The sequence below is a fragment of the Condylostylus longicornis genome, unplaced genomic scaffold (assembly GCF_029603195.1).
Source record: "Condylostylus longicornis isolate FDR11 unplaced genomic scaffold, ASM2960319v2 ptg000084l, whole genome shotgun sequence".
In the NCBI taxonomy this organism is placed as follows: Eukaryota; Metazoa; Arthropoda; class Insecta; order Diptera; family Dolichopodidae; genus Condylostylus; species Condylostylus longicornis.
This window is the reverse complement of record NW_026578052.1, coordinates 5,756,504-5,900,682: the sequence shown is the minus strand read 5'-3', so window position 1 is coordinate 5,900,682 and position 144,179 is coordinate 5,756,504. Positions and strand designations below refer to the sequence as shown.

The following is a 144,179-nucleotide window of genomic DNA, read 5'->3' as shown; positions in this document are numbered from 1 at the left end:
TAGCCTACAACTGTTTTCCTTTTATTTATTTCTTTTCAAGTTTACCTTAAACATAAATTTTCATAAAACTCTTAAATTTACCTATAACAAAAATCATAAAAAAAATCAAAATCACAATTTTTGGGACAAGAAAAATGTTTGCTAAAAGACAAAATAATTCTCAGAATTTTTTTTTGACGAAATATACGAGTACATTACATTAATTGATATTTGGAACGTTTTACTTGTATTTTAGAAAGCAAATAAAAAGAAAATAGAAGTTAATTAAGACCCTAGCTTAAATTTTACAAAAACAAACAAAAAATACTAAAATGTCCTTTTTTAAATACAAAAGTGTATTTGTTTTATTTAATTTTTTTTATTAATTAATTGAATTTTTATATAGTAAATCTTTCAGGTTTGTAATTAGGCATAAGGGCTGAACAAGATTTTTAATCATTTTTATGCAAATTTTATTTATAATTATAAGTATGAAAATAATTTTGTGCCAAAGAATTAGAGGTCTTAATTTGTAATTAGAGGTCCTACAAATATGAACTATGAAAAATTCATAAAGGATTTATTTTACTTGTTACATTCAGCAACACTTTTAAAAATAGGGCAAACTAATTTCTAGTTTTTCACCATAAACAACTTGAGCTTTCAATTCACAGTTCTTTCTTGTTACGACAACGCTAAAATTACCATTTTCTGACTCACAATTTTGTTATCGAAATTTTCACCACAATCGAAATTTTTACCACAAATCGAAATTTTCACCATAAAAGATAATTAACGTCACAAATCCAAATTTTGATCATAAATTAAAATTTTCATCCTAAAAAATAGTTTTTCACCATAAATCAAAATTTTCACCATAAAAAAGAATTTCACCACAGATCAAAACTTTTACATTAAAAGAGAATTTTTCACCGGCATAGACAATTTTTACAATAAACAAATTTTTTCACCACAAAAAAATTTTCACCACGAATCGAAATTTTCACCATATGAGAGAATTTTTCACCACAAACCCAAATTTTCATTAAAATAGGAAGTTTTTTCTTTTAACCAAATTTTACTGTGAAATTTTCAACAAGGTTATGAACGGTCTGTATATTTGTGCATGTAAATTTTTTAAATAAAATATTCTGTAGAGCAAATTCAGAATTTTCTCTTTTAAGTTTTTCTCTAGTAATGTGTTTATAATGTTCTTTTTATTATATAAAAGTTTTAATTTAAGGATTCATACCCAAATCAATTTGAAAATGTACACGAGTTATATTAATAAGGAGATTTTTTAAATTAATCATGTTTGATTTTTAAATTTAAAGAAGAACACTCTGCAAAATAACCAGTTCCATCTATTTTTCAAATACAGTTTTATATATGCAAGTATAAATGTTTTAGCTAAGTGGTCCACTAAAAATGTTCAAATTTTATGTCAATTTTTATGGCACTTCATTCAGAATATCACCAATAACGAGAATATATTAGATATTGTTTTCCAAAGTTGTAATCAATGCGAAATGCAACGTTATAAGCAATTTATTGACTTGTTCCTCAAGGCAGTAATCCAAAAATACAAAATTTATTAAATTTATTTGCCCACTGAGCGCATTTCCAATTAATACTTTATAAATATTAGTAATTTTTAAGCATCGTTTGGATGTCCGTCTCTCAATGGTGAATTTCAGCCAAGATAATAACAAAATGGTCAGTGTATTTAACATCTCACCTACTTTCAACCCTGAAATCGAAAATCAATAGGGTGAGAAATTTCGAAATTCTTCATTTTTATATTGCATAAGTTATTATAGAACTAGTTCTGTTCTTTTATCCCGAAAGTGTCTTTCATAGTACATTTACATCTTAAACAACAAATCATTTTTGACACAAAAGCAATTATTCTTGCATCAAAAAAAAAAACATTTCAAAACACGAACATCAGTTTTTGCAATCCACAAAATTAAAAAAATATTAAAATTGTCCTTCTTTGGGAATATGCGACGCTTACGAGTCTTGTTGTGCTCAATTCTCAGCACACGAAGATTTTAAAGTCCTTTTTGTTTTTGTATTTAATAAAAATATTCCTAGTCAATACATTTAATAAATCCGAAAAGTCATTGTACCGTATGCAATTAAAACTTTTTTTTTTATTATAAACTAAAGTTCTTAATAATTTATAAACGTGTATGTGCTTATGTAACATAAGTCACAATTTTTCAATAAAGCTTATACATATGCATACATACTCGTATACTTATACGAATTAATCTGTGTATATACTGGAATTTTTATCCTTAAAATATTAAAAACTTGTGCATTCGAAACTGATATCAAATTATATGAAATTTTAAACTTCTACGTAAGCAACATGTATATGTACATTTACATATTATACAGTAAGTATATAGTATACAACCCTATTTTAAAGTGTAATTTAATATCAAAATCCTTCTGAAGAACAAATACATATGTATACGAGTGTATGTTATAGATTCATTGTTATTTTATCTCTTCTCTATTAAAATATCAATGGCGCGCGTGTTTACAATATTACATGGCAAATAATATAAAGGATAACTATAAAAGCAAAACGATTTTTTATTATTTTTTTACCTTGACTTATTAACTTCAATGGCTTTATGATGTTTTCATTTTACATGGTTTAAAAAATTTTACAAGAACAAATTATTTTTAAATTTTAATTGGTAAATTTTATGATGCTCGTGTGTATATTTAAATTTGTAATTATCCTGTGATTACAAAATTTTAAAATTATTCTGCTTATTTTAAATATTTCCATTTGTTATACATATATGTGTATCATTACGCATAACATTAAAAAGACAAGAGATTCATTTCGAACCTTAAGTAACTTGTAAGTAGCTAGTTATATTGTGATAATCTAGATTTAGAATAGTTCTTAAAAACTATGAAAAATCTATAAATCTTTCGTCGCAGTATGTGTGTTTTGAATTCAGCAACCGAAAAGCATTCATTTTCTACCGAAGCGATTGGAAAACATTTTGATCAAATCGATCTAACATTTTTTATACTACAATATAAGTAATTTGCATATGTACAATTCTCATCGCAACCCCCACAAAATCTGCACAGGGGGGACCCCGACTTCCCCAGCCTATGCAGGTGGTACTTCACTGGGCAGTGCCCCGTGAAGAAATTCGCAATAGTGCGAACCCGGCTCCTGCTCATCCCCAGCAACTCTGCGATGAATCCGCTGGAGCACGCCGAAAGAAACACTTTTGCATGACGGCACCCTTTCGTGCTCTGCCAGTGACGGCCGCATTCCACCGCGAGCAGGCAGGCAAGCCTGACCCCCACGGCGGAAGAAGGCAGACCACAGAAAGACAGCGGCTGCACAAAGTCAGCCCCAGATCCCCTCCGCGCCAGCTCATCGGCAACTTCGTTGCCCGCATGGCCACTATGGCCCGGCACCCAAATGAGCGTCACTCTGTTCTCCGATGCTAATTCCATAAGTGCAGCAAGGCAGCTCCAGACCAGCTTGGATGTAACCTGAGCTGAACGAAGCACCAGCAGTGCAGCCCTGCTGTCTGAGAACACATAGATGGGGCGGTTTCTATACCCCCTTTCCAAATTGATTCTCAGACAGATCTCTATTGCATGTATTTTGGCCTGGAACACAGTGCAATACGGGTCAAGGGTTGCATATACACGAGTGTCCGGGCAGCACCGTATACGCCCGAACCCACACCGTTTGTTCGGGCGTTTGTTTGACACCGTTTTGGACCCGTCCGCATACCACACGCTCGAACCCGACCTAAGTACCGGGCCACCCCGATCGACAGACAGGTATCCGACATGGTTATTCTTAGAATCGGATCGCTCTCAATGAAGTCTCTGTGAGTTCTGTGGGCCAACTTTAGCCGTGCCCTGTCCTCGCCAGAGAGAAGTCGGTAAGTCACTAGCCGAGCTTTCTTCAATATACGGAGGTACAGTGGCGAAAATCCGATCATCACCTCCAATGCAGCGGTCACTCTCAGGCAGGCCAGCCTCTGTAGCTTTTCCAGCTTGGCCCGCACATCCGCCTGCTGAGCCTTACGGCACCATACAATCGACGCATAGGTGACGATGGGCCTAACAAGGGCCGTAAATAGCCACAGTGCTATTCTGGGACTAATTCCCAAGGTCCCCCGATGAAGCTCTTGCACGTCCATAAGGCCGCCGTAGCTCTCCCGATAACTCTATCTTTATGGGTATTCCAAGAGAGACGATCATCCAGGGTTACCCCCAGATTCTTCACCTCCCTAGAGTAAGTAATACGTTCACCAAACAGAATTGGGCTCGTTAATCTATCCCTGCTTTTGCGTCTGGTGAAGGCGACTAAAGTGATCTTGCTTGGATTTATATTTAACTTAACGCCTTTGCACCACCTTTCCACAACAAATTTTGCTGTAGAAGATCAGATATACTGCTCTCGAATTTTCCCCGCACGACGAAGGCCACATCGTTGGCGTATCCCCAGACACGCGCCCCGGAGCCCCTGAGAGCAGCGATTAGATCATCCACTACAATGGACCACAGGAGGGGCGAAAAAACCCCGCCTTGCGGACATCCTTTTGCAGCGGAGATGAAGAGTATATCGTCAGCTATGGTGGACTTAAAAATCCTATCCTGTAGCATCCGATTAACCCATCTGCTAGTCGTCGCATCAATCCCTCGTTTGTGCAACGACTCACAGATGACATGATATGGAGTGTTATCAAAAGCTCCCTCTATATCAAGGAAGCAGCCAACTGCCACCTCCCGCACCTCCAGTGAGTTTTCGAGGACCCCCACCAGACTCTGCAGAGCGAGTACAGTAGATCTTCCCGACTGATAGGCGTACTGATATTCATGCAAGGGATTGCTTCCCAGTGGATCGTCCCGTATAAATCTATCAATCACTTTTTCTATTGCTTTCAATAGAAAAGAAGTAAGGGTGATTGGACGGAAAGACCTTGGGTGGTTGCTTGGTCGCTTACCCACCTTCGGAATATACGTCACTTTAGCCACTCTCCATGCCTGAGGGATGTAACCCCACGCACGAAAAATTTCCAACAGTGCTCTGGCGATATGTTGGAAACCCCTCTGCAAAAATGCAGGATGTATCCCGTCATCACCTGGAGATTTGAAGGGCCTGAAAGAGAAAACAGCCCATCTAATCCTGCCCATCGTGAAGACTAAACGGGATCGTTGCCAGTCATCCCTCCTGGGCCAGGAAGCCCTCGGTTCAATGACCGCATTTGAGTGATTCCGAAGAATCTCCGAGTCAGGAAAGTGCGTTGACGCCATAAGCTCCAACGTCTGCTTTCCGTTCTCAGTCATGGATCCATCAGGACGTTCCATTAGGCCCAACCCGCTAGCATACTTTTTGGAAAGCACCCTGTGAAGACGCGCACTGCTGGAGAGTTCATCAATGCTCTTGCAGAACGCCCTCCAAGAGATTCCTATTGCTCCGCTTCGGCTTAGTGCGGCAGCTCCCGTGGTAGGCATTAGTAATAGCCGCCGTCAGGGCCTCGCTGGCCAGTTCGATATCCATCACCATTCTGACAGAAGCAGGAACAGATCCAATCCCATCCATGAGGAGTGTTTCGAATTGACTCCAATCTGTGGATTGGGGTACCCGATATATTTCTTCTGCCAGGCCCCCGGAGACCATGATATCAAACCTAATCTGCCTATGATCGGACATGGATGTCTCATTTGAGACATGCCATCCACCAACCCTACTGCCGATAAATTCAGTGCAAAGGGTGATGTCAAGGGCCTCTTCTCCAATTCCTAACCATTATTACTATATATAAATTCAAGTACTCACCTCCTTTGTTTATATTGCTGCTTCCCCAGACGGTGTGGTGGGCATTGGCATCACTTCCTATTATAAGTTGGAAGTTCCTCCTTCCACAAAAGTCCACTAGATCCTTCAGTTGCTCGTCCGGGTGGGCACAGTGCCCCGGGAGGTAGGATGAGCACACAATGAACTCTGTCCAGCCCCCGAAGGACTTCACCTTCACCAACGCAGCTACATGATCCTTAGAACAGTAATCTGGAATGGGAAAATACGTTAGCCTTTTACTAAACAAAATGCAAGCCCTAGGCCTGCCCCCAATTGTATTATCATACAATAGCTCACCTGTTAGGCCCTTAATCTGATCCTTCACTATGTAAGGCTCTTGGATAAGAGTGATATCGAGGTGATCCTTCATAAATCTATGAGGTAGAACATCAGTAGATGCCCTAGCATGCTGTAGATTTATTTGGATGCACCTCACAGCCATATCATTTCCTCCGGCTCTTGTCTATGGGCTTTGTTCCTTTAGACAAAGGCTTTACATGAGCCTTACCTCCCATTGTCGCCTTTTTACACATTTTGGTGGCCGCCTGCCCTGCCACAGCCTCTTTTGCCGTCCCAGGTGCCACGCTAGCCACTCCAACAGCAAATACCGAAGCAGTTCCGGGCTTCCCAATGGACTTAAGTCCTTTTGGTTCACCCAGGACGCTTGTATTTGACGTGCTGGTCGATGGTCCTTCAGTTTCCCTTGCCGCCATTTTCAGAGCGACTTCAGACTTTCCAATGAGTTTTGGCTCTTTTGGTTGGCCTGAAGGGCTCGTCGTTGTCGCGGTGGGCATTGGTTTTTTATTTTGTCCTGCCCTGCCGCCAGCACCTTGATAGGATTTTCTTCCTCTAACCCGAACGGTAACAAGGAAGAAATTCAGGAAAAGTCAGAACTCCGCTTTCCGTAGATCTCCCAATCCGGAATCATCGACGGAAAAGGTGATAGAGCAGCCCCCGTCCTTTTCCTTATCCATCCTCAGGAACTTATCTTGAGGCCAGGATTTTGCTTCCCTATCCTACTTAGAAATTTGTCCCTGGAGAGACTGACGGTTGTCTCGTCCTTTGGTACGTAGGTGACGCAGACATGCTGTTTGGGCATGTCGTCGCAACCGTCCTAAGGCTTTATCTTCCTGCAGACACTGGTTATCCACTCCCTGGTGTTTTGATTGTTGCATGTTACGGATATCCATCCGTCCCTTTGCAACGCTGCAGTGAATTGTGGATGAGAGTCCACAACTTTATCCATTTCATCCATGATGGCTACTTTGATTTTCCCCATCTGAACTTCGGATAGACTTTCCTTTGGATGCAGTCTATGAGTGATGGCCAACTTGACCTGTGCTACTGCATCCCGATAAGAAGTCATTTTCGGGTTTTGTTGAGGAATGTTCCCAGGGACCTTTTCCTCAACATTCCTTTTTCTCAACATTGCCCTTCATCGACCTCTTTTTTGAGGCCCCTGCATCAGGGGTGTACCTTTCCGACCTTTCCCTCTTCTGGGGATGGTCGGCCACAACACCCGATCCGCAGGCCTTCAGCTTTTCCAGCCTTTCCTTCTCATACCTGCGAGCTTCCTCTGGGGACATGCCGTCCCTGATATAAGCCGCGATACGCCGCTTGGATGCACCAGAGAAATATTGTTTTTTTACCCTGATGTCCAACCTTTTCAGGTCCGCCTCCGTTTATTGGATAATACGTCCAAGAGGATCCTGATTATCCGTCTCCATCGCAGGCGCCGCCTTTTCCTCTACTGGCGTGAGAAGGAGTTCCTCCTCTGCGTCAGTCGAGAGAAGCTCTGGTTCCGAAGACCCTTGAGCAGTAACTGGGTTTATGTTGTCCTTAGTATTGTTGTTGTTGTTGTAATTGTCACTATTGTTATTGTTGTTGTTGTTGTTGTTGTTGTTTCAGTAGTTTTGTTTGTCACAGTTGTTGTTCTTGTTGTTGCTGTTTTTGCTGTTATTGTTTATGCTTTCCATTTTTGGTCCCACGAATAGCGCGGGAAAGTAAAGTCACCCATGGCAGAGCCCGGCATACCATGGGAAGGCTCGTTTAAACTGGAGGGCGCCTGGTAACGACTAAGCTCCCCCTTAGCCACGCAGTCATCGGCATATACTGTTCCACCTTGACTTGGGACGCCTGTCGTCAGCTGACGTATAGATATAGGGCTGAAACTCACAATGTAAGAGGCTCGCCGCGAGACATTACCACGACACGAACGTAACTTTGCTCGTTTCAATCACCCCTTTATCCTCCGCCATTACCAGGGCCCATCACCAGGAGGTGACAGTGCGGTTTGGGACCCCTGAAATATAGGTAAGTAAGCAATTAGTTTATTATATGGCATGATGGCTAGCATCCAGAAGTGGATACATAGATAAAAAAATTTAATTCTACGTTTATTAGGAAATATTTATTATGAAATCAAATCAACCCTTTTATAAATTCTAAGAATGAATTCCAATTTCCAATATATTGCTTTTCTCTTATTGAAACAAAACCCAATCCAACTGTAAAATTAAACCAAATCTCAAGAAAAAAAGAACAAATTATTTTAAAACAAAAATTAAATTTCCAACAAATTTAAATTACTTATTGGATTTTCTTGAATTTCCTCGAAATTTTAACTTGAAATGTACTTAGTTTGGATCGTAATAAACGCATTGAACCATTTTAATTTTCATATTTGCAAAAAGTTACTAAATTATATAAAAAATTTCAAGAAAACCGACTCCGTATCATTACACAAAAAAATATTAGCAATATAAAAATTAACATACTTAGAAAACCCCATATTTGATATAATATATGTTTGCATTATTGTAACCCTTATATAGCAAGTGAGCTAATAAAAATCTGCTACATGAAGACAATGTGTTGGTACATCGTTAGTATATAGTTGGTTTTGTTATGTACGACCATATTATTTAGATATTTTATAAAATTTAGAATAAAAATATATAATAAAAACTTTTTTTTTCCCCTTTTTTCCTCTTAAAACAATTTCTTCTTTTTTCTTTTGATCTTCTTAATGACAATAAAACTTAATGGCGCCTCTATAATGCTGATTACGAACTACAATATTCTGTTCTAAAACTATGTTAATTCTGTTCGTATTATAAATGACAGAAAATATATAGATTCATCATATATTGCACCCCCAAATGAATATTAATACATTTTATAAGAATTACCGGTCGTTTGTAGTTTTTGTAGCATATTAGTATTTTAGTAGTGAACTATGGGATCATCAAATCCTTTAGAGAAAAACGAAATCGTTATTAGAAATTGCTACAAATTTCAAATTGTCACTTTTGAAAAGACATATAGTTTTCTGTGTTGTACTACTGCAAAACACTTGCTCTTTTTGTTAATGCACTCTTGTACCACAGATCTGCATGAACAATAACTTTTTTTTTTAAATAATAAATTGGGTAGTTCTCAGCAATTAGATCTTATTATATTGTGGCAAAAAATCTATCTAGATGCTGTTGTGGCGAAGAGGAGGAGGAAATATTGACTTACTTTTACGCTAAATTCCGCCTCTGACAAGTTCCAGGCGATGGCGACGATTTGTAGGATCTTACATTTTCCAACACGCTTCGGACTTAGCGAATATTAATGTTGATTTTCGATCCGGCGCTACCATAAGATCGATTTTATGCTGACATTTTATTCTGAGCAAAATTTAAGAGAGAGTAAATTTTACCCTTTTTATTTGTACGTTAATAAAAGTGCAAGGATATGGTTATACGCCAGAGCCATTTAAATAAATGGTATTCCTCATATAAATGCGCAATAATCATAATATATATGTAAATATGAGCGGTTAAATAAAGGTAAAATAATAAAACTTTTGTAATAATTATTGAAAGAGAAACCTTACACATTTGTGTGAGTATATCGACTACTTTCTACCATTTAATGAATACAGTGCCCGCTCACATATGAACATATTTAGATATATGTGTACATAACGTTGTTACTAAAAAAATTAAAGAGAACAAGACATTTTAATTCTTTAAGTCCTTTGTTAGAAAGGAAAATTTTTCTATATTTGCAAAAAGTAAAAGGATTAAATAGAAAATAAAGTTTGCTCTTCTTTCTTCTGTTTTTGTTTCGGTTTCTTCTTTTTTATGGTCTTGATGAGAAATTCATTTTATAAACACAGAAAAGATAGAAGACACAGTTAAAAGATAAGAATGTGAAAAAATTAACAGAAAATTCTAGATCCTTTTACTTTTACGTTTATATAAGAATAACATATACACACACATACTCCTATATAGCTATATAACAAATTATTAATAAAACTTATGTTTCTCAATATTTACATTGATCTTAAATAGGTCAAATGTAAAAAAAAAAAAAAAAAAGAGAAAAAAAAGGTAGAATCTGTTTTCTATTTCGCAACAAAATTATCGTGGTAAATAATAAAGCGCCCCCAAGCGAATACATTTATTATTAAAGATTTTGTTGTTTTTCCTTTTTTTTTTATTTCAACTGAATTTTTTAATATGAATTTTGTTTCTCATAAAATATATGAAAATTTTGTACTAAATAGCATAACAGCAGGTTAACTGGAATAGAAAGAATGATTGCTAAAAAAAACGCCTAAAAGTTCTTGCATCTGTCAAGAACAGTATTGTACATTAAAGAATTAAAATATTGCGACTAAAAAATTAATTAAATCGGCAAAAAAAATCAAAAATGTTTAGAATTTTTCAAAAAAATTAGTGAAAAGCTTTGAATACAAGGGTAGCCTTTTATAGATCAAATTTCTTTTAACAAAATAACACGTTCCTCTTCTCCAATACTGAAGTATTTTAATAATAAAAGCCCGGATATCCACACTTTTTGAGATATTTCAAATCCATTATGAAAATACGATCAAAACATGAAATTCCTTGTCTGTAGTTTGTATAATTGTGCAACGGTGGTATCAGTGTACCCCGGATTACCGCGACCGCGTATAAGTGGCCTGCTCTGAGTGAAGGTTGCATAGCCCTACAGCATCCGTTCGAGTTTGAAGACGCAAATTCGCCGCCGTGACAGCGAAGTTCCCCCAAATATTTTCCTTCTCTACGAGCAAGAGCCTCACACTCTCTCATGAGGTACACTGAAGTCCCTTAAGCCTTCCCACAAAATCTGAAAATATCTTCCCTTTCCAGGACCAACGTATATAGTGCTTCTAAGTCTGCAATGTTCCGGCAAGGCTCCGAGGAGAATTGTCACCTGATACTTGCTCAATAATCTTTTAAATCGTTTCTGATCATAATCTATCAGAATTTCCTTAGTCTATCGCACCTTCAACTATCGCAGTCGGCAAGATTTTTCCAGCATTCCAACCGGTTGCTCTCTGATTTTCAACGAAGAGAATGTGTGACTTTGTTAGAAACTGGAGCTCTCCTTTTTTGCCTAATTGTTTGCCTAAGGTTAATTTTATATTATGCTGTAAAAAATAACGTTAAATTTTATTCCGAATTCTTCAAAAATCTTAATTTTTTCTCTAATTCAATACAAGAATCGTTACTTATAACAATAAAAACCCACGTTTAGCTTAACTTCTTACAAATTAAACTAAAAAGAACTTCACAAATTTCATTCATTTTAAAAAATATTTAATTTTTTTTTCTTCGTTTCTGTTAAATTTACAATTACATTGGGACTCATTCATTATACAAAGCATTGTAATAAAATTTAAATGTAAACTATAAAGAAGTAGGTATACTTGAGCAATAAAAATGATCATCTCTTAAAAGAATAAAACATAATATCCTTCAACAAAAATGCTTTATTTAAAAAAGAAAAAAAAAAACAGACATAAGACTACTTTTACGGACCCACATTTATCTCTTTCTTTACATCAGGAACATCAAGGTTTAGAACTGTGTATTCTACTTTCGCATATACAATAGCAATTCACAAGAACTTCACATTGTATGAAAATTTGTCAGGAATAACCAAAAATATATAAAAAAAAACGCCATTACAAATTTATTAATTTGTTTTATTTATTACACACACACAATTGCATCCAAACTTGAAGTTAAGATACCTATATACACTTTGTAACAATTTTTTTGATATTGTAAGAGAGAAAAATGTTGACAATACTTTCATGTTCATCTTAAAAGTTAAAATAAGATTTGGCACACATAATTTTTTTTTTTATTTTCTTAAAAGAATTCTGAAAAGATTGGAAAAAAACTTTTTATTACTGACTGCATTGCACGCAAAAATGAAGGTATTGTGATCGCACTACAAATTTCATATTATGTGGAATTTTCAACATCCAGGATTCATCCATATTATGTGGATAACCGGAAACATTCGGTTATTCACAATAAAGAAACAGAAACAAACTATTTTTTGAAGAGATATCTGTCTCTCTAAGGTTCGTTAGCACGGGGGGGTGAGGGGCGGAAGGTGTCTTCTCTTACGACGACGGAGTTCGAGATTCTGGTTGTACAAATCTACAATCCACAGAGGTACATCCCTAGACATTGTTCTTCTAATAACTTATTAACTTTCTTCGGAATTTGAAACAAGAGAATAAGTTGCACTAACTTATGCATCTGTTTCCCACGACCTACAATAATTGGAGACACTTTAACTTCTACCTCAGTTTCATTGAACTGACAATAATAGTATTCACTACCTGATTTCAATGCAATCGCTTATGTACTGTTCCCATCAGTTTTCCGTTTTTGTATTTTGCTTTCATTGTCAATATTTTCATTAGAAACTTAAGTTTCAATAAAAAACATGAAAAACGTTTCATACCATTATTGCAATTTAATATTTTTTTTTTAATATATTTGCAAATAATACCGTAATGTTTTAAAATAAAAAATGAAAAATGTTTTATAGAGAACAAAAAATATCTTCATCTTAAAATTATTTGAAGCACTTAAGGAATTAAAAAAAAAAAACTTGTAGAGGAAACATGAAAACGTCAATTACACGTAATCATTCGTCTATGTAAGAACACAAATGATGTACATTTTAAAATTTAAACTGTAAAAAATGTTCAGAATTCCTTAGAGACCAAGAAATTTTGGTAAGCAGTTGTCATGAGGAGCTAGAGGAAATGAAAATATTTTTTAAAATTACTTCAATTTAGGACAAACAAATACGTTCAATATAGGCACTTGGTGAAAGTAATAGATGATGCTATACAAAATTTAATGCAATTCAATCAATTGGAGTGTCTTTAATAATAAAATTCGTGAAACATCAAAAATATGCGGCAGTGGTGGAAGTGTAATAAATTGTATGATTTATTAATGATTTGCTTGTGTTCAATTTCGTTCTAAGTTGCAGTAAATTTTTTGTAATACCTTACATATATCTTTTTTTCCACTTGCTCAGTATAAACTTACGGAGCCACACCCTTCCCAGATCAATTTTAAAATCTTTAATGTTACATTTTACTTCTTTAATTATTAAATTTGGAACAAACTGCCTACTTTCACAAAATTTTTAATAAGAAAGCTAGATATATTCTTCAAGTTTCTTTCTCTCATAACCAATATAATGAAATATTCTATAGAAATTAAATAAATTTGCTTGCTTTTATCTAACTTAATCCATTGATTATTTGAATCAAAAAAAAAAAAATTCTTGTTAAATTAAAAATTATATTTTATAAAAATATCGTTAAAATGTTTTTAATTACTTAATTTAATCACGTAAAATGTTAAAAAATATATACAAGTAAAGAACATTTGCAACCTGTTATCCTTGAAGAATTAAAATGATCCCTACAAGACTATAATAATAAAATCTTAACAAATTATTTGAGTTTTTTTTTGTATCGATCACATTGCATACAATGAGCGGAGTATTGTGTTCATACTGAATTTCGCATATTGCCTGTCATATAACGACGGAAGACTGTCGGGCGGTTTATCGATACACCCCTGTCACTCAATTTCTCGTCAAATTCTTAACAACCGTTTTGAACGAAATTTTACATTTAAATACTCTTTGTATATGCGACTTTTAAGTTAATTGGGTTCCAGGTCCTAAAAATTTAACTTTTCTTAGTGACCTTTTTCATATTTTGAACGGTGTATTGGGAAATAGTTAAAGAGTTTTCTAATAATTTTATATTGAAGCTCTTTTCATTAGCAAGCCGAGTTAACAAGCTTTTTAAAGAATTTCAGCGCAAGGATCAAAATTTTGAGCGGAGGTCACGGTGCAAATTTTTGAGAAATATCTTTTGTATTGGCCCACCAACTATTAAATTTTAAATAAGTATACGTTGTCACGATTCCGTTTCAACTCTTTCAAACCTCTAATATAATTTCAAAAATACGAGCAAATCCAGTCGTTCATGTTCTGTTCAAATCAGATTTTGTGCTCTATTTTAAAAAATAAATTTTTTTCAAGCTACAGATACAGGAATCGTATCGTATCCTTATTTCTTTTTTTAAAATGGAAAAATTTAATATCCTTTTAAGTTTTCTAGATTTACAGGAAAAAAAATCTTCTTTTCACAAGAAAGAAAAAGTAAAAAAAAGGCGATAAAATACTTTATCTACTTTAGGGAACACTCCACAGTTCTATTTTGCTATTACTAATTCAAAAAGATTTTAAAGAAGATTGCAATCAATACAGACACTCAGATAATTTAATGATTATATAAGTAATAGTTTCACAATTTTATTATTAGATTATACAAGTATTAGATCCTATTCACATGGCGATGAAATAAAATTATTTAAGTTATTTTATACTTGCATTTGAAAAAATATACGAACAAACACAAAAATTTCCTCTAAAATGAAGTCTTCTTTTGCATTAGATTTGTAGGTGGGTAGATTTGTACTACTGAAGTTCGAAATCCACCCTCGAGCAACTTGTAAGGCCGGAAAAATTGCATAATTCCAGCGCCCTGAGAGCAATCTTCCATTCTCCTTCGAGCGAAAGCATAGTAGTCTTAAATCTTTCTTTATTCTTTTACTGCTTTGAAAAATTTATTTGAATTTCAATGACTTACGCGTGTACATAAATTATTTTTTAATTTTAAAGAGTTAAATTTTAATGTGATTTGAGTGCGCTGAAGAATGCAACGGAGTTTAATTATAATTAAAAAATTCGGCAGACCAAAAAAAAAAATGTAATGTTTCATGACCGTGATGCCACACTACTCCCGCAATGACTGCCTTCAGTAAAGTGTGGGAACGCATTTTATTTAGTTATTTTAATTACACATTCAATGCATTTTGTTATTTATTTTCTATGGTCCAGTTCTTTATAAATTTTTACAATAACAACACAATGATTTCCTATAGATTGACAATATTTAATTTCAAATTTTTAATTAAAAATTCATAAATCTTTTCAAATATGCTAGACAATATTTCTATTCCCACACATCTGTCACAACTACTTGCACGTCATTAAAGTCTTGTATTATAAGATAAAATTCAAAATTAAATTATAATTTTCTTCTCCATAGTTATAATTTCAATTATTTATGCAAATTCAAAAATCAAATCAAAAATTGTGGTTTATTATAAAAATGAATTTGCATTATTCATTTTGATTCCAGTTGATTTATAAATTCAAACGTGCTATTTCTGTTATTAATACAAGACACTTAAGACTATGGTCATATGTTTAGCAATGAATTTAATTAAAATTTTTAATTTTGTTATAAAATTTTAAAGCTCTACATTAAATATTTGAAAAATGTATTTCTTTTATACAGAAATTCTAGTATAATATTAAAAATCATGAAAATCTAAATTTAAATTTTCATCTTATTTTTCTAGTTTGCAATTGCAATAATTTTTAATTAAAAAAAAATTTAAAAAGTACATACCAGAATTATAAGTTTATTTTTTCCTACGTATAACAATTTTAACCCTCAGTTGGGGACATCAAGAAAATTACACAATTAAGCGAGGGTATCGTTCTAGAACACCAGTCCACATGTTTAGTATTATAATCACCTCCTAGTAAGAATCTCGTTCAGTCCGCACATAATATAAGATTCCTTAAAATATCTTTCTTTATATTATATCTCGGTGGAAAATATACTGAACCAACATTGAAGTTCTGCTTAGTAGACTAAATTAAACTTGCACTACCTCCTCTTGAATGACTGTTAGGATGAGTTGCCCTAAAACATTTATTACCCAAAACATTCAAATCATTCTCTAAGTGTTTCCCATAACAGACTCATATCGATATTTTTAGTTTTAAGAAAAACCACCAATAAATTTATGCCTTCAATACTTAAAACAACGTCATTAGCGTTCCACGTAGTAACTCGTATTTTATTTACTGACATTTTTTGGAAACCACTTCGGAATTCGAACTAAATACAAAATAAAAATTTAATTCGAACTTACCTTTACAAAAAAAATGTAACTTAAATTGTCTCATCCGGTTAATATCCAATAGTACAGAGACGCGTTCATACTCGTTGAAATTCTGTTCACGATTAGTTTTTGTAGTTGACACCAAATGAGGTAAATAGATTAGTGGGAGCATATTTCAAGCTCTTTAACATACTTTTTTTTCAATTTGAAATTGTGTTAACCCAATGACCATTGTAGGGGGTTAATATAAAATTTTGTATATTAAATAAAAATAGAATAGTAACAAACAGACAAATAGAAATTAAAAGAAAATATATATACAAGTGCATAATGGAGACTTGTTTGAAATAGAAAAAAAAAACAAATATAAAAACATTAAAATAAAAAATATTTGTGGTCATAGATGGCGCCAGTCTTAATAATTTTCTATTTCACATTTTAATACACAAATGGCAATAATTGTAAAACAACAGTTAACCAGTTTGTCCTGATATCTTCGTCTATTCAGTTTTACTTCCTTTATTACGTGCAATTATACATGCTGTGCATTTGACTGTGTATACTTAAATATGTAAGAGTATATTTTAAATATTGCATTTGACGTAATCTGAAGACAATCGAGTTAATAAAATTTTTTTCTTATAATTATAGAATGTCTTTTGTTCTGATGTTTCTAAATGAATCTGTAACATTTTTATATTAAATTTCTCATTCTGTATTTATTTTTATTTTCTATATCTAAATATAAAATTTATTATTAAATTTAGATTTTAATTGTAAAATATTTCCGGAATGTTTAATATGACGTTGACTTACGTTGGCTGGACGTTCATATAAATTTCCATTTTGTTAATTAAATCTCGACAGAAAAATTTATACTATTCTCATGGATTTATTTTAAGATTTAAAAGAAAAAAGATTTATCATTCAACCGCCATATGCAATATGACAACAAACAGAAGCCAAGCTATTGTCTAATACAAATATTATGATACTACCTGGCGTTTGACTCTGCAGGAAACTATGAAAGGAAGGGGTTTTCACCAATTTCTTTCTATGCTATCACCACATTGAAACTTCCAAGCATCATAATATTTTACAAATTTTTTGGGCACCTATCGTGAAACGATAGGTAATTTCTCAACCACAGACAAAAGACCTGAGACGTAGTTAACTGAACGTAAACAAAATACTATGACTTCTTTCCTGAACGAATGCTATTTAAAAGAACCAACTGTCAAGTCCCATTTAATTCAACTTAAAACCACAATAAAATTATTGGTTTGAAACCATAATAACTATAAATAAAATAATATTTAACAAAAAATTATCCATATTCTTCATAAAATTATTGGTTTTCGTCAAATTCCAACGGAAACCTACCTAATTATTTATTCTCTTATTTATTCTATTATTATAGATACAATTTTAACATTTAAACAACAAAAACTAAACTCATTTCAATTCAAGTCATTTTGTGTCCATGATAAATTTCTTTTCATTTCAATTTTACAACACGAAATTACATTTGACTAGTATTAAAATGTACCACGTTTAAATATACATAGTTTAAAATTTCTCATAGAGCTTTTAGAAAAATTTCTTAAGAAATTACTTATATTATCCTGTTAATGGATTTTCTTATTATTTTAATATATTTCCAAATAAGTACATATAAGTAATGTAAAGTCCCTAAGTGCGTCACGGGTAATATTAGCAGAATTTGCATATGAAATGGGAATATTTTTAAGGAATTATACAGAATATCCTTTCTAAAATTTCTACATATGGGTAGGTAAGATGCTTATTCTATATTTAAAATACATTATAGACAATATTTTTTTTTTTGATTAAATGCTAAGTAAATTCTATTCGTATAGAGTAAAATTCAGAGAAAAATTTAGTAATAGAAGAAGAAACTATGGTGGTATGAAATGTTTGGAATTATTCTACATTCACCTTACCTCGGAATCTCAAAATAGAGAATTAACAATGTTAAATACTCATATATTCAAATTGTACTTTGTTTCTAGTTGCATTGACTGCTCCGGTATTTTGTGTACTAGGATGAAATTTCCTTAAAACAAACTGCTTCATAATTCGACTGGATATTGCAGTTCCTGAAATAAACTTAAAAATATTTATTTACTTTTTATTTAAACAAAAAATTGTTGAAAAAGCCAAAAACATTCAGGTACTCAAGGTTAATGTTGGATTTTAACTCTACCCTTTTTTATACAATCATCATTCCTTTCTTTTTTATAATACTTACATTAAGATTAATGTCGAAACTCAATTAATTCATTGATAGATAGCGAGGCAGGCACTTATTTCTTTAAAAGAAGAGGTCGCGGTTCACATTATGGACAAAGAAGGTCGTTGTTTATATTATACCATCATCAATGTTTAAAATTATTGGTTATAAATTGATTCGGGCCAGAAATATTGCGGTGTTACGCGTGACACCGCAACCTCAATTTTGGATTTTTTAATTGATATCCGAGATCATGTAATTTGACGTTGTGAACATCGAAAGTACATGAATATAGTTGGTGTTTTTCGTTGCATTGGTCAACAATTCTCCAAAAAACTGACTGAAATTTGAATATACGGAACACCCTCCATCAAAAACTGTAATCAAAGTCATGATATTATCAAGTAAATTGGAAGTTCTACCAGGCTTTAAAAGACGTCCTCTATAAAACGGATATTCAACAGTGTAATTTTATATTTCACTAGATTTAAAGTGTGTCTATATATAAAATGCAAATCAATTTATCTTAAAAATAAAACGTGATGAAAAAATTTATTCACATAAAATCCTTATTTTTTATAGAATATAGAAAAAAATTTATATTCAATCTAATCAGAAATAAATTTTCAAAAGAAGAAGATAAATTGATTTATTTTTTTTTTTTGTATTTTATAATTATAACAATTTTTGCATTGTCACATTAAAAAAAGAGTTTTCAATCTTACAAAATTATTTTTAGCACTCAACTATTTTTGAATTTTTTGAATAATAAAATAGAAAAAAAAAATTGTAGCTATTTGCAAATTATTTTATTAAGAATTGAATGAAGTTTTTTTTTAAAAAGGATCCGACATTATTAAAGAGTTGAATGGGAGACCCACTTAAAAATAGTAAGTTGAGAATATTATTTTGTTATAAGTACATTGTACATGCAATATACACACATATACAAACATTTAATATTATATTCGAATATCTCCTATTTACAAACAATTAATATAGATTTATTGTTGAACACAAAAAAGAATTCCATAAGGCATAAATGAAAATTATTTTTTAACAGTGAAGTAAGAGAAGAACCCCTTTGTATTTTTCAAAAACTATCAATTTTTATTCAAAATTCCTCCTTTATTCTTTTCTAATTTTTATTATTACTATTAAACATTAAAATTTTAAAATAATTGCAATCAGGTCAGAAAATAAAAATTTTCACAAAATTATACGACTAGGATATTATTGACAATTCACATGACAAATTCTAGATTTTATGATTTTTCTGATTTAAACGCACAAATATTAACAATTAAATCCTTTCATATCAATTATTTATTTATTTATAAATTGTTTGTATAAAAGAAAACAAATTTCTAATGTAAGTACCCGGTACTTATTCTTATTATTTTTTTGCAAAATAATAAGAAAATAATAAGAAAATGCAAAATAAACGCGTATTGTAAATGTGAGTGGAAGAAAGCGACAAAGAAACCGAACAAGAAATTTTTTTTTTTTTTATGGGAAGAATCCGACAACAAAAATATTTTTATATATTTGCGGTTTAGATCTAAGTATATGCCATCAATGTAAATATACAATAATGAATTCGTCAAAATAAAAAAAAAAAAAATTTTAATCCTTGATTACAATAGGAACAAAAAAAAATTTTTTTTTTTTTGTTTTTCTTTTCTTGTAACAAGGAGCATAAATTTTTGATTTATTAATGCGAAAAAAAGAAAGACAAGAAAAATCAAAATTTGTGAAATTTACGAATCCTTTCATTTTATTACTCTTTAAATCCTTTTTTATATAAAAAACAAAAATGTTATACAGATTTGATTTTTCTCCAAATCCTTTTTTTTTTCTGTATTATGCGAAATTTTTTTTTTTGTTTCTCTTTTATCGGTGTGCATTTCAATCAAAAGATGATCAAAAGTAATATACAAAAATATTTTTTCATTTCTTTAAAATTTTTAACTCTTCTTCACTTTTCTTTATTATACAAGAGTATAGATATAACAATAAAATGTTATGGTATATAAGGTGCCGTCTCATTGCATTTTCACTCAAATTCACAATATTTGGCCTAGATTTCGGCAACATATTTTTTGTTTTTTTATTTTATTTTTGCTATATTCAACAATTACGAAAACAATTACAATGTACACACACTGCTAAGCTGTGAATATTATCTTGTATGTAGAGAGTGACTGCTTAAATATTATAAAGAAATCTATTTTATTACATAATAATATTATTATATGATCCTGGATTTCAAGGATATTTTTTTGTTTTTGTAATATTATTTTATTGCTGAAAATTTTTATATATACACGTAGTTTTGATATCTTGACAAAAATTTTCACTCTTTTTGCGCTATTCTTTGAAATATTGAAAGTCCTTTTTTCCTCAATCCTTGTTCTGTTTTCCTCGCCTCAAGAAAGGATTCTCAATTCAATATTGTTGTAGAGTCTTCGGATGAATTTTTTTTTTATTTAATTTTTTTATTCTTATTCTTATACCTATATGCGCACATAAATTTTCTCTTAAAGGATAATAAAAAAAAAATATGTAGAAATGAAATGTAAACTTTATTTATATTACAAACCCTTTTCCGAATGAAAATCTCTACACATACTCATACATACTTATATACCAACATTTTTGAAGTACGCTTAACAAAAATTTTATTTTTATCATAATTTTTATTTTTGATTTAATCTGGCCCAAAAATATTCATATATGAACATACATATGTACATATACGGATTCCATCGTTCTGATTTCAAATAGGATTTGATAAGAAGATTTTCATAAATTTTATGAAAATATTTGCGAATTTCAAAGCAAGATCGTGTATGTACTTATGTAAAAGCAGCTCTTTACTAAATGTTGCTATCAGAACATTTTGAGAGAATTTTTCAAAAGTCACGAATTATTTTGATATAATGTAAGAGAAAAATTAAATGGAAGAACTAAGGAGTTAAAGAGAAAGTCACCCAATAATTTTTAATTATTTTAAATTTTCTCTTCCCCTCTTCGCTTCGTTTGTTAGGAGTTTTTTACGTTTTACGTAGAATATTGAGAGTTTTTTACATTTATTAACGCAAATTTAGGGTTTTCTATGTTCTATGTAGAAAATTAAGAGTTTTCTAGGTTTTTTGTAGTAAACTAAAGTTTTTTACGTTTTACGTACAAATTAGGAGTTTTTCACGTTTACTGTAAAAAAACTAAGGGTTTTTTACGTTCTGCGTAAAATATTAAGCTTTTTATAATTATTTAAAAAATTAAGAGTTTTCTACGTTTTTTGTAGAAAAATAAAGTTTTTTACATTTTACGTACAAATTAGAAGTTTTTTACGTTTATTGTAAAAAATTAAGGGTTTTTTACGTTCTGCGTAAAGTATTAAGCCTTTTATAATTATTTAAAAAAATGGAGAGTTTTCTACGTTTTTTGTAGAAAACTAAAATTTTTTACGTTTTACGTACAAAATTAGGAGCTTTTTACATTTATTGTAAAAAACTAAGGGTTTTATTGTGGAAAAATAAGGTTTTTTATGTTTTGGGCAGAAAATTAAGAATTGTTTACAATTTTTTGCAGAAAATACAGAATTTTCTTTGCGCTTCATGCTTCATGCTTATGTAAGAAATCTAGAGACTTTCATCCATTTATTTAAATTCTTAAAGTTTTGTATAATTTTGTAAAAACAAAATATTATCAAAATATTCAAAGAAATAATTTTGTTTCTTAATGAATAATAATTATTTTCTGGTTTTCTTTATTCTTAAATTAACATTTTTATTAAGAGTCAGGAATATTAATTATGCCAAGAAATATTCAAAAGGTGGAACAATTATGCCTTCTTATCATCTATCTATACTCTTTTATGTAGAATTTTGTACATTTTGATAATTAGTACTTATACTTACATTATTTTTAAAATGAAACTTTGGAAGAAGATTCCGAGTACAAATTTTAACAGAAAACAAGAAGAAATTCCTCATTGTGAAACAAACCTGGCGAAACTTTAGCACATTATTTAAAGCAATTTCTTCAAATTTTGTTTTAAAACAAATTTTTTTTTTTACTATTTAATGAGTAAAACTAAAATCCAAAATCATGTACTGTAATTTAAAATTGCTAAAGAAATCCTTAAATCTTTTAGTTAATTTAAAAGTCTACAATCAAACGTGTGTTTTAATGACCCTCCAGTCTTTCAATTTGTAATTTTTCACTTCATTTCATAATTACAACGCTCCCCGTTCTATACAAAATTCTATACAACGAAAAAATCTCTTTTTAAAACATTGTTAAAATTACAAATTATTTTATTTAAATAAATAAGAAAAACAAAATTATTTTATGTACTCATTTTACAAAAGGGCATTATTTAAATTACAATTTAATAGAATTTAAGTAACAACCCGACAACACCAACAACATCCAACAAAATAAAGTATACAAAAACAACAAGATAATGAATGTAAAAAAATTAAACTAAATATTAAAAATTTTATTTTGTTTGCTAATAGAATAAAAGGAAAATTTAAAATTAGTTAAATTTCAATATTTTTTAATATTCAAGCCATTAACTATATCTACTAGTACTGTTTGTAAATAAACATCCTGAGGCTCTTCTGCTTTTTTTCTATATATACATTTCTTTATGAACTTGTATAATTTGTTTTGAATTTTATAGAAAATAAAGGGTTTTCTGTTGTAGATTTTACATTTTATATTTTATTCTTAAACAAATTTGCTCATTAGCATAAAAATTTAACCCTTATTAGGAAATTTGTTATATGAGAATGCTAAAAATTTATGTAAAATTTGTTTTGCCATTAAATGTTTTCACGCTAGAATCCTTGTATTGTTTTTCGATAATAAGCGCGCAAATTAAATTAGTAATATTTCAAAGTGGATGAACAATATTGTTGAGTGGTAGATGATTTACTCATTTGTTAACACTGATCACCGTTCTGTAGTAAAATACGAACACATGTAATTACAACAAAACTGTGACACACTGCTGCGATTTACGAAAAAAGGAACGGTTATTTTTGTTTTTTATTTACTCTAGTGCTTTAGCAAATTTCTTAAATGCTCTTAATACCTCACATTACCTTAAGGCATGTGACCATGGGAGTGAAATATATACTGTGTTACAAAAATTATATATGCTGTACACCGGGCTACAATATATTTAGCATGTTTTTTTTAGAATCACTTTTTCGGAACACAGAACCTAACAAGCGCTGAATACCAAAAATCCTATTGAACAAGACACGGTGTCGATTTAACCGTCTACTGCATTCAACAACTACCAATGTTTAATTTGGTAAGTCAGAGGACTAAAACATATGAAAGTATGTAGGTTATATAGCTTTGGCAAACTCTTGTAGATGTAGATTGCAAGATAAGACAGCGATACGCCGCGATTTGAATGACCTATTGTGCACTCCCCTTACCGCGAGAGCATAGTATTTTGCCAAGAGTACCCCCTTGAGATCCACTTTGCAGATGTACCCCCCTGAGATCCACTTTGAATCTGAACCACTTCTCTAAGGAAATATACCACAACGACATGTCCATCAGCGAGAGTCTACTTAATCTGTCTCTTCTCCTATAGACCAATTTCACATTCATTGAGCAAGTGAATCGGAATCTGTTCCCCTTTCCACAGTATCTGCAAGCCCCATCAGTGATAAGGCTCTTAGTTTAAACGATGTAATTTTATGTGATCTATAAAATGAACTAACACCAGTTGAGGGTTAATGTTTTTTTTTTTTATTATATAAAACCAAATATTTTAATATAATCCGTTCATTCCATACAATTATAATTAATTCTACTAGTATTTAATATTCTAGGAATATAAGGAAGGTCATTATAATTTATCACTCACTACAGTACTTAATATTAAATTTTCATTAAGAAATTTTAGCTTCAGGTCGAATTCTTTATTAACGGTTTACTGCAACTTTACTCATATCCAAATAAAAATTATACTGTTTACCGAAATAATATTAGCATATTGTTGCAAACATATACATGTACATATAATTTTTACAATGTATTAAGTATTGTGTACGGCATTTAGAAGGGTGCAGAAATTAAAATTACAACATTGCTAATCAAGAATTTTGAAAATAGTTGCTTAAATCTATAAACTAGTTTTCATTGCTATGTATATATAAAAATTGAAAATTCGGAACTTTTGATTTTACTCGAAAATAATTTATGGTATTGAAATTAGAGCTGTGATTTATTTGTATACAAGAATTTTTAATATTAAATCGGAAAATTCTATAATTAGTAAGAACTTACCACTTTTAACTGGAAGATGATCTGCTTGGAAATTATACCAATTGTTCGTAAACTTGTTGTTCCAAATTATAAAAAATAATTTTCCAGTTTCTAAATCAAAAATTTCTTCACCAGTAAAATTCATTCTCTGGATCTTATTCAATTCATTCATTGCGTCTATAAGAAAATAAAGAGTTTTTTACGTTTATTCTAGATTCTTAAATTGAGAGTTTTTTACGTTTCATGTTCCAAATTTATTTATTGTACCATTCACTCATTCCTTGGGTCCATTTACTATTCCATTAGAATGTTAATACTTTTCCAATTTTATTTTGCATAAAAACTAAGGTAAAAATTTGTTCAGATCCAACTTTATTTGCAAAAAAAATTTAACTTGACAACATATTGTAAGCTTCATTGGTATGTAAACTATCAATCAATGAGAATTAAAAATTAATAAATTTTGTGAAAGAAAACTTTATATAGTTTCCTTTTTCAAATACACACCAAAAGAAGAATCCTTATTTTCATTTAATTCGGCTTTAGTCCGGACCTTCTTCAATAAATTCTACAAAAGGTTAAATAATATGTAGAAGGATTAAAATTTAAAAGAAAATTTTTATGAACCCAATTCTACATTTTTTTTTTTTCACAAATTTATATGCCATTTACACATGTTTACATACACTCACACATACACATAAAAAATACATATTTATTTTATTTATTTATCTATAATAACAACCATATTAGTTACTTAATATTTTTCCTATTTTATTTTATTTTTATATATTTTTGTTTCTGATGTTTTTTTTATTTACCTATTACCCTTAATCCTTTTCCATTATATTCGCACATTCAAAAATTCACAAAGTGTTTATGTATATAGGTATATAATGTGTACATAGAAGTATATAAATAACCGAAATAATATAAAATTTTTTAACAATGCCTGCGGGTGGTTTTAAAAAAAATAAAAAAAAAAAAAACAAAAATCCTTTAAAATAAAAATATGTTTATCCTTTAATTTTTGTGGTTTACAAACACTCCTTGAAGGAGGATTTCAGGGAGATTTTCATGTATATATTTTTTATTATATAATAATAAATTGTGAGAAAAAATAACATACGAACTCAATGATCTCTTTATTCTTATACTTTTTGTCTTAAATGCTATTATATAAAATTAATTTTTATTTTTTTATTATTTTGAATTAAGACTTTATTTACGACTCTTAACAATATTTTTATAGTTGAATTATGAAAGATGCGATTTATAAAAGAATTTACAGCTTAAAACATTAAGTATGTATTGTACATTAAAAAAAAAATCACATAAATTTTTTCGTTCTTTCCGATATGATTGATTGTGTTATTTTCACTGAAAAATTTTGAAATTATCGGAAACTTATTAAATGTATTTTAAAAACATGCGAAAAATGCATAATTCATGCATTTTCGAAAATTTACACCAAATTTATTATCTGTAAAAGAAGCCGTCGATGATTGCTTTATGTGAAATAATTCTAAAGTTATAAGCATTCATAATATGTAGGAAAAATCTGAAAACGAGTATATCCGCACTCTACCCTCCTCTCTGAACCCATACAATGGTTTGTTGAAAATTGACCAAAGAATCATCCCTGAAATTATTTGTCACCTTATGTGAAATGTTGTTTACTTATGTACGCAAAATTTTAAAGGCAAATATAAAAATCCTTACTGTAAACATCCTCTGTAAACTAATTTTGTCAATAGAATACGGTGTTAAATCCTTTATTGTATTGCTTATTTTACAAGAAACGCAATTTATTAGTTTTCGCCTTACTAGTTTTTCATTTAATAACTTACATAACAACTAAGATTCTAATTAAAAATATAGAAAACATATAGTAAGTAAGTAAGTAAGTAAGAGAATTGGGCTCCACCCGTTTGGATAGACCCCCTATCCAAACCAGCCAACCTATCTGGCGAAGTCCAAAAGCCGCGCAAGAGAAACCCCGGAAAGTTAATGTGGGCCATCGTAAAAATAAGTCCCCAAGACACGCCTTCTCTTCCACATCAGAAACGGACAGGCATGCTCTACATCCTCTACCTCCACCACATTCCGACATCCACGACATACATCCGTCATAGCAACCCCAAGCCTCCTGGCCATTTTCCCCAAAAGGCAATGCCCTGTCAGGACCTCCACTATCAGAGATCAGCCCTATTAAATCTCAATAACATCCTAGCCCTAAAAACCTATAGTAACTCACCAGAATTTTACTAAAGCTTACTTTCATTAGAGTTCCACCAGAATTCTTTGAGTACAGCAAATATAAATGTTGTAGTAACACCCATTCTGACAAAAGAAATTTTATTTGTTTTGGTTTCAAAATTAGGGCTTGTTGACGCCTCTTTTAATTCTCTTAGTTTGGTAATTTAGTTTCTGGATTTCTAGTAAATTTTACTTTAAAGAATGTAGTAACCATCGTATATTCCTTTATAAATACTGAAATTTTTTTTAAATGCAAGCTCTGTAGAAGAAAGTTTATAATCATTGCTTCATTCAGAAGCAATTACAGTAGACTTAACTTACACTCCCGGCCTAAAAAGAAAAATTTTATAAGCAAGCAATTCTCATTTAGTTTTACTTAAATCTATTCAAAATCATAGAACAGTAAAAATTAATTGTAAATCAAAAGTACAAGAGAACAGAGCGTCTTACATTAACTCTTCGTTTAAATTACAATTAACTTTTAATAATTTCCAAAAAAGGTGTAGTTCCAACAGCAAAAGAATAAAAATTCTCAACTATTCCTTAACATCGTTTCCAAAAATGCAATTGAAAACAAACAAAATATAAAACTCTCACTTCAACAATTTTAATAAAATTCTTTTCTTTAATATTTTCTTTAGAGATTTCAAATGATCTTTTAGAATTAAAAATGAAAATTATTCAAAAAATTTAAAATGAAAACCAAAATAGTAACAAAATAAATTAATAAAATAAAATTTTAAATGGAGAGATAAAAATAAAATTTAAATTAAAAAAAAAAAATTAAAAAAAAAATTTAGAAATTAATTTTAGATAGATAAAATTAAAATTAAAATAAAAAACCCAACAACAACAAAATAATTTCAACTTCTTATATAAAAGTGTTAAAAATAAAATTAATAAACTGAAAAAATCAATTTTTTCATTCGATATGAGCGGTTTAGGACCGGCTGCATGCTGGTTAGCTCATAAAAGATTAGAATCATGGTCACGTATGGCCAAAGAACGTGTTGGTGCTGTTAGACGTGCAACAATTGAACGTAGTTCAACTGATGAAACACCATCAACACCACCACCACCACCAACACCATCATCGATTGCATCATCAACAACAAGTGGCTTAGGTAGTGGTGGAAGTTTTAGTGGTGGTAGCTGTGATTTACAAACTGATTCAGAGGTTTTACACTTAAAATTTACATTAATATTATTAATAATTCTCCAAAAAAAAAAAATTTTATTTCAATTTAAATAATTAAAATTTCTAATACAATATTTATAAATATTAAATATAGGAATGTAATGTTACACGTGATCCTCAACCAGTTCAACCACCAACATCTGTTGCTGCACATGGTATTAATACTGAATTATTACGTGGTCCAATTGAAATGTCACCAAGTCCATTACATCAACATTTACAACATCAAAGTAAATCATTTCCGCCACGTTTACAAAGGACACCATCAATTTCTAGCCAAAGTAGTTTAGATAGCGCACCATCCAGACAATCAGTAAGATTTAAAATAGTTCAGTAATTTTCATAAATTAAAATTTAAATTTAATTTTAATTTAAAAAGGGTCATCGTGGCTCATCACCCCAAATTCGAACATTTGGTCCAGATGGGCGATCATCTTTAACATCCGAATATGGAAGTGTTCATGTAAGTTTAATTAATATTTTTTTTAATAATAGTAATAAAATTTTTCTGTTTAACGGTGAAAATTTATCTATTTTACTGTGATGACATTAACTATCGCTTATGATAATAATTTTTGTCTATGATAAATTTCATACCATATAAAATTTTAAATACACTGTAGAATGCTTTCATATTGCAATTATATTCAAGATCTTGGGTTGAAGGATCTTAAAATTTAATTCACTTTCATTTCATTAATCTTGTTAAACTTTTTATTTACCCAAGAATTAAAACCAATAATGACAATTATAAATTTTTTTTATTTTTGTTTCACCTAATAAATTTTCATTATAATTTTTCAAAAATTTCACCACTAAAACTTGAAATGCAATGCAATATGAGAAAAGGACCTTTTTTTTTGCCTTATATACAATAATAAAAACCATCACCACCCATTAAATACTTAATTTCAAAAATTCTATTCAAACCTTAGTTTAAACCTTACCATTAAATAAAACACTAAAAAAACTAATTTTTAATTTTAAATTTAATTTTAAATATAAAATAAATACAAAAAATCTCTGTTAAAAGGAGCGTATCAAAAACGAATTAAAATTTTTCAAAATTTCTTGTATACTGAATTTGTTCCTCAACCACCCCTTTTGTTCCCAAACTATATAAACATTGAATAATTGCAAAAAAAAACTCTTTTATCAAATTAATTGAATGGAAAAAATAAATTTGTTGGAACAACAGAAAAAATTTTACACAACAATACAAGGATAATTCAACATATTTAAAAAAATGAATCCTTAAAATAATTTTTAAAGTGTAGCGAACTTTTCTTCCCAATTTTTCAACTATTCTGTGTATGAAATACAAGGCAAATCTATTGCATCATTTAAAATTCTATTGCATATTGTTGGAATTGCAATTTTGTAATTTTAAAGAATAAACCACAGAGCAAATACTTTTAAGTCAAAAATTTTTCTTATTTATTGTAAATTAAAATTTAGTTTTATTTTTTTTTTTTTTGCCTTCCATACAAAATTCATTTATAATTCCAACCGTTTCTTGTTATAGCCCAACAATGTTGCATTCCTGATACATTTTAAGAGTCAGAAAATATAGGGAAAAAAAATTATTGTTACAGTTAAAATGTTATCATGCTATTCGCGAAAATTGATTACAGTTAAACCTCAAAATAAGCGCAACATTATTATAAATGGCAGCAACAACAGAAAACATTTTCCACTTCAAGCATCTTATACAAATATTGCAAATAATAAATCAAAATGAATTATACAATTTATCCTTGTAAAATATTTGTGTTGTGTATGTATGTATATTTAATAGTTTAAATGTAATTGAAAAAGAGTAAGGAAATAAATATGGTATACAAAATAACAACAAGAAAAGGAGAGAAAAAAAACAATTTAATTGTAATAGCGAAAAAACTAAAAATATCCTTTTTATACATACAAATGAGTCCCTATACAAGAGTCCTTAGGGAGATTACGCAAATATGTGTAATAATAAATGAAAAAAAAGGACATAAAATAACTTGTTAATTAGTTCCAGTAATAAAATAAAAACATTGTTTTTTTTTTGTTTTTTTTTTTTTGTAAGTAGTAGGTTTTCATAAAACTCACCCATCAGGATATTTTTTTTTGAGAAATTATTTTATGTTGTAATGTAAATACTACATTGTAAATGTATTTGCAACTCAAAATTAGTATGAAAAGGTATGATTCAGTTCAACCGACTCTTAGTAGTATATATTTTGTAAATGTAAGTTAAGAATTTCAAAATGTCATATTTTCTAGAACTTGAGGACAAGAGTGCACAAACATGATTTTTGCAGGAACTACAAAATATATATCTATTTTGTATTATAAGCCTGCTTCGAACATGTTTGATAATTTGCTATTTACAGCTTGCTCTCTCCGTCAATAATTGCACTCATTTTGGTTCTTCTAAAAATTGTAATTTTTTGTGTGGTATTCAATTCTAAGCAAGGGATCAATTTATAAATATCAAACATCAAACATTAGTTTTGTTTGATTAATAAAAACACAAGCAAAAAATTGTGTTTGATTACGAGACAGTATACCATAAAACTTAATATTCTTTTGTAAGTTAGATAAAAACTAAACTAAGTCATAAATAAAAAGCAAAAAATGTTTTATCAAGTTTCGTGAAAGAAAATTTGGTATCAAACTTACTTTCTATTCCACGTTTTCATGGCAAACTTTCAATAAATATAATGTTTAATGTCATTAGCGAACATGTTTGAAATGCATACTTCTGATGTGTCACCGGATATAATTTTTTAGCATAAACTTTTTCTTTTCTTCATTATACGTTGCGTAGTTTGACTTTGTATCAGTAATATATAGGAGAAAATTTTGTATTAACCTTCCTGTCTAACTTCTATTTTATAAGTTTGATTGAGGAATCAACCTAAAAGAATGTTGGCTATGCAGCATGCTGTTTAAAGTATATAACAACAAAATCACCGTTACTATACAGGATCGGAAGTTCCAATTTCAAGCGGGCGGTATTGCAACTAAGAAATTATTTTATTGGGTATTGCAATTAAGCAATTTTAATTTGTATTTCGGTTTGTCACATTGGCAATGCTGTAATTTTCATTACTAAATACTACATCCTTTCGGATTGACTACAAAACCCCATAAAATTTGGCTTGGCTTTAGTAAGTTGTTATAGCAAAATATTTAGCCAGCAGACAGAACGTTATTAAGAGGTTACTTCATATTCAAATTTTACAAACATCTGCCAGAAATCAATATGAAACTGTTGAATATTACATTCAAAATGACTTCTATTCGCTACCAATAGGTGACGCAAATATACTATTTTTTTATTAGTAATTTTCAACATCACTTCTTTAAAAAAATATATATATAATCATGTACAACAATAATTTATTATCATTTTTAATGGGGTGACAAATAGTTTGTTAAAAGGATAATATATAAATTATTATTATATGCATTTTATTGATACATACATAGAATAGGGATATCTGCACGGCAGTATGTTCCTACATAAATCTATAATAAAAATATGTAAGTTTGTATCTTAAATCCTCTTCATAGGACAACAATCTATTAGAGTGCTGTGATCAATTTGTTAAAGTATTCATGTTTTTTTTTTGTCTTTTTTTTCAATAGTGTCAACTTTTCTAATACAAAAACATCACAGGACATTTGTATGTGCGTCTTTTCACCCTTTTAAGAAGAAAAAATTGAGTATTCATGCGTTTTGTTTTTTCTTTTTTTTAAATATTTTTATATCCATTATTAAAAATGTATAAGAATTCAATATTACTATCAATATTACGGAAGCTGATATAGATAATAAGCAATAGAAGTGCAACTTAAGTAGAATAATGAAAAAATGAATTTATAAATATAAAGTGATTGACTCCTTGATTCTATTTCTAGTAAACTTGAATAAAGAGAAGAAATTAAATTTTATTGCCACATTTCATTTTCGATTTGGTAGTAGATAATACTATTTTGGTCATTTTAAAACCCATCGTTTTGTATTCATTAATCGGATTCTTCAGAAATTTTTGCAGAATATTAACTGGCTATGGACTGCTCGTTGACTCGGCAGCGATATATTTAATTAACTTCTGTCGGTTGCCGGGCACATGCGGAAAAGTTGGATCACATGTGGAATGGCGAGGAAAATATTACCTCAATACAACCGTATCGAAACGGGAACACTCCTTTCCATGTAGCAAGAAGAAATGGCTAACGTGTTAGCAGTTTATGCGAGAAACAGGCCGGTGCTTTATACACGGTTTAGGAAGACAGGATTCTAGTTTCCCAGCAGTTTGTATCTGAACGTACAATAACGGTCCGGCTGTTGTTAAGGAATTGCAATGAAACTTGTTCTCATTCGGGTGCCGTTCTTCTTGGGTCGCGTTAGCCACCTAAACCAGCTGAAGATTCTATAATTCTTCCTAGTTTTTTATTTTATAACTATTTTTATTCACTAATTTAATATTTTGCTACCGGGGCAATGACTCCATTTTTTAAGGTATAAAATGAATTCCTTTAATATTACAATAATATTTTCTTTCTTCTTTTCCTTTTCGAAAATATCTGAAAAAGGATGAAAAAATCGAAAATATTTGAAATGTAATTACCGCGAATTCTATCTCATTTCCGTAAAGTTCAAAAGTTCAATTTATGATGATAAAGTATAGAAATCAATATAAAATATTTATGTACATAAATACAAAATGGTGGAACAGAAAAAGAAAAATAATAATAAAAATTTATAGAGATAACAATCACTTTTCAAACCGTAAATAGAAAATTATTTTGATTTTTAATAAATTTCTTTCTTTTACTTTCTGATTGTTATTTACCTACAATTTACAAGGACATTTTTCTTTTATTGTTATTTGTTCATATATTTTGTATGTTTTTGTATACATCTATAGTTATGCAATAAATTATGTTCTGTATCTAAAATATTATCAAACGGATGATATTTTAAGGATAATTGAATTCAATATTTAAAGAATTTCATTAATAATTATTAGCCTTTTTGTTAAATATTTGGATATAGAATTTGAAAATTTTTGGGAAAAATTATATTTTTTTTTTAAAATTGACTTTAAAATTCCAATAAAGGACGCAAATTTAAGAATGAGCAAAGATTTTTCTGCATCGCACTAATTTCAATTTTTCAAATTATCGACTAAAAATATTGAAATAGACGAAATAGAAACGAAACTTTGTACATTTTTGTAGTACTCACTACAAAATTCACTGTAGTATTCACTATAGTATTTACTCACTCCTTAAATTCACTCACTTGGCCTTACATTGTGTAAATTACTGAAAATACCAAAATAAAATTAATGATGAAATCTAGTTAGATGAAATCTAGTTAGAAATAGGTTTCAAATCAATGATCAAAAACTAAAATTTTAATATGTGAATAAATGACTTTAAAAATTTAAAAACCCGAAGTTTAATTCTACGAAATACTCGGGAACAAATATCTCCTATGTCTCTGGTAAATTTTACATAAAGTACCGAAAATTATCAATCCTAAATATCCAAAATGATCAAAAATAAATTTTCTTCTTCATTTATTCCTTTTTTTTTCCAAAGCAAAAAAAAACATTTCCTCTTCAATATCTTTTTATTGAAATCATCATCGAAATTTGAGTTGTAATCGATTTTATACAACTATATAAATAGGTCCTTTCTTTTATTTTCCAATCCTCTGTTCCGTTTCTCACTTTTGTATTTGTACAAAAATATTGCATAAAAATTTTGACTTCTGTGCTTATATAATATAGGGGTTTTGTGTTTTTTTTTCTAATCTTCTGTCTTTGTTATCAAATGAACAAAAAGGACATAAAACATTTAGAGTTCAAAGAAAAATAATGTAAAACTATATTGTATGTAACAAAAAAAAAAAAAAGGAAAAACAAGAAAAAAATTATGAAAATTTTACACTTAATTAAATATGATAATTGATGATTGATTATAATAAAAATATCCTTTTTTTAAATACACATACAACACATACATAAGTATAAAATATTATACAAAAGTCTAAACAACACAAGGAAATATTATAGATTATATAGAAATCAAGAATTCTTTATAAAAATTAAAAATTATATTCTAGGATTCTAGCTAGATTCTAGCAATTTTTATATTAAAAATGAACAATGATTTTGCAAAAAAGACAAAAAAAGACTCGAATTAAGTCAATTTTTTGTTGAAAAGAAAAATTCTTAATCAATATATTTTTATAACAGATTGTTATAATATATAATTTATTTATAGTATAAAAGATGCTACTAGTTTTTTCACCCTTATTACAATTCTATATTATTCTTTAATTAGTGATCTGTTAACTGATATCTAGATATTTCATGGTGATTTAGCAAAAAAGAAAAAATGATTTTTATAAAATTATTTTGAAATTAAATTAATTCGATTTTTCTTTGTTATACATTTATTTTTGCTACTTATGATAGTTATTGAGATGAACAAGGACATCTGTTATATTTATATATTATGTACCAAAAATTTAAGTATTTTAATTTTGAAAATTTTATAATTAAAAGTGAAATACCGTGAAATTATAATTTAATAATTTATTAGCATATAAAATTATTTATAATAAGAGAATTGAACAGGAAATATCAAAGATAAAAAATTTTAATTATGGAAAATGTTATTAAAACAAATTTGTAACCTTAAATAATCTAGCTGGTATTTACACTTATTTGGGAATTTATACAATTATTTTAAATTTGTAATATGGGTTTGGAAAATTTTAATTAAGGAGATGCATAATTCACTAATGCATAATTCTAATAAATACTGATTTATAATTTAAAATAATTAAAGCTTAAATTATAATAAAGAAATTTAAAATATAAGAGACTGACAACGCAATTTTTCAGTATATTGTCAGTTTTAGTTTGTTCTAAAATAATTATCCATTCCAAGATATTGTTGAGCTCATAATTTTCAGCACAATTATCAGATAGAAATATATCAACATCATCTGTTTTGGTTTTAAGCAGTCTATATGAAAATCAAAAAGGAGAAGTCTCAAAATGCTATAATGTGGAAGTTCAGTATTAACAGTAACGTTGTTGCTTTTAATTTCACTTGTTTTCTTAATAAATTATTATTTTCAATGTAATATTCATTTAATTGTCATATGTGAAACAATTAGTCGCATGTATTTGAATTGCTCCCAATATTTTAACAATACTGATAGTTGAACGAACCTAAAAATGAAGAAATGTTAAAAATTTACAACATCAATATTTTCTACTTTATGATAAAAATATTAAGTTTCAAGTATATACAATTAATTTTAAATTCTTTCTACTCTTTTTCAATATACAGCGTTCTCCTAGTCCAATGAGAGCTATTAGCCTTGATGCACGTTGTTCATCACCAGCTTCAACTGAATTAACTGACCTGAGAACACCATCACCATCACAAAATAGTTTAGCATCATTAACAAGTGGTACAACAGCAAGTGGTATATGTATATCACCAAAAATTAGTGGACGTTGTTTATCACCATTATTAATACCACCAAGAACACCAGCTGGTACTGAACAAGGATGTGGACCAGCATCACCATTAGGTGCAATACAACCAGATTTATATACAAGACAAGAAGGTCCAATATATTTAACGGCACCAGAACAAAGTCCAGCATTAGGACGTTTACATTTAAGAATTAAATATGATCATCATTTATTTGATTTAACTGTTCACCTGATAGAAGGTAAAAAAAATTTAAATTTCTGTCAATTAAAATTGAAAACTATTAATAATATTACCTTCATTTTCAGCTCATAATTTATGTCCAATTGATGAAGGTGGTTTTCGTGATCCATATGTTCGTTTAATGTTAATACCAGAAGTTGATCAAAGAAAAAGACAAACATCAATTTATCGTGGTGAATCAAATCCATATTTTGATCAACATTTTAAATTTCCAGTATCACGTGATCAATTATCTGGTAAAGAATTGGTATTACAAGTACATGATTATGATCGTTATTCGCACAATGATATCATAGGTGAAGTGAGAATTTTAATTGATGAATTGGATTTATCGAAATCGGTTGAGGTAAAATTTCAAATGAATAAAATTTTTATTCTTCAAATTACAAAAATTCAATTTGCGTATTTCAGATCTGGGGTGATGTTCTTCGTATTAAGAAACCTCCAGAGGATAGACCAGAATTACTTTTGTCATTAAATTATTTACCACAAGCTGAACGCTTAACAGTTGTCATAATGAAGGCTAAAAATTTGGATACTGTTCAAGATCCATATGTAAAGGTAATAAAATTTAAAGCGCATCTTGTTTTAATATTTAAAAATAAAACTTACATTTGGATTTCCAAATTTTAGCTTTATTTAATTCAAAATGGTAAAAGAGTTAAAAAGAAGAAAACTGGCTGTGGAAAAGCTAATGATCCAGCAAACCCAATATGGAATGAGGCATTTACATTTAATTTACCCTCTTCAAATGTACAGGGTGCGGCATTGGAGGTAAATATTTAACTGAAATTATACATTTTGATTTTATTTAATTCTATAAAAATTTGCCTACTTACCCGCATCCAAGTTTGTGCTAAAATTAAGTTAGTATGTGTGTATACATAAAGCTAAATGATAATTTATTGTACTTTAATTTACATTAAGGCCGGTTCCTTTTAATAACCATATGATCAGGTGATTCTTTACCTTCGAATTTCAAATGAAAAGGAACAATTCTCCATTTCTCTAAATGTTTTAATGAAGTGATTCTCAAGTTATTCATTATTTTGTGCCCATATGATAACGAAACCGTTAAAATTAATACAATTGCCACTATATTTATCCAAACCGGTTCTGTGAATAGCTTGAAATGAGAAAAAAATAATAAATTTTTATTAATAAATTTTTAATAATGAATAATTTTATAAAAAAAATTTGATTGAAATGTCAGACCTTCATTATAATTTGAAAAAGAAAATAAAAGTAATTTTTAATTATAAAATTTTTTTAATTATTAATGTTTGAATTAAATCGAAAAGAATGATGTCTGCAATTTTTTGCTACACAAACTCCACAAAATTTGTTATTATGGTATTAAATGTCAGTCGCAATTAAAAGTTAATTGCTTTGACATCAGTAGCAATAATGACAATTGTTGTCGAAAATACAATTGTCATTATTGCTACTGATTGTATTATTGCATTTTCAATCGTCAAATACACCAATTGTCATTATTGCTACTGATAAGTTAATGGCAACTGTTTTTAACTACAACGTACTATAAGTTTATTATTGTTCATTTACATTTAGTATTTCTCTCATGATTTGTTCTTCATGCTTACCAGTGCACGTTCTTCTATATTACTATGCAATGAAAATTTTCAACTCATTTCCACTATAACATAGTGATTGTGTTACACAAAATCTTGCAATCATTCATTCGCGTACCATAGTACTAAGGCACATAAAATGCTTTCCAATAATTTGAATTGGACTTACAATATTATCTTATAATTTTTAAATATTTTATTTTTTTTTTACTTAATTTAGATTTATGTTGTTAATGCAAGTGGCGGTGAAGCTAATGCTATCGGTAGTTGTGGTATCGGTCCACAAGAAATGGGACATGGACGTCAACATTGGCAGGATATGATACATAATGCTCGTAAACCGACTGCTATGTGGCATTTTTTAAGATAAGTCCAAAAATAATTTTTTAAAAAAAAAAAAACAAAACAAAATATTTTATTTATAATAATAATTGCATATTATTGCAAAAATTAAACATACAAATTATATATATATATATACATAATAATTATATAATTATTACCAAAATACATGCATATATACATAATTACATTTAAATTTTAATTACCATAATAATTAAAATACATAAATTATATACAAATGAAAATAAATAGAGAAAAAAGGATAAATATTTCAACAATAACGAGAAAATTACAAAAAAAAACACAAAAAATAATGGCTTATAAATAACATGGAAATTATTTTCATAATAAAATACAAAAAAAATATATATTTATATTTGTAATACAAAAAAATAAAAAAAAAAATACAGATTTAGTATAAAAGTTTAATGTCATAAAGAAAAATGTTGAACAAAATTTTTCATTTTTATCCTTGACACAAAATTCAAAAAATATTAACTAAAAAGGATATTTTTTTTTGATTTTTATTTTTTTTACAAAAATGGAACAAAAACACAATATAGTAATAAATTAATATCATAAAAATAATAAATATTTAAATACATATGTATAATAAAATTTTTAATATTTTATTGTGTTATACGCATATCAAACCGAAAACTCTTAATAAAATAACACAGTTGGACTCTGAAAAATTAATAACAAATTATAATTAAATGGACGTCCATAATAATAATATAATCAGTCGGAATTATCACATTATTTATTAAAAAAATTTGGATCAAATCAGTGGTTTTTGTGTACCAAAATTAGCAATAATCGGAGGCGCTTAAAAGTAAAGTGTTCTGATAAATTGTCAGTTTCAGATATTGAAAATACATTAAATCCGTGTGTCGGAACAGACACCTAAGTCTTATTTCGTTTATTCCATCCCCAACAAAACTAATTTCAAAATGAATTTTTTGGCGTCCGCCGTTACCTAAACACATAAACTGCAATTGCAAGTTCTTACTATTATTATTTCTTATTTTGTCGAATCCATTCCAAACCGTTTAAAAATGATAATTAAAGCAAGAGGTTCTGTTACAAAAATGCAATATAATGATATTTATTTACACATTTAACAAGTGGACCACTTTGATTCTGGTCTAAAATTTTTAGCAACCAAACATTTTATGAATTGTTATTTAGTTTTTTTCTATTATATCGAATTTTTTTTTTTTGTTAAAAGTAAATTTATGTGTATAAACACTCAAGCTTTTGTATTAAAATTTTCTTGATTTCATTCAATATTATTTATTTTTTAAATGATCTGATATTTGTTTTGAAGTGGACCATTTTCATTGTGAGTCACGGTATATCAATTAAAATTTATTATTCTTTTGGATGCACAATCAAAATTGACAATTATTATTTACTCTTCAACTTTTCCAAATTTACTACAATAAATCAAAGTAATTTGATCGTAAAATTTTTATTGTTCTATATAAGTAAGTTTATTTTTCTCTTGTCAACACTTATTTTAATTTTAGAAATAAAAATTTCATTTATGTTTATTACATTAATTTAAATATGTAATAAGAAAACCATATATATATAAATATTTATATACATTCATAACATTCATACAACAAGGACGTAATTAATTATGGTTTATTTAACAAAACTTCTCAAACTGAGATTTTCATCATACACTTGCATACATATATGTGTACATATATATTTATTTGCCTTTACTTGTCGGCATTAAAACTCATTTTTTTATAGGAACACTTTTACTCGTCATTCCTACCCAAATTTCTCTTAGAACAATTCAAGTATCGATTACTAGAAATAGTATTTCTAATAGTATTTTATTCATCAAAATTTTCTCGGACTTCTACATCAGAAACCGTAAAATATTTCTATCGTAAAGGAATGACAATCCGATCTGAAAATTAATAATAATCCATCAATTTTCACAATCAATAGTCATTGCTTAAAATTTTGACTGCATTGCAGTAATCCTAAAAAATATTTTTTAATTTTAAAAGTCAATTGAAATTACCAAATCATCATTGTTTTTGACATCAGAATTTTTAAATTTATTCAATACATGCATACTATAAATCACAAAACGGTATATTCTTAAAATTGCATACCCTTTTTTTGTTTAATTAATCTTACACCCACAGAAGTAATATGACCCTATTCAATTATTAAAATATTTTACCGCACCAATATTTTGATAGATTTTAAGAGACAATAATAACAACCTTTTAAATGAACTAATTCAAAAAAATTCTTAAAATTTTAAAGTGAAAAATAAATTATGCATTTTATTATTACTTAAAAAGGATATTTTAAACTGAATTTATGTGTTTATTTAAAATATTCTCCCATATTATGGAATTCTTATACATATATAATGAGTTGACAATAAATATTAATTTATTTATTACTACACAATATTTATTATTTAAAATTAAAGTTATGTATAAAACAAAATATGTACTTAGGTCATAAAGATTCGTATTAATGCACATATACTCGTATGTACAAGATCACAATACAAAATAATAAATGTCACCCGAAGTAATATTTTTAAATCCATTTATACATTATATAATTTAGCCTAACCGAGTATAGCACATAAATTCTTAAAAATTTTTTCATAAGACCACTTGACATTAAACAATTCAATATTTGAATATACATACATTATATGTATTACGGCCTGGACATTTTATATATTATAATAAATACAGTGCATATACGTTATAAATGCATTGCACATAAAGTACTTGAATGAAGAAAATTGAAATTTATTTAAAACAAAATTTTCATTCGGGACGGGATTTATTCATAGATATTCGGAATTTATTCGGAAAAATAATCATTCTCCGAATTAATTCGGAATCAGTCGGTATTTATTCGTAGATAAGCAGAATCATTCGGAATGATTAATTCGGAATTTTGCGAAATGATTCTGAATCAATCGAAATTTATTCTAAAAAATAATGGCTCTTCAAATTAATTCGCAATTGAAATTGGTAATTATTTCTAAACATGCAATTATTCAGAATTATTCGGAATTATCCCGGATCTATTCGGAAATTTGTGAAATCAATTGCAAATTATTCGGAATAAATCCTAAATCGGAATTTATTCGGGAACAAATATAAATTTTCATTATATTTTGCTATCTCTTATTACTTTTTGAATAAAGTCATCCTGTACTTATTTATATCCTTTTTTATCATTTATATTCAATTTGTCAAATGTTTTTCTTTCATCATCCTTAATGCATCAAAATATACTTATTCATTACTTCTCTTCTCTCACATTTTATTCATTATTATAAAATTTTAATTGATTTGTGTTGAATGCTTTAGTTAAAGTAAAAATTATAATGAACTGCATTTTAAATTACCCAGGGGACATACACAATTCAATAATTAAAAGTGATTTTAAATTTTAAGAACCTATATAATATTTGTGACAAAAAGTAGGTGGATTAAACAGGAAAAGGATATCTTAACCTAAAAATTTGCTATTGTTACAGAATAAAACGTTTAAGTGGACGCCACTTAAATATTGTTTTTGAATCCTTTTTTTTTCCTTTTTGAGAATATTTTGAAATCATTTCACCCTCTATATCAACAGATTTTTTTATTCTTTTTGTTGGTGACAATATTTTCAAAATTTCCATTTTCTCAATTGAAATCAAAGCAATTTTAAGTAACTGTTATATGACTGTTTTCAACATCCTGTTTGTGGTAAATTATAACCACTTGAAAATATGGGAGTTAAGAGAGACTACAAAATATAGACATACATGGTACGTATGGGTATTTATGTACTTATGTAATAATTTATTTGTTTAAGTCAAGTAATGAGCAAATATTTATTGCAGAGAAAAGAAAAATAATGAAAGGATATAATAAAATTAAATGGTTAGGAATAATATTATTTTTAATGATTTTTAAGTTTTTACAACGATATAGATTATTTGTAAAAATAAGGAATATTTTTGTTCAAAAGCCCTTTGGTTAAATTGTGAATTTCTTAAACAACATTGTTGCTAACCTACTTACTTTAATTGAGTTGAAAAATACTTTTAACACGCGAATAATATTTTTTTTGGTCAAATTTTAAATTTAAAAGAAAGCATTTGGATTTAGAATGGAGTTACAAATTTAATATTGGTAAATTCCTATTAATATTGATAATGGTAATAATAAAACTTATTTGAAGAAGTCCGTAAAAAATCTTACACATTCCTACATTCACTTTCTTACAGAATTCCGAAAAATTTTTTCAAACCATATGCGTATAGCACAATAATATTTTCATAAATATAAACATATTATAATAAACTGTAATTAATAAAATATTAAGAAATAAATTCTAATTATTTTAATAAATGTTAATAATATTAAGTTTAATACAGAAACTATAACCCACCAAATATTTCCTAATCTAAATAGCAACACGAAAATTACAAATATATTGTACAAAAATTTATAACATTCTTAACCAGTCTGTATAAAAAATATAACTTTAAAATTTAATTGAAAAATTTCTGATTTTTCATAACAATTGCGATATACCTCCTCATTTCATTATTTATTAAAACTTTTCTAACTTGAAAAACACAACTATAATACATACATTTTGAATTGCCTAACACTACAATATATTTATGTGTTATTGCAATAAAAACGGGATTTGTAAATACGAATTGTGTAATTAATGAAATCTGATATTTAAAATTTGCATTACAAATATTGTCATTACAGTGTCTACCGAATCTATCCTAAAAATCGAATACAATTTTAAATTTCAAAAATATTGATAAAAAAAAAACAATTGAAATGTGCAAATAAAATGATAATTTATTCTCCGAATTAATTCGGAATTATTCGGAGTCAGCGAAAATTGGCTCGGAGATATCCAGAGTTAGCCGCAATTAATTCCGAAATATTCGGAGTCATTCGGAGTTATTCGGAATCATCCGATATTTATTCCGAAAAATGTGGAATGATTCGGAATTGATCGGATTATTTATAAAAGCAAAATACATGAATAAAATACTTATTTATTACATTTTTTTATTTTTCCTGTCTTTTTTTCGCATTTATAGTGACTAGTAAGCATTTACAAAATAAAATATACCACCAAAACTATGGAAATTTTTATTAATTACTTTAATAAATAAAATTTAATAACGTCATTGTCCCACGGTTTTTAAAATGGTAAAAATGTGCAAAAATATTAAAATACTAAAAGGAAAAACGAATTTATAAATTTAAATTTTGAAAAAAAATAAAAGGATATTTAGGGAATTTCTTCAATTTGATAGTTACACAAAAATTTGTAAAATTAACTAAATTTTTTAACTTTCTGCAATAAAATCATCAAAATGTTCATCACTTAGTTGATGGATTTTTAGAAAAAGTCTCGCTTAAACCAAATTCACATAAACACCACATACTGAGCGCAGAAAAATACTTAACGACTTACACTACAAAATCACAGAAAATACAAACCACAAGATATAAATTGCCATACAAACTCTTATAATATGGTCTTTTATAATTACTATAACTCTCAACAACTACAACTAAAACCGTTCAGATAAAAACATTATAAGACCATAAAAAACTCTTTTTGTTTACAAAATATCTTGCAACAACTACTCCGGTTTGTATGGAAATTTACATTTTATTGCTTGAATTGTCCATTTTTTTTTTCTTAACAAGTAAAAACTATAAAAATAACAATAGAAGAGGGAAACTACATTCTGTCCAGTTTTGTACACGCACTCACAAAAGTACACATATATAATATATTTATACTTATATGCATATACATGAGTGTACATACATATAAACAAAAATATTTACATTAAAAATATTTATTTTTAAGCTTTTTAACAATTTGGTATTCAAAAAAAAAAAATTTAACATTTATAATCTACAATATTATATTTTACTAAAATAATAAAAGCAAAATCTTGTAATTAATACAGAAAATTTTCGAAATTTTTATTAATGTTATATCAGTTTTAATAATGTTCCTGTAAATATACATATATAAGTAAAAAAAATATTGAAAAGACTTAAAAATAATTCTTTTTTATAATATTTTACTTAATTATTAATTATTATTATTAATATTATTATTTTTAATTATAATATACAAATATTAAAATATAGTTCTGAAATAAAATAAATTTATATATAACAGAAAGAAAATATGTCGTACCATTATTTACTTTATTTACAATTAAATTGAAAAAAAAAATAAATATATTTAATAAAAAAAAAAAATATTTTTTAAGGATAAAAAATTTAAATATCAAAATATTATGTGTAAATATATTTAGAAAACTAAAATATTAAATAAATTATAATAAAAAAAAAAATAGCCAGCCTATATAACTATCCCATATTTTATTAACAAAACTAAGCACATAGCTATATATTTATATACATAAATATTATAATATTAATAAATATTAAAATGCAAAAACCAAAGAAATAAATAAAAATTTAAAATACGATTTTGGCCTCCAAAAATTAAATTTAATTATTTTATACATAATTAAAATAAATAAATTAATTTGTATAAATGAATTAAAAGTAAATTTTTAATATTTTTCATTTTTACTTTCGAATATAAATAATTTTATATAGGGTGATTCAGTAATCAGTGCTTTAACATACCATCGTTCAGGTCCTATAATTCTCAACTATTAAAAATTGTTTATCAAAATAGTCATTTTCAAAAGCGGTTGACATTTTTAAGAACCGTTATATTAATGAAAAAACATAAAATTTTAATATTGAAGTTTCTATTTTTTTCGAAACGGAAGCATTAAAAATAAATAAGCAAAAATTAGGCTAAAAAAAATTTCGCAAAAAAATTCATAAAAATCCCTGTATCTCGGAAACCGTTAAAATATTTCCCACCTATTAGTTCCGAACAAAAATTTTACTCATTTTAAGTATATATTAAGGCACAACTTGTATATATTAAGACACCAATTACTTAATCACCCTGAATATAACTACAAAAAAAAAATAATTTTATTATTTTAAATTCTTTTTCATTCACAATTTGAACACAATTTAGAAATTCAATAATAAAATAATCAAAAAAAAAAAAAAAATACATACATAATATCGAAAATTGCAGCACAAATTGAATTGAATAAAAATATAAAAAAAAAATAAAATCAAATAATTTAAAAATAATATTTAAAATGAAAAATGTTTTTACTATTATGTAAATTAAAAATTATATAAAAAAAAAATTATATACTTTTCTAATTTTTTCCAATTTTAACAAAAGAAGCTCCGTTGAATTTTTCGTAGTATACAAAAAACATAAATTTGAAGAGGAACACAGATAAACTGTACATAAAATTGCATATAAAAAGCGTATTCTGATAATTAAACAGCGAATATGACGCACTTTGCAATTGCATTTTATATGAGATTTTATACAATCATGTATTTTAATTTAATACAAAAAACAATTCGATTTACATACTAAAATAAATGCAAAATAAATTTCTAAACTTATATTTTTATACTTTCGAGCTTCTATAACAGGCCTACATAATCAGGCGATCAAAACAACAGACAGTATTTATGACAGCTTTAAACTGACATATAAAATTCGTTGTGGTCTCTTTGAGCCACAAGGCATATAAAATCTCTTGTTGTTTCTTTGAGCAGTTGTTTATTACATGCCGCCTCAATTAAAACTGTGGTGAATAACACTACATGTAATTGCTCAAAATGGCAATGTCAAATTTCAGTTTTTTTTTTTTTGCTTTGAAATATGTTTGCAATTTATTGTTTTTCACACTATAAAATTTGCTTTAAAAGTTGGAATAATAATATTATTGAAAATAATATTATTAAAAATAGAAAAGAAAGTAAATAATGGTTTCAAAATAAAAAAAAATGAAAAAAAAAAACAAACAAAAAAAAATTAAAACATAAAAATTGTTTTTTAAATAAAAAAAAAAAAATTAAATGGAATTCTTGAAAAATCACAAAAAAAAAAAAATTATGTTCAACATAATGAATAAATTGAATTTAAAATAAATCAAAAAATGATGTTTAAAGTAAAAGTATATAAGTACTTCAAAAACAAACAAAAAAAACAAAAAAAAAAAATATTGTATTAAAATCTAAACTAAAATAGTTTCATTATTAAAATAAAAATATTCTCAAATATAATATAAAAATAAAATAAAAAAACTTGTAATTAGAACACATTTAAATTAAAAAGTGATAAACACAATTGCATATTTTGGCTTTATTTCATTTGGACTTGTGTATTGGAATCGATTCAATATGACATTTATGTTATATTCAACTTAACTAACAATTGAAAACAAATCTCATGAATACTTAAAATTACCGAATTGATTAATTATTAATTAACGATTCCCCAATATTTTTATGGAACCAATAATTGATTTTAGAAATGCGGTGTTATTTCTTTATGGAAATAATTCATAGAATACTTTTGAAACAAAATTATAACAATATTTTTATATTTTGTTTTTAAATTTAATTTTCCATATTTACATTGTGTTTATCACTTTGCACATTCTTTTTTCCTAAACTTTTTAATTAATATTTGTTAAAATATACATACATATATCATTATAATATATAAATATTAATATTATGTATTAAAGAAAAAAAAAAATGAAAATTTATTATATGGACAGTCTATATAAAGTGTTAACAAAACGTAGATATTTAAAAAAAAAAAAAATTTTTTGCAAAAGAAAAATCAAAAATATATTAAAAAGAAATTTTTCTTATAAATATAAAAATAAAAGAAAAAAATATTTGCATATTGTATAAATAATTAATTAGAAATTAATAATTTAAATTTTAATTTACTTACAATTATTTTTATTTTAATTATATTTGAACTATTTAATTACAGAAAAATTTATTTTTAAAAAATATTTTGTGTTTAAACTACAATTCTGCTCATAACTAAACAATTTACCAGAATTTATTATTAATTTTTCTCAGGAATTTCATATAATTTACATTCGAAATTGCTATATTGTACTACTTTCAATTATTTGGAATTAGAACTATGAATGTTTTTTAAAACATTTGTCATCTAATAAAATAATTTTAAATCAGTATTGTCGCTATGAATTTTTACTTTATTAAAAAATTATAACGCAAGTTGAATTGAAAAATTTTCGCAGGGGTAAGAAGTATAACTATTTAATTGTTATCAGTCTGATGACCTACACATTTTAAAATACATCGATATACCCTAACAAATCATCATGAGCAAATTAGCTAAAATCAGTTATCAATTAAATGAACTGAACATTAATTAAATTTTCTTTCAATACAAATTACATTTGAAATCAAATTCCGATTAATACAGGAAATTTTCTTTAATATTAAAATGTTTTTTTCCCTTATTTTTATAGTATCTCATTTTCTCGGTTTGTACTTAATAATATATTATATCTAGTTAAAATATATTGTATTTAATTTCAAATAACATTTTACCTTATTTTTTTTTATTAGAACTATGAAAATCACATTGTTTTTCTTTTTTATAATTGCTGCCTTAATTCATAAATTCCTATATATATATATATATTAAATAAATTAATGAGTTTTACCTATACATAAATTAATTAAAATATTTGACTTATTAAACATTAAAAACAGAAATTTTTAGAAGACAAAAGAAAAAGTTTTCAAACTATTTAAAATGTAAATTTTATAAATTAAACCACATTATAATACTTAGTACATATATACTTTATGTATATTTATATATATATATATATATATATATATATATATTAATGTTATATATATAGATGTATAAAACCCAAAATTTTAAAATAAAAAAAAATATAGTTGAAAATAACGTTTCTACCCAGATATTGTACCTAAAATAAAATAAATAAAAAATAGAGAAAGGAAAATCTTATACAATAAAGCAAACAAATAAACCAAAATATTTAGAAAACATAGAAAAAAAGTCCAAAGAAATATAGTTAAAAAAAAATTGTTTAAAAATTATTAACTTTTAATATTAAAGTAGTAGATTATATAATATTTTTGAAAAAAAAAAACAGAAATGATCAACAAACTTTTGTAGATTATTTTAAAAAATGAGTACGCTTTATCGATTTTAAAATACACAAAAAAAAATCATATTACATAAAAATAATATTAAAAATTTATAAATTTACCTAAAATATTAGGATAATTTATATATAAATATAAAATTATTAAAAAAATATTTTTCAAAAAACCATTAAATTATATTTAAAATTATTATAAGATTTAAATTTCGTCTAAAATTAAAAAAAAAAACAGAAATATCTTTAAAAACTATTAAAATTAGTTTATCTATGTATAAAAATCAAAATTTCGGTATAAATGTAAACAAAAAACCTTTATACAATACGGCAACACTTAAAAAGAGTTTCAGTGTTAACGTATAATCACTGTAGCTCTTTAATATATAGAAAAAAAAAATGTTTTTACTAATTCTATATTTGAAAACGCTTAGAGATTTTATACAATTATTATTAATCGAAAATTAAATGTAAACCAAAAAAAAAATTTTAAATAATTTATAAATTCTCACAAAATTTATCGCCGTCTTATATGAAGGATCTTTGTTTTATTTTTTAAATTAATATAAATATAATTAATAAATAAATTTTATAAAATGAGAAAAAAAAATTTATAAAAAAAAAAGGTATCGTGACATTTAAAATATTATAAAATTCAAAACGACAACACTAATTTTTTATAGAATTCAAATAATGCGTACCTATTTTTGCATATTTACCAACATTAACAGTTTTTTCAAGTATAAGTATGACAGTGACACACTAGTTATTGTAAAATACAAACGTCTGCTAAACACTTTTCTTTTTCAAGTGATAAAATTAGTACATTGAAGCTTGATACACTGTTTGGTTATATTATTTGCAATTAAGAAATCTGATTTAAATACGATGTGAATAAGTTACAAAAAGAATAAGTTCTGAGTTTTGATTTTGTAGAAAAATCGTCGCTTAACTTTTGCCAAATCTCTGTTTACTATTCGAAACCAGCTGAATATTTTCAATTTTATTTATTGCAGCCAAAATTTACCATCTCATTAAATTTTTCATTCTAAAATTGTACTAAATGCATTCTACTTAAAACGTTCTGGAAGTTAACTGGAGAAAAATATTTTGGTTACATACCTACATTTTATACATTTTAAATGTCACGTAAAAAAAAACATTTTCTAAATGAAAAATAGTTTCAAATTTAAAACAAAACTGTGTGCACATAATATATATAAATATATATATATATATATGGCTACAAAAATACAAACATACCTAAATGTACTTAAAAAAAATTTGCATTTAAGTTTTAAATATAAGAATTTTTTTTTGTTTTTTCAAATTTAAAACTACTTAAAAATTAGGTAAATAAAAAAATTTCTAAAAATCTATCATAAAAATTATTACATATATATACATAAATATTGCATATACATACGTACACATATAAATACCATTATTATATAATAAAAATTTATAAATCCTTAAAATATACTTATTTACTATACATGAAAAACTAAAACTATAATTAAGGAAAAATTGCCTAAAAATTAATATTTAATTACAATATTATTATAATTATTAAATTAATACAAAAAAAAAAATATTGAAATTAATGAAAAAAAAAACTATTATACTATGTGCTGATTATTGTCTAAAACTCTAAAATTTAGAATTTAAAATAAAAATATACCTAGATAAAAAGAAAATATTAAATTTTGTGGCACAGCAATTTGAAAAGTGTTTTTTTTTTTAATTTTTTAATTATACAATTGGTCTTTTATAATTTGTAATTTTACCATTAAATCTAATTGAATAGGTCAATCAAGTAATATCAAAAAAAAACCAGAATGAATTTACCACAGAAAATTAATAAATTAGAACTATATTATTAAAAATTTTATTACCAAAATAATTACATTAATTAATACAATGAAAATTCTTTAATAACAAATTGCTCAAATTTATACAAAATAATTTTAATTTGAATTTGTATATTTTTTACACAAATTTTTAATATTGCAAACAATTAATTGAAACAATTTATAAATATTCTATTCAACTCTAACTTCTGCCGCTAATATACAGCGATTTTATTAAAAATCAATAAATAACAAAACTTGTGTCTCAAATAAGCACAATATTGTAAAATGACCAACATTGCTAATTTTAAATGATTTCCAATCAATAGTGAACAAATAATTAAAAAAATTATTATTTTTCCAGCCAGAATGAATAATATTTCCAAAAAGAACAAAAGTATCTAAAAATAAATAAAAATTAATTTAATCATAATTATTTTAATTTAATTATAGTTAATTATATAATTATTAGTTTAATTATTATAATTATAATTCAAAATATTTTACTAAGTTAAAATTTTCTTCTACAACCAAAATACAATTCATTTATATTGTTAATTACTATTTACCCTTATTGTATAATACAAAAAAAAAAATATACAATGTGAACTCTGTGTATAAATTAAATGACATAAATACATAAATAATTTATGATTTAAAATATAAAATAAAAAAAAACAATTTGTATTTAAAAACAAAGCATGTACAATATTATAAAAAAAAATAAAATAAAATAAAAATATCAAATATTATTATTATTTGTATATTAAATGTGAAAGTAAACAAAAAATATATAATTTAAAATAAAATATTTAATAAAATAATTAAAATTATTATTAAAAATTATTATTGTAATATAATTATTATTTATATTTATAAATAAAATACAAAAAAAAATATTATGTATGTATATGAAATTATTACAAAAAAAGAAATCTTATATTAATGATAAATGGTGATAATGGTATAATAAAGTAAATAAAATATTGTTTAATTAGATTTTTAATTTATTATAAGGCCATACAATTGTGGAACAGGAACCATGAGGTAAAAATAAAAAAAAAAGGGGCCCTACGATGTAATTCGAATTTCGTGACACGATTTTTCTATCTTTTCAATTCTTTAAATACAAAAATCATTACACGAAATCCGAATTACATAATAAGGCTCTAGGATCTATAAAACTTATTTTGATTTGATTGAGTTCTATGAAGAAAATTTATAAATTTAATGCAAATAATATTGACACGTGTTTGGCATACCATTAAATATAAAGTAAACATTGGAACGATTTAAAGCGTTCAAGACTACAAATATTTTTTATGTAGGTATCTCTTGACAGTTTTTAATATTACAATTTTACTATAGGAAGTTTGTTTGATTTTATTCAAATTGAGACCTGATTTTACTTAATAATATTATTTAAATTATTTGAAAAGAATTTTAAGTACATTTTAAGTAATAATCCATATTTTTACATGAATTTTATCATACACTGACATTGTAAAATGCATTCAATAATAATGAATTTTCTTTGTCCTTAAAACAACTTTGGTCCTTAAATTTGAGTACAGTAATTGTATTATAAAATATTTGTGCAAAAATATAACAATTGCATATCCTCATTAACACATATATCATAAATAATTCAGGTTTTAATTTCATTTAAAAAAGTATAAAATTCATTTGCATATAATTAGGATGAAGAAAAAATAAAAATAATTTCTTAAAAAAAATTTCATATTATTTGCATATATCCAGGAGAGAATTATCATTTTTTAATAATTTGTTCCGATTCCAATTGTTTCATTCATGGACTTATCAATACAATACCATACATAATCATATCGTATTCAAAAGTATATTATCCTTTATATTAGTTACTCTACAAAATTTAAACAGTTAGAATTGCTAATTATTATTCATTTTTGTTTTAGAAATATAAAAAAAGTAAACCTTACATGCAAATTTAATAATGTCACCCGGTTGTTTTACATTGAACAGTTTTGAGATCTTTACATTATATTTACAATTCGTTCAGATTCTATAGTCTATACAATCAATTTAGTGTTTACTCCATCTCTTTCTTGAGCAACGAACTATACGAGTATGTAAAATATTGGCACACTTCTTAAAAACTAAATTCATGTAGTTCTAAGTTATGGCTAACAATTGGTACTCTATGTAAAACCAAGGTAAGTTCATTGCCTTAAAACATCCGCCTTATTATGAATTTGAATGTTTGGAATACATTTTAGAGTTATTGTATTGTTTTTGAATATCTGCAGATCAGCTAGTAATATTATGCAACGATTATCAATTCTGCTTCAAATTTATGTTTTATCTAATTTGGAAAATCAAAACCTTATAAATACGGCAACTTATTCTTCGAACTCCTAAAATTAAAAAGCAAGTACGTTTTATTATTTTTTAATTTGTAAAGACTTTTACACTTTCGTATTTTTACCATAAATATCTTACTATATGTTTCCACTACAATATGTAAAACCAATTAGAAAACTCTAGTGAGCCAACAGAACTAGAAAAAAATACAGCAAAAGTCTTTCATTCGCAATTTTCAACCTCCTTTCATGTTCAACTTCAGGTTCTATTATTTTAATGTTAAACTTCTGCTATTCTACTATTTCCTGTATAGTGATGAAGAATGTAAATTTTTCCATGTGTTTCTTTTTTTTTTTAACCCCAAATACTGCATAATGGGCCACAAGAACTACATAATGTGCTTCTACTCCAAAATTTTTCAATATTTTTTTCCAAATGGTGTTGTTTTATAAAATGAAAATCTTATTAGAATGAAACTTTATCAAATTCATGAGGTTGATTTTTAGTTCATTTATGTTTGTATTGGAACTCATCGTACATAATAAATCAAATACATGTACAATAAATAAATCAAATTGAATGACTAGTTTACCCTTTTAAAAGACAAATTTAATTGGAAGCGCACCTAGGAGAGAAAAAAATAGTAATTGTTAAATATATTTAATATATTTAACAAGTAAAAACGTTTCAGTCGGTATAAACCGATTGAATTATACCCTGCACCTTTCATTGTTGTATAGCAATTACTCAAACCTGTGAAACCATTCTATAGAAACTTCACGGATATGTCAGACCTATAACTGAACACACAACTACCAAGTTTCATGAATCTGACTTAATTATTTTTCCAAATATTTAAAATTAGCTTTTGGAGTTGTATGGCAGGTACCCGAACCTGCCAAGCAATTCCACTAAAACTTCGCTAATATATCTGATCTATAATTGGACACACAACTGCCAAGTTTCATGAATCAAACTTTATTACTTTTCCAAATATTTAAAATAAGCTTTTGGACTTGTATGGGAGCCACTCGAACATGTCAAGCAATTCCACCAAAACTTCAGAAATATCTTTGACCTATGATTGGACACACAACTGCCAAGTTTCATGAATCTGTTTTTATTATTTTTCCAAATATTTAAAATTAGCTTTTGGAGTTGTATGGCAGGTACCCGAACCTGCCAAGCAATTTCACTAAAACTTCGCAAATATATCTGATCTATAATTGGACACACAACTGCCAAGTTTCGTGAATTTGACTTTATCATTTTTTCAAATATTTAAAATTAGCTTTTGGAGTTGTATGGCAGGTACCCGAACCTGCCAAGTAATTTCACTAAAACTTCGCAAATATATCTGATCTATAATTGGACACTCAACTGCCAAGTTTCATGAATTTGACTTTATTACTTTTTCAAATATTTAAAATTAGCTTTTGGAGTTGTATGGCAGGTACCCGAACCTGTCAAGCAATTCCAATAAAACTTCGCAGGTATATCTGATCTATAATTGGACACACAACTGCCAAATTTCACGAATCTAACTTTTTTATTTTTTCAAATATTTAAAGTAAGCTTTTGGACTTGTATGGGAGCTACTCGAACCTGTCAAGCAATTCCACCAAAACTTCAGAAATATCTTTGACCTATAATTGGACACACAACTGCCAAGTTTCATGAATCTGACTTTATTATTTTTCCAAATACTTAAAATAAGCTTTTGGACTTGTATGGGAGCCACTCGAACCTGTCAAGCAATTCCACAAAAACTTCAGAAATATCTTTGGCCTATAATTGGACACACGACTGCCAAGTTTCATGAATCTGACTTTATTATTTTGCAGAACATAAAGAATTTGCTTTTGGAGTTGTATGGCAGCCACACGAACCGGTGCAGCTATCTCATTAAAATTTTTAGAGCATATGTCGAATATAATTGGACACATGTATACAAAATTTTATATTTGTACCTTTATTAGTTTTTGAAATAATTAAAATAAACTCTTTGAGTTGTATGGCAGCTACCCGAACCCGTTGTCCGAATTGGTCCAATAACAATAGGGTTCGTCCTTGGCAGAAAAGAAGCAACTTGTGAAAGTTTGGTGTCGATTGCATTATTCGTTTTTGAGTTATCGTGCGATCGGACGGACGGACGGACGGACGGACGGACATGTCTAAATCGACGCAGAATTTTACGCTGAGCAAGAATATATATATACGTCCATACCGCAGATGACTCCTTCAAGTAGTTACAAACTCCATACCAAAGTTAATATACCCTTCACGAAGTGCAGGGTATAATAAAATATTTTTTTAATATTTATGCTATCATTTAAAACAGTGATAAAAAGTTTAGGGTTAAAGTAAAACTGATGTTAAAATAAAAACAAAATAAAAATGTATGGGCTTTTGCTTCTGCAGATTTTTTCGTATATAAAAAATGTGTTGTGACGTTTAAGAAAAAAATGCCGGTGGATCATAATAAAAATATTATTCTCATATTTGATTTTATTAGGATGTTGCCAATATTGTAGGTTCCGTTAAATTTAGAAACATATTAACACAACAATAATAATTGCCCAAAATTGAAATTACTTTATCAATATACTATAGATACATAATTCGAAAAACAACAACGACTAAATGCCATCGATTGATATCCTTATTTCAATTTCCCGTAAATGTTTTTTGTTCCACTTCGAGATCTCAACATCTCGCTCAATGGAATATTGAATTTCAGTCAATAGAAAACAAAGCATATTGAAATTTTTCCAGATAACTTTCTATTATGCCTCAGATGTGATTAATCTCATCAATTGTTAAGTGTTTCTCAATTATCAACTGGAGTCTTTCATATAATCCTATCTTAAACAGTAGTAGCATCAGTGGTAGTAATAATTAGATAGACTTGTAAACCAAAGATGAACTGCTGCACTTATTAATTTTATTGGAGTGTAAATGACAAAAATATCTTAAGTAAGTAAGTAAGAGAGGGGGGCTCCACTCGTACACCCGCGCAAAGCTCATGGACTAGGCCAACAGAAAAAGGCCTTGCCTTTTTCCCATCCCAACACACAACAACCCCCTGCAGTTCGATACACAAGACCCCCTATCCAAACCAGCCAACCACCCTGGCGAACCATCCGTGTAGATGAATAACCCCTCATGCGTGCATAACCCCCCCACACTCCAATCCTCCCTTTGTGGAACCACAACCTCATAATCAACCCTCCAGTCGGTATATGGCACCACAAAATCAGGCCTAATGTCCATAGGCCACATTCCATATTCTCCCAGAATTCTACTGTGTGTGTATTCCCTGTTTTTAAGTATGCCCATCGCATGTAGCCTCAAGGCACTCCTCGCAGCCACCGCTTTCGCAGAATAACCTCCAAACCCAAAAATATCTTACACCTAGTTTTCCTTAAAAATGTAACATATGACCCTGAAACTAAACTCATTTAATAAAATGAATAAGCCACAAACTTATTATACAAAGAAAATATAAATACATTTAAAATTATACAATTAACATAAAAAAAAACGAATAATACCTAATATTGTAATCGTTCCAACAATATTTACAAACATAAAAACATCAGTTGAAAGTGTAAAAAAATAAACACCATTCGAGAATTAAAACTTATAACGAATCAATGAACTGCTCACATATGCCTAATCCATAATATTCTGTTAATTCTTTTCATACACAAAAAAAAATCACAAAAATGACATTGTTTACAATTAGAAAACTGTTATTGAATCACCGTTCTGTAAGCTCAAAAACTGTAATGTTAAATGTAATGTTAAGAAACTATGGTTTGCCTTCCTTTTATTAATCACATTTTAAATTGAATGTAATAGTATCAATGTTTCTTCTTCCTCTTTTGAGAGGAAAACATAGCATGAAAATTTTATTTTGATTTTTCCTTAACACGGCTCTTGTCTGTCGAACGTACACTCTTCGTAGCCTATTCTTGTTGTTGTTTTTCCTAATTTTTCTTATAAAAATATTGTTTATGCCTTTGTATTTTTATTATTTATTTTTTTTCCATTTGTTCGTTTTCTTCACACAAGTCTATTTATTCAATAAGATTTTTTTCTGTCATTAGTTCTGAAGTGATTGAGCTCGTGTTAGGATGGATTGGATATTACGCGGCGATAATTGTTTAAGGCGTTAATAATAAATGTATGAAAAGAAAATTTATTTTTATTTTATCGGGTTTTACTAAAAAAAAAAAACATTAATGCAATTTTGATTATAGGCATATTTTGTTAAATTATAAAGGTGGAATACAAGAATATAAAAAAGTTTTAAAAAATCGGGAGTTTTTGTTTGTTTCTAGTGAACAAGAATATTTAAATAACAACAAATGAAAAGCTAAAGAAATCAAAACAATTTAAATTAATAATGTTGATAACATTTAAATGGTGATAACCTTTTCAAACCTGTTATACTCTTTGAGAATAACGAAAACAAAAAAAAAATAAATAGCAACTAGTTGATTTTTTATTATAGCACTTAACATTGTTGTTTTTAAAATTGTATAAATAATATTAAAATTCCAAGTTAAAGAAAAAAAAAAAATGAAATCTTACAATTGAATCCTTTATTGTTTTATAAGGATAGTTTGGATACCAACTTACGTGTATGAAATTTTTGTTTGAATCAATACGCACTCACAGCTTCGTTTAGCTATTTAAAAGTCTTTCATGTATAATTATTGAATTTTAAATTATTTTTACACCTAATAAAAGGTATTCATTAAAAATATTTACAAAAGTTCCGACGGTACTTTAATACAAAGCAAAATGAATAATATCACGGAATTTCCATAATTTGAAATCTTTTCAAATGTCACAAATAAGCGCGAATTTTTTAAGATGCTGAGTTTGATTTGATTTGCATGATTTGACTTGCTTGATTCAAACTAGTTCGATCTGCATAGAAGTTATTGTTACTATGAAATGAAGTTATTGTTATAAATGTATGAATTGAGTAATTTAAATAATTGTTGCATTAAACTCACTTATGCAGATCTCACGCATTATTAAAATATCACGGAATATAAATTGAGTTTAAATTTCCAAATTTCAAATAATTTAATGCCATAGTATTATTAATACAAAATTTTACTTCTGATCCTGAATGACAGTATTCATTTCATAACACTAAGCTCTTGTGAGTTCTTTTACTTAAAATGTTAAAATTACTGTTATTAATTACCCCTTTAATTAATTCATAATTAACCCTTTTATATCACAATATTTTTATATTGCAATATTTCAAATTTGTAAAATTTAACATTTTAAATGGCATTGCACGGTAACACTATGGAACAACTGATGTATTAAAATAAATTAATATTAGACACCTAAATGACAATGATAAATTAATGTTAAATTAAAAATTCTTATTGTATTTAAAATGCATAAAGATCTACTTGTAAACTGAATGACTATTCAATAAAAAAATTCAACATTTAAATGAGGTTAATGAAGTTTATTATTATTTTGTTTAATGTAACATTTATATAATGCAATTACAAGGTGCCCTTAAGTGTTGCAAAAAATTTTAGCATGACCAATTCATACCAAAATTGATAGCGTTTTTTTTTGCAAATTTATGCGAGTTGGGCATCACATTTTGCTTTAGAATTTAAGAAACAAAATAATTTTCATAAAATAATTGTTAGGCGAGGACATTCGTTTCAAAGAAAATTCTCGTTTTTTTTTCCAATAAATATCTACATAATTATAATCAATTCCTCCCACAACTTATTTATATACATTATAATTATTTATTAAACTTATCATTATTTTTTCATCATCATTATAGTTAAATACATTCAAAGGTACAATATGCATGATTAAATCCTTTTGATGAAATTTAAAAATTAGTTATGCCTAATACAATTTTTAATTTGAATTGGACTTAAAATATATGTATATATACATCTATGTATATGTATATTATAAAATATAAATTTAAACGCCCCGTTATTTAAAAAAAATTTTATGTAAAACTCCTCCCACTTACATGCGAGAAAATTAACTCACCCTTAATTTTTTCTTCTTTTTACGATTTTTTACGTTACACTTATTATAATTTTTTTACTATAATTTATTAAATATTAGACCATCAACGAAAATAAAGTTTTCAAGTGAATATCAGTAATTACCATAAGTTATGTATATAGTTACAATCAGCTCTGTATGTATGTATATACAGTAAAAATGAAGAAGTACACAAATATTTTGAAAGCAATTTATTCCGAATAGGACAAAATTTCAATTCAACTAAATAGTATCAAATATGTATATTACAAAATAATAGTAACCACTGTAATTAGCATCTCAACATATTACTCGTTCTATATAATTATTCTATTTATTATTTAAATGATGGTGCTCTATAAATAATATGTATGTAATATAAGGGTTAATAAACGTCATCGCCATCTCATATACTTGACATTTAATCGTTTTGAAATGTTTATTTGTATATTTCCTCTCTTCTTTATAACACAATCAATAATGTAAATATTAGTTTTTCAAATGACATTTTTGAGTATTATATAATTTATTCCATCATTTTATATTGTTAACTTATATATATACAATGTATTTTAAAGTTATTTATTTCGTACATTCGCATCGCATCATTTTATAAATTAAGGGGCTCTTATGTGACACTTTCTTTTAAATTACACTTTAATATTATTATTATTGTAATAATGAACATTATAGTGCGGGTTCTCTTTGAGTATAAAATTTCAAATTATATATAAAAATTTAAATATAAAAATGAGAATAGAAGATGCGTTTAATATAATTAAAAAGAATAAGTTCTTATTAGTGCTAGTGCTAGTTTATACTATATTACACACTATGCGTATGTCCAAAAATACATACTTTTCATATACTCACAGATTCAATTTATATACATTAATAAAAACTATATTAACTAAGAGATACAAAATATAATACTTGAATATGTAAATTAATTCTAAGAGGGCTTGATTTTTTTTTACAAAAATATAGATGAATAAAAGAAAATTTAAATTAATATACATTATAGATACAAGAGAATACACGGTTTGTTTCTTACAGTTATGGGATATTAATTTGAATAACATATAAACAATATGTTACTTTTATATTCTGACATGACCATTAATTGTCAAATGCAATATAATTATGATTTATAACTCAACTAGATTCATATTTTATATATTTTTACCCTGACTGTTTGTTGGTTTTAATAAGTGCAAATTTAGCAATCAAATATGAATAACATAGAACTTCCATATCACTCCTCAATCTTATTCTGTTTTACATTATCCTTTTGATTTCTCTGTATCTCCCACAATCGTTTTCCTCCAAGTTTTTTACTGCTTCAGATTTCCGTAACATAATCCATCTCCACATTTTTTATTTTGTCTTTCTATTGGTTGATGCTTTGTTATCGTCCACAACTTCTCATTTCTTATTTGTCTCGACCAAAATATTCAACATATTATTTTGAAATATGTACATATTTATTCACGAATAATTGTAATTTATGTTTGGCTTCCGTAAAGCAGTACGAATTTTATACATGCACTGAATATAAGCATTTTTGTTCCTCGAGACGAATGTGTAGACTATCCAAAGTAACATATTTTATCCGAAGCCATTGTCACTTTGAACAATTTATGTTCGTTGTTCTGTTTAAGACCTCCATCTTTTAATACTATATTTCTCAAGTAATTGTATTACGACAGCTCTTCTATTCCAAATGTTATTCATCTTTATTTTCTTAGATGTTTTATATCTTTGTTCTTGATACCTTGTGTTTATTCCTGTAATCTTCATTTCGTTCTTATTTATCCCAGGTCCCACTTCTTCTGCGTTGTTTGACCGTTTATATACTGTATCCTACGTATTACCTACAGTGTTTCTAATAAGAGGTACGTCATCAATATTGTCTACACTAGATCAACCAACTGTTGCGACGGTCGCTAAGATATTTCTTATTGAGTTTTGGTCGTATCAAGAATGACTATGAACATTAGAAGTTATAAGGAACATCCCTGTTTACTACCGCGTTTGTAGTAAATTCGCTATCTACATTATTGGGTTCCACTCTCTTGCTTAAGTTTTGATGCTGCTGGTAATTAAGTGGTGTCCAAACAATACGCTACGGTACTTCCATATTTTGAACACCTTTTTAAAAGTGTACTAATAAAAAAAAAACATCAATAGCAAACTATATCATTCATTTCTGCTACAATAAATTATTTAAAACTTTATTACACTTATTTACTTCTTAATCATCATAATTTTCACTTAATGCACATGATATCGAAAACTAAATATGAAAGTAAACAAATTGTCCAAGTTTTATGCTGCGATTTAAGTAGATCAATTAAGGGCAATAAATTCAACAAGAAAAAAACTCTACAAGTACAATTTTTTTAGTATTTTTTTTCTCTTTCGTTCATTTAATTTAATTTTTTATTTGCATTTAAGACTTTGAATATATATTTACATACGAACATACTTATTAATGGCTGATATGCAGGGAAATGACTTACTTTAAATTCCTATGGTACTGTAGATAAAAAGATTCTTCATAAAAAGAGTTCATCATTAGTAGCCGTCACATATACACACTTACACACTTAATTTTAATAAAAAATTCTCGCACATATATTTTCATTAATTTTATTTTTGTTTTCTCTTTTTTTATTAAAATTGAGAAATCTTTTCCGATTATTCAAGGGATGTGCTAAATTTTATACGAATCTTAATTTTGAATTTCTACACAATATTTTGTTTCAACACTGTGAAGCTCAAATATGCTTTATTTCATTTTCGTATTTAACAATAAACGTTTCCAATTTAAAAAAATCTCACTCTTCTCAATAAAAATACTGTAACAGTATAGCTGTATAAATGCGATTCTTACAAAAGACACTCTGATGACACTCTTGTTCATTTTATTTCGGGTCGCGTTTTTTTTTTTTTATTTTTTTTATGTGCCTTTGTGCCTTGTCTCATCTTCCCAATTTTATTTTCTTTTTATTAATTCTTATATGAATTTAGAAGATAAATTGTAAGTAATTATATTTTTATTACTTTTTATGCTGGATCACATATATATGCATACAATCTATCCGTACATATGTATGCACATAATCTATCCGTACATTTAAATAAGCATGCAATATATACACATGCTTTGCTTACATACGAGTACATATGATATACGCATATATGTAAATATGTATACAAATCATATTTAAATATACATTTTCATGTTTCTAACATATCTATGCTGGTACATAAACATAACGTTATATACTAATGTACGGAACATCGTTTTTAACCTGACTGAATTAATAAAATGTTTTAAATTTTAAATGAAATTTTACGATTATAATATGGTTCAGCTATTGAACCAAATTGAACACGGTTATGGTTCCCAAAAATTATTGGCAAAATCATATTATACTAAATTTGGATAACCTGAAGGCTACAAAATACGCAATTTGACGGAATAATGTGAGCACAGATGGATTCATATCAAATTTTTTAAATGAACACCTCAAAATCTAAAAAAGTTGCTATAGTGGTGCATTAACAAAAATCAGTTATAATTTTTAATCCTAACCCTACGTATTAAATTAGTTTACCGTTTATTATAATTGTCTGGAAAAAGTGATTGTATGGAAGCACACATCTAATAAGACGGGAGGCCAAGTTGGTGGTGCCATACTCTTCTTCCTTGACATTGTAGGCCATTTGCATAAATTAGGACAGTCTGTGAATTGTTTGTGTAGATTTTGCAATGATTAAGATAAAACAATTGAGCATATTCCCTAATTTTTTAAAACATTGGCCATAAAGCGATTGGTTCATTTGGAAGAATTTACGGTGGCACCCTTGGGACATATTTTTAATTACGTGAGGATTATAGTAGGCCTAGTTGGCGTTTTATAAACGGTGAGATGTTACCGTAAACTTTTTTCGCTCCAGTGAGCTACTCTGAGGGTGACCCTATCCTACCGATCTACAAATCTACAAATCTACCCTTGACAATAATTTTTCCTATCACAGTTCAATACCCTATAATTTTCAGGATGTACAATTCATATGAAATTGCCTTGTTTTTTTTTTTTTTTTTTTCTATAAATTTTTATTAAAAAAATTGAGTAAGAATAATAAAAAAAGAGAGATAACAAGATTTCTATATGAAGTAATTGATGAAAATTTAAATAAAAAACAATTTCACTAGATATACCATGTGGACGGACGGGTCAAAATTTTGATTTTAAAAATAAAAATAAATTATTTTAAATGAAAATAAAAATAAATAATAGTATAAATAAATGTTTTGATTTAAAATATGCATAATGAGTTGAGAGAGAAAAATATTTTTGTTTTTTAATGATATTTTAAATGTGCGTGTAGTTGTTGTATTTGTGGTAGTGTAATAAAAATTATTTGAATTTGTGTCTTTTTTTATTTGTTAAAAATATTTTAATTAAATTAAATGAAAAAAAAAACATGATGAATATTAGAAGATTAATTTAAATTTATTACAAATATAACAATATGGAAAAATGAAATTTCATTTTTATTTAAAAATATTTATATAGGCATCATATTCATATAAGTGTGGCCCATTAAAATAAATTGATTTGTTTTTCGCGTGTATAAAATTACAAAGTTTCCGAAATCATAAAGCGGAAATTTAGGGAATTTGTTTTTATATTGAAAACAATTTACAATAAGTATTATTAATTTATTATGGTAAAAGGATCATTTTTACAAAACATTAATATTGAATTGTTGTTCTGTTTACATGAAAAATACTAATTAAAACTTAGGGTAATTTTAGTAAATAAATTAAATTTAAAAATATGGGATGCTTATGAATACGGTACTAGTGGCACCACCAACTTTTTGTATATAATTTCAAACAACATAATATTTTACACGCACATATACATATATATACGTTATATGCACATAAGTGCACGAACTTGAAATAACTATACTCAACTGATAAATATCCAATAAAAAATAATGTAAGCCTTAGTAATTCAAGAGCATTTTAATTATAGGTTTCTTACAGTTCAATTCTAATTTTTCTATTAAAATTATTTACTTCTCGGCATAGGTATACAGGCAAACACCCTATTTTATTATTAACGTTACATATTCCTAAGGTACATTATAAAGAACACCGTAAGGAACATATTAAAATTGTATGATTTCAATTTTCAATAAAAAGACTTATCAAAATCTTTCGTTTTAAAATATTAGCTCTATAACTCTAGCTACTTACATACAGAATTTATTAAAAAATTTTTTTTTAATTCGAAGCAGTTGTTACAGATTATGCACTAAGGTTAAGTTGTTACAAAACGATACCAACATTATATAATTAGTTAAACTATTTAAATTCATTCATAATTTAATGTGAACTTTAATAATAATTATTTTTCTTTTTAAATATAGTGAAAATGAAATGTTTGAAAAAATATTCAATTTTAAGAAAATCAAAAAAATCAATTAAAAATATATTAATATTTTTAATATTAATTAATATTATTGAAAATAGTTTAGCATTTAATAAAACACATTGGAATGAAACAACAGAATATGGTAAGAAAAAAATATAATTAGCATATTTTAATAGTATATTAAATAATTTAAATATAAATTAAAATTGAAAATTAATTAATTCATATTTATAAAACAGTATTATATTAAATAAATTTTTAAAATAAAATATAGGATCAATACTTATAGGATTATAATTAGATTATAATATTTTGAAAATATTGCATATAATTTAAGGTCTCCGTAATCGAATCCAGCTTTGATAATAAATTAAACACAATAGAGAAAAGCTACAGTTTGTAAAAATATACCATATATACAGAATGACACACAAAAATAACTTAATATCCTGTATGTTAAAATTAAATTACTAAGTACATTATTTTAGTCATTATTCTAGTGGTTATCAGGCGTAGTTGACTAAGTTAGAATTGACAGATTGAACTTTATAAAACAATGAAATTTTTTTTGGAAAAATATTTTTTGAAATATTAAAAATTTCTTTACTTTGTAATCGGGATCGGCCACTCGTAGATTCGCATATTCCAAGAGACCCGAATGGGTTTCCCACGCTCCCGCCTACAATATCTCTATTCCAAGTATAAAACTCGAGATATCTCCAAGTAAATTAAATAGCAGTTCTCGAACGCTCAGGAAGCCCTGCCCAAAACTATTGCGCTGCCGAATACCTTGTGCCGGGCGGTCGCATTCCTAGTAACTCCGCGGTTAATTTTACTGAGCACGATCGAAGAAACATTTTTGCATGCGGCACCTATTTTTATCTCCAAGTAGGCAGACAAGTCCAGCCCGTACGGTAGAACAAAAAAGGCAACCACCCACAGATGACGTATCATTAAATGCACCCCCAATGTCAAAAAAGCAGCGAACTACCACCATTAAATCCTGCAGCGCACCCGAGAACGTACCCGACTTCCCTGATTGACAGCATAGTTTTGTCGTTGCTTTCAATAGAAAAGAAGTAAGGCTAATCGAACGAAAAGACTTTAGGTGATTGCTTACCTATCTTCGCAATATACGTCACCTTAGCCACCCTTTACGCACAAAAAATTTCAAAAACGCGAAGTATATGCCGCCATTACCTGAAGATTTGAAAGACCTGAAGTACAAAACGGTCGAGTTAGGAAAGTGCGCTGAGGTCATCACCACCAACGTCTACTTTCTTTCTTCGATCATTGAGCCATTAGGACGTTCCATTTGGACAAACCCCCTATCGTTCGAATTGACTTCAACCTGTGGATTGAGGCAGCCAATACATTTCTTCTGCCAAGCCCCCGGAGACCAAAATATTAAGCCTAATCTGCCTATGGTCGATTATGGGTGCCTCATTTCGGCCACGTCATCCATCAACCCTATTACTAAAAAACTCAGTGTACATGGTGGTGTCAAGAACCTCTTCCCTAATTGCATTTATGGATATTGGCCTGTTGCACTCATTCATAATCGTTAATTTATTGCTATATATAAATTCAAGTAGGCACTTACATTTTTTATTTATATCACTGCTTCTCCAGACGGCGAAGTTGACATTAGAGTCACTTCCTATTATCAGCGGGAGGCAGGAACAGCATACAGCATTCAGGAAACTCTGTCCAACACCCAGGGATTTCAACTTCCCCAACAGAACCATCTGATCCTTGGAGCAGTAATCTAGAATGGGAAGATATATAAGTCTTTTACTAAACAAGATGTTGTCCCAGTTAATGGCTACTTTTATTTTCTCCACTTGGACATCGGATAGCCCCTCAATGGGTTGCAAAACATGAGCGATAGCTACTTTGATTTACACCACTGCATCCCGGTAAAAGGTCTTTTTTAAACATTCTTGAAAAATATTTCCAGTGACCTTCTTCCTAGCATTACCTTCCACCGACCTCCTCTTTGAAGGACCTGCGTCAGGAAGATTACTTTTTGACTTTTCACTCTTCTGGAAGAATAATTTAAATTGCAAGGCGCCTGGTATCCTCGGCATAAACTGTTTCACAAGACACGGCCACGGCACGAATGTAATTTTGTTCATTTTAATAATCTTTCTATCGTCTGCCATTACCGAGACCCACGACTTGGAGGTGACAGTGGGATTTTGAGTCCCGGACCGGTCACTCAGTAGTAACTGAAATCCAAAATAATAATAATTACTTTTTAATGTAAACTGGAGTAAGCAATGAGGTTATCCTCTTTAATAATCAAGCATATCCTTTCGAAGTGAATTTCTGAACTTCTCGAAAGAGTGTAAAATCCAGTCATAAAAATTTTTTTACCTGAAAAACAAGCTTTTTAAATGACTCTTGGCATATTACACGATTATCGCAAGACTAGATTTTGTATGAGCAAACGTATATCGACTCTTTTAGAAGAGATTTTTTATATTTAGAGACTCAACTTGAACTTAAGTGTACTTAAGTTCGTTGATATTAGACGAAAAAAAACCAAACATAGCCAGATGCCCGATATGCAAGTAGTTTGCCAAAAAATAATTTGAAGCATAGATAATTAAGTATTTGGTTATTTTTTATTAAGTTGACTTAGGCAGTTTTGCCTTGTTGCCCCAGATTTATTTAAAAATTAATAATTATTAAATACTTTGAAATTCGTTAGGGAATGGTATTTTATATAAAGTGTAAATAATTTTGCAGAAATACTAGAAAATGATATTAAATTCACATTGCGACAAATACATAAAATAAATTGGTAAGGGTATTTTGATTACCACAATATTGTTAGAATTTTGCATATATGTATGCATTTATTTCAAGTATACGTCGAGGTATTTACATATATATTGTTATATGTAAATTAATAATAAATTTATATATATCAAGATTACTTATGCATAATGTATATGTACGTATATTACATGAAAATTAATTAAATATGTAAATAACGTACCGGAAATTGCTTTTATTGTAAAAAAAAAATAAAACAAAATCTATAAATACTCATTGATAAACTCTTAATATCAATTTTTCATCATTATTATATCGTAAAATCACATTAATTTAAGCTTACATACATATACATATATGCAATTATATTTAGCATAACATTTATTCAACAAGTTGCATAATATTTTCATTATGTTATAAAATTTAATATTTAATTAAATCGATGTCACAAAACATACATAAATTGAAGCACATATCCATATGTGAATATATCTAGTTATAATATGAGTTCAAAATATTATTTTTTTCATTTATTACTTACATACTTATACTTATTGCATATTTTAATCGATATTATTATTCGATATTACTCGAATTAAAGGTGGAATAATAAGCAACGTGAATATGATTTGAAGAGTGCAGGCTTTCTTGCATTGTACTTATATATATATCGATTCTCTATATTAAATAGGATAGAGGATATAGTAAGAAATTAAATTTGCATTGAAATTCAATTATAGAATATAAACATATATTGTGGAATTTAATTTATAAGAACAAAAATTTCAAAAATAGAACTTAAATTTTAAATGTACGAGTGCAAAATCATACGAAATATTCAAGTACTTGCAAGAATATAATGTAATTTTTATATAATTTTATCACATAATTTAATGCTCTTAACCGTATTCAATAAAATTATTGTATTTAATATACAAAGAAAATATTAAAGCAAATGCATTTTAAGTTTAAGCGATTATTTCAAAAAGTAAATTAAAAATTTGCCGCGATTTACATGTATGTGTATATTTTTATTTCATAGACGGTCTTCTTACAGAATTTAAAAAAAAAAACCATTAATAAATGGCAATAAACTTGATAAGATATTTTCTATAATCTATATAGTCTAATTTGCTATAATCTATAAGTATTATTTTATTCAAATAATGCAATATTAAAATTGGAATTTAATCAGAATATCATTATTATTTTGTTACACACAGGATGGCACAAAATTAATACGAAAATTTACATATTTAATAAATTCTATAATTATATGCTATGTACACTCCCTGATTTCATTAAAATTAAGTTTTGAAGCAGCACAATACTTCATACAAACTAGAATCGGTAACAATAATGCATCACATCTTCATCTTATTTTCGCCAGCCTAAGTCGTACTGTTTTGCTTATTCAATAAAATTAGTATATTGACGCAATTGAAATTTGGTTTTATAGGAAAAAGATTGATTTTTTTTAATCTATTTTCTATTGTAAGTTTTTCATTGTAATGAAATATTTAACAATAATATTGTACAGGCTCTATATCAAGTGGATCGTATCCATTTCATAATTTTTTTGGAATTTAATTAAATTTAAATTGCTTTTATACAAGTTTTAATATTATTATAAGAATTTAATTTATTATGCAGCTTCATAGTAAATGAAATTTGTAATTTAATCAGGATATCATGAACTTTTTTTAGGAACATTGTTATTATTATTAATACTACATATAAGTCTAAATTTTATAATGAACTTGTAATATTTTATTATGTTACAACACTTATGATTAATTCACTGTATAATATATAACAAGTAAAAAAACATGCAATTAAATTTTACATACTTATACGTCACCCAATTTACTGCACTGTTCATATCAAATATTGAACTAAATATTGAACTAAATTATTTTAACATTCTATCATGACCTACGTTAACAGTGAATTATTCATATATATATACACATATGCTTATATAATATTATATGAAACTTTAATTTCCCATAAGTATAATATACACATGACATCGTAATTAATACAAACGGAAATTCTATGATAGTTGCTGATAAATTTGTAGCAATAAAATGTTAGGCCGGAATATTAGAATAAAATGTAAAGCTTAAATAATTGTCAACAAGAATAATAATTTTTCAAAAAATTTTAAAACTTACAACATTGTGTACAGTAGTATGACTGATATCAGGAAGTTCAGAGCATTAAAATTAATAATAAGTAGTTTTAAAAAAAAATACATAAAAAATATTATATTTCTTTTTATCAATAATCCGATATTGTATAAAAATTAAATAATCAATAATAATAATTTATTATTTTATTGGAATTGATAAGTGTTATATACCGTAGAACGTCGGTAATATAAAAAAATATCAGGTGTAAATTTTGATAAGAACTTAAACATAAAAATAAAAGTAAAAATTCCTATTGCGTTTTTTCTTAATTTTTGTAAACTTAAGTAAATATTAAATAAATTAATAATTTATCACAACATTTTATATAATGAAAGTATCACTTATTTTCTATAACTAAATTTATATCTAATAATTATTCATATAATAAAAATATATAAAAATTCTCCAAAAATAACTCTACAAATATTGTAATATCCATTCTCTTATTTTGGAAATTTTTGTATAAACACCAGGATATTCACTTAAACCACAACCTTTGCCAAATGATACAATACCACATAATTTATTACTATTTCGGCATATTAATGGACCACCGGAATCACCTTGGCATGCATCATATCCACCACCCGGATAGCCAGCACATAACATACGATCAGTCATTTTAAAACCATCTTCTTCATATTTAAAAAAACAATATTTTTGATTTGATATTTGTACATTAACAGCATTTAAATTATCTGTTGCATAACCAAGATCAGTTCGTCCCCAACCACTAACTGATGCTATTCCACCTTCCACCGTATCAAATAATTCTAATTCGATTGATTGAATTGTTAGAGAATATTTTAATTTTTGTGTTAAAATTAATATAGCTATATCAAAATCAGCCAATAATTTATTAAAATCTGGATGTATAATACGTGATTTAATATTATAGACTGAGCCACCTGATGTTGTTTTTGATGAACCAACTCTTACAGATAGAATACTTTCATGAAATGCTTGAACACAATGTGCTGCTGTTAATATTGCTATTTCACTAATTATAGCACCACCACAATGATGTTGTCCAAACATTTGTATATCAGCTTGATACGGATAATCTTTAATATCAACTTCATGACCACCAATTATATAAAGATCTTCTGATTCATTTTGTAATTCATTTTTAATAGATTTTGCATTAAATGCTAGCAAATTTTGAAATAGAATTAAAAAAATTATTACTGAATTTTTTGACATGTTTTCTTGAATGTTTTCTTTAAACTAAATTTTAATGAATTTTAGACTACCAAATTTATACTAATTAATAATCTCTCCAATAAAATTATACTGCAATTATTTAGAATTTTTTTTATTGATTTATTGAGAGAACATTAATAAAAACAAACATTTTTATTCCAATAAATTCCATATAATTTAATATTTAATTAATTATCATACTTTGTATTATTTTTAGGTATTTTGTTCGAATCGAACTTCTTTACGATGACAAGCATGTTTAGCATAATATCAAACTTGTTTTTATAATGTAAACATAATTTTTATTATACTTTTATAGCAGTAAACAAACATCACTTTTATTATTGTTAACAAAAAAAAAAACAAAATATGTTATTAAACAAAGTTATCGAATCTGAATATTTTTTTAATTATTTTATTTACTTTGCGATTTCTAACTACAATAAACTAATTAAAATTTCCTACCGAAATTATTGCATATTAATTACTTATTATATAAAATTTTATTTTGATTCGGGAGCCGAAATTAATTAGAATTTTTAAATAATAGTAATCAGAAATAAATTCATAAAACTTCTATAATAAAAAGGATAATCAATTATCTAATTATTCAGTAAAATCTTGACTATTCGTTCAATTATATTTTAAATTTATTTTGTTTTAAATCTAATTGTTGCGTTACAAGTATAATACAAGATTTCTCTGGCCTCCTAAGTTTTAAATAATATGTATTTTAAATACGTACAGTACCTACACACTAAGTAATATACCTATTGAAAGTTAGTCAATAAAATGATATTGAATTACTTTTAACTTGATTATCCTTTACTTATGTTTAAATTAAAAACACAAAACTTGTCCTTTAAAGAAGAAAATAAATTTGCATTTTACAAAATGTTACCAACTAGCAAATATGACCTGTTTGAAGATTAAAACATCATACAAATGATCATTACAAAAAATTTAAACTGGCAAAGAGATTTCAAAGTAACACGCGATCAAGTTCAATCCATTAAATATTATTTTTGAAAAATGCATTAATTACTATAGTATATATGCATATTTAAGTAAATCAACATAAATTAACCTTAAATTAAAATGTGACAAAGTTATCAAAAAGTAAATTGGAAACAAAAATATAAACCAGATCTGTGGCTTTTTTCTATTATCAGGTTATAAGCCTGTTTTATTAAAAAACTTTAGGATAACCATTACTATGCTATTAATTAGTAAATATAATAATTATTACATTTTTCGCAAAATTGTAAAATATCTCTGACTATTAGTTAAATAGCATTATAAAATTTTAAATTAGTATTACAAACTAAGTGGCAATTTTAAAAATATTCGACCTTTATCCATTTCTCATCCAAATAAAATTAGTTTGTAATAAAGTCAATTATTTTTACACACATATTCTGCCTCCTCTTTTCAATTCTTCTAATTCTTATCTATTTCTCGTTCTTCTCTGCATTTCTTATATCTACAGTAAGCCTCACTATATGAATGCATATTTTGTAATTAGAGCAACTAGATGATATTATTAATAATTTATTATATTTATAAATAATATTTATTCATTCATATTTCCATCAAGATTTTTATGTGATCATATAAATTTTACCAGAAGCGGCAAAATGAATTCCTTTTGGTTTTTCCATTACACATTCATTTATATACATATTTTCAATTGATAAAACGTCGTTACAAACACACATTCGAATTGTTATTGGTGAAAAATGCAAATTACATGCAACTTTGTCCAAGATCATTTAACTTTTGTATAATTAAATTTCAGAATATCGTTTTTACTAATTAAGAAAAAGAAATTGATTTATTTTAACAGCAAAGCACTTAATGGAAATTACCGCAAATGGAATAGGTTTTCTGCTTCTTTAAAATTAGTATAACAAAAGTATTTTGTCGGAACTTGATTTTCTTTCAATAATTAAATTATTTTGTATTATCCTATACTTGACAAGAGTTTTAACAGCCAATATTATTAAAAATTAAAGTTGAATGATTTATTAGTTCTATAGATGCTTTTTATTAGAGTTAACGTATAAAAGTCGACATTAAAACTCCTTGAGGTAGTATTTTGGTTCCAATATTATATATTTGTTGCACTTCTGTAGCATGAAATGAAGATGAAATCGATTTATGTAAATTTTACTCGGGTAGTAAAATTGATAATTCACTATCACTTCAGATAAATAACGTTATAATTCAACATATGCGTAATCACAACGAAATTGCTGTCATGATAAAACAAAGTTTTAACATCACTTTCAAAAACATTTCAAAGTTAGGCATCACAAAACATTACAAATTGAGTCGTTTCGATTGGCTAAAAAAAAAAAAACTCTGTTAGAAGATTTCACTGTTTTTCAATACAAAAAATAATTTCAAACCTTTCCTGTAGTGTAAAACAATGTCGCAAATTCTTGATGAAACTGGAAATGCACTATTCTGATTTACCAATATAAAATATTAAAACTAATAATAATAAATTATGCAATAAAATTGCATTTAAAACCAGAAAACTCGTCTTCAACTTTTAAAACTTGGTAGAAATTAAAATATTAATTTTTTCTAATTAACCAATTTATTGAGTCTTAGTAGTGCTAAAATACATAATGACTACTGGGATAAACTTAATACATTTGTAAAAAATTGAACAAATTAATTAGCCATAAACTGTTGTAACTTTTAAGTAAATTGCTCTTCTATGCTTAAACAAACATTATAATTTAGCTTAAATCGTATAACTATAAAACTACCATTAGAAACTGTTTTATTAGAGGAAGTAAGTCTTTAATTTAATTTGGTTTAATTATAAATTCAGAGTATGTAATTAAAATTAATGCGAAAATAAGTGAGTTGGTAATAAATTTCAATTTAGTAGTACGGAAACTGTAAAGCTATAGAAAAAATGCTATCTTAATTCAGAATACACGTATATTGTATGCACTTTTATAAATTTTTAAGTCACTTTAAATTTACAACCACAATCACAATATTAAAAAATGCGCACGATATTTAATCCAAATTTTAAATACAAATTTTTTTTAATTTGGACATTTTTTTAGACAATCTGAAATTATTTTTATAAGCAATAATTAAAAAACAAAAATAATTCTTAGCAAATCAATTTTTTATTAAAATCAAAAGAATTTTCAACACGTTTTCATTCCATTTCAATTAATTTAAGCTGAGTTTTCTTCAATCCATGGTAATAAGTTTTGTACGTTAGCATAAACACCAGAATAATTTGGACGAGCACATCCAGAACCCCATGAAACAACACCAGCTTGTTGTCCATTAACAATCAATGGGCCACCTGAATCACCTTGGCATGAATCTTTGCCACCACCATTAACACCACCGCATAACATTCTATCGGTAATTCTTGATGAACCATATTGTTGACGGCATACACTTTGTGAAACAATTTCAATATCAACAGCTTGTAATTGTTTTGGAATTGAACCACCTTCACGGGTAGCACCCCATCCTGAAATTTTTGCAAGTTCTCCACCTTTCATTGCAGCTCTATTTAATGAAATAATTTGTGCTTTGGCTCCAGTTTTAACTTGTTCAGCTAATTTCATAATTGCAACATCATAATCAATAGTCCATGAGTTATATTTTTCGTGTTTTCTGATTTCAGTTACTTGAATCAATTGACCACCCTCATTATGGAATGATGATCCAACACGTACTTGTAAATTTTTGGCTGAAACACCTTCAACACAATGAGCAGCAGTTAAAATAGTTTTTCCATCACCAATAATTGATCCACCACATCTATGTGATCCATAATATTGCATTGAAATTTGATGTGGATATTCAGCAATATCAACTGGACGACCACCAACAATACGTCCATCTAACATTGGCACTAAACCTGGTGGAAATGCGGTAGCACTAAGTGCACCAACCAAGCAAGCAATCAAAATGAGATATTTGAACATGTTGTTATAATTAGTTTAACTCGTAAACTGATAATTTCTAACGACAACTTGAACACTTTATATACTCTAGTAAAACTACAGAAGAAGAAATCTAAATCTTTTCTATTTGAAATGATAAGGTATTGATAAGATTTATCATTTTTATCCTTTTATATTAACAATCTAAGTCGTGTGTTTTAATATTTACAAATTTTTAATCTATAAATATTATTTATCGTTCGATCCAAAGCCTTTTCTAAGATCAATCTAGTATTGCGCATATAAGTGAAAATATATTTACCATTGTAATACTTAAAAGTTTAATAACGTTAGTATATCATGGTTATTTTAATCCTATAAGCTGTTACGGTATAGGAAAGCATTATAACAATACGCATAAAACGTTTGGAAGCTATAAAAAATATTACTTTGCTCTAGTAATAGATTTATGTATTATAAACACAAAAATAATCAAAGTTAATTTACAATTGAAGAATCTCAAGAGGGTTTTAAAATTGGGAAAATCCTTTTTACTATAATTCTTTTGAAGAGGGCATATTTATGACTGTAATATATTATTAATTAAGCACTATATTTGATTATAAAATATTAGACATGATTATAATTTGATGACTTAAACTTTTTTTAGAATTTCACTAGAAAAATTATAGTTCAAATATTTTTAGAAGCATTCATTTGACTTGTATGACGTAATATAAAAGTTTTATAGATTTATGGATGATATTTGTTTTATAGTGAGATTACGATAAATAAATTTTGTGAAAATGCGGCAATTTTTAAATTTGTGATTTTAATTTTTAACTTTTGCTTTTTATTTATTTTAAATTATACATACTTACTTAAGATATAGAGACTTCCTGATATATAAAACTCATGAAATTATATAGCTGCCGTTTTTTTCCAGAAGTCAGAAAATATGCAATGTTCCAATATAACAAAGACTATAAGCCTTCCGTCACGATATGCCAGTTATCTTACATCCAATAGGTAATTAAATCGTGCAAAACATATGGCTTCAGTCCAAATCAAACCTTTCGCAGACATTGATATATACAAAAAATCACAATAAAACTAGGTTCTTAACAAGTTGTACCATAGCTTGTAGGTTTTTCCGCATGAAAGCCAAGTTGATTGGCTATTCTTCAAGCATTTTTTGGCAATTATAAGAGCTCAAAATTGGTAGCAACCGAAATTCTCCAAAGACCTTAAATTTAACCGCGTTTTCAGTTTTTGAATTTCTGCGTATAGTATACTATTTCTGCCCACTCCTTTCATTTCACCTTCCAATCCTTCTTATACTTTCTTATCAAAATTAATTGTACAGCAGTAAATCATTCATTCAAATGCATGCCATACTTGTTTTGATTTCTCACAATCCACCAACAATAATGAAGTGAACAGTCAGTTACCTAGCCATATTTAGGTCATTTTTTTCTTGAAATTGCCTTACAAACTGCAAAAATCTCAAAACCTGAACTGCAGATGTTGCTGTCGGCAACTACATATGCTCGTATGTTACATGTATCTACCGAAATTTCCTTTAATTTAAATTTATACAACACAACGCTTCCTCCGTCTCAGGCAACCTGTTAAAAAATTCATTCGTTAAAATAGACTTTACTTTAAAAATTCGAATTCGATCTATGTATAATTTAAAACAAATTTTTGCACCATTCTCGATACATATACATCAGTGTAATATTGTGACTTTAATATTGTAATTTGAAAATATTTTCAATAATATTTCTTATAAAGTTTTGTATTCAAAAAATATCATATTTGAATAATAAATGAAACGCAACGAGAATGCTATAAAATAAAAAATAGGCAATAATGTTATTTCTATTCCTCTTTATAATTGATGCACCTTTCATTTAAAGGAAATTTATATTGCAAATGTGCCGGTAAATTTCCCTTTGAAGTTTATTTTTGATTTAAATTTTGTATATTATGTAGATCTACATACATGCTTTCATTCGTACATGTATGTATGTATGTATTTTCCTATATTCTTTTATTTAATGCTCAATTATAACTTTAACAGTATTAAAAAAAAGAACTAATTTCTCTTTGATTTTTCAAAAGATTTCAAAGAACATTATTTTATAAATTTTAATAAAAGACTCTCAATATTTTCGAAATGAATTTTTTTTTTAAACTGGAAACTTTTAACTTATTAAACATAAATATATATGTATGTATGTATAACATAAGTGATATTGAGTAAAGGATTAAAATTATGTATTTATATACGTATATGTATAGAACAGAGCTTTTAGTACAAACTCACCGATCTACATGAAATTAAATTCAAGAATTTCTATGAGCTTTTTTGTATATTATAGTAAGAGTTTGACAGGTGTAACTGGAAAATAAGCAGTCGAAGCCGAGTTTATGGAAATCGGAAAGATTGCAAATTTTGTAAAATAATATAGGTATAGCAATATTGAAAAATAATGTAAATCAATTCACAAATTTCAGAAGATTCTATACGTTAATTTATTTTTCAAATAAGCTGTTGTACAAATCTCTTACATCTTTACAAATTTTAAAAGCCATAACTGTATATATCATCTTTTACTAAAGTATTTTAAAAATAATACGCATATTTCTATACGAATAGGTTTAATGCTTTTCTTGGAAGAAATGAAACATCAAAAATATAAAATTACTAAAGAAGCGTCTTATTTTTTTCTTTTCCTTTCAATTCTCTTGCGTGTTTCATTTTCAAAAGGAAAATCTCTAAGAAAATTAACGGGAAAATAAAATATTTTGTGTGATTGTGCTTTATGATATTTTTAACAGAAGAAAATTACGTTTTTTTTTCTCAATTTTAACACTAAAAAAGAAACAAAAAATATTCAGAATTAAAGAAAAACACAAAATAAAATAAAGATGAAAGGAAAAATTCCAAAAAAAATAAAATACCTAAAAGAAAATTTTGTTTTTTGATTTTCTGAGGTGGTTCAAGATGTCATCCTTTAGAGAGGAATTATACAAACGCACAAAGATTAAATAACTATGAACAAAAACAATAATAAATAATAGAGACAGCAACAACAACAGAAGAGCTTTTCTATCGCGTTTTCCCGCATTTTTCTTATCTTTATTTCCTTTTTTGTTTTTTTATTTTTTTTGTAATTTATGACAGTATTTTTCATTATATTCTTATTCTTTTTGTCGTTTTTTTTGGGACGCGGTATTTTAGAAATATTTGCCTAATTGTCTTTTAATGTGGCATTTAAAAATAAAAAAAAATATAGTATTTAAAAAGAACAAAAATAATTTTTTTGGAATTTACTGTTAAGGTGATTTAAGTCAATTAATGATCACTAGATGACTCTAAATGGATCATAAATAAAAATTCTGGTTAAAATTTATTTTCCTAAGTCTAAAATCGAATTCTGGGGGGTAAATTTTTTTCCATTGTAATGTTTCTGATTATCGTTTAAATTAAGAACGTTTTATACTAAATTAAAACGTTTTAAATATGAAAACTGAATTTTTTAAAGATAAAAAAAAGCCTTAGGATTTGGAAACGATTGTTGAAAATACTAATAAATTCCAAGTTACAATTACGAGCAGTTTTCAGAAAAGAAGAATTAAAATTAAAGAAATACAAAATATTTTTGGTACTCCTAAATTATGGAACTTATAAATTTCTTTATAAAATACGATAAACTAAACAACAAATTTGTTTAAACAACTTGTTTTCAGCAGCAACTGATTTCAGCTTCCAAAAATATCGTCATTTGAATGAAAACCCATATTTTAAGTGAACCTACTGAAAAATTTAACTACACCCTGTTCATTATAAGCAAATAGTACAACTCCATTTTTTATTTTTTATGCACATATTATTCACAAATATTACTGTTATCGGTAACTTTCTTAAAAAATAAATAAAAAATAAAAAACAAATTCAATTGAATTTCATTGATAAAAATTCAATGGGCGTTTACTGTTTAAACAATACAAATAAACAAAACATAGAATTTGCGTAAGTATGAAGATTTCATTGAAAATAAATTGGTGTAAAATTCTATTGAAAAAATAATAAAAAGTTCGATATTTATAGTGTTATACAAGCATACATAAATAAATATTTAGTGTTATAATACATATGGGCTATGAAAGTTTGTTTATAACGCTTATAAATACACAATATAGAAGCACAATACACGTGCTGTTATACCAAACTTATATTTAATATTATAATTAGTTAAAAGAAATTATGACTTAACATTAAAAATTCAATGAGAAAAATTCTCGGTTCAAAAATTTTTTTTATAATCCAGATCATAAATTTTCCTATTTTTTAACTTATACAATCAATGAACATAAAAAGTACAAATATTTAGGTCAAAAGAAAATGTATGAAAGTTTACAAAAATATTATTTAAGTATTTTATAGGCATATACATATATATAGGAGCAAATACCTAAGACTGCAATTAGCAAATATATTAGTAATAAAAATATTAACCTTAATATTCAGAAATGTATATTCAGACTTAATTTTCAGAAATGTATAATAACTATACAAATGTATTTTTATTAAGAGAAGGAAAAACTTCTGGATGAGAAGTTAATTATCGAAATTGAAATCAAGTTTTAGAATCAGCGTTTTTCACATGTTAAGATTTTGAAGCAATCATTTAAAATTTGAAATTGATGTGTAGTAAACCTTTAAACGAGAGAGTAAAAAAGGCTCAAAACTTACACTCACCAAGTTCGACTCGCAAAAAGAAATGCAACCCAATGATCCTCCGTTTTGCTATGACAAAGCTGAACGTGACCACAAAAGAAGAGACTTTGATCCTCGTACCGCTAGTCACAGCAACCCTGCAATGATCGTTATCTGATCGCCACATTCTACTGGCATATTCGTCAATCAGATAATGCACAGTTATAACCACTATTCATCGGGGAGAGACATCAAATCCGCTGTACGGCCCAGATAGCTTATGTAGCACATAATACTGAAATTGTAAAAGTAAAAACTTTTAAAATATTTAAAAAAAAAATTTTTAACCTATATTTGTTATTAAATTTTAATACAATTTTCTTGGAAAATGCGTTTGCATAGCCACAAGGAAGAATAAATTTTCTTTTTAAGTTAAACTCGTAAAATCAATATTTTCAAATTAAAAACAAGAAAAAAAAAGGTTTTCTTAGTATTTATAATAAAATATACTAGAGAATTCAACAAACGTTACATTAATATTACAATATACATAAATTCGATTTCATATGAAAAAATTTTCATGAAAAAACAATGGTAATTTTAAAATTGCGTATGAAATGAATAAGGATATCGGTTTTAATATACCTAATAAAACACGAATTTCGTTCATTTACCATTATTAAAGACACAAAGATTCAATTCCTAATAAGAAAATTTAGAAAAAAGGGAAATACCTACCTATTTCCCGAATTTATTTGAGAAAATTAATAATTACTTATGAGCTTTGGCAGACGATGTTCAAAACTGAGACCTAAATATTATTGTTAGTAGTTAGTTTTTATCAAAAATACAAACCTAATTTCGATTAATTAAACCTTCAATGATTGTTTAATTGTAAAAACTGCCAACTGGTTATGAATTTCATTAATTTTTATCTTAAAACAGAAGACGTATTTTCCTTTTTAATTTATTCAATGCATTTTATTGAATGCTGCGTAAATCACACAACTGGTACAAGAAAACCTTAAAAGAAAAAATTTATTAAGAAAAATAACAACAAGTAAAAAAATAAAATTAAAAATAAAATAATAAAAAAAAACAATTTTGAAATTTTTTAAAGTTTTTAAATAAATTTTAATCAATTTTAATTTTAGCATATTTTTTTGGAAATGACAGTACCACATTTCTAAAGATTTTTGGATTTTGATGAAACAAAAGAAAAATAGCCAAATTATCAATGGAAATTTCAAAATTTACTAAAAAAATCTGAACTTAAAATACCAAACTAGGACTTACATAGTATCATATACCATTTTCAGGCTTACATAGTATCGCCGGATTTTAGAGAGACTTTAATTCAATGTGAGACTTGTTTCAAGTTTAAAGCTACAGTTCTTCTTAAGTTCAATTTCCAATTTAAGCTAAATTTAAAAATAAATTCCGCTTTGCTTACTTTTTGAATTGGAACTCTTTCGCAAGAATCACATCACATATATTATGCGATTCAGAATTCTTTATTAGTATAATTTCATAATAAATACTTGAAAATATAATTTCCAAATTGTGTTTTAGAACGGTAACACTTTTTAAATGCAATAATTTTTAATTTATTTTTTATTTTTCTTAAATTTTTTCTTCGTGTGATCACCAATTCCTCGTATCTTTTTAAATGTAACAAAATATTTATTTTTTTATATTATTCATTTTATTGTGTTCTTAAGCCCCCCCATTTCAAAAAAAAATACACATACCTACGAGTACATATATATTTTCTCTTTCTTCAAATACTTTAAAAGTGAAAAAAAGTACAAGAAAATTCTGTCGCCGTCATCATGGAATTTAAAGATCATCCAAATGATCTTTAAATAATTTTTAAATTAGGGATAAAAAAAAATATTTTTCTTTTGTTTTAGAGACGGTAAACCATTTAATATGATATTATTTTTATTATCACATTTTAAACAATAGCACTCATAATATGAACAAAATTTAAGTATCTTGGCAAAAGTTATAAGATTCATTCATTGTAATGAATATTTTGATTTAGATAGTTTTAATTTTCTGAATTTGATCATATTGTTATGAATTATCACAAAATTGATATAATTATATTTTTAGCAATACGTGCGTTTATTAAATTTGGGAGGTAAATTTCAAAAGGCAGGCTAAAATCAATAAACATATCCCGCTGCACACAAAGACACAATGTAAAATTGACGTAGTAATATGTTTTTAATTTATAAGCTAAATATTCTATCCCAATTAAGCTATGCGCCCAATCTTTTAATATTAATAATCTTCACGAATGCTCTACAAGCTTATGTTCTTCCTCACGGTAGACTTAATCTATCCAAATAACACTATTGTTGTATTACTTCATATGAATACGAATTTTTTATTACTTATCGCAATTTTTGAAATTACATAAAATATAAAAATATTTCTGTTATTTTTACAAAGCAAAAAAAAAATTTAAACAAAAGAAATACTTAAAAGAAAATCTCATAAATTAACTGAAATGATGCCAACCGAAATGTCTCTATAAATTTAAATCCTATCAAAAACACAGAAAAAAGAAAACCGGGAACCGAATTAAAAATGTGAAAATAAAAAATGAATAATTGAAATGAACATTTGAATTTAAAAGAATTTGAAATAAAATTGTTCAAACAAGATACAACCTCATATTTTTTCGGGCGATTGAGTGTCTAGCCGCGTTTATTTGATGTTAAAATTAAAAAGAAAATTAATATTTTTGTTCTGTTTGCGGTAAAAATCTAGAAAATAGTATATCTACTTACAATGATTGCTACCTGTTATGAAACTTTAAACTTTCAAAATTAATTTTTGTGATACAATGCAACAGGAAGAAGAACATATGGTGCAGAAAACTCAAATATAGTGCATAAGCATATCATTATACGAATGAAGCACACAGCAATTTTTGAATTTTTCTGAATGTTTACATCTCTTTAAACATTGTGGCTTTACAATACTAATTAGGTTATATGTACATACCAGGTTTACTCAGGACAAATTTTTTCCGGAATATTTCCCGAAAACTGGAATAATTTATGTGAACGTTATTTCAATTCTATTAATTATTAATATTTTGATTCAAATACCTTTCGCATTGCAATCGCACTTTAAACAGTCTATCATTAGGCAAAAAATCTAATATTTCATATATTAATTCTTTCTCACTGAACTTGTTTTTAATTAACTTTTGAGTAATCTTTCTTTAAAGAAAGGATACATAAATTCTGATAAATAAATAAAATATTATAGACGCATAAAATAGTAAAACAATTGCAATTGTTGCTATACGTAACACTCAAAAAGGAAATCAGATAATGAAGTTATAAGGTTGATTAATGCATACTTTGCGAATTAATTTATTTGTAATCATCTTCCAAAGTTGTATAGAAAATAATTATGTAGCAATCCAGTTTTTGTTTCATTAGGTCATGCGGAACATTAAGTCTCCTAAAAAGAGTTCGGTGCAAGGAGACTGCTTAAGTTTTAATACGTTTCGATTTCATATAAAAGCAAACTCCATTATTAGTTGTTATTGAAATCGCGCAATAAATATGGAATTGTATTTGAAGTAATGCTATCCACCATTAAATTACAAGAAAATTAAATTATTCACTAAAATGTCAATTAATTACATTTATTCTATCTAACACACCCCTTATGGCACCATATCTATGAAAACAGTGCAAAGAAATTACACATAGAGGCGCAACTCTAAATCAAATTCAGAAACTTTTTTTTCACATTCCAATTAATTTTGTATAAATTTTCTTTTATAATATGAATTTTATAAAATAATATGAAAAAATATTTTAAAGTGTTGTGATTAATTTTAGATTTTATAAAAATATGTAAAGTTATTTAAATTTAAAACATTAAAACAACACCTAGGTAAACTTATAAAATCAAATACAAACCTGATATGTTCAAGAATAATCTGATCCAGATTAAAATATCTAATGGTACTTTTGATAGTCGTGTTATTTTTAAACTCCTTAGTTTATAATTAATAATTCTATACAGCATCCTTCATTCATAAAAAATTTTTCCCATGCTCTTCTAATTTATTCTCGATATTTTCAAACATCTTTCCACGTACGTGAATTTATATCTTAGATTTTTTGCATTCTTTGTATATTAAAACAATATTCAGACTTATTTTATCCAATATGTTCTTATAAATATGTAAAAACACTTATTTTGTATATCTATTCATACAAATATTGGATTACATTGCCTCTTAAATTCTACTTTACAATTAGTCAAAGTTTATGACATATTTGACTAATGTACTTCACTTTACATGACAAGTAAACCGGTCGCGCATTTTTACATATCAGCTAAATAGTTGTATACTGCCACATACAACAATATATTTGCGCGCCTATTATGTATAAACATAAAATAGAATTCTAAATGAACATATAGTTTTAATGTTTGTATGTAGGTACATAGGTACATTTACAATGTGAGTACATATTACATTTTTTGATTATTCTGTTCTTCATGTTCCTCATTTTATTTTTTTTTTTGTCTTTTTAATGTTAACCAAGGAAGCATGAAATAGGATCATATTCATAAGTATATTTTTGTATAAAAAATATAATGTAGGTACATTATCTATACGCATACAGTTAATAATTACATTTTGGATTTATTCCAAATCATGTTATGTAGCGCAAGTGACTGTATACGGTGAGTAATTTTCCGGATTGATGGGGATTTGAGATTTTGACGTTATTCCCTCATATATTTGGTTTATAAAATATTTATTTGTTAGAAAGACGCCGGTTTGCGTAATATATTATATCACTGCAGTTTCCGGTATGCACAGATGTCAAACTTTTATCGTTCAACCACTAAATTTGGCATATTTCTTTATTGTATTTTATACTGTTAAGAGACTCCAAGTCATATTATAATTCACAGCAAAACTTAAAAAATTGCAATTACTTTAAAAATTATTAAATTGTCACATGATTTCACAAAATAAATCGGTAAGGAAATAATGCTAAAAACTTAAGAATTGAGACATACTTGCTGCGATTCAGCAAAGTCGTTTTTTACTCTTTACAAATCACATGAACGAATCATAATATTTTTAATTCTGATCCCAAATCTTCTGCATATATATCATATAAGTATCACAAATGTTAGATATGAACACATAATGTAAGTTATATATTTTAGTTTCAACCGATTTTATGAATGTTTGTGTGTTAAATTACACTATTGCACATATTGTAATAATTCATTTTGTCTTGTCAATTTATAAAATTAATTTTTTTTACTTCTCTTATTTTCCTGAACTTTATAACTCATATAAATTTTTATAAGATTTTAAAAGTAGACAACTAATCATATTATAAACACAAATTTAATGTTTGAATAGATATGCATGCAAATTGTTGGTATTCCTACTATGTATATATACTTCTCGTAACATAAATATGTAGTAGCGCGATACACAACAATTCTGTTAAGGTTATAAATAATAATTATATTTTAACATGCATTAATCTTTCTCTGCAAATGCATATATTTGGAAAAAAGCAGAAGATGAATTTACATTTGGTTTATTGTGTATTCTAGACTCATGATACGAAAAATATTTGACATGAAGAATTTTTATATTCAATCGTAATGTTCAAAGATCAAAGTAATTAAATTCATTTTCGTTTTTTTCTTTTTTTTTTTGTGATTACTTGCGAATTAAATTAAATTTATGAAAAAATACAAAAATATATTAATTGAAAGAAATTCACATGTTGTATACGACGACACGAATGTGAATATAAATATATTGCGACAATTTGGTTGACGGTAGAACGTCAATGACGACAAATTAAGTAATTAAAGGATTTGTACATTTTGTTATAGAAAATAGATTTTAATCACTTTCATACAAAATACACAAAAGCCGATTTAATACGAAGCACATATAAAATATGGCGAAGAATTTCTAAAGTTTGATGCAATTTTCAGTTTTGCAACTGTTTGACCGAAATACAATTAAGTGTGGAAACACTTAATTGCAATTTTCTACAAACTGATTGCAATTTTTAGTTAACGCAATCGATTCAAATTGAGGCAATAGTTAAGTTGCTTAGACGTGCGCGCAATGATTTCATAATCAAGCTGTAATTGCAAAACTAATGTGCATAACTTCCAAGTTCGATTACAAACATTTTTGCCTAAATTAATGTTTAATATCAAACCATCAATTTTAATTACAATACGAGTAACAAATTTTTGATTTCCAACCACTGTTTTTGGGTATGTTACAATACTTAATTTGATTAAACTTTGAAATATTAAAACGGAGCATTTAATTAATTCTACTATCTATTTTAAAATATTTTCTGTTCTTATAATTACTTATTCATTTCTTATATTTTTTAGAGATATAATATATATGAAGATTCTTCTTCATAATTAAACCCCCTAGATAATATTATGTCGAATAAATTTCAAAGAGGAAAATGACAAAAAAAAATTTAAAGAAAAATTTTATTTATTTTCTCTGAATCTAAAAACAGGTTCAAATACATCAAAAAATAAAATGTTGAAGGATATTATAGATTATAAGCTAATATAATATTATTTGATTTATTACCCTTAAATGTAGCTGGAATATTTTTTCACTCTACAGATATTCAAAAGAAATCCCCAAATAAATTCATTATTAAAATCGTATCACAGAAAATATAACATACAAAATAGTATAACATTATGTATATGTATATAGGAAAAACTTGATTAAACATCGTATAATCACAATGAACCAAATGTAAAAATTTAAGCATCTTTGACAAAATTTCACTTGAACACTTCGTCGAAAATAGCTGTAGCTGCTCTCGTCGTTTGAAAGAAAACCAGAGCAATAACGTAATGTTCCAATTTTCCCGATTGGTTAAGATTATTTTTGTACTTTCAGATATAAATATAAGCGAAAAATGTTAAATCAATCTCAACCAAAATGCAAATTGTATCAACCAAAATCTAATATTTTGCAGGACATCATTGCATCCTGATTATGTATATAGTTAAATTACAAACGGATATGGGCTCCAGTAAAAACTAATTTGACAGATGATCAAAATAATTTGAAAAATAAATCTTTTCTGCATAAAACTTAAGCCTGTAAATAAAATAAAATAATTTAAGAGCTCGTGTAGTTAGAGTATCAAAATAGTTTGCTAATTAAACGTCTGTTAATAGGGTTTTACACAAAAATTTTTTATATTAAGACTAATATAATTACCAATAAAAAATCAAAACACATCAATACCTGAACTACAATATACAGTTTTAGATTAAATTAATTTTATTTCCCTAATATTGACAGAAATGTAAAACAAAATCCTCAAAAATCACATGTTAATCACATTTTTCCTTTTCATTGAATAAACATAAAAAAAAAACAAGACAATCAGAAAAAAAATGTCAAAGTAAATTTTTATCAAGCGTTTGAATGCATCTGTGCCTGACTAAATTGTTGTATTCAGTTGTTTTTACAATATATAAACCATGTCGAATAATTCTTTTTGATGCGCACCCAACATACTTATATGTCAATGTTTCGTATATATGGTAACAATGACAATGAAATATAAAAAACATAATAAGAACAGGAATATTATGGCAACGCAAATGAAGTATGTACTTGTTTTGATTGATCATCTCGCCAAGTGTTCGTAATTAAAAATTTTATCATAAAAAATGTTTTTCTTTGAAGTCAGCAGCCCCTTTTCTATTTTTACTTTAAAAATTTTCTCAATATATACTTTATTTAAACAATTTCAAAATTTTCTGAACATAGAATTGATGTAAATTTTATTTTTGTTTAAATAAATTATTTGGCATTTGATTTTAGTATCTTGAAAATAAAACGATAATGAAGTGGAGCTTAATTAGAAATACATACTTACATATATGGGTGACAACATTATATGAAATATGTATATAAAATAAAATTGATATCAGAGAATATTTATTTATGAATTATGCTAAAGGACGTAATTAATAAATCTTGAAAAATAATATGCAGTAACAGTGCATAGCTACTTACATACATACATAGATGATTTTTATGTGTAATTAATTCGGGAACGGAAATACTTTACGAGTACAAATTTATTTTTAAAATATTGGCGCATTTTGCTTTTCAATTGAAAATATCCTTCTTAAGGATAGTATTAGTTTCACTAACTAAATCTGCTGAATCAGAAAACATAACGTTACTTAAACTTGTTACAACGAAAAGTTTTTGGGTTACCGAATAGCTAATCGTAACCTATGCTAAAATTATAAAGATCGTCTTGTCTAGAATTCAGCTTTATACTGTTTAAGCTGTTTTCGATCTATTCAAGTAACAGAATTCAAACAAGATTATGTTTTGCGGTCGTTCATATTGTCTGTAAAATATATTGACAGGTGTTAAAAATATTTTTTTCTACCTACATACATTGTAATTTATAAAATCAAAACTTTTTTTTTTTCTGAATTATTCTTTAAAATTTATATTACATAACTTATCTGTCGTATCGATATCAAAATTACAAGAGAATCACCATTAATTTTATAATTACCAATTGATATGTATTTTACAGAAATATACAGTGTCTCTTAAACCGTAATAAACCTACTACAATAAGGCTAAACTAAATAAAGTTAAAGACTGAGCAAGAGCCGCGAAATGTCAAAGTTCATATAGAATAAACGTTGCATTCAAATGGGATTGGCCGAAAGAAGTAAACGAAACTCTGTTTTCGCGAATTTAACCGACATCGGCACAATGGCCTTATTTTATCGCTGACAATTTTTTGAACATTATCTTTTTTCATGTATGTGTTTGTATGCGAAATACTGATCATCAGTTTTTCCTCTTTCGCTGTTGTTTACTGTTAACAACGGCAATCGTTCGCCGTATCCGTTGTCCGCTTTGGTTTGGTTTTTGAAAAATTCTAAGATAATTAATTGCACTCTGTATTTTTTCGTTGTCAACTTTAAAGTCCAAAAAAGGCGTTAAGCTATTACGTAACAAGTCAAGTGAGCGAAATTTTTACTTGAGTGAAGCCGGCTTCAAGCTGCCATGTAAACGGGATGGTATACGTTATAATTCATTACCTTGATACTGTTTATTTTGATTTGAAAGCAAGAAAACATCAAAGAAATAAAATATCGTGAAAGAATATTTTTGAATTGTGTTATTACTATGCTTATTTTATCATTTTAAGCAAATTGGTGATCTCTAAAAGGGAACTTAATATTATTAGTATCTACATATATTGTAAATGAGAAATGAATTATTTATTATTCATTTAAATTTGTTCAATTTGAATTAAGTGGCAATAATAATGTGATATGTTTAATACCCAAGCTTACATTTCTTTGCAAAATGCATATACAGTGTACTGGCATTCAACACTAAAAAGTTTCAGTGTTCCATTTGTATTACCATACATAGGTAATTAAAAATATATATATTTTTTTGTTTAAGGTGTCAGATTATTCAAATCAGCTTATTATGACCACTTTAAAATGAAAATTTCAAAAAAAAAATATTTATTTTTTTTAAATAAATGATATCGAAACTTGTTGACATTTGTAAATAAATCATAAGCGTATTAAACTGGAAACGAAGTGTTTTTTCTTTGGCTTGCTTGGTTAATTGACATTAATATCTATACGATTTCTAATTTAAATTTTTTTTTCAATGAATTTTAAAATTTTATAATTTTTTAACTTTTTTTTATACATATCTAATCAATTAATTTTATTTATTATTCAACTTAATTTTTTTCCCATTCTAGATTTTTCAACTTGTTGTGAACTAGTTTTTGGATCATGTAAATCTTCATGCGAAAATGTAAGTATGTATGTAAAACAATCTTAGAGTAAAATTTTTTTTACATATGAAAAAAGGAGTAATTAAAACTATTTTTTTTATACAACACGAGTATTATGTACAAAGCGGATCAAAAACCACCTTAAGGTATCTGTTTTTTGTCTTATATTTGATTGGAACAGTTTAAGTATCAAACATTTACCAAAGACAAAAAAATTGACTCATGAAAAAGTATGGTTAGGTTAAAAATTTTAATTTGCTTATTGTGTCATTTAAAAGGAAGTTATGCGAATAGAGTAATTAATATAATAATTATACAACATAAAATTAACACAAACGCCGTTTAGTATTCTACTTTGATGCTATGATTAAATTTCCGCGATTGTCAAAAGTGCCGCATTGCCGTTGCGACATATTAAAATTGTTAGGTAATTCGCATTGAAAATTACGCATCTTGCTGTTTATTAATGATTGATAACTGATTGACATTTTGTGAAATTTTCAAAACAAAAAAGAAATTAGTTTTTTAATTCGAATACGGGATTTTTTTGAAAATATGAATTTCACACTTGCCACGAAGCTTCGTATTAAATATTAAAAATAAAGGAAAAATTTGTTCTAAAAACCGAATGTGCATTTATTGTAGGTATACTAACTTATTAATGGATTTCAAAAAATTTGATGGCAGAACATAGCCGATCGAATTGAATCTATTCCAGAGGATCACAGCGGCCGCCCACTCCAGTTTACAATAGGATCAGTAAAAATATTGTACAACATTGTTTGGTTCTTCAACTTCGAAAATCGAATAAGAAATTTTAGTGATGAGTTCATAACTTTCATATTGGTTGTAAAAAATTATTTACCGTTAACCATCACCGTTCCGTTTGAATTGTGCTTAATTTGGTCTTACAAGGTTAGATTATTTAAAATTGTTCAAAATTCGGAAAAAATTTTATCTTTAAAAATTCCTATCACCCTTTTAGACCAGTTGTCTCATCCTTCTATAAACAATGTGTTTCTTTAATGTTGTGCAAATTGATTTGCTAATAGATTTACCAAATATGAATTCATAATTCTCAAGATGATATGCTGCAATTCTCTCTATTCTAATTCTAATATGTAATAATAAGTTTATAACAGCTCTTGCTTTTAAATACATTTACCTTATTGCTTTCCAAATCGTCTAGTCAGGTTTGGTCAGGTCAGGTCAAATCTATTTTTGCAATTCACTCATCTGATAAAGTGTGATATACAATATTAAACTGTGGAATATTAATATATGTTCCACTCCTAAATGCATACATACAAACATAGGATAGTAAAAATTATTCTATTGATATTTTAATGCAAATTCTTTACAAATAATCTTACCAAATCAATTTGTACATATGGTAGATACTTTAATTTTCAATAATATCTCATTAACTTGTAAGGTTCACTTAAAATATAAAAACAAAAATTTAATAAAATAATGTTCGTCATGCCATAAATTTTCTTATATAAATCATTTATTTTACACAGTAGGTGGAAGTATTTTGCATATATGGGATGAAGGTACTAAAATTATCTTCTTCATTTTGTTCAGTTGCAACAAAATTGTTGTCAGTATTTGTTGTTAAATGTTGAATGTCCTTTAAATTAAAAAAAAATTTTTATCGCGAATTTTTTTTATTTCTCAATAACAAAATGTCATAATAAGGCTGTTAAATTAAACAATAACAAATTTTTTTTTTATGATTTGGTTATAAAACATTTTTGTTTATTGATTATTGTTTATAATACAAAAAAAAATATCACAAGATATTTCAAATATACAGGGTGGTAGTCGCATTTTTAAAATGGTTTAGTATTCTAAAATATCAGCTGGTTATTCCGGCAATTCCGGGTATCGTAAAATAGAGCTCACGAGAACTTACCGTCTCATTATAAATAAAATGATTTGTTTTTACATTCCTTTAAAGCAATAATCTCAACTTTGCCAATTATTAACGAAGACGCAAGATTAATTTACAATTTGATGCTGGTTTTCATCTTTTATTTAAACTCATATTAGAAAAATAGCTCGAAGACTATAAATACGAGATCTTGAAAATAATTTTAGTGATTCTAGCTCCTGAACTTTCTTTTACGTGAAGAACTAAATTTTACACCAGAACCTCATTTTACATTTGCATCTTAATTTTTTCATAACATGAATCACACGTTTTAAAAACTCATTACGAAAATTTTTCCTTTTATAAAAAAACTCAAAAGGAGAAAACCAAATCTTCTCAAAAAACAAAATTAAAGATTCTTATTTATAAATTTGCCTTATGTTTTTAAATTAATCGTAAAAATAACATAACAAAATAAAGATACAAAAAATATCAAAATTAACAAAAACTTTAAACATAAAACAAAACAAGAGAAAAATTAAAAGCCTAAAAACAAAAACTCTTGAAATCCTGCTTGATCCAAAACCATTGGCAAATTTAATTTACGATCAGTTCATGTAAAACCAAATGATACAACAAAAAGAGAAATTTATCGCTATATCAATTTAGCATGGATAACATTATTTTAATACAACATGAGATTCTGTAAAGGTTCTTTCCTAACTCTTACCTCTTCTATATACTTTATCCACATAAAATCTTATAATCCTCAAATATAAATTCTAGTGGAGCAACAAAAATGAAAACAAAACCAAAGAAAAAAAAAACGAAAAAAAATCGCTTTAAATGCGTAAAGATAGGAATCTCGGAAATAAAAATTCGTCTTCCTCTCCTATATCGTACACCTATCGTGTACATTATTTTATTGAATTTCTTTATTATATTGTTTTTTTTTTGGTTTGTTGAAAATATTATTCGCGCCTATGAAGATATTGTTTTGACCATAGCATTATTATAATATTATTTTATACTTCTTTTTGTAGAGCAAACAACAATAATTGTATAAGAAATTAAATCGAATCGAAATGAGAGAATGATGAACCCTATATGTAATATGAAGAAGAAGAAAAAACGTATTGATTTCACCTTTTAAATTTTCATTTCTCATGTTTGCCATAACAGAAAATGTTTGGAATTAAAGAAGCTGTAAGATGTGGAAAGAATGTTTTCCGATAATTTTTTTGGAATAGCAAAATTTTGTTTGATTAAACTGCGACTTATAGATCAGAAGAGCCATAAAGGATCAATTTTAAATTGGTGACAATTAATATTTATGCAGTTTATTATAATTTTCTTGGATATGAAAAAACAACTAAAAAAACTATTGCTGAATATGGGCTATTCAAAGTTACAGTTATTCAATGCTTTTAGAGGTATCTTATTTAATTAGTTCCGGTGATAATTTAGTAAAGAATGAGATTTTTCAGACTAATGGCCTTTGTAAAGGATAAAATAAAGCATCTCTTCTAGAAGTTAACCGTTAAAATGTTCATGAAACCGTCAATTATTCGTAGATTTTCTTATTCAAATTGAAAAATATCATATACATTATATAGTATTACAACTTTTCATTAATATCAATTTAATAATATACAACAGCTCACAAAATAGTTTAGAAATTGGTCTGGTCGAATCCAACCAAGTATACGTTTAATAGAAAAATTAAATTCTCATTTTGACGTTGACCATTCGAGTTAATGCTTTTAAGCACATCTTGTTTGAAAATTAAAAATTTAGACTACAATAAAAGAACATTCTTTCACATCTATGTATGTTGTTATAAATTTTTACCTAGATAGTGTTTTAGCCTCATTGTTAGTTTTAACACTTGGTTTTTTGTTTTTTGCACTATCATAGTCATAATACTATTATTTAATTCGTTCATGTAAAATCTAATGTTTCTTTTTTTAATAGCATTTCATTCAAGGAATACGTTTAGTTTTCACCTTATGACTCCGAATTCCATGTATATTTAAAATTTAGAAGTGTTTTGTTTTTGTTTTCTTGTTATTTGTTAATGGTTTCATGTTTCTTATTTTAATGTTTATGTATAGAAGGTAATCCGTAAAATTGATTTTGATGAGATCTAACAGATGTTTATAGAATTTAATGTTTGTAGTTAAAAATTGTTAAAAAAAAATCTTTATATTATTTGATATTCCTTTTCTTTATTTTTAACAAAAATTTTAACTGGTAATTGCATTATATAAGTTTATGTACATAGATGTGATTATATTAGATTATCAATAATATTGTATTTTAGAAAAAGGATTAAAGAAAGATTATTTAACAATATAAATTAAAAGATTAAAATCTTTAAGGAAATCAATAAAGTTTTTATTATATTTTAATGAATAGGAAAATTTTTTATTTTCTATTTGAAAAATTTCTTGAAAATTTATTTCATAATGGATATAGAAATTTTGCTATTGGGTAAAAAAATTAAGAAGTATTAAATGATTATCTAGAATTGTTATTATAATATAGATGCTGGTAAATAAAATAGAATTTATTCGTCTAGCATTTGCTAAGAATAAAGGAACTAAACAAACGCATTTCCATTTGAGAATAGATCTCTCATAAAAGTCATACATTATATTGTTATGTTTTCATGAATTACATATTGCTCTCATAAATTACATTCTGTTCTCACGAATTACATTCTCTTCTAATGAATTACATCGTCTTCTCATAAGTTACATTCTGTTCTCTTGAATTACGTTCTACTCTCCTGGACTGCATTCTGTTTTCGTGAATTATATTGCGTTCTCATGAAAAATAAAATAATTAATTATCATAAAAATTAATGGTTCTGTCAAAGAAATATGTATACCTACATTATAATATGCCGAATAAAAACTCTTACATCCAAAGTTTGATTCTTAGTAATCCAAAGATGGCAAACTTTAAAGTTCGAAAGTAAATTTTGCAAAAAATGTAAAAATTGCAAATTTCAATAGTGTCAATCTTTTGGCGAAGACTACAGTTTCAATTTGATTTATATAGAAATTGTGTAGAAATTTGTGTTTACAATAATAATATCGTAGTCTGTACGACACAACATTACTTTTGATTTTTCATAAATTTACTTAAATTCTATGCCCAAGAATTGTAATATTGAACAATTTCAAAATACAATACAAAAGTTTTATAATTAAAACGTACAAATATTTCTTTCCTAATTTAATTTCTTAAACTTTAATCATAAATTCTTTTACAGATGTTTTCATTAAATATTCGCAATTAATTTACATTAAAATAGCTGCAGAGTTTATACACAATAAACTCTGATCCGCAATATATCTACAACCTGATCCGCAAATATAACAACATAATGTACTTCTTCGTATTTCCAATCAATATTATTCTTCAAAAATTTCAGTAGCTTTTATTTTGTACATATTCTGTATGTCTTCAATGTATTCTAAAATAAACAATGTGTGAACGTTACATATGTGATGAAAACATACAAAATAATATAAAAATACACTCTTATACACGCACATGTATAATTTTTATATACAATATTATTAAAATTTTAATGGATTTTCTCAGAACTCCTGCAATAATTTGTTTTGCAACAATATACCTAACCGTTTTAAAATGGAAAATACATTTTAATAGTTAAAATAACCTACTAACGTTGAAAAGAATGGGGAAATATTTTTCCAATGTTAAAAATCCTTGGTTTCTCTTTTTCAAAATACATTGAGTGCATATTATTATACTATTTTAAATAGTGTTGCCAAATGCATAAAATGATTTTTCTGAAGTTTACAATATTCTTATATAATATCATAATATAAAAGATTTAATACTAATATAACGTGGATGATGTGCATATTTAAAATTTTAAATGAACATTGAATTGAATTGGGGTAAAGGAGAAAAATTGTTTTAATGTGTAACATGTATTCTTTTCATGATCCCATCAGCACTATATATATCAGACGATTGCTGTTATAACTATAACAGTATGAGTATATATCGTCATCATTCTTTGGCGGAATGGGAAAGTTAAAATAAATAGAGTTAATAGCATTTTAAGTAGATTCTATGGAGTTTGGCTTTGAGAACCCTATTACAAGCATTTATTTTTTAAGACTTCATATATGAATTCTCTAGATTCAAACGAATAAAGGTGATAACTGTTAACAAGCTACAATCAATACCTATACTCACACACATTCGTTTTTTTGAAAAAGAAATTACAAATGCTGATTGCCGCAGTCATTAATTTTTTATAAATTTCAAGAAATCTTCATTCAACTTCATCTAAAAAAAATTTTTCTATTTGCCACAATATTTACGAATAAAATTATAGCATTACCTTTTAGCAATTTCCATTGAAATTATTTTAGCTTCATTACATTTTAATTTCAATTCTAATATTATACATGATAAAACTTCTTCATTTACTCAAAAAACCAATTTTAATAAAAAAAAATTTTACTGCAATTAAAACATTTTCATATTATTAAAAATCTCCAGGGTTAAAATCTCTTTAGGTGTAAACTTTAATAACTTTTAATAACCTATACTTTGTATTCCAAGATTATTAAAATATATTATAGCCCCCTAAATAATCGTAAGTGTAAGCCTAAAAGAAAATCCTAATATTGCTTATAATTGCCTATAGAGATAAAAAAAGTGCATAAATGAATAAAATGAGGATAAAGTAATTGAATTCAATTTTGCATTTTACTAAGTGCGTAACTAATGTAAGTATGTAAAAATAAATATTATGGTACACCCATTAAAAATCTCTAACATCAATTGAAATAAATATTTGAACAAATACAAATTTATATAAACTAAAATAAAATATTATAAATTTCAGTGTAAAAGAAATATAATAAAAATTCGCTATCGGATATTTTGAAAATTATTTTAAAATATTGTCATAATTTAAATGTAAAGATTTTAATAGAAAAAAAAATTCCATTAAGATTATAAAATTTATGATTTTTGTCTTGTTTTAATATTTAAGATGGCAAATGGTTTCTGAATAAATGACTAATATGCAAGTACATTATGAAAATTACATGTTTTAATGTAAAAAAGTTATCCACAACGTTCTTACAAAAATTGTAAATGCTTACAATAGCAATAACCAGTATCTACCTTATAGTAACAATTTTCCATTTATCGATTCATTCATTCTTTTCTGAACATTTCCTTGAATTTCAATGAAAGAAAGTATGAAGCAAAATTTCCATGTCCCATATACTTTTCTGTCTACTTGGGAAATAGAATGAGCTGCTTACTGTTAAAGAGTTTACAATGTCATATTGAAAGCGAACATATTTATTGGTTAGTATTTGTTAGTTATAAAAATTTAGACTTACAAAAATACTTATGAAAATACTCGTGTTTGTTCTAGATGAACTTTCTTTACTCAAATTTTTCCAATAAAAATTGAAAGCATAATTAATAACTCAGGAACTTTTTCGAGCTCTACGGTATTCCGTAATTAATTTTTAATTTATCAAGTACTTGCAGGCGCACTTTTTTGAATGAATGTACGAAGTATCGGTTACAATATGTGACCATTTAAAAAAAGCGCCTGTACCATTTTTTAAATCTCCACCTTTAACAAATTTTATGTTCCAGTAACAATAGGTACAAGCGGACGGACATTGCTGATTCGACTTAGAACTCGGTTTTAAGCGCTACAACAACTACATTCCCTGTTCATTTTGAACTGAATTTAATTTTTTTTAATTTAATTGACCATTTAAAAAAAGCGCCTGTACCATTTTTTAAATCTCCACCTTTAACAAATTTTATGTTCCAGTAACAATAGGTACAAGCGGCCAGACATAGCTGATTCGGCTTAGAACACGGTTTTAAGCGCTACAACAACTACATTCCCTGTTCATTTTGAACTGAATTTAATTTTTTTGTTATTAGAAATTAATTTAATTTAATATTGAACATTCACATTTAAAAGGCATATATTGTATGCATGTAACCCCTGAAATTATGTATAAAATTCATTTCTGAGAGTTATGATTGACACTCCTATAGGATATTCAAAAAAACCCGATCAAATTCATATGCAATATTTTTATAGTAAATTCAAATAAAAATTCACATTTTATTGTCATCTCCAATCTATTGTTAATAAAATTATAATGCTGGCTTTAAGACTATTTCTTTCAATATTTTTAACTAAAATTAATATAAAAAAATTATCGAAATTTAATATTTGTGTAGTTGTATTAAATTTCAAAAATTGTTTTCTTTTTCCAAATTTTTCTCAAATAATTTACAACAATAGAAATAAAACCAATGTTTTCTAACATAATGGTTTTTGATCTGTTTCTGAAAAAGAGAGGTACTTCAAAAGAGTTTTCAATAATCTTCGCAGCATGGTTCATCTAAATATAAAATGCATATGTTTTGTTACAGAGTGTACAAATTTTAGTACGTAAAGAGGATGCACGCTCGACAAATTCGATTTGTCATTATAAATTTTGCTTTTAAATGTTTATGATCAAATTAATGCTTAAAATTCGAAATTAATTAAATGAATGTGCAGTAGTATTAGGAAATAAATTTAAAATAATTAAAATATTAAAGTTTGCTTTACTTTTCCACTTCAATTTTCAACTTTTCCCTTTCTATTTTCAACTCTTTCAATAATTTTTAAACTGAATTGTACACACGATTATAATATTTTATACTATTTAGTTTTAACTTGAAAATTTATGCAAAAACAAAATATTAAAACCACATTTCATTCATATTTGAAATGCACTTCAAAAATATTGTATTATTCCACCCTCAAAATACTTGTTTAGTATATTGTTATAGAACAAAATTAACACACCAAAAGTACAATATACTTGGTCAATAATATCGTATATTCTGAAATTTAAAAAAAAATCTATATTATTGTTGCTATTTTGGCCTTGATTTATATCCTTGAAAGATTTAGTGTTCTTCTCTCACCTATTGTGCAAAAAAAACACAATAACATCAAAATATTATTGCTAAAAACACAAAACAGAGATTATTATTGCGACAAATAAAATAATAGTATTTATGTACCTACAAAAAATAAAAAATATCGATCATTAATGCTACTTTTCCAATCAAAATTTAAAATCATAAATTATTATACAATTTCATAAAGCCGGAACAATATTGTTGCAGAAATCATTTAGTAGAATCAACAAAATAAAATAATGTTAAAATGAAAATCAAACCTAGAATCACCAAATATTTTCTCACAAAAAGTGTACAATGGTAATATTATCACACTCATATCTAACTACTAATAATACCAATATTATACTAGGGATTACTTTTTTTTTGTGAATCAATATATACAAAACAACTCAATTGTTTGTTTCCGATATCAAAAAATACGAAAACAAATAGGTACAGAATTACTGCTCTCAGGATAACTAAAAATAAACCAAACCAATAATGATAGAAAAATATACAAAAGAAAAAAAAAACCTTGAACTTCAAATAATTTCAAAATGATTGTATCCTGTGAAATTTTATCCTTTTCAATGAAATTAACAGATTTTGTGGTTTTACTCTAATATGACCAGCTGAAATTGAAATATTAAAAGTAAATTTTAAAATATCAGATTATGAACCTTGTGGATTTCAGATATTCAATGACATCTTAAATTTTGCGGATTTTTGAAATTGTGAAATGTGGATTTTGTTAAAAGTCTCTGTCAGTGGTATGATAAAATTTCAATTATATGTGATAGGAACGCATGATTGTATACTGCTAATAAAGCCAAGACCATGTTTTTCACAGCTATGTGCGAGCATATTAAATAGCCATATTTCTCCACATATTTTCAAAATCGACGCAACGACAAGGACAAGGAAAACACCAGAAAAAGAAAAGATACTATAGTTAGATTATTGTCGCTAAGTAATTCATCATGTTTTAGTTTTTTGAACAAAAATTCTTGTTTCTTTTCATTCATTACGACTTTCCTGGTTATTAGAACTCATCCTTAATGCAAGCCTTGACAGACGAGGACGGAATGTCCTGGTTTTCATGAACCTGCAGGAGTGAAACTCTACGACAATATTAATTTAGTTATCGAATATTCTAAATTCACTTACCACTGAAACCAGTCACCCAGAGACGTGTCAAAAAATCCTATAGAGAATGATTTACTTTCATAATTCGTGACTGCAGTTTGTTTTCTAACCTATGTACGTTTGGGGTCCCGATGGATAACAATTTATTAGAACTATTGTTGAATGTTTCGTAAAACATACCGATATGTGTATATGCAATCTCGCAGACTTATGGTAATGGTAATCTGGTAGTATTGATTTACAATTCTGTTTTCTAACAGAAAATAACAATAGAAAAATCTCCTTTATTTTCATATTTTTGAAAAATATTTTAAGTTGTTACGAAAAAAACTGATTTCATTATTATTTTTAGACTTCATTCTAACTTATATACCAATATGTTTGCATATATGTATGTGTGTACTAATGGTAGTTATTTTTTCCATATTGTTCCCAAAGGTTGCTTTTCCTACAATATTTTTATATTATTTTCATATTAAGATTTTTTCATCAAGATTTTATTTTATGTTTGTTCTTCGATTTTTTTCACTTCATAATTTTTCTCACGAGAATTGCTTTTTAAGTTTTTAAACTATCCGCAAGAAACTAGCTTATATTCTTAAATGAATTTTAAAAAGGATTTAAAGGAGATTAATTTATTTTGAATTTGAAAGCAGTTTTTTTTTCCTGAGAAATATATTATGCAGATATTTTAGCACTAAATCGATTATTTTATTTCTTAATTAATTACAAATATTAGAACACTGGATTATAATAACAATGATATTCTAGCAATTAAAGAATAGACAGGAAATAGTACTCATACATATAACTGCACACACATGCATTGTCATTGGATCTAGAGGATTTAAACATCATATTCTCAGAAAAATTAACTACTCACACACTTCCTTGCAAGGAAATTGATAGTATGAAAGCAGTAAATATAGATAGTCATTCAAAAAATACACTACAATTTAATATATTAGAATGAGAGTAGTGTTCACGTGCACCATCAATATTCTGCCCAAATTTGACCATTAATTTAATTAAAAAATTAATATTAAATTTTTGGAAAATCAACACCATTATACAACACACCTAAAATTTTGTTTTTCTAATTGTTGTTATGTACATCACATGACTATCTTATCACATGACTACCTTTATAACACAGATCGAAAACACGTAATCAAATTCATAGCCACTAAATATACAAACGTATAGATGGAAGTAATTTATTAGACAAATAACAACTAAATAACGAATGTAAATCACAGTTGGATTCCAAAAAATTAACAAAGAAAAAATTGAAATATGAACAAAAATAAAAAAATAAATCTTTTTTTTTTACATAACAACGCATAGTAAAATGTCACAACAAACTATTATACACTTTGAGTTTTCAATTTCCATTCTATTATTGTAAGTTTGATTCAATTTATCTACATATACACATAGTACAATAAAATATAATTTTCATTTCACCTATTATATTCATCAATATTCCTTTAAAAAAATTTTGATACCTGTACATAAAAAAGTTTTTATGTTCAGATTTTTACAATGAGATAAAATTGTTTAAAACTAAAGGCCATTTCCATTCAAATTTAAATCTAAATCCTTATATACATGCACCAAGAGTTAGATATACAATAAAGAATAAAAATACAAGAAGGAGAAAATGAAATTGAAAAGAAAAAAGGTCAGGAATTCAAAGATAAATGAGAAGAAGTAAGAGTATAACGAAAATAACCAGCAACATTTTATACAGAAGCTATTGATAATTTATCATTGTTACATACGTTTTTTGAGATCGAAAGATATAAAATTGAAAACCTTTTCATTTTATACAGTGTACATAAAATATAAGAATCAAATTTTTATATTTAAAAAGGCTTATATTAAAGGTTTAGTTTCTATATTTAGCTAAAACACACATTAATTGTATGTACTACAGGCAGATGTTTGTATATCGACCCAGATTAATATATTATTAAACTTCCAATTTTGAATATGCCGTCAAGAATTTAAAATTTCGTTTTGGAATTGGTTCAAAATCAAAACACATCTCATGTGCATCTCATTTTTCAAATGGTTTTTTTTTGCCAACCATAAAAAATGTATATATATGTTGTCTTAGATTAGCCACAATTATGAAAATTTCAACTTCCCGAAAAAGGTTTTTTAAAAAATCAGCGAATATAATTCAAATAAAAAGATTCAATTGTAAAGTTTTGATCCCGCATTCAGACCATTAAATTGAAGTTCGCATTTCGTTAGTTCGCCCAATGAGTCCAGTTAGTTGAAAAGATATTCTTCGCTAAAATTAAAAAAGATTGCACTTTATTCCTAGTTTGAAGATTTGTAAAAGCATAGTAATGAAAATTTAATTTAGTTACAATTATTGTAAATAAATTACTGTGCGAAAGAAAGAACACATTCGTTTAATATACAATCTTTTCCAATAATATAAAATTTACTGCCGTTTTATGCGAATCTCTAAGTTTAATCTATAAAATATAGTCAATCTGACCAAATAAATTCAATATATTCAAACGGACTAACAAAACTGAATAGAAATTAAACAGGATGAAAATATCATAATAAATTTATTTGTTTTTTTTATATACATATATAAAATTCTTTACAAAATCTACTTGTTATTCTTGTCCTGATTCAATCACAGCCTATAACATAAAATACTTGTTCGAGGTGCTGTCAAACAATATTGGAATATAAAAAATTGAATTACTTATATACAAATAGGAGTTGTTGCATATTGGATCGTATCGTTTGATTTGTATTAAAAAATATTAAAAATTATTATGCAAAATATAAGCTGCATTTTAGTTCTTGAATAATTAATATTAAATATTTGTTTTTTTGTAATTTTTTGTTATGTTTAAAAAAATACAAAAATATTAAATAAAAAATTTTAAATTAAAAAAAAAAGGAGGAATCAAAAACAATTCAAACTGAGAATTTCTAAGAATTTTTAATCATTTTTCAATGTTATTTTATTTTAATAATCAAGACACAAAATTTTTTTTTTGAAGAATTCTAAAATTCTATTATGGTTTTTTATTAATTTCTTGGGAATAAGAAATTAATTTTTGTTTTTGTTTTTTTTTTGATTTATTAATAAATTATGAAATTTCGAAGTTTATAAATAAAATGAAAACATTTTAGGCAAATTAATAATGTAATGAACTTTTGCTTTTTTTTTTGTGAAAAAGGAAGAAATTTAATATCCTTAAACGTTACAGTGCTGTGATACTTAAAGAATTTTTAATTAATACATTTCTTTCAAAATGAAGCTGTGGAATTTTAAGAATTGGATTGGGAAGAAAAGGTACATGTGTACGTTTTTTTAGCATTATAATGTGATAACACTTTTCATTTTATGGAATTTCTTTAAAATTTTTACAATTTCAAAGACTTTTTTCTTATAAAACGTGTAATACAATTTTGCCTTTAATGTTCATTCATTGTAAAAGCATATGTATATCATTCCTTTAAAGTTCCATTGAAAAATTTAAAATTATTGTTACAGTGAAATTTAATTCTTTACAAAAAATTTTTAATTCTTGGTCTTTTGAACTCGTCTCTTTACTAAAAATTTTAGTAAAATTAGGGAATTAACAAAATTCCAGTAAGTAGGAGTAATTTATTTTATTCCGAAAATATAATTATGTAATCTATTAGCTGAATGACAAACTTCAATTAAATTTCATAAAAATGTTTTAGAAAAATTAGTTTGTTTGCAGTATATTTTGCAAATGATGCTGTAACATACATACATTACACACATTTACAATGTAACTATAACATAGATGTAATAAACTATATCTGATTGAAAATGAATTTGAGCTTGTAAATAAAATTTGGAATATAATGATGGAAAAATAAAATAGAACTCTAAATATTCTTCTTTTTTTCGGTCCTTTCTTCAACGTTAGGGCCCTTAGAGATGTTACACTACTTCAAATTTTATACATGATGTATTTCAAAAACTTTTCATGTACTATTATAATATATTGATTAAATTTATCATTAATATGGGTAATTATGGTGCTATCTATTTGTAATACCTAAATTAAATGCAAAATAATTTAGTTACCATATAATTTTACAAAAATATCAACGATAACATGAGAATAAAATATTAAGTTTATAATTTTCAAATGACGACAATACCAATGATGAATATTTAATATGGTTTTATTAAGTAATAATATATGATTTATATTATATTACTTATACATATACACATATTATAATTTATGTAAGGCATAGCTACAAGAAATATATATGTATGTAATAACTTTAAGGGATTTTCAATGGACCTGTATCTTATACATATAAATTTAATTGAAATCCTCCCACACGAATTTTAAAAGGCATTATTATGAACATTGCCTATTTTAACATACACATGTTTATATGTAGAATTTCATATGTATCAGAATCAGAAATTTAATATGTATAATTGAAAAATTGAATGGCTCATTTACTAAATCATAAACTAATCATTGATGCTATTAGCTCACAATGGTAAAATAGACATCCAGTATATACACGAACTTATATAAGTTAATAAAATGATATATGTATATACAGCATAATTTTGTGTTTATATAAACGCATGCCCTATAGTATACAATTTAGATTAGATTAGATCTCGACTGGGAGTCAACTATATAACCCACTTTTGAAACTGTGAACACACACATTTCCAATCCCAGCCTGTGATTAACAGTTTTAAATATTAATTTTACACTATAGCCTCTTTAACAGAATCATTCTATTATTTCATGATCTGTAATTCTTGTAGCTTCAAGATTATAATTACCTTAAGCCGTGTTATATTCATCCCGCATTGAATTATATCAAATAATGATTTCCTATGCAAATGATATCAGTGCATATTGTCGCATTTATTTCAAATCTAAATAAACAAGGAAAATATTATGTATGAATATCTTTATAAAAGAATTTTAAACTTTGTAATAATTTTGATTAAAGTAATAAATTATTATATTTACTTACTCTACATACATACATGTACCTATGGCATTTATTTAAATAAGATATGCAAATATTTTATTTATTATCGTACACAACATCATAATTTACTTTAATTTAAAATTCACTTTTCTTCTTTATTATTATTTGCCGATGTTCCCATATGATGATGATGGTGATTATGATGATTCAAACATATTAAATAAAAAGAAGAACTATCATAGTCTTTTATTATGTATTGTGTTGTCACTATCGATATCCAGAACATCATTATCATCACATAGTCACATAGCATTTTATAATGCTGTTAGAATGTTATCTGTAGTACATTCCATGTTAATATTGCAAATGAAATTTCTCCTTAGAGTCAAAACTTAAAAACTTTTCAAGATTATTTCAACACTCATTGAGATCATCAACATCGTATCATCTTCATCATCATAATGTGCCATCATAAATGGTTGTATGTATATTATATTCGCATAGTAGACCACAATTTGAACCACTTGAGAAAAGGTTTTTTTTCTTCTTAAGACCTTTTCATAATATTTACTTTGATGATGTTGGAAAATTTGAAATTAAGAACGGATTTTGCTTTTTTTTCCTCCTTTTTCTTTGTATTATTTTCAACTTTGTAAAATTCTATATAATTTTGCTATATATAAATGTTTCTGTATGCCTTTATATTTTTATAACAGAAATTTTGTCTTTTAAGACGTCTTTTTTTTTGTGATGATGAGAAAGTATAGTCGTTGCGGAAAGTTTTGTTGTTCGACTATATTTTGTGTTCCTCAATTCAATATTCTATATGAGACCAGTGATGCCGTTTAAAAATGTTACGTTTAAAATGTGTTTATTTAAGAACAATTAAATTGTTGGGTGTAAAATAATACCTTGTAAAAAGTATCATTTCGACAGTACATGATTAATTCAACACAAAGTGGTAGAAAATATTTGCTGAATTTTCAAATTTAATTGAGTGTATTTTGATTGACGTTTAAATGAATACGATTGTGGTAACAAGTTTACGTAAACCCACCACTACAGAGCTACATAAGTTTTTTTGGCAACATAATTTGTATGAAAATTTCGATTTGAAACTTGAAATCAACATTAAAACGCAAGAGCAAAAAATTTTTGTTTTTAATAGAGAAAATAAGTCAAAAACGACAGCACTGTACAACACCACAGATTTTATTATTTTTATATAGGTATATTGCGCATACATATTATTATATTGCTGCCATAAATTAAACCACGCGTGGTATATATCATATGAATATGATTTTTTTTGCTGTTTTTAAGTGTTTTATATATCTATCATTAGTTTATATGTACGTATTTGTAATTTATGAAATCTTCGTCATTGAATTTTCAAATAATTTTCGTCATTATTATCATTATCACTGGATGTATAATATATTTTTAAATATTATGTATATTTTAAACACATATTTTATGCATATTGTAAACAAAATTCAAGTAAATAGGTGCTGGGCTACAAAAACTTAAAAAGGATTAATGTGGAATATTGCAATTGTACAATATTCAGTTCGAAATTAGAACATTGAGAAGTTGTGTGGCATTCTTTTGTACACGTATTAGGATATTTCAGCTTGAAGTGGTAATTTTCGAATAATGTAAATGAAATGATTATTATTTAAATGAAATGTTTAATATTCCATAAATATAATTATAAAATTTGTACATATAACATACAATACATACATATGTAAGTATATCATTGAATGGCTACAGATAATCGTCAAATATTTGCTTATATGAATGCGCTAGGAAGAATTTTTCAAAATAAAAATTAGGATAATAGATAAATCAAATTTATCATTTTAGCATACATAGAATGAAGCACATGGCTATGAATTAAATAAGATATGGACTTTCTCACTTATCAATTCTGCATTGTACAAGTAGTTATTTTCCTTTGGTTATGAGGAAAACCACCCATCCAGCTACATATTTGGATTTTTTTGAAATTCTGAAATCAGTCCGTCGAAATTGAAATGTAGGTATTCATTATTATTTGTTACAATTTATGTAGCTGGATACAATTTTCAATTTATAATAGGATCCAACTATACATACTTAGTATATGTAGGTACATGAATATTAATTGAATGAGCTTTATCCACTAAAGTAGTTTTAAAATACTTAATTGTTTGTAATTTGGAAATTGGAAAATAATTGAAATGTTGGACATAGTGTTTTCCCCCTAAAAATTCTTGTAAATTATATTTTGGGTACTTAATGTCAGCAAAGGTATAAATGATAAAAATTAAATTGGAATTCAAACCTATTGTCAAAACAAAAAATAAAAAAAAATTCTCCGCTAATCTTTCCGCTCAATTATAATATTTTTCCTTGCATTTCCAAGGCACATTCGAATAATAAAATGTTTTTTCTCAAATGTATTCTTCTAGGATCTCGTAAGAACTTAAAATATTGATTCTGTAAACTATTTCCATTTCATACACCTACATACGTACTATTAAAAATCATTTTATTTGTGCCATATATTGAAACATATTAAATTTTGTAATTTGATCCTTCCATACTTGCATCAAATTAAAAGAAACAACTTAAATTTTATGAAATTTAAAGAAAAACTATTTGAAAGGAAACTAAAAATTCTTTCCACACCATTACAAAAACTAATAGCGTTCAGTTCAGCTATAAAAAATCATGTTAAAATTTTTTATTTACATTTCATATGCAATTTATGCAACGGAACTTGCATACCTATATTCCTTTACAAATTGAATTAAATTATAATTCTTTCAACGAATAAATTTATAAAAGAAGTAGAAAAGTAGAAAAATTGTATAGAATTTAAGGAAATAATAAAATTTAAAGAACTAGTTGATTTCATTTTAAAAATCAAAACAAAAATCCCTTATTTTCAGACCCACCTTCAAATTTTTCATAAAGGTATATGTGAATACATACATATTCATATATGTATATTTTATGCACTATACCTTCATGATGTAAATTAAAGCTTATATAATATGAATATTAATTATTTAGGCACAACTTCAAACCAAATTTATAACTCTTAGTGTTCACGGAAAAATTAACATTTTAGGAATTAACTGATTGAAAAATGTTTAAAAGTAACAATAAAAAATATTGTTGTTTTAATAAATTTCGCTTAATAACTTTATTTTCAATCTTAACTCTTGTATAGGTACTATACTACAAGTACTGAAAAACTAATTTAATTTTTAATTTCTTCAATATTAAAGAGAAATTTCTAAACTACACTACAGCTCAATAGTATTTTGTTAAAAAAATATATCATTTTTCTTTATACATTTCGGCTCCAACCATTTTTACAGTTCTAATTTTTCACTAAAATTGTAAGAATTAAATGTACTGCTTTAAAAATCAGTACTGCGGATAAATCCATTGAATTTTAAAATCGTAAACGCATTTCAAAAGAAATTTACTTAAAAAAATTACTTTTAAAAATTTGTTCTCATTTAATAATCACAGGTTTTGTAAATTAAGTACAACATATTTTATTATAATCAATGGTAATTCCTAAAAACCTTTAAAAAATAACCACTAAGTAACAAATTTTTATGGTTACCACAATTTTCAAACTAAAATAAAATTGAATAATTTCTAACTACCACAGCGGAATCGTTATGAATAACCCTAAAATCTCCTTGGCTAATTCCTTTTACAAAACACTGTTGTACATTGTATTTTATCATTATTACACACGTTCCATTTCTTTTATAATGGGTCATAAATATTATTGAAATCACCTCAAAATTAGCATTTAACGAAAATTTCATTCAATATAATAAAAAGGGATATTACATTAACATTCATTTACAAAAAGAAATAAACTCGGCCTCCCATAAGCACGACCTCAATACTTTATACATACACACGTACATTCAAAACATTTTTTTAAAAATTAAAAACCATTGCAAAATAAAAATTTTCATTCATTTGGATCGCCGTGATTCATGAATTTTTTACTTCTTTTTATATCTATACTTTTTTACTTTTATATACAAGTATATTGTACCCTTACCTTATTGTAATTTCATTCAAAAGTTTAATGAAAAGTTAACATAAGCCAGGAATAGAATTTTTAATAACTTACGTATATAAGTTTTATGTATAGCAAGTGTAAATAGGTATACCATGTACAATATGTGAATCTTAAAAGAGAATTTTGTAAAAATGAAATGCAAGAAGAATTTATACAAATTATATAAGCTGTAAGAACTATTATATTGGACACAAGCACGTACAATATTAGGGTATAATATATGTATAGAAAAAAAAATAACGATTCTCTATTATAAATTTATAACAAAAATTGTTTGTATATAAAGGAAATCAGTTTTATTTCCGTTTCAAAAATAAAGTAGCTATTGTGCAATGTTTAATTATTCATAAAAGTCAAATAAATACAGGATTTACACACAAAATTTATCACTGTATGCTTACACATGCAGTATAAGTTTTTTCATATACTAATATATAAATAAGCACGTACTCACATAATTTAGTTAGTTTAAAATTTAAAGATGGATTTTTTGAAATAATAATTCTAAAATTTTAAAAATTATTTTGTAGATTATGGATTGCAGATTATAGATGCGACGACACACCCAAGCTGTAAAACTCTCATGAACCCACGCCCCACACGACGCATTGAGAAGGTACATCGGCGTCTCCTGCCCTTCCCCACAGTTCCTGTAAGACTCGTCAGTTCCCAAGCAAATTGTGCTTCAGAATCTAGTTAGGAAATCCGTGGGAATTCTCACAGGACTCCTTGTAATAATGATCGTCTTAAAGTGCTGCTTATTTTAATAACCATAATTTTCTCCTCCATTTCACCTCTTAGCACCTCACGAATTTCGCTTGGTCAAATTCACTTCAAAATTGATTTAAATTGTCTTCATTGGTCTCAAAATTGCAAAGGCATTACCACGATATTCAACATTTACAAAATATAAATCGAATTTCTAACCTATTTCCAGTATTAATCCATTAATACAATGCAACCTTAATGCGACAAACACCCAACAGGAAACAAAATTTAAAATTATTAAAATTTATTATGTAATTTTCTGTCACAAATCACAATGCTTATATGGTGAGTAATTTTACGTACATAATATAGAAACAATTATTGTTAAATTTGTTTTTATATTCAATCAATTTACAAAAATTCTGGAATTTACCGCCTGAGGCGAAATATTTTTCAAGTAGCTTTAATCTGTTTTATTACTACTACTATATACATAAATACGAATACATTTTTAATATTTTAAGAGAGATCCCATAATTAATTGTGATGCTAGTATCCAGAGATCAGAATATGTACTACGTTAAGGTAATAAATTAAAGAGAATTTTAAAGTATTATGTGAACATCATAGTGAGCATAAATATCTCTAAAATATGTGCATACATATCCCAATAACATATAGAAACGTAGCATAAAAGAAAATATTCCTTTAAGCCCATTAATTATTTCAATGTAAATTGAATTTGTTTTTGAAATGGGATAAAATTCCGGTTTGTAATAATTTATAATTTAATTAAATAAAAACTCTTATAAAAATCATACTTGCATATTTACAAACCAAAAATTACTGTAAAAATTATGTTGTTGTTATAAGTGGTAATATGTGTAGATCTAACAGACTAACTTACAAATTATTTTATGTTGAGTCTGCGAACTTTTCAAATTTAAAACGAATGTTAAAAATTAGAAATTTGAGCAATAAATTTATTGAGCGCCTTATACATTTCACAAATTTGACGTATCTTATATCGTATTACGAGTTTACTATTTGTTACGTCACCATGGTGAACATCAATATTATGTCAAATTTGATAACATTAAATATGCCAAAAATTGAACACAAAATTTTCAATTATACTTATGAGAAGCAGGAATTAAAAATATTAATAATCAGAAATATTATGTTGCTTGCATTTCATGCAAAATATTTTTCATACAAATTTATTTCGCATTGTTATTAACACGGAGAAATTTTAAATACATTATTAGCCTTTATGACATTACGTCATAAAGTGAGTAATGCGCTTCTGTTAGATTATTGTGGTTAACTATTGAAATAAAATAATGAAATTCCTTTAGGATATGCAGTATAATTCAATTGAATACCGATGGTAGTATAATCAAAAGATTTCATAAGTAATAATAAAATTAAAGATTTAACCCTAAGGTTGTAATAAAATAAGTCAACTTTTTATGTTAAAAAAATTTTTATTTTTTCAAAATATAAAAAATAATTGCTGAACGCGTGCTTATGATGAGTGAAAAACTGTTTTTATAGTTAATAACTCAAGTATTAAAGAAATTCAAAATGTACCCATAAAAATTTACTCCAAAAAATAGTCTGTTTGTCAATCATCAATTCAAATTTAGGTGGAAGAACTTGAACTACTCAAATATTTTTTTGTTAAATTTAACCCCTATTGAATAAGAAAGGGATTTTCATAAAACAATATCCATATTCGAATTTGTTCTCTAATTAAGATTCGATTTAAATTGTTTCGGCTTTCAAAAAAATAATTCGTAAATTAAAGCACTTGTTAAAATAAAATTAATTAAATTCTTTCTATTTTTTTATTTTAGTTATCTCTCGTTCAACTGGCAGCTGTAGATCCAAATGGAAAAGAATTTAAATTAAATGATTTAAGAAGATTTTGTCCTGATTTACAGGTAAAAATATGCTTAATTAAAAAATTAATTAACCCTTAACAGCTTACGCATGAAAGTCAGATCTTTAGTTTAAATTCCTCAATTTTTTTCCCATAAACTTCATAACTCTTTAAATCAACAAAAGATTGTGTACTTAAATGCTCATTTTGTCTTGCGATAATTGCCAAATTCTCTCATATTTTCGCCTGAAGTGGGCTATCTTAATTAGCTATTTTAAGATATTTCAACTTGATTTAACTAGATATTTTTATTATAATAATTTCAATTTCAGTTTCAGGTCAATCACTTTTATTAACTTACAAATTTACAACTTCAAGAAAATAAACATAAACAAGACAGGATCATTTTATTTCAAACTGATTTCGTTCTTATTTTTATAATTAAAATTTAAAGGCATTATTCAATAATTTTTTGTTCCTTATAAAAAATTTGTGCTAAATTCTTTTAAATTATGTAACATTATATAAATTTTTCAGTTAATAAAATTTAACACAATTTTTTCATTAAATTTATTAAAAATTTAACACAAAAAATTCAAACTATTAAATCATTATTTTTATCATATAGGAACCTTTTTTATTTTTTCTGTTTTGAGCTCGTTTATAAAATAAAAAGCAGACATATTTCTATCTCAAATTTGCATAAATGCTATATTTACATGCATACTTATATAGCCGTGTATTTACTATATGGTATTTCTACAAAAATTTATTTAATAAATGTATTAACCTAGTAAGATATCTAATAAAGTGTCTTAATGTATCAAATGTATTACTTATAATAAATGAATACCCTCTGCGAGCTCATATTAAAAAAAAAAAAAAAACTCTGGTGACAATATTGTGTAACTTTCTCGTAATCTTTTTTCTTTCAAAAATGTTGAGTAGTTTTTAAAAAAAACTAGAGGTTTATTTGTGTTAGCACCTATTAAAAATTTAAAATTGAAATAAATACGGCACAAGCACGACCTGCGGTCTATAATACAAAGAAATCTTAAATTTATAACGTATTCATCTGGTATAATTTTGATTGAATTGGTTAAATTGAGCAATTTCAGAAATTATAAGATTTCAGTTCGGCTGTTCGTCAGTCAGTCTGTATTCGTGCACTTTCGCATATCTTAATTTCGGCTAATCCGATTTTAATAAAAATTTATATCTCAGTTCTCTTTAACAAATGCTTCAGATTGATCAATTTTCATATCACGGGATATTTCTGATCTCGGGAACTGTAACTTCTCTAAGGACTGATTTTAATAGAATTGTTTTTGAGGAAAAAAATTTTGATTTCAATTTTTTCTGCTAACAAACCGGGAAAATTGAAATCCAAATATATTATACTATGAAAAAAAAAGAAATAAAATATTATAAGACTTGTTACAGATAATCTTAAGATTAAAATCTAAGCATGAATAAATATCAAAAGTTAACAAGAAAATAAAAATTAACAGAAAAAAACATTTTTTACGATACCAAAATGAATATTGACATTTCAAGTTTTAAATTCAAAATTTTAATCATGTTGTTCACCTGTTAATAACAATTTTAAACGAATTTGTAACTTTTGAAATCCAAATTTATTGAAATTTAATATTATAGTTTTTTTTTATTAATTTGTTTTTGAATATTGTTTATTTTCAGAGTGATTTTTGGAGTTGTATTAATAGAACATTGCACGGTAAGTTTATATTAATCAATTCTTTGGATTGTTGTAGATTTTATAGGTTAAAATTGAAATTAAATTGTACATAAAATGAAATTAAATTATTGTCCGAGAGCTATTTGTATGTATGTATTTTGCTGATTTTTGATTTTGACAGCTATACTTTAATTAATTATTGAATTAATATACAATTAAAACCATAACTGAGTTGACAAATTTGTAGAAAACTCTCTTATGTCAAAACACTTCAAATATAATGGAGAAACAAATTCAATGTTGATTCAGTTAAACTTCATAAGTTTTCCGTTATTTTATTACTTGCCACGAGAGGTACTCTCAAGTAGTTCGGATATTCTTAGTTTTGCATTCATTATAGAACTTTGAACAAAAATACAGAACTTAATTATTACGTACATACATATGTACAGTTACATCTCCATCCACTCAAAATAATGAAAACGATACAAATGTCGTTCATTCTGAAAACCCTAATAAGAATAACAACAATACAAATTTTGTTCTTTTAGATTACCCACCTTTGTACATTATTGTACATATATATTACAAAATCATTTGCAAAAGTAGTAACACGTTTGTAAATTTGACGTTCTCCTGTATGAAAAAATATAATAATTAGTAATGTTTTTGGGAATTATGTACAATCTGATAAGGTAAAATAATGGGATCTCTTCCTTTTTTAATTATTAAATGACAGATCCGCATTTAAAAGCGCTCTTTAACCTTAATTTAATATTAACAAAACAGTTAATAATTGATTGTATTGTGGTTGCCATCTATACCCGTAAAATTTAATTAAATAACGATCAATAAAATTCTCGTGATATACCTTCATATGAAAGTATAGAGTATATTTATATGTATACACAGAATAGAAATTCAATAAAAAAATTAATTTTTTTATAGACATAATCTTGAATTACTAATTTGATCTCTGATGAGATCTTAAAAAAAAACATTTAACATTTTTTCCTCTAAATACCAAAAGACAAATATCCATATTCTGCAAACATACTTACATGCACTCATATGTACATGCATGTATATATACATTAGAAAATTTATTTGTTGACACACCTGTTCTGATCAATTCTTTTCATCAATTTTTTTTTTAGTATACCTAAAACCGTGAATATTTATTAGTATTTTTTATTGTCAAAATCAAAAATTTTCAATATTATCTCTTGAAATTATGTACGAGTGTATGTGTATTATGTACATATATAATAATATGTAAAATGACAACTATAAAAAGTGATTTCGGAGAATTTGATATATCAAAAAACAAAAAAATTAAAATAAAAAAATGGTAATAAAAATGTGTGAATTTGAATTATTATAATAAATTTATTATAATTAAAACGAGGTTATAACTAATATTCAAAATTTATAGTTGATATATCGAATGTGTATAAACAAATAATAATATATAAATATTTATATAGGTATATGAGTATAAGTGTACGTATGTATGTACGGGCGATAATCCAATCCAATGGATTAAATATTCATAAAATTTCAAATGATTTTTTCCCTTTTCTCTGCCATAAATTTCTTCAATTTGTCTAATCGATCAATAAAAAAATTCAACAATATGGTGAGTTAAGGTGAAATAAAAACTCAACAATAAGAGATACATATTCCTGTACCTCTCTATCTCCTTTTCTATTTCTTTACTGTTGGAAAACAGAGAAAAATTTAAAATACCACATTTTAACACTTTTTTTAACAGTACGATTTGTGCCTGTCTGTCGCTTTTCAAAAGGGGGGGAATATTTTTTGCCCTTAGCGGCCCATATTAAAATACCAGTAACAAAGGAGCCCACATAAGTTTCACTTTGCATACTTCTGCAAAGTTTTTACTGATGATTTTTTTGTATTTGAAATTTATAAAATATGTATGTGTGTTTATATGTGTAGATGTATTTAAGATATCAAGAAGAAAAAAAAACTAGAATGAATATAATTTAGCGAGCCTTATCTTGGGAGGCGCGGACGCATGAGAATTCAAGAGTTAGCCGGTTAACTACCTCTGCTCCTTTTTTTCAAGTTATCGCTTCACAAAATTAGTAGTTTTCAATTTCAATTAAAATGCGTTCAGCGCACAGCTTCTATAAATTAGTTTTAAATTCTTTTCTATTTATTACTTTAAGAAATTTATGAAAAAAAAATTTATTTTTCACAAAATAATAAATTATACAAATAATATCATAAATTGAAAAAATAAAATTATTAAAAATTTTTAAGCTTAAAATATGACAACGTAATTTAAATTATCAGCTGTCAAAATGATTTTTTGGTATATTTAGGTAAATCAATTACAGTTACAAATTGTATGTATGTGTGTATATAAAATTTTCATTCAATTTTATCGTATTTACAATAAATTTTTACAAAAATTGAAATTTTCATATAAATAACCTCATTGTATTCTAAAATTATCACAAAGCGTATAGCGCCACAATGTAGCGTGTTAGAATTATATCATAAATCTTAATGGCGAACAATAATTTTTATTAAATTTAAATTATCTACAACAACAATATACAAAAAATAAAATCATAAATGTACAATAAATTTTTTTTTAAATATTTTTTAAATTATTATAATCAATATTTTAAGCATAATTTATGCACTTTTTGCATTTTATAATTGGAAACTTATTATTAAATTACTTGTTCATATGAGCATAATATAACAAAAACAAAAAGTACCGTATGTACAAGATAATAAATTGTTAAAAAATAAAGTAATGTTTAAGCATGTACTATATAAATAACTATATAAAAAGCGCCATCAGCTAAAATTTAACCTACCGTGAATACAACGCGCAATTTTAATATACAAACTGTTATACAAAATAATATACAAATGTATGAAATGTCGGTTCAGTATATTTAATAGGAATGTGTAGAGCGCGTATAAAATCGAATTTTAAATAAGGAGTGACCATAAGAATAACTACTTAGTACGTAAACACGTTTATTAACTTTGTTTTATTGATTGATTAATAATTTTATATTAGTAATAAATTTAATTCTGTTATAAAAAAAACAACAACAAAAATGGTGAATAATTTTTTGCGAATATTTACAAGAAAAAACTCTTTAACTTTCATTATTATGATTGAAATTTGAAATATAAAATTATTTTTTAAGTATAATGTGTATTATTAAAAAATAAATTAGTAAAAAAAAATTTTGCAATTTTAATTAAAAAAATAGAACTGTATATAATCTGTAATAAGGTTTTTAATTTAGTTATGGGTCATAAATTTGCCGTCACAATGGCTTAATTATGGTTGAATCAGGCAAAAATTTATCGAATTAAAATAATTAACAGAACTTTAGAACAGTAATGTGGAACTCAAATCCATTTCAAACATATACCTTTGTTCCGAATTATGTCAAACTTTATCAAAGGTTTTAAAGATTCAAAAATACAAAGCATATACAGTGTTGTCTATAATAAATTTTTCTACAAGAAAAATTTCTCTTTTATGTTCGAAATTCTCAAATTCTAATCGATTTACCAATCGTTGAATTTTTTCGTCGCCGAAAGCAGAATTGATTGTTCGGACACCAGACACGTATTTGAACTTTATAAAACTATTTATTTGTGCGAATTGTAAATGTGCGAAAACACTGTTATTACAATTTTAGGTAATTGTTTTGAAATATCAAGTGTATAATCCATGTGAAGAGACCAAATCTCCACAACAATATATTCGTTGACAAATAATATTAGGTAGCAAACACATCTATTGGGTGCTCGAAACCAATTTAAAATTTTTAGTACTCCTCCTCAACTGACATGCATGGTAAATCTCCTAAAAAATTTTTTAAAATTTTAATTAAATTAAAAATAGAAAAAATTAATAAAATTTCTAATACTTACGTACATATTTATTTCATTTGCTTTTCAATATTTTTCAAAAATTAAACGAAAATAATATTTGATTTGAAAATTATTCGAAAATAATTCAAACAGGACAAGGAAAGTCAATTCATTAAATTATAACAGGTCCGAAACTGTCCCTGAACAACGAAATGTTTTCTTTTATTAAACAATATTAATCATTGCAAAACCCACCTTATAATAATTATTCTAATTATCATAATTTATTATCATAAAAGTGGGTGGGACAAATCTGAATAGTTCATACATTCAAATTATTGGCTATTTATTATAAGTATGTTTGTTTACTGAGTACATCTTGATTATGAAAATATTTTCGCAACGTGATGCGATAAAAAGGCTGTCCCCTTTCAAAAAGGAAAAACAAAAATTTCTCTATTAAATTCAAAACGCGCTTCTTAATAAATAATGTATAACGTAAGTATAGTAAACAAAAAAAAAATGATTTAAAATAAATTTAAATTTATTAAAAATATTAAAAAGAAAAGAATAATAAAAAAAAAAATATGAAAATAAATAAAAATTGGCACAAAGATCAAAGAAAATATGCCGACACTTATAATGGGGGAAAAAAAAATACCGAGAATAATTTTTACGCTATTGGATGATCGCGCTGAATGTTGTTTCTTGTTATAATTTGTTTGCTTAATTGTTTTTATTGTGTGAACAATCTAGATAGAGTCAAAAAATATTTTATGATTTTTAATCAAGTAAAATATTTTATTGGGCTAATTTTTTTTGTTACTTATTACTATAGTTCAAAGCACATTTACTCATTAGTTTTATTCTTGTGTTCGTATTTAAGCGATAGAAATATTTTTGAAGATTTAGTTAAGAAGATAAATTATTTTTTTATGGTAGAGTAAAAGATCACCCATTTGTTTGTCAGTAATTCTATTGCAATATTCCCCAGGTTAACTATATTTCAAATTAGGGTTTCGTTTTAACTGTATTCGACGTTTCGGTTTTCTTCATGGTATAACTGGGAAAACTATGACAGTTCGTAAATGACAATAAAACATTTTCATTTATGTACATGATAATTTTCGTGTACCCTTAGTTTTCTTTATCTATTTTCATGTTTTGTTATCTTTTTGTTTTAAAACAGGTCGGCAGCAGCAAGTGCTTTTTCTCATTAAGAGAGTAATAACCAATCACAAATTATGTATTTGAAATAATCATTGCGTTTGATTGTTATACCTTGCTTGCGTTTTTTTACAACTTTATATGCAAGCTTGTTTTCGTTTGATTGTATAGTAAGTTTGCCTTCGTTTAACTGTTACAATATACATATATATAATCCAGGAATGTGTCTGAAGCAACATTAAGACACGCAGGATCTACATTATTTAAGATTGTAAGTGAGTGAGGGGGTTTAGACCCTCGCTAAATACATCACTTTAACGTTAATGCTAATGCCAGAAAACCGAAACGTCGAAGGCAATAAAAAAGCAGACAGATTGACTTCTAGAGTGGTTGTTCCGATTGTTTGGGTATTACCGCAATGCTTTCAGCCTCACGAAAAGAATTACATTTTTCCAGTCCTATGAAAAGAGCGGATTATTTAAAATGAGCATATTATGTATTTTCTTTATCATATTTTTCATTTGTTTGTCGTATAATCGCGTTTCTCTTTTACGCTTTAAAATTATTGTGTTAAGAAAATACTTAAATGTTGCACATGGTATGTTTAATATGTTGTATTTACGTATGTGCTATGTGGTATTATAGTTCTTACATAAATTAATTTTTTGATAATTTAAATTTAATAGGTATTAGATTTTAATATTCAACTCCAACTTCATTATTTGATTTGTGAGTTCATTAAATTTTTATTAATAAAAATAAAAATGATTGGTATTTCATTAATGTAAGAGTGTAAATAAAATTTCTATGAATTATTTCTATTTTAGGTGAAATTATATGCAAACAATATACTGAAATAAGTATAATAAATATTCATAAAAGTTGATAGGGCGATATGATTAAGTCTTTAAAAATCCAATAGAAAAATATGCAAGAAAGTAAAGAAAAACTTACCATTTTTAAAATTTCAAGATAAAAATAATAATTTCACTTTAATTTACACTCAATAAATAATAATATAAAATATTCATTTACAATATTATTTACGTATTGTATTGAGCTTCATTAAAATTCAATATGCACAATTATCAAAGTTTTGACTTTGTAAATATAGTTAAACAACAAAAAATGTCAAAGAACGTTGTGTGAGGCTTTCAGAGGTTCTTTTTCTTTTTTCTTGAGAAAATTCATTTTATGCATTCAAATATGTTATAAACAATATACTTAAAAATGCAAATTGTAAAACGCATTGTTGATCGTTTTCATTGTAGATATCAAATCAAACGATAATCAATAGCAATGAAATTGAAAGAATGCATGAATATATCTAAAATTTTTGATTTATATTCAATATAAGGAATAATTAATTTTACGAAACAATGCGTAACTAAAATTATTTCGCATTTGCATATATGTACATACACAAGGGTAAATATTCCAATATTAATGCGATTAAGATGTACAACTTAGTATTCAGACTGTTTTTAGAAATTAAACTCTAAATCACATTTAATTACATTTAGTTGTTGTCTTAGGAAAAAACAGAAGCCTAAGGCAAGCAATATTATATTTCATTGTGACAGTAAAATGAAAGATTTCTCAATGTAACAGTAATCTACGTTTTGACAATTAGTGCGCCGTACAACAATAATATTCAACCGAAAGCGATAAAAACCTATAAAAAATACATTATTTTTGGTTAAAATGCGTTTATCGTCTTAGTCTAAGTCTAAAAATTCTTTAAAATTCTGATTGGTAAATGACATAATAAGAGTATGTACAATGATTTTACAATTTAATTCTGAATAACTCAAACAAATTGAATTTTATATTATGTACCTATAGTTCAATCAGAATCTTATTCCCTACCCTTCCTTAAAAATCTACTCACTCTTTCATTTTTACGGTTCATTCTTGAAATAAGATCCATTTTAAAGTACTTACACAAAATTGTACTAAATCATGTGTGTCGGTCTTTTTAAAACGGAATCTCTAAAATTCTATTTTAATAATCATTTGAGTCATAAATAATAATGTGATTATTAAAATATTCAAAATTAAATTTCAATATTGAATAAGAGTTTGCTTATGAACAATTGTGGTGCTTGTTTTGAAATTCTCTATATATATATATGCTATATATTTTAAATAAATTTTTGTTTTATTTTATACACTCAATATATATATATGAATATATTTACTTTATTCTAGCTGTATCCCGTGGATCACAATGGTATGGTAGAAAATGTTGTACATTAGCACAAACAATAAAATGTCAAAATACATGTGCAACATCATCAAATGTAGATGATTTAACTCCGGCATGCCGCCGAAGTGATGAACAATATATGTTTACATGTTTTGAAAGACAGGAAATGGGTGATAAATGTTGTGGAAATGCAAGAACCTCCGATTGTTTGCAGGTAAATACATTTTTATAAAAATTTATTTAATAGAGTACGTATTAAGATTTTCATCAAAATTTACTACAGACAGATTGAAACTACGCAAAGACAGAAAGAAATTTTGAGTTAAATTGGCCCTTCATATTAACCCCCTTTTAAACAGGTTTTTTTTTAATTATTAGAGCGATTTCTCCTACTACACGGCTCTCAAATAGTTTATTAAACTAAATATATTCAATTTTACTTCCTATTTTCTTTATTTACGAGGTATTTGCTCCAAACATTTTCAAAATGTCACCATAGCTTTAACCTACTTTATAAAGGGATAAATAATATACGTAACAGTAATAGTGATTTTATCCAGAATTATACCGTTGGGCTTGAATGAAATCAGTTAGTAAATCAAAAGCGTTCGCCTAAGCGTATGCAATATTTTCATTATTGAAATTCCGAAATCAGCTTCAATTGTTGAAACAAAATGTAAACCTGTTATTTTATATTCTGTCGGCTGCATTGATCAACTGCATCTCAAATTTACATACGATCCCTCACTATCTATATGTATACTATCTATACTATCTATATATGTTTATAACAGTTTATTCGTTGAATGCCATAATTAGATCACAACAGATGAAAATTGAATCCTTTTTATAATTAAATGTTTTCTTTTCAACTCTAAAAAACAAAAACAAAGTGAATTTTTATTAAAAACTATTTTATTCGTGTTTTATGATTGGGTTTTTTTTATTTTTTCGAAATTCAATTTCATTTTATTACAAATTATAAAGCGGAATATTTACTTTTTTATGTAGAAGAGAAGAGATGCACACGTCGCCTTTAACTGCCACTTATAATGATGGAAAAGTGAACGTGTAATTTGTCAATTTGAAATCATTAATATCACATTTATACATATATACATAATTATGTATATATGCAGGTATATACCATAATATACTCAACCCCATATTCGTTCTACAATCCACAGTGTTGTTGTGCTTTCAAAGATTTGTTTTTCTAGCAATTAAAATACCATTCAAATTTTCAAAAAAGAACAAAACTAAATGTAAAAATATTTTCGTTCATAAAGTATTTTTTTTTGTTTTCTATATTTTTTTTAATTTTCTTATTTTATATTTTTTTTTTTAATAAAAGGCTTGCCGCAAAATTTTTGAACATCAAACATTGACGCCATCTAAAGAAAACCGGAAATATATGGAAAAAGTATGTGGTGAAAATAATCCACGGGTTCTTCGATGTGTTAAGAATTTTACAACATTAACGCCAATAAAAAATTCAAAAAAATGTAAGAATATTTGTGTGTCAATATGATAAAAATTAAACATTTATTTTTATTTTGATAAAATCAACTAAAATGTGTTCTTTAAAATTAAATTTGAGATTTTTAAAAAATGGTTTTCTGAATTCACAAATTTTAGATAATCCTTGTTGTGAAGTATCAACAAATTCTCAATGCCGAGAAACATGTACTGAAGCTTTATTAAATTTACGTTCAATACAAGAAATTATTGATCAACTTGTTATTGGTGGTTGTGGTGAAGTTAATTTACGTAATCCGATATGGCAATGTTTTCTATCGGATGGTAAAACTGTAATGACCCAAGCATTACCAAATGAAGTATCACAAATTAATCAGGTAACTTGAAATCGTTCTGTAAAAACTCAATAGCTTGAGTAGTGCCTACTGAAATTAACAATATTTCTCACATTTTTAACTATTCTAATAAAATTATTTAAAAAATATATTTCTTTTTCAATTTTCTTTTTAAATTCAGTTGGGAATGGATTCAGCAAAATTACATTGTTGTCATATAGCATCATCGACTAAATGCCAAAGATTATGTATTCAAACTTATTCAAATGATTGGACATCAACATTAACTGAATTTACAAATGATTGTTTAATGCAGACTCATGAAATTGATTTAAGGCAATGTATAAATGAAGTTGATGAACCATGTGAACTTGGTTGTGATGGACTTAATTTCTGTTCAAATTTTAATAATAGACCAACTGAATTATTTCGAAGTTGTCATACACATGCTGATACTGCAGCACAAAAAGAATTATTACTTTGGAAACGAAAAGGTTTCGTTTCATTACCTGGAATGAATTTACCAATAAAAAATATTACAAAATGTTCACCTAATATATGGCGTGCTATTGCATGCACTTTTGAAATAAAGCCTTGTACAAGAGGAAAACATTTAAATCAGATATGTAGAGAAGACTGTTATAATTTATTAAGTGATTGCTTAGATTGGACTGCAGTTTCATCGAAAGTTTCAGCTAGTTCGATATGTTCGAAACTGTCATCGGAATTCGAAGAAGTAGATTGCGTTTCATTAAAACCATACTTAGAACCAAGTGATATACCAACAGAAACTGGTGGCCATCATCGCTTAACTTCTCCATGTAAAGGAAATATATGTAATTCTAGTGAAGTTTGTGTACCTTTTAGAAATGGAACTATAGGCTACTCGTGTATTCCTGGTTGTTCTTTAGGTGAATTCTCTTTATATAAGGTACCGCTTGGAGCTTATGTCCGAATTCCAAGTGCTGGACAACCAAAAGGTTGCTTAAAAATTTGTAGATGTGGTCAAGATGGTAAAATTGATAACTGTCAACCTTTACCATGTATCAATTATGATAAATGTAATACTGGTGGTAGATCAATTCAACATGCAAATTGGTTCTATTTAGAATGTAATTTGTGTAGTTGTTTTGCGGGTGAAATTACATGTACTAAAAGACAATGCAGACTACCAGGTACCTACTACAAATATTTCTTTTTTACTTTTCAACATAAATTAAAGTCATTATAGGCATTTCAGATAACAGTTTCACAAGTCTACCATGTAAATGTCCACCACATTATGTACCAGTATGTGGTAAAAATGGTAAAACATATAATTCTGCCTGTATAGCTAAATGTTCAGGATTGCACGATATTGACTTAGAATTCGGTCCATGCAGCTCAAAGAATCCTTGTGAATCTGGGAAATATACTTGTCCAACAGGTACTCAATGTTTACCCGATCGAAATGTATGCTTGTCACCAATGCATAGACCTTGTTTGCAATATACATGTGGTAAGAATTTTCGTATTAAAATTTTATATGTATTAAAAAATATTTTGTACTACAGTTAACATAACAGGAAAATGCAATACTGTAAGTACACCAGCTTGCGACATTAATGGTATTACATATCCATCAGCATGTAAACTTTTACAAAGTGGGAAAAATTTTTCTCATTTCGGAAATTGCATTAAAAATTGTCATAGAGATGGACCAGTATGTGGTATAAACGGTATTACATATCAATCAGAATGTGAAGCTTGGTCTGATTATTCTTTAGTCGATTATATTGGACCATGTATAGAAGTTGGTTTACTTAGTTCAAATATGGGTCCAAGATGTCATCAAGTTAAATGTTCAAAATTACCATCAGAATATTGTAAACCGATATATCCACCAGGTGCCTGTTGCCCTATTTGTGCTGGTGCCTTAAGAATAATATTTTCAAAAAAACAAATTGATCGAGCTTTATATGCCTTAAAAATGAAAAATATAGAAATTTTAACTTTACAAAATATATTAAAATCTTTAGATAGTTTAATTAAAATAACTGAATGTCAATTAGTTGGATTTTTAACAATGGAAACTGATCTTTTTATAGCTGTTATAAGTCGTGAAGAATTACCAAATCATATACAAATAGAAGCTTGTTCAATTGAAGCTGAAAAAATTGCAAGCCTTATTAATACACAAAGTCATAGTATAACAAGTAATTTAATTTTAAGTTCTTTAACTGTTGCAAATTTAGTTGATCCTGATTTAGAAAATTTTGCTATAAGTTATAAATATGGAGATTTTAATTTAATATCGTTAACAATTTATAGTTTGGTTACAATTTTATTTAGAAATTTTTTATGTTATATATAAGTATATTTTTAAAATTTAATGTATAGGACTGTTCATTTTACATATGTTAAAAAAATTCTAGATTTTAAAATGCATTTAAAATAATTTTTTTTTTGAAGTCAGAAAATTTTTAACCGCAGAGCAAAGATTTTATTTAAATCGAAATTATTATTTTAATACAGAGAAGAATCGTAAACTGATCTCTTACCACATTCTGAAGACTCTATCAAACATGAGACAAAATTTTATTAGGTTTATTTACAAGAGCATTTTTCGAAATTCAATTCACAAGTAAAAGTTAGACGTTGTTTTGTTTAGTCACTGAACAATTTCGTAAGGATTTTAAACAAATATTCAAAATTTATCAAAATTAAGAATTGTAATTGTGGTTTAGAATGTTCTGTGGTTCTATTATTAATTAAATCAATATAATAACCATTTTTAATTTAAACTCATATAAAATATAATACATTAAAATTAATCATTTGTCATTTTAATAAACAATAAAATATTTAGTTACAGATTTGCATAAAATTTACCATTATCGTGAATTCATGGTGCCACCATTAGATTTAAGATCATTTGTTTTTTTATTTTATTATGATTTTTTTTATTTACTTGTACATATGCGAATGAAAATACATAATTAGTTTATTTCAAATTCATTATAAAAGAAAGTCAGTAAATTTAATTTATATAATTAAGTAGGAATTAAAAAAGAAAATTCATGTGATATCTGTTTGCAACCTAAAAGATGTAGGCGTAAGTTTTAAGTTTAGTTTTTCTTCTCGATTATCTTTCTTAAGTTAATTAAGTCTTTAATGTTAAGCAAAAACTAAAACAAAAGTTTTGCATAAATAATATTATTAAACCAAAGGTTTTACGAATATGATATTAAAAAATATTTTAATTTTAAGAATATTTTTGTTATAAAATTTTGATAATAAAGAATTAAATTGAAAATAATTTTTATTTGGCATCTATTTGATGTAATAAATTCATAGTTATAAGTATATTTGAATATACAGTGGGATTTCTATTTAACCAACATCCAGAACCCAATGAGTTTTTGTTAATTTAAAACTTTTTAATATCCGGCCTATGTATCATACAAGGGGGTAGATTTTAGTTTGTCACGACATATGTAACATCGGTTTTCCTTACCACAGGTTTTGAGAGTTATTAAAGTGTTAGGCTAATATAGTTATGCCCGACAGCCATAATAGAGATAACTAATAACATTGCAGAATTTTAATATTACTCGTTTTACAGTACGCAATTGCGAAAATAGTGAAAAATTGTAATATATATGGAATTTCTGTTCGAAAATCTTGAGCACGTTCATCCTCACCAATTATTCCTAACTTGTCTCGTTGCATTTATAATTGCTCATTATTTAAAATTTAAAATGGAGTGTAGAATACCAATGAAAATAAAACTTCGTATCCTAACAAATAAATTCATTTTTTTATCCAGGGTAATTCAAAAAATAGTCAAATTTCATTAGTTCACTTTAAATTTGTTACATGCAAATGATATGGAAAATAAAATTTAGATAATCAGGTTTTAAAAATTTCAAATTAAGTTTTCTTGAATATTTTATTTTTAAAACATAGAAAAATTACCAATTACAATTATGTTTAAAAAGTAAATTTAAGCAACTTCCATAGCAACTGGGATTGTTTCTTCTGTAACCTCGAATTTTTGAACTAAAGTCTCCAAAACATCAGTTGTTCCTACTTTAAAATCATAATTCAACTGAAAAATAAAATTATTTATAACGACAAGTTTCAAATTAATTAATTTCAAAATGTGAATACCTTTCTTTCACCCTTTTTATTTGCAATTTCATAGTTTCTTAAATAAGATGTTGTATTATCCTTACGAATAATACATAAATCAACATTAGATCCAGAACCCAAATCATTAAAAACACCAGCAGCAATAGCATCACGTACTAATTTCTTTCCTTCTTCTTCATCTAAATCTGGTTTCCAGCGTGCCTCAAAAACTGCCATGGCAGCTAAACTACCCGAACCCATTGTTGAATACGGCACCTTATCAGTTGAGCCATGTGGATGAATACAATAGATGTACGAACCTGTTTTATCTACACCGCCTAAAACTAAGGCAGCACTTACGTGTCCTTGATACCGGAATAAAAGTTGTTTTAGTAATGTATTAGCTGCCACAACTGGCACTTGCCGACCAGTATTCAAACGATGTAATTCTAGTTGAGATGAAATATTTTCAGTAGTCATTTCAGTATCTGCAGCTGTTCCAGCTCCGCAACAATACATATTTTTTGCTAAATAATGTATTTTTTTGCAGTTCTTCTCCGATACAATTGCTCCACAAGTAGATCTTGTATCGGCCCCCAGAATAACACCATCTTTAAAAACTATTCCAGCAATTGTAGTACCAGTTTTAACAGCTTTTGGAGGTTGGAATCCCTCCTTTAAAAGCATTTCATTTCTGAAAAAAATTAAAGAATTAATTATTGTCGAGCAGGAAACTTTTTTTACTTGGCATCAATTAGATTTTAGGTTACTTGCATGTACAAGTGGAACAATTGAGTAAATTTTTACCTTTTACAGTTTTCAAAACTGAAACCTGGTTTAGGAATGTCCCTTGCTAAATCGGTCATCATTTTTTATATTTATTTCCTTCTTTTTAGCGAAAAGTTACAAAAAAATAAAATTGTCAGCAAACTTCTTGGATGAATTGCCGAATTTTCAAACAATAATGAAATGTCAAAATTGTTGTGGTGAATTTTTCAAAGACAATTTTTTTTTCTCCTATTTTGAAGTTTATAATTCACCATAGAAAAATTATTAATACAAAATACTACCCGGAAAACCCAAAAGTGATGCCACATTTTTCGAAACATTAGAAAAATAAATTCTTTCTTGTCATCAGATGGCAAATGTTGACGGTATAATTTTTTATATGTACTTATTTGTGTTATTAAATTGAGTTAGTTTTTGCGCTCTTGTCATTATTTACGTTTCATTCACATTTTCAAACTGGACACGAATACTAATGAACCAAAGCTGAACACTACTGCGCGATTATCTGACCAGTTAGTTTCGTGTTTTTCGGTTGTTGAATATTGGATTAAGTATTTTTTCGATTATGATGGGTCGTGTCTTTTCGGAGTTGTTTTGGCATTTAATATGAAATTGTGAATTGAAAAATTAAGAAATTGCAAGGAAATTTCTTAGAAGTTTGACAATTCGTAATATATTCACCAATATTTTTTTAAGAAATGACAGCAAGAGATTAAATCAGCTGTTCAATGTTTTTGTAAATTAAGAAGAAAATCGTGTGGGTAATGCGGTAAAGAATTAATAGTCTAATGAGTTTTAATATTATTGTTTTTAACTTCTGGAAATTTTTAACATAAAAGAAAAAACCTAGTATAGTGCAAGAAATATGCAGGCTATTAGAAGAATTACCTTTATTCAACCTTTGTCTGCGTCAACCATCAGGGCTTTTCAAAAACATCGTAAGTTATAAAATTAGTGATAAAAAGAAGGTGGAATAATATATTGATAAATAATATGATTATTTAGGTTATGCCACCAAAGCTGAGATAATACAGAAAAGAAATGAATTGTTTTCTATGGAAAAGAAAAGACAAAAACAAAGTGTTGGCAGAATCGAAAAAATTGAAATAAGATATTTGGGACTCCCAGAAGATGTAACATTAGTTATGAATAAAGGTATTTCAACACCTTACAACTGTGCACAACATTTAAGCGAAGGACATTGTAAACGATCCGCTTTAGCATTACTTGATGGCAATCTTATTTGGGATATGCACAGACCTCTTGAAGATTCTTGCACATTACAATTGCTTAATTTTACTATAGCAGAACCACATGCTGTAAATAGGTATGATCTTAACATTTGTGTAATTATTGTCAAATTATAATTATGAAAGACTATTCTTGTAATTTCAGAGTTTTCTGGAGAACTTGTTCTTTTATGTTAGGCAGTGCTTTAAACAATGCCTTTAAAGATGAAGCAGGGCTTGAATTACATAGTTTTCCTAGTCCAAACGGTATATAAAAACCAAAAAAAAAAACATATTTTTTTTGCTATAATTAAAATTGTTTCAGTGAAATCCGGAAGCTTCGTACATGATGTGGTACTTTCAGTTAAAGGTTGGCAACCAAATGAAAAAGAAATGCGTGCTTTTTCTACTGAAATGGTTAAATTAGCACTACGAGATGTTAAAATAGAACGTTTAGATGTTAATCTTGAATTAGCCCTGGAAATATTTAATGATAATAGATTTAAAAAAGAGCATTTACCTAATATAGCATCTAACAATAATGGCAAAATTACTTTGTATAGAGTGGGAAATCATATTGATATATCTAAAGGTCCAATGGTAGGTTCAACAGGCTTTCTAGGAAAATGTACAATTTCTAGTGCTCATCAAATTGGTGATGATGGTGAAAATCGTGGAATATATAGATTTCAAGGAGTAGCTTTACCAACTGGCATTAAATTAAATCATTTTGCTTTTGATATTCTTGTTAAAAGATCTAGAAAATTAGTAAGAACCTATTTTGAATAAAATATAAATTTTTTTAATATTATAATTTTATTTTAGAACCCAGCAAGGTTACCTACTGAACCTTATGAAGATTCATCTTTAAATAGATTATTGGCTTAGATTGATAGTATATATGTTACATTTTAACACCAATAATGCTTTTTATTTTTTACAATATGGAAAATAAAATAGTAATTTTTCTATTATTCGATATAATATTAATTTTATTATTATACCTATATTTTTTACATTTGTGGGTCGGTTAAGGTTAGGTAATAATTTTGTATTTTCGCGATGAGGGTAATAATTTTGCATTTTTTATTTCGAATTATGAAGTTGATCATGATTAAGCTACAAAGAAGGTAATCATTAAGCACACACAATAACTGGAAGATATAATTGAAGTGTACAAGTGAAAAATACAAATCCAACAGCATAAATTCCAATTCCAACTATAATTGACGTTATCAATTATCATTTCTTGGGAAATAAAAGACTTAGGAAATGGACTTAGGTAACATTCAAAAACTAAAACATCCATTTTCAAATTGAGCAAGCACTCCATATTTTTTAAAACCATGAATTAAATCATTGAATTTCACAGCCTATTATTTTTACTCAATCTCTCTGTATGTCTAAAGTTATAAACCAGTGTCGTTTTAATGAGTACATACTTTATTAATTTGTGAATTATGATGAGTAAAAGAGAAAAGAAAAGAGAGACTTAAAATACAATAAATCAAAATCAAACGCAACAAATTGTGGCCAATTCAATCAAACAAATTGTCGAGAATTAGACCATTTATAGAATAATAAAAAAAAAACAAATAAAACCAAATAACATTTTAGAAAACAATTTAGTTAACTAGAGTATTTTGTGCGAGTTAAACTGTTGTATTTATAAGATCGGCAAATAAGTGTTTATTTTAAAGTGTTTTTTCTTTTTTCTTTTATTGTGATCAAAATTACTAATTAGAGGAGCCTATATAGCTGTTATATAAAGAAGAAAGCCTGCTTTTCTTTAAATGTTTGGAATTATTTTATAAATTGAACATTTCTTTGAAGATGAATACATTCTTTGTTTACAGTTTTATACTATTAGCTGCAATAACTACAGGTAAGAATCACATTAAAATATTATCCTTTCTGTAGAAAAAAAAAAATAAGAAAAAATAAAATTTTATTAGCAGGTGTTAGTCAAGGTTCTATTCAAGATATTTAATAAAAAAATAATAATAAAAATTTTGAATGCAATGTACAGTCTTCATAATTTCTTTAGAATTTATTTAAAAAGTCGGGTCTGGCATTAAAAAATTACAAAATTATTAAGAGTTTTTGTTATTAATACGCAATTAAATTTATATTTCAATGATTTTAACATGATAATAAGCCTATATAATTTCGTATTGCCCATAAATTCATACATACATAAATTTTAATATTGGAAAAAAATGAATTAAAAAAATTAAAGCAATTAAATTTATTTTTAATACCAATAACGTTTATTAAATAATTTTGTTTTTGAATTCGTCTGGTTTTTGTAGTTAAAATATTAAAAAACAAAAAAATTCAAAAGAAAATAATTCAATTCAATTATGCGATGAATTATTTTTATTCCGTGCTCGCGATCTTATCATTGCCTCAAAATTATTTCTACAATAAATTGATTTGAATATTCGAAATTCGAGTATAAATATAAATTGTATTTAAAGAATTCAAAATAAATTTTTAATTTATTGAGTTTATAATTTTACTAACATTTTTGTTTTATTACTCAAAACACTTTTTTAATTTGCGGTTTTACTGAAAATAATATATACATGCTATATGGTAGCTATATATACATATGTATACATTCATACATACATACATAATCATATGCAACATATACAGTTCAATTAAGTACTGTAAATTATATATTATGTGTAACCAGTTGTTATAAATTATGAAGGACAAACAAATGGGTTTTTTTCCATTAAAACTTTATAAGTTTGTTTGTACGTATATAATAAAATAATCACGAATTATAAAAAAAAAAAGAAAATGAGCAATGTAATATTAATAAAAGCAGAATAATTTAATTAATATTACAATAATTCACAATATAAATGTGAAGCTACAGTTGGATGTTAGTTGGATTTTATTGAAATACTATAATGAATGAACATAAGAACTCTAATCTCGTCTCTCTCAGAACTCCAAATGATATGGCGTTGTGCCGTACAATATCAAAATCCCAAACGAAGCATTTAATTTAACGTTACACATTTTTCAATTTAGTTATTATTTGATTAGTCATGTTAAGATAATGACTAATATTTACCAATATACCATATGTAATTAATTGTAATTAAAAAAAAAAATTGGGGCATGTAAAAATCATTTACGAATGCAAATTTATCATACACAGATATTTTATTTCAAAGAATATTGTGAATCATACAATTTCTTTTCATATTAATTTTCGAAATTACTTGTATATAGTAGTTAAATATCTGCTAACTGATATCAAAGCAATCAAGAATACAATAATAATCATATTTTTTAAGAATTCTTTCAGTTCGTTCCATTTAAATTGGAAATAAATTATAGATCCTTTAGATAAAGAATAGATATTTTTGTTGCTACTATTGCATTTATTTACGTACCTATCTGAATATTAAATAAAATTTTTAATCTTTGTAAAATTATTTAATTGTCTACCTTATTTTCAATTCAATCACAAGATTTGACACTATTCACATTTTTTTTTTTTAGATTTAATTAAATTTTTGCAATTTAATTAATAAAATATACGAAAATCTTTCGTTATTGTATATTTATTGGCGTATATAACAGTATTATCATACTATATTTATAGAATTGTAACAATCTGGTCACACTATACATGTATGTATACCACAATGTAAAAAATTGAAAATAACACAAAAAAAAAAAAACATTCTGATCATTTTAGTTCTTATTATGACCGAGTATATCTCTATCAATACAGTATAGCTCAGTTGGGTTATAGTTCAAATTCACATCTTGATTAAAAACTTAAATCAGTCATTTTGTTTGTTTATTATTTTTTCTTCCTATATAAATCTAGAATTTAAAAGTATACATATATACATTTTGTATATGATTTTGTAAGTATTTATGTAGCTTAATTTATATTTTTTTTACAAATATGTAATAAAATATAATAATGAAAAGAAATGGCAAAAAAAAATAAAAATTTTATATTTTTGCTTCAGTAGCGAATTCATTGCTCTTCATCAGGTTATCAGTCAATTTTAATTTCTTTGTAATTTCTCATTAGATTGTTTTTACAACTTCGTAATCCTTGGGTAATAATGTTAAAAATAATATAATTTCAATACTGTTATATTGTATATAAAAAGTTTTTTGTTATACGGAAATCGTTCGTTAATTTTCTTAAATGAAAGAAAAACTTGTTTTAATTTAAAAAAATTATTGAATTTATTCTTAATTAAAAAAGTGCAATATTTCTATACAAACATGTATAAAACTAGGTAAATATTCTGCTCAAATATGTGTGCGCATGAATGTACAGCTTTTTAATTCATGTTGTCGAAAATTCCAGGCATATTAAATTTTTTTTGTATAAGTACGTTTGGTAGCTCTAATTAATTTTATTTACTCAAATAAAAAAATACTTTATAACTGTTGTATATGTATAACGGTATACACGAATATTTTAAAATAAATAAGTAATTAATATTGACGTCCTTCAGGTCAAAAAATTCCGAAACAAAAATTTTTAAGTAGAACAACGATTGAATATTTTTTATATGCGTGTTTCTAATGTTTGTACATATGGGAAATAAGAGATTAATAAAAATCAAAACGAATTTATTCATGAGGCTTTGTTTATTTTTAGAAAAATCATGAATTTACAAGGCAATAAACATTTCATATTTTACATGACCAATAGATTTTTTGTTTAAAGTTAAAAAAATTTAATTAGAATCAAAAAATACGAATTTTATTTTAAAATCTAGAATTTTAGAGAGAATTCCAAAATTAATATATTTTGCGATCGACTATGTTTTCTAATTGTTAGAATAAACAGGCACGATATTTCTAAATATGAACTTGCATACTTCACTACTTAAATACCGAAAACTTTTCAAAATATTTAAATTTTAAAATTTATATTGTACATAATTTAATTTTTATTACATTCAACACTATAAACTAATTTTTTTCCATCTTATCCTATCTTGCAGCATTGGCAACAAAACCACCAAAATGGGATCCAATTTATACAGTTAGTGGAACTTTATATATTCCATATGCTGAAATTGAAGAACCTTTTTATGCTTGGTATGATAGTCATAGTCGTCGTTCTAGAATCGATTATTATGGTGGAATGGTAAAAACTTACCAATTGGCTCATTTCGAAGCATATGGAACTTCATTAAAATTAGCTCCAGTTAGTACAGATTCTGAACTTAATAAGGAAACATGTCTTCAAGTGAATGGTACATCTGAGAATAAAGTTGATATACAAGCAATATTACCAGATGCTAAAGATTTTAAATTATTGGGAACTGAACAATGTAATGGAGTACCTTGTGATAAATTTGGTTTGGAACAAACATTTGGACAAAAGAAAAATATTTATTCATTATGGGTAAAATATAGAAAATCACCAAAATATCCTGGTTCAAGACAACCAATTCCAGTTCGTTATGAAATGAAAGGTTACAATACTTTATTGGGATCACATTATGATCATTATTATTTAGAATACAATGATTATTCACATGAAGATATTCCAAATGAAGTATTCGAAATTGATGAAAGTAAGTAAACCTTGTGTATAAAATCTAAATTTCTCCATAAATTTTAGTTCTTATAATTTTAAAACTTTGTTTTTTTAGAATTAAAATGCGTTTCATTCCCTGGTCCTGGAAAAGGTCATTATGCTACATTTAATCCAATGCAAGAATTTATTCATCCAGTTTCAAATGAACATTTAGATAATGAATTTAATAGATTTGTTGGTAAACATGGTAAAATTTATATTGGAGATACTGAAAAAGATTATCGAAAAGATATCTTTAGACAAAATTTACGTTTAATTCATTCTAAAAATCGTCAACAATTGGGATTCTCATTGGCTGTTAATCATTTGGCTGATCGTACTGAAGAAGAATTACGTGCCATACGTGGATATAAAAGTTCTGGAGTTTATAATGGTGGAAAACCATTCCCATATGAGGTTGAACCAAGAAGATCAAATTTACCAGATCAATGGGATTGGAGACTTTATGGTGCTGTAACACCAGTTAAAGATCAATCAGTATGTGGTTCATGTTGGTCCTTTGGAACAACTGGAGCTATTGAAGGCGCATATTTTTTGAAAAATGGTGGAAATTTAGTTAAATTGTCACAACAAGCTTTAATTGATTGCTCTTGGGGTTACGGTAATAACGGATGTGATGGTGGTGAAGATTTCCGTGCATATCAATGGATGGAAAAAGTTGGAGGTATACCAACAGAAGAAGAATATGGGGATTATTTGGGACAAGATGGTAAATTATTTTTATTATGTATTTTAAAATTAAAAAAATATTCTGCCGTTTGAAATATTTAAATGTGTATATTGAAATTTATTTTTAGGTTATTGCCATATTAAAAATTTAACATTAGTTGCTCCAATAACTGGTTGGGTTAATGTAACACAAAATAATGTGGATGCACTTAAAATTGCAATGATTAATCATGGACCAATTTCGGTTGCAATTGATGCATCACATAAAACTTTCAGTTTTTATTCACATGGTATATATTATGAGCCGAAATGTGGTAATACAGTTGATGAATTAGATCATGCTGTTTTAGCAGTTGGTTATGGAACAATTAATAATCAAACATATTGGTTAGTTAAAAATTCATGGTCAAATTATTGGGGTAATGATGGTTACGTTCTAATGTCAGCTAAAGAAAATAATTGTGGTGTTATGACTACACCAACTTATGTAACAATGTAAAAATAACATTTTATTAGAAATTTTTGTACTTTTACTGAAAAGATATTTTGTTTTCCTCAATTTAATGCAGATAGACTGATACTAATAAATTACATCGAATTTAGTAATTTTGATTATTCCTGTATAATATTTTAAAAAAAAAGATTGTATCAAATGAGTAATGAAAAATGTTTTATTTTATTTTAAAATAAAATTGGTGTATAAAAAAAGTACTAAAATCTTTTGAATTTTGTAGAAATACGGGCAAAGCAAATAAGTTTTTATTTTTTAATAAGCTTTGAATTTCTTTTAAAATGAGGTACATGATGTTTAATTCAATTTTAGAGATTGTTTCCTAATTAATAAACCAGTTTATTAACTACAATTAACACCAGTTTATTTTATAAATTTACAAATGGTGGAACTACTGCTTTTAGAGAAATATTAATTACTATATTTCAAACTTCCAGGTGAAGCTCAGAATGGATAATTAAAATATATAAAAGAAAAAACAAAGAACTAAAATATTAAAAGGACCTTTGGCCAGAAACCACGGATGAGAAGGATGTTTCATATTATTCACATATAAAATCGTTATGAATTAAATTTAACATCGATTCGTATATTTCTTTCTTAGGAAAATTTTTGTTCCTAAACTTCTTTGATAAAAGTGTATTAATCACCTAAATTTCGAGCTTTAAAAATAAGAAACAAGAGATTTTATTTTGTATTAAAATAACAAAGTTTTTAATAATTTATCTAAAAAAAAAAAACAGAAAATCGTATATATGGATTTTTATGTTATATACATTAAAAATACATTTCGAGTATAATATCAATTTCGGCAATTAAACTATTTATTATGTAATACATATATAATTATTGTGTTATACGTATGCATAATGGTTTATAAAATTAAATATAATATTAAGTATATACGATTTACAAGGTATTTCATATATTCTCAAACATATTTTCAATACTAATTAAATCGGAATTCTAAATAAATTATAATTATAATAATATTTCGTGATATTTTCATATTTTTTTAAAAATTATACATAAAATTTTATTCTAAATCCTTTCTAAGTATAAAATCCCAAGTATCTTTCCATCTTAATTTAATAATATCATCAGTTGTTAATTTTTGTATGCCATAACTAATTGATAAATATTTTACATAAATATAAAAAATACCAATTAACCATACTAAAATAAAAATCTTATACAAATGAATAAAAATTTTAATTTTTATAAATTTTTTAATAATAAAATGTATATGTTCAATAACATAACATAATAATAATAATTTAAATAAAAATGCTGGCAAGTAATTATGTAAAAATAATGTACGATCAACAAAAAAATATGGTAAATAATTTAAAATGTAACCACCGAGAAATATTTCACCAACTGTTGTAAATTTTAACCATTCTATTTCTGGTAAATCATAACATAATCTTCTTCTTCGTATTAAATATAATCCTAATAATGTACAATATATAAATATACTGATTGTACCAGAATACCAAATTAAAATATTTCCCAATAAATGTATTTGACCATTTGAATCTCGATCAATCCAATATGCTATACCTTTATTTAAAAATGGCCAATCTAATACATCAGAACTATACATATGAGATGATATTTGGTCTGTATACCATAACATTTTATTATGTAATTCAATAAATTTCTTCCAAAATGACATAAAAACTTTTTTAGTTGGTATCATTTCAGCTTTTAATAGTTGCCTTTCACGTTCTTTTTGATCTTGTGCTAAAAAAAAATTAAGAAATGTATTTTAGTAAAAAATTATTTTCGATTAAAGCAATAAAATGTTTTATTTAACTAGGGTTAAAAGAGAAAACCGGGCCTTTAAGTTAACTCTGAAACGGAGTTGTGTATATGAATAAATGATTTATGAAGGATTCCATAAACTTGGAGAACCACAATGTTCGAAATAACAAGTGTTTTGAATATTACTGCGATAATCTTATGGGTCAGGTTTTAAAAAGTGTGCAAATTGTTTAATTAATTAAAAATTGTTCTTTATAACAGAGAAACCACGTCCAAATAATTACTCATGTAAGTATATAATTGTTTTTTGGAAATTACATTTTGTATAACGATGTTCTTCAACATTCCAAACGGTATCTTGATGTTCTTCATCTGAATCGGCAACTATTTCATGTTGATTAAAACCCCATTCAGGAAGCTGTTTACCACTGAATCTTAGCAATCGTTTTGATGTAACATGTATCAAACGAACCTCTGAACGTATCGCATGCCATGTATCACCTTCCTAAAAACAGAATGCAATTCAGCATAATTTAATAACAACAATATTAAAAATAATATACCGATTGTCTATTAACAATATGAACTTTCCATAACATTTCCGCTGCCATCGAAATATTATGATCAATATAACATGAAACTTCTTGACTTGTTGGTGTCATTGGAGCTGCAACATCATGACTATTCAATCCTCTACTAGTAATTCCATGAACTAATTGTATTATATCACCATGTTTAATGACATCTGGATCATCACCAACAACTAAATCATCACGATCAGGTCGTTTTACAATCCACCAATTATTAACATCTTTAAAACTATAACATGTTACTTGTTGTTGATGACTTGAACCTCTAGTATTACTATATGTAATTGGATAAAGATGTATGTGAGAATGTAACCAACATGTACGACCATATGTATGCCGCAATGTTATTTGTGAACCATGAGCAATTTTAAGTGGTTGACCTTTTGTTATAGATGCCAAACCACCATCAAGTGATGCTTGAAATGCACTTGTCATTATATTATCATGAGGCCCAGCCTTATATAAAGTATTTAAATGAACATAAAAAATTAATAAGTATAATGCGATGGGAATTATTGTAAATATCATCCATCTTGTGATCGTTTGAAGAAAAATTTGATAATCTAAAAATAAATTGAAAGAAATTTAATATTAGAATTGTATTTAAAAATTGAAAATGATATTTACCTGATATTGTCGAATCGTGTAATAAATTCCATAAATATTTTGTCATTATAAGAAAAGCCAGAATACAAGAATAAAAACCAGAAAATTTTACGCTAAATGCAAATGTTAAAAATACTGCTGATAAAGCACCATAATAAAGCCATGCCGACGAAGCAAATTTGGATTTTTGAAATCGTAAAAGATATAAAATTCCAATTGTCGAAAATAATAGTAACATGGATTCCATTAAAATGAATCGGGACTGTGTCAAAAGAGAATTATCTAAAAAAAAAAAATTGAATAATCATGTAAATTTGAAAAATTTATAGAAATTTTAATTATAAAAAAACTTACCAAATATTATTAGAAGTCCACCTAATAAAGCTGTCCAACGATTTAATTTCATTTCTAATAAAACTTCATAAGTAACAGGTGATAGTAAACTTCCACAAAGTGCTGGTAATAATCTTAACCAAAATATTGGTACATTTTTAGTATATTCAGCACCAATTCGAGAAAATGTATAATTTCCATTATAACCAATCATATGGGCAAGACCAGCTATTAATTGTTTTCCGAATGGTGGATGTTGATCGAAAAAAAATGTATTTTTCATATAAAGTGAAACATATTTGCCATAATGTAGTTCATCAAATCTAAAATTTTGAGAATAAAATATGATTAAAATCAAAAATATTTTCTGTACTATTACGATAGTAAAATAAAATTGTTATAAAAGTTTTGTGATAAATTAATATCATAATAATATTAACTTACACAATATTATTTGGTGTTGATAATCTGTACAGTCTTGTTAATAGTGCCACAATAAATAATAGTGAGCTCACTAAATCAATTTGAATATTAATAGTAAAATTTCTTTTTTCATCTTTGCAAATATTTTCAATATTTTCACCATTAATATGGCAGTGATTTTTTCTTTTGTTATTTTTATAAACATTATTATTTGGTGAATTGAAATTTTCTTCATTATTTTTCAACACATTTGATTGTATTGAATTTGTTGTTTGATGGTGGGATTTATTATATTCCATTTTACCATTATTATTATCATTTGTTGATTTATTTTTTGTTAAATATTCATCAATATCAATATCATCATTAATATAATTATGATCGATACTGTCACTATCATCATCAGTATTATCATTATTATTTAAAATAATATTATTATAATTATTTAAATTATTTTTAGCACCATGTTTTGATCGTGATATTTCTTTTATTTTACTATTTCGTTTCATATTTGTTTTATAATAATTATTAATTTTATCATCTGTATTAGAATTTATTGAAATTTCATTGTCACTTTCATTTAAAATTAAATTATTTTCTTTATTAGAATTTGAGATTTCTGTTTTATTAAAATTAAATATTTGTTTGAATGTTGATTTTATTAAATCTGGTTTTTGGCTTACTGTACGTTCAACTCTTTCATTTTTTGTTATTGCATTTGTATTTGTTGTACCACTATTTTTTTTATTATTTCTATTATAAATACCAATATTATCTCTTCCCATTATTTCTACCGATTTTTGGCTATCCATAATAAATTAATTTGTTTAAAATCGCATAATACTTTTAAAAAAAAAAAAAATCATATACAATTTTAATTTAGAAAGTTTAATAACATTTTTCAACAAGTTTTTTTTTTTTGTATACAATAATTAAATAAGTTCCAATCGGTTTCAAATGCAGCCACGTACTGATTCATCAACTGGTATTTTATTTCTTTTACTCAACCACATTCTTATTTTATTTCTTATGATTCGCTTTTATAAGAAAAATTTTTCGCTTAAAAGAAATCAAGTCTGCGCCAAAGTTTACCTAAGACAAAATAAAAACAGAAAAAGAGAAAAATAATAAAAAATAATGTTAACCAGGTAAAGTTGAATCGTAATTCGTAGGTAGCAAGATTAATGAAAACAAAAGTAAGAAATACATTTGCGGCAATAAAAATTTATGCTTTATTATTAATTAATTTTCAAGTAAGCACCGGATCATTACAAGTTTTCGAGTCTCTTAATTTAAAACAAGAGAATTTTGATGAGAAACAGTGGAATGTGAAACATGCATAACTACATATTTTGTTATTCGGGAGAAATTGTTTTCTATTATATTTTTTAGTACCTACATAAATCTGGTATACTTTTGTGTGTATAATGTTGCATTATTAGATCACTTCATTTATTAAAATAAACAATCCATTTTAAATTTTATTCATTAGCTTTCATATTACTTGAACTATTTGTACTTGAAACATTTTTCTGAACCAATTCAAAGAAAATACATAAGTGGTTGAACATTTTTAATAAAGTAAATTCTGTTGTGGTCACTTCACTACATTTTACAATGTACGTAATTTGTGAACTTTTATTTGTTACTCAGTGTCATGAAATCATAATTGTTTGTTTTCTCTCTATGATTAAATTTATATGTATATTATTCACCTCACCAGTAACCAGACCACATCACAAAGTTTTAACAATTATTGCAAACTCTCTTTTTTGTCCAGTTTCACAAATAAAATTAGTGTTATATTAAAGTTAATGCACGATAGAATAAAATAATTCTTACAGAATAATATTGCGAGAGAGAGAGTGAAGTGATTTGTTCGTTTTAGAAAGTTTTAAAAAATTATAAACAACATAAATATCTGCCAAATTTACATACATATATATAAATTACATACATGCGTATATGAATTAATATGCCTGTCTAGAGCAAAACTATCCTAAGTTACAATTTGCAAATTGTTCTGGAGAGCAAATTAAAAGCAGAAATTTATTTTCTATTCAAATTCTCGGAAGAGAACATTTTATATTAGTTTTAGATGACAATCCTAGGCCTGTATATAAATAAAATATAATGTGGATAAAAAATGATTGCGTGTGAATAATTTTAAGGCTAATTTTTAAGCTGTACTACATCAACACAGTATACACTCTTGCGTTGCTTAGAAAAATTTTTTTGAGAGAAATAGACTAGCGATATTTCTGCTGTTAACAGGTAAATCGTTCTAAAATAAATTTTATAAGATTTGTACTGAAAATAGATTTATTTTTTTTAATTAACAACGATTCGTTGATTTTGTTTTACTACAATAATATTCTTATGCTATTAGTAAATCATAAATTCCAATAAATTTTTTGGAATTTAAAATACTCGTAAACTTATCTATTACAATTCAATTAATATTTTATCTAATAAGATTAAAGTAGGCATAATTTATTATCAAATTAATCAGTCAAAAGGTAAATTGTAAGAATAGTAAAACTTATCGTATTTAATGTAAAATTGATGACTGAAATAGATGTTATATTACATAAAATTATTATCTTTATTAAAGCTTTACCAAGGATTAAATAAATGAATTAGGAAATTATGAAAATATTACATAGCGCAATCAGTAGTGTTCCGTATACAATTGAGAGGGATTTTTTTTTGTTTAAATTTAAATTTTAATTCAAATATAAATATTTAAAAATATTTAAAAGAATTTTTAATATAATTGTATAAGAAAAAAAATTATATTGAAACTGTTATACAATAACTAACGTAAATTTATAATTAAAAAAAAAATTAATAAAACACATAACAAACGCGAACTATTAAGAATTTATTCAGAAGTTATGCTCGTAATAGTGTTAAAACCCCAAAAAAATTTATTAAAATAAATTTATTTTATTTGGGCTACTCAGCTTAAAATTGAATATTTTTTATTATATAATAATTTTGTAAAGCCGAACGGATAACAATAACTTACATGTAAGTTTATTCCATTTCTCAAATATTACAATGAAATTTTTACAAAATTTTAAGTTGTAAGATGTTAATTTAATGATAAGATAATAATGCCCACGATGGCAGAATCTTATGATTTTGTAGATGATTACAAATCGTAACTCGTATAGCAATATTTTAAATAACTTCATTAATTTGCTTCTGAAACGGTTTACGAGAGTAAAGAAATAGAAAATGAAAAGAGGTAACAAAAAGTAGAATTTATAAGCTAGAAATAGAGACATCTACAGTTATATAACGTATTTGCTTTTGTATAGAAATTTGATTCAATTTTAAAGAATTGAGAGAAGTAATGAATAATTTCAACACAGAAAATGTTTAGAAAATTGCAGTTTTAGAATTTTTGCAACATAAAATTTTTAGAGAAAATTATTTTTGAGGGAAAAGTATTTATGAGTTTAAAATTAGAGCTTTTTATTTTAAGAAGTGCAGAAGTTTTAAATTGATGACGTATAGACGGGCGAATTATTGGACGTTACAGTCAAACTAACAACAGTTTTTTTTATGTTAGAAATACGCTAAGAACTTTTTTTTTTTTTTTTTTTTTCTTAGCATTACAGCCCTCTGTGAGCCAAAGCTTCCTCAGCTATTCTCTTCCATTCACTTCGATCTTGAGCCAACGTGCTATAATTTCTAATATTCATGGTACTTAGATCCGCTTCAACCATGTCCAGCCATCTACTTTTGGGTCTTCCTCTCGCTCTCGTCCCCTGCTCGCGATGCATGAAAATTCTTTTTAGTGTTGTTTCGCCTGACATACGAACCATGTGGCCCAGCCAACTTATTCGTCTGGATTTTATAAATCGAATAATGGTTCGATTTCGTATTAATGCTTCAAGTTTATGATTATATCTTGCTCTATAAATATTGCCATTCATTCTCACTGGTCCGTATAATCTTCTTAGTATTTTCCTTTCAAAAATTGATAGCATTTTGCAGTCTGCAACCTTTAGGTTCCATACTTCGCATCCGTAAGTAAGAATAGGTCTTATAAGTGTTTTATATATTTTGAATTTCGTAGACCTCGTTAAAAGTTTGGACTTCAAAAGTTTTGCATGGGCGAAGTAACTCTTATTAGCAGCACTAATTCGCTCTTTAATTGCGATTGATGAATCCTCTGAATTCGAGAAAACTACTCCCAAATATTTGAATTGAGTAACGCTTTCAAAAGTGTAAGTTCCAATACTAAGATTATGTGTTATTCTGGGCGTTCTGCTTTTTATGAAGTATTTAGTCTTTTTTTCATTTATATGTAGCCCAACACCTGCAGTAGCTTCAGCGAGTTTGGTAAAAATTTCTTTCAAAACATTAGCATTACGCGAGAGTATAACAATATCATCCGCATACGCACATATCTGATACGATTTAATGAAGATAGTAGCTCCAGGATCAATTTCATTAATTGCATAATGTAGCATCATATTAAATATCAAAGCAGATAATGCATCTCCCTGTTTTACACCAGAATCAATGTTGAACGAGTTGGTAAGTTTTCCTTGTACTTTCGCTTTTGTATTTCGTAACGTAGCGCATGCGAGTCTTATAAGTTTTTCTGGTACTCCTAGCCTTTGCATTACTCCAAATACTTTTTTTCTATTGATTCGGTCAAACGCCTGTTCAAAGTCTATGAATAGGCAGTGAATATCTCTTGAATACTCTTGTGATTTTTCAAAGATTTGACTTAATGCAAAACATTGGTCTGTTGTAGATTTACCTCTTCTGAATCCACATTGATATTCACCTATAACCTTTTCCGCTATTTCGTTTATCCTGTCATATAATATATTGGTAAATATTTTGTAGGATACATTAAGTAAGGATATGCCTCTATAGTTGCTACAAATTTTCTTGTCTCCTTTTTTATGCACCGGGAAAATTATACTATTTAGCCAAGATTCAGGAATAATCTCAGTATTCCATATGCTAATAATTAAATCATGAATCTTGTAATGTAAGTTATTGCCTCCGTATTTAATTAATTCCGCTATAATGGAATCTTCACCGCTAGCCTTTCCATTTTTTAGCTTTTCAATTGCAATTTGAGTTTCTTCCATTGTTGGTTGGTTTATGGTGTTTTCTACTGTTTGCAAAAGTGGCATACTGTGTATTCTCGTATCAGGTTTATTCAAAGTTTCCTGGAAATGTTCATACCATCTTTCTAATATTTTGTCTTCTTCCTTTAATATTTCTCCTTCTTTATTTTTACAGATATTCAGTCTTGGTTGAAAAGCGGTAGTTTGATATTTTACTCCCTGATAAAATCTTCTAGCATGTCGCTTGGAATTTTCTTCTAAAGCTAAAATTTTATTTCTTAGATGTTCCTTTTTCTTTCTCTTCATTATCTTTTTCGCTTCCCTTCTTTTATTTTCGTAATCTAACCGATTACTTCTTGTGTTACATGATAACTGTTTCTTCCATGCTTCATTTTTTACTTCGTTGATTCGTTTACATTCAGAGTCATACCAGTTATTGTTGTTTCGAGGTTCAGAGCCAATAACCTCTTTAGCAGCGTCTTTGATAGCTTCACAAATGTTAGCCCAGTTTTGTGATGGATTATTGTTTATATAAACGTTGTCAATTCTGTGCGATAGATTTTGTTGATAAACTAATTTTAAATCTTCATTGGCAACTATCTTTTCTGTGTCCCATTTTATTCTTTTAAATATATTTTTATTAGAGTTTATTGTAGATAAACGTTGTCTAATTTTTATTTTAATCATATAGTGATCTGAATCACAATTAGCTCCTCTGCATGTTTTGACGTCTAAAATCGAGGTTGCATGTCTTTTGTCTACCAGAACGTGATCAATTTGATTTGCGCCTCTTTCACCTGGTATCTTCCACGTTTGCTTATGTATTCTCTTATGTTGAAATGAAACTCTACTTATCCACAAGTTATTCTCTGAGGCGAAGTTAACCAGACGTGTTCCATTTTCACTAGTTTTAGAATGGAGTGATTGTAGTCCCGCTACATTTTTAATAAAATTTTCTTTGCCTATTTTGGCGTTGAAATCTCCCATTATTATTATTAGATCGTGTCTGGATATTTTATTACATACTCTAAATATATCATCATAAAAAGCTTCTTTTAGTTCGTCTTCGGTAGTTTCTGTAGGAGAATACACTGATAATAGCGTAATGTTTTGAAACTTCCCCCTCAACTTCAAGACACAGACTCTATCATTTATAGGTTCAAAATATAACACACTGTTACGTATTTTCTTGCTTACGTAGAAACCGGTTCCGTTCAAGCCAGGTTTGGTATTGCCACTGTAAAAAATAGAATAATCTCTTTTGCGTAATTCACCTTGTCCTTTCCATCTTAACTCCTGAAGCGCTACAATTTCAAAGTCATAATTCATAATTTCATCAACTACTTCTGCCATTTTTCCCGGGAGTAGCATCGTTCTAATATTCCGTGAGCCGATATTCAAATCAGAGTCCTTAATACATTGCCGTGGTCGTTGCCTAGTTGATCGATCGTGTATCCGAGGCCAGGTTTGAGGTTCCATGACTAAAGAAATATGGAATAGAGTT

The 144,179-nt window shown here is 26.4% G+C and overlaps 7 protein-coding genes across 7 annotated transcripts; 4 read left to right on the top strand and 3 right to left on the bottom strand.

Annotated features, from left to right (window-relative positions):
• The first annotated feature begins 27,845 nt into the window (after positions 1–27,845).
• On the top strand, positions 27,846–37,983 carry LOC129613554 (synaptotagmin-5). The gene is made up of 8 exons (XM_055527668.1): positions 27,846–28,166; positions 28,282–28,500; positions 28,567–28,650; positions 35,559–35,949; positions 36,017–36,297; positions 36,363–36,512; positions 36,585–36,725; positions 37,764–37,983. Exons 1-8 carry the CDS (start codon positions 27,921–27,923, stop codon positions 37,911–37,913), a joined length of 1,662 nt encoding a protein of 553 aa, XP_055383643.1. The 5' UTR covers positions 27,846–27,920; the 3' UTR covers positions 37,914–37,983.
• Positions 37,984–56,347: 18,364 nt separating this feature from the next.
• LOC129613603 (reversion-inducing cysteine-rich protein with Kazal motifs) lies at positions 56,348–123,261 on the top strand (the record flags this gene model as incomplete). Its single annotated transcript, XM_055527734.1, has 11 exons — positions 56,348–56,408; positions 63,731–63,877; positions 88,430–88,485; positions 110,145–110,231; positions 111,872–111,908; positions 119,127–119,338; positions 120,479–120,629; positions 120,763–120,980; positions 121,120–122,113; positions 122,170–122,436; positions 122,492–123,261. Coding segments are annotated over exons 2-11 (2,934 nt in total), but the record flags the coding sequence as incomplete, so codon positions are not given.
• Positions 73,051–73,908, bottom strand: LOC129613519 (trypsin delta-like). The gene has a single exon (XM_055527626.1). It carries the CDS (start codon positions 73,889–73,891, stop codon positions 73,124–73,126), a length of 768 nt encoding a protein of 255 aa, XP_055383601.1. The 5' UTR covers positions 73,892–73,908; the 3' UTR covers positions 73,051–73,123.
• Positions 123,262–124,850: 1,589 nt separating the features above from the next.
• LOC129613517 (proteasome subunit beta type-7) lies at positions 124,851–126,004 on the bottom strand. The gene is made up of 3 exons (XM_055527625.1): positions 125,859–126,004; positions 125,091–125,745; positions 124,851–125,028 (listed from the first exon to the last, which is right to left on the bottom strand). The coding sequence occupies exons 1-3, from the start codon at positions 125,918–125,920 to the stop codon at positions 124,924–124,926; spliced, it is 822 nt and encodes a 273-aa protein (XP_055383600.1). The 5' UTR covers positions 125,921–126,004; the 3' UTR covers positions 124,851–124,923.
• Positions 126,005–126,851: 847 nt separating this feature from the next.
• Positions 126,852–128,026, top strand: LOC129613516 (39S ribosomal protein L39, mitochondrial). The gene is made up of 4 exons (XM_055527624.1): positions 126,852–127,167; positions 127,236–127,336; positions 127,395–127,837; positions 127,895–128,026. Exons 1-4 carry the CDS (start codon positions 126,896–126,898, stop codon positions 127,955–127,957), a joined length of 879 nt encoding a protein of 292 aa, XP_055383599.1. The 5' UTR covers positions 126,852–126,895; the 3' UTR covers positions 127,958–128,026.
• Positions 128,027–128,715: 689 nt separating this feature from the next.
• On the top strand, positions 128,716–134,054 carry LOC129613515 (digestive cysteine proteinase 1). Its single transcript, XM_055527623.1, has 4 exons — positions 128,716–128,954; positions 132,073–132,651; positions 132,730–133,383; positions 133,472–134,054. The coding sequence occupies exons 1-4, from the start codon at positions 128,903–128,905 to the stop codon at positions 133,840–133,842; spliced, it is 1,656 nt and encodes a 551-aa protein (XP_055383598.1). The 5' UTR covers positions 128,716–128,902; the 3' UTR covers positions 133,843–134,054.
• An 836-nt stretch (positions 134,055–134,890) lies between these two features.
• Positions 134,891–138,566, bottom strand: LOC129613602 (protein O-mannosyltransferase 1). Its single transcript, XM_055527733.1, has 6 exons — positions 137,595–138,566; positions 137,172–137,473; positions 136,839–137,099; positions 136,185–136,774; positions 135,940–136,126; positions 134,891–135,600 (listed from the first exon to the last, which is right to left on the bottom strand). The coding sequence occupies exons 1-6, from the start codon at positions 138,383–138,385 to the stop codon at positions 134,891–134,893; spliced, it is 2,841 nt and encodes a 946-aa protein (XP_055383708.1). The 5' UTR covers positions 138,386–138,566.
• Positions 138,567–144,179: the final 5,613 nt, after the last annotated feature.

Coding starts and splice junctions, on each gene's coding strand:
- LOC129613554 (XM_055527668.1), top strand. CDS start 27,921: ATGAGCGGTTTAGGACCGGCTGCATGCTGGTTAGCTCATAAAAGATTA. Junction 28,167..28,281: donor ATTTACAAACTGATTCAGAG/GTTTTACACTTA, acceptor TATTAAATATAG/GAATGTAATGTTACACGTGA. Junction 36,726..37,763: donor TACAGGGTGCGGCATTGGAG/GTAAATATTTAA, acceptor TACTTAATTTAG/ATTTATGTTGTTAATGCAAG.
- LOC129613519 (XM_055527626.1), bottom strand. CDS start 73,891: ATGTTCAAATATCTCATTTTGATTGCTTGCTTGGTTGGTGCACTTAGT.
- LOC129613517 (XM_055527625.1), bottom strand. CDS start 125,920: ATGATGACCGATTTAGCAAGGGACATTCCTAAACCAGGTTTCAGTTTT. Junction 125,746..125,858: donor AGTTTTGAAAACTGTAAAAG/GTAAAAATTTAC, acceptor AATTTTTTTCAG/AAATGAAATGCTTTTAAAGG. Junction 125,029..125,090: donor ATAAAAAGGGTGAAAGAAAG/GTATTCACATTT, acceptor TTTATTTTTCAG/TTGAATTATGATTTTAAAGT.
- LOC129613516 (XM_055527624.1), top strand. CDS start 126,896: ATGGAAAAGAAAAGACAAAAACAAAGTGTTGGCAGAATCGAAAAAATT. Junction 127,168..127,235: donor GAACCACATGCTGTAAATAG/GTATGATCTTAA, acceptor TTGTAATTTCAG/AGTTTTCTGGAGAACTTGTT. Junction 127,838..127,894: donor TTAAAAGATCTAGAAAATTA/GTAAGAACCTAT, acceptor ATTTTATTTTAG/AACCCAGCAAGGTTACCTAC.
- LOC129613515 (XM_055527623.1), top strand. CDS start 128,903: ATGAATACATTCTTTGTTTACAGTTTTATACTATTAGCTGCAATAACT. Junction 128,955..132,072: donor ATTAGCTGCAATAACTACAG/GTAAGAATCACA, acceptor CCTATCTTGCAG/CATTGGCAACAAAACCACCA. Junction 132,652..132,729: donor AGTATTCGAAATTGATGAAA/GTAAGTAAACCT, acceptor TTGTTTTTTTAG/AATTAAAATGCGTTTCATTC.
- LOC129613602 (XM_055527733.1), bottom strand. CDS start 138,385: ATGGATAGCCAAAAATCGGTAGAAATAATGGGAAGAGATAATATTGGT. Junction 137,474..137,594: donor TCAACACCAAATAATATTGT/GTAAGTTAATAT, acceptor TCAAAATTTTAG/ATTTGATGAACTACATTATG. Junction 137,100..137,171: donor TGGACTTCTAATAATATTTG/GTAAGTTTTTTT, acceptor TTTTTTTTTTAG/ATAATTCTCTTTTGACACAG.